The sequence below is a fragment of the Martes martes genome (genome assembly GCF_963455335.1).
Source record: "Martes martes genome assembly, chromosome: 13".
Lineage (NCBI taxonomy): Eukaryota > Metazoa > Chordata > Mammalia > Carnivora > Mustelidae > Martes > Martes martes.
In genome coordinates, this window is record NC_137901.1 from 85,259,794 (window position 1) to 85,390,460 (window position 130,667).

General features: G+C 39.8%; 1 protein-coding gene across 2 annotated transcripts; it reads right to left on the minus strand.

Annotated features, from left to right (window-relative positions):
- Window positions 1-40,559: 40,559 nt before the first annotated feature.
- On the minus strand, window positions 40,560-121,486 carry IFT81 (intraflagellar transport 81). Of its 2 annotated transcripts, none has more exons than XM_080821129.1 (19): window positions 121,400-121,486; window positions 118,678-118,836; window positions 117,654-117,757; window positions 116,907-117,087; window positions 114,522-114,611; window positions 111,191-111,256; window positions 110,767-110,877; window positions 109,322-109,406; window positions 103,545-103,708; window positions 102,150-102,245; window positions 94,569-94,715; window positions 72,972-73,121; window positions 65,794-65,922; window positions 64,214-64,303; window positions 52,316-52,402; window positions 51,213-51,284; window positions 51,044-51,129; window positions 45,478-45,523; window positions 40,560-41,286 (listed from the first exon to the last, which is right to left on the minus strand). In XM_080821129.1, exons 2-19 carry the CDS (start codon window positions 118,819-118,821, stop codon window positions 41,104-41,106), a joined length of 2,031 nt encoding a protein of 676 aa, XP_080677255.1. In that variant the 5' UTR covers window positions 118,822-118,836; window positions 121,400-121,486; the 3' UTR covers window positions 40,560-41,103. The 2 variants fall into 2 exon arrangements, with proteins under 2 accessions (XP_080677255.1, XP_080677256.1); XM_080821130.1 differs by lacking the exon at window positions 121,400-121,486 and adding an exon at window positions 119,690-120,161.
- Window positions 121,487-130,667: the final 9,181 nt, after the last annotated feature.

Consider the following 130,667-nt stretch of genomic DNA (forward strand, 5'->3'; position numbering starts at 1 on the left):
TAGAAATTTCATGGCGGGAAAGCCCTAATATTTTCTGAGAGTCCTGCATCCCACCTGAAACAGGGACTGCGATCTGAATTAGATGCACTGAGAGTAGGGAAGAAGTGGGTCCCTGAAACAGTGGTTTTCAAACTTTGGCATGCAGCAACTTCTCCTGGAGGGCTTGTGAACAGTCTCCTGGGCCCTCCTTCCAGAATTCTCACTCAGGAGGTCTGGGATGGAGTCAAAGAACGTGCCTTTCTAACCAGTTCCCAGGTGATGTTGACACTGCTAGTTAAGGACCTGCATCCTGGAAAACAAGGCCGCTAAGGAAAATCCAATCAAGGAAGGAATGAATGGTGGGTTGACTGGACAAAAGATGTCCACTTCATTGAGGAAAGTCAAAGAGCTCAAGTCCTTTAGGAGGAAGCAGAAGTAACTGGCATGGAACACTGGGAAGTCTGGTTGGGAATGGTGTTCCACTGGAGTTCTCAGCAGCCTCTGCCATATATCCACCGCAGCCTCCCCTCCATTCTAAGCTCCTGCCACAAGGGACTATCATCTGTTCCTCTGCACCTTTGCTCATGCTGTTCCTGTTCCTGCTGCTTGGATCTGCCTGGCGAACCCCTAATCCTCTGTCCAAGATGAGGGCTAAATCCCACCCCATCTTGGAAGCCTTCTCTGACCACGGTCATCTCTTCTCCAGCACTTCCATTCTCACCACCCCAGAAATTAGTTGCTCCTTGTCCTGCAGCCCACATGGCACTTTGTATCCTCACTCAACTGTAGTTCAGTAACTCGGGTTTTCTGCGGTATTTTTGTTTTTGTTTTTTCAAGTTTGCCTCCTACTTCTCAGGTGTATCTTTGTCAGCCTGCTTCCCATCTTCTACTCAACTTGAAATGTGGCGTGTCCCAGGACTTTGGATGTGGGACTTTCTTCCTTATCCACAATCTTTCCTTAGGCCCACTGCTTTAAATTCCACCTAAATATTGATGACATGCACATTTGTATATCCAGACTCCTATACCCAGCTGTCTACTTGATCTTGCCACTTGTCTGGGACACGGACTCACATGGGAGAGTGACAGGTGTGGGGCGGGGTGGGGCGGTGGGATGGTCACCGCCCTCTGAGCAGTGAGCCATGAATAATATATAGCCATTTGCACAGTCAGAGCTGAGAACAGCATTTGGAACAGAAGGACCAGCAAACTGGCAAACGTACATGTCTTTCTTTCATCCCGCTTAGTAACTAGTCACTTGTTTATTGTCTGTGTTCTTCCACCAAATTATAAGGTCCAGGAGAACAAGGATCATGTGTACTTAGAAGGTGTACAGGAACGAATGAATGAACACATGATAATTATTTGTTGTGAGGTCTTCGAGTGCTCCCTTCTTTACTGTGTGTCCCCGTGTCTAGAGCAGAGTGGGTCATGCAGCAGATGCTCCGTGCATATCTACCAAACTAATTCATGAAGCCCTTCACTTCCTTTGCAATTACTGCTCTGGGGGGGAAAAAATGTTGCCATTAAAAAAAAAAAATTAAAGAAAATAAACCCATGCATCAGTGCCAAACAAAGTACTGTGGAATGGTTTTCAAAACCATAGCTCCCTGATGGGATAATGTAGTTTAAATATAGCTGCTATTTTTCCCTCCGGTTGGTTTGTTCTTTGATTTCTGTGGAAAGATTTCAAAAGTTCTCTTCCACTGCCCTCCTTTCTCACCCCCCAAGGTGCTCAGACCTTAAACAGCGAAATGTTTAAAATGAAAAGATGACAGGGCTTCCCAAGCCTGGTAGAGAAATGAACAGTGATTAAATGCGATTTTAATTTTAAATGATGAGCTCCTCCGAGTCTCCCTTCCCTGCCCAGGGCCAGGGTGCTGCTCTGGCGATGGTTGGGGCGCAGGGAGCAGGTAGAGTTTCCGTCGGGCAGAAATCCAAGGCTTGCGAATGCCCCGGATAGGGTTGCAGTGGACACATTCCTAGAATAGGATCTTTGTTCCCAAGCTCATGAGCTCGCTCCCTTGATGTCCCACAATAGAAAAATAAAGGGGGGGGGGTGGTGGTGGAGGCATGTTTAGGTCTCCTATTGTGATCCCGCTGTCGTTACCTGATAGTTCACAAAAGATCCCAGGAGGCTGGCCGCCCTCCCAAGTCACCTTGTGATTCTCTCCTGATTTCCGAGGGGGAGGGAGGGGGACACCGTGTATCCTGAGGGAAGCATGTCTGACAAGGCTGATCCGTTCCATCTGGGAGAATGCATCATGAGCCCCATCTGGCTCCAGCAGTCTGCCGATGGTCCTCTCCCGCACACCCCCGCCTGCTCCAGTCCCTCTCCAGCCCGCTCAGCCTTCATCCTCCCCTGAAGGCTGCAGCTCCAGGCTTCTTGCCTTCTTTTCTGCAATCCCCTTTGCTCCTTTCTCCCACCTGAGGCTTCTCTCAATCTCCGAGCCCTGCGCAGAAGTGTACTCGTGCACGCCCCTTGGGACAGCCCTGTCCATTCACTCCGTCCTCCTGCGCCACCCAGATCATGTCCCGATTTGGAGAGAGATACACCCAATGTAAGGTCCTGTCCTGTCTCTCACATGCTGGAGTCCAGATACAAGGGTACTGCCCTCCCTTCTCTTAGCAGCTTCCCATCTCGAATGGTCTAGAACCCACAGCCTCTGCTTTAGCCTTCAAGCTTAACATTTGAATCTTCTCAGGTGGGTTCAATCGGCACAGATGGGGGGATGGGCAGAGTACAAGAAAGCAAAGCCTTGGCTGGGGATGTTTGCAAACATTAGACGTTTCTCTTCCATGACTCATCAGAGGAGAGCAGAGTCCTCCCTCTTCCTGGAATGCAGCAAACCCATGGCCAAATCCTACCCCCACCCTACCCCCAAAATAAAACAACCCACACAAAGAGCCTTGTCCTTAAAAATCAGGTTTCCCCCAAAGATCTGACATGGCAACTTGGGGTGGGGAGTCTTTTAAGGCCTTGGAAGAACAGCCTCGAAGAGGATTCTCTGACCTGGGGATAAAAGGAATTGCAGAAACAGCCCATCATCTGCAAGCAAAGAAAGTGCATGTGTTGTTAGGTGGGGTCCCTTGAAGAAAAGTGTCTTCATGGCCCCCTACCTGCTCCACATCCCCCAAACTTTCTATTTAGTAGCTTCCTAATATAAAACCTGGGATAAGGGTGCCTGGGTGGCTCAGTGGGTTAAGCCTTTGCCTTTGGCTCAGGTCATGATCTCAGAGTCCTGGGATCGAGCCCCGAATTGGGCTCTCTGCTCAGCAGGGAGCCTGCTTCCCCCCCCCACCCCACCTCTGCCTACTTGTGATCTCTCAGTCATATAAATAAAAAATCTTAAAAAAAAAAAAAACAAAACCTGGGATAGACAACCTTTGGGTCATTCCAGAGAGCCTTGATTTCAGTGGTACATAAAAGGGCTCTAGAAAAAAAAAAAAAAAGGTTGATGCAGATAAAAGGGAAGGAAAGGAGAGAAAAAGGAAGATAACATTTATTACGCACATACCGGCCATGCATGCAACGTGTTAGGAGCTTTCCATGTGTTGTCTTACCCCATCCTTGGGACAAGCCTGTCTGGTAGGTATCATTATTATTCCTATTTTCCCAGCTACTGACAGCTGACTCTCAGACAGGTTTAAGTCCTTTGCTGAAGTCACACACATAGAAATCGCTATTCAGTAAACATTGTTAAGAAAACAAGATTATGGGCGCCTGGGTGGCTCAGCTGGTTAAGCACCTGCCTTAGGCTCAGTTCATGATCCCAGGGTCCTGGGATCGAGTCCCGTATTGTGCTCTCTGCTCAGCAGAAAGTCTGCTTCTCCCTATCTTCTGACCCTCCTCCCTGCTTGTGCTCTTTCTCTCTCTCCCTCTCGGTCTCAAATAAATAAAAATTTAAAAAAAGAATATAAGATTATTTGTATGGGAGAAGGACTAGTTAGTTAGAACCATTCCTCACGCCATGAAATGCAATACATTTCATAGGGGAAAGAGTTAAACACTAGGAAAAAAAAATCTGTAAAAACAATTAAAAGCATCAGCAAAAGCATATACAGATGGAAGGGAGATAAATTTCTAAGTACCTCAGATAAGGAAACATTTTAATTTGCATAGAAAGGTGACAAAACAAATGGAGGGACTATATGCATAGAGAGTGGGAAAGAAAGTACATGATTCCTGAAAAATCTTTTAATGCCAGGAGTCTGATTCGAAGCGTCCATGCACTCAGAGAAAGACACAAGCATCTGGATCTTGACTGTAGCAAATGTCTCAGCGGCTGATTCTGGGAGCAGGTTAGCTTCCTGGCCCCTGAGCCCATTGTGGCAAGAGGCGGGGTCATTCTGAGTTCTGCAGAGCTGTAGTCCGCGCGGGTGGGGGAGGGACAGCTGTTTAATTCGCTGCACCCGGAGCTGAGAAAGACGCAAAGAAGAAAGTGACATCCACTGAAAACCGCATGAGGCGGCTTCCGCCAGCAGAATGCAGTGACCTGAACTGGAATTCTGCCAGGACAGTGGGATTAACTTCCCAAGCGCGGGCCAAAACGGGCCCGGGATTTTTATTTTTATTCGTTTTCCATTACAACTGCACAGCAACGCAAACAAGCCCCAAAACAATGAGAGCCACTGAGTCATTTTCTCTTGCGGGTGCGGGGTGCCATCTCGGTGCCACACAACTTGCTGACCTTATCTTACCGAAGTGTACAACAGAGTTTATACTCACTTCCCCACCAACGTGAATGGGAGAGTGGCATAATGATTGCCCAATTAAAGCAGTATGCGCGCGCGCGCACACACACACACACACACACACACACGGACGTAAAGCAAGGTAAGCCCATGGAGCCAGGAATAAAACTTGAGAAGGCAGCGGGCCTGAGAAGAGCTACGTCTAGCTCTCCTGGTCCCCCAAAATCAGGAGCCTGTAGGCACTGGGATTGAAAGAGATCTTACCGCAGGCAACTAAATGTCAATTAAAGAGATGGCCCCGGTTAGGAGGGAAGGGAAGGGCTTAGTGCATTAGACCCACACTTCCGGCTAATGATGCTCTCAATGGGTGTTTCCTAAAGGGCAGGCATTAGGTATGATTTAGCTTGGGATGTGCTCTATTCTTCCCACTACATGATTCAATCTTATCACAGGTCCTCAAAATACTGCCTTTTGGCAATTGTAGGGAGACAAATTCAGGGAATTGCAGCCACCTAGTAAGGAATGTATGCTCTTAGGCAAACTACTTAACCCTTGCCCCTAGTTCCTCTTTGGTGAAATGTGGGAAAGAGAACTGACCTCACGTAGCTTTCATGATGTGGAGTGTGTCTAGCACAGCACCTGGAGAAGAGCTTCGAGAGAGACACACCTTTATCTTAGGATCATCTTCAGATCCAGCTTTCTCAAAACAAATCATTTGGCTCAATCTCATAATAAACACATCTACTAACATTACTGAGTATGTAGAGGCTTCACAGTTTTCATTTCCCCCCTTATTTATTTGTTTATTATTATTTTTTAAAGATTTTATTTTATTTATTTGACAGAGAGAGAGAGAGATCACAAGCAGGCAGAGAAGCAAGCAGAGAGAGGGGGGAAGCAGGCTCCCCGCTGAGCAGAGGGCCCTATGCGGGGCTCGATCCCAGGACCCTGACATCATGACCTGAGCCGAAGGCAGAGGCTTAACCCACTGAGGCACCCAGGCGCCCCCCCCCCCACCTTTTTAAAGTAAGAAATAGGGTGGCTGGGTGATGGTCATTGGGGAGGGTGTGTGCTATGGTGAGCTCTGTGAATTGTGTAAGACTGATGAATCACATACCTGTACCCCTGAAACAAATAATACATTATATGTTAATTTTAAAAAAGTAAGAAATATGCCAGACATATAAAAAAAGTACAATCATTATATAATAAGCACTCATATGCACCTCCCCCCCATCCAGTTTAAGAAATTTGACATGCTTGGTACAATGGGAGTCCTCATGAACTCCGTGAATTTCTCCTCCTTTCTTTCCCAGTGGTGACTTCTATCCTGAACTTGAAGTTTGTCACCCTCAAGCACATTTTTATATTTCTACTACATAATATATGTCGATCCACAAGAAATTTTGCAAACCGTGCTGTTTTGCATTTTCTGCATCGCACATACAGATCTCACCAATGCTGTGCATATCCCGCATCTTGCCTTTCCTCACTCACAATTATGGCTTTTTTTTTTTTTTTTTTAGGTTTAGTTATATCTCTAGCTACATCTATAGTTACTTCATTTTTTTGCTCTCTCATTACATGTATTTTATTTATTTATTTGACAGAGTGAGACAGCAAGAGAGGGAATACAAGCAAAGGGAGTTGGGAGAGGGAGAAGCAGGCTTCTCGCTGAGTGGGGAGCCTGATGTGGGGCTTGATCCCAGGACCCTGGGATCATGACCTGAGCCGAAGGCAGACGCTCAACGACTGAGCCACTGAGGTGCCCCTACATGAATATTTTTTTTAAATAAACAAGTAAAACAACACTAACAAAGCACTGAAATCTCCATTATTCTTTTTCCTCTGTAGTCCATATTATTAGTGTACAATGTTGGGTTTCCCAGATAAAAATCAAAGATCAGAATTTCACTCTCTCTTCCCTAAAACACTTAGCTCTGTTTTTTCCCCCCTGCTTCCAAAATTGATGAGACTTCATTTAGGGCTGCCAAATTTTGCACTGCTGGTGCCTGGAAATAGACTGGTGTGCACTGTAGAGAACTCATCTCCATGTGATAGGTCCCACCTCCTCTTTCAGACTGTGAAGGCTGCTCCTACCTTGAAGACAGCCAAAGCCAGCATTGTCATGGGGTTCTGGCACTGCGGGGATACCGGCCGATGACAATTGCTGAATTGTGGGACTTTTGATAGAGCCTTAATGTCAAAAGAGAATCAAGTAAAGCCTGCGGGTCAGCATGAATTTTTCACTCACCTGTTCCCCTCCCTATAGTTATGAATGCCCAAACATCTGCATATACACTTCCCTTTTGTTCTTTCCTCTGAGCTACCTCAATAATTCTAACACTTTTGTCGGCCTGAGAACTACAATATGGGAGGGTTGTTTACCCTAGATCATATATATATTGTATTTTGTGGGCAATTTAAGGGGCTCTCAGGGATTGGTTTGACTGTAGTTAATTTTCACCTTACTCATCATATATAATGTAATTCCTTTGTTGTAAGTTTTCCATAAATGCTAGTTATTACTATTATTATCGGAGAGAAGAAGTATTTCACAGATTTGTAAAAATACCGGGAGAATAAAATCAGTTTGGGGTATCATGGAAAATGTCCCATGTGTATGAAGCTGATGCCTCGGGTCTTCCAGAATATGTGTTCTGGGTGGACCGGGTGGCTTGGTGAGGTTTGGCAAGGCGATGCCCCCACACAGCAGACAGGCTTCACCTCAAGCTTCCTCATGGAGCGAACCTTAGCACATGCATAATTGGATTTTATGGTGCTCCACCCTCCTTTGTTTTTATTGCAATTGAAAATACAACATAAAATTTGCCATCTTAACTGTTTTTTGTGTTTTTTTTTTAAGTAGGCTCCACGCCCAGCATGGAGCCCAACACAGGGCTCAAACTCACCACCCTGGGATCAAGACCTGAGCTGAGATCGAGTCCCACTCCCAACCAACTGAACCAACCAGGCGTGCCGCCATCTTAACTATTTTTAAGTGTGCAGTCCAGTAGTAGTAATTACATACACATTGTTGCACAACAGATCTCTAGAACTTTTTCATCTTGCAAAACCGAAACTCTGTGCCAACTGAACAGCGACTCCCCTTCTCTCCCCAGCCTCCCAGTCCCTGGCAACTACCATTCTACTTTCTGTTTCTAAGAGTTTGACTATTTTAGATGCCTCGTGTAAGTGGAATCATGCGGTCTTTGTCTTTTTATGATCGGCTTATTTCGTTTAGCATAATGTCCTCAAGGTTCATCCACATTGTAGCATATGACAGGATTTCCTTTTTTTTTTTTTTTAAGGCTGAATGATATTCTGTTGCATGTACACACCACATCTTTTTTATCCTTTTATCCATTCATCTGTTGGTGAACATGTAGGTGGCTTCCATCTCTTGGCTATTATGAACACGTGGCAGTGAACACAGGGCTCAAATATCTCTTCAAGCTCTGTTTTCAGTTCTTAAGGATCTATACCCAAAGTGGTATTGCTGGATCATGTGGTAGTTCTATTTTTAAATTTTTGAGGAGTCTCCATATTGTTTTTCATAGCAGCTGCTCTGTCTTACATTCCCACCAGCCGTGGTGCCCCACCTCATTCGGATCCTTGCTGTACCCTCCTGCTTCACCCCACCAAGTTTGGTGAGGCCCACCCTTCGCCCTGCTCATTCAACTGCGGCTTCACCCCATTATGCCTACCAGGGTTAGGTCTCCTAGAGTGATTCCAGATGGAGCATGGCTCAGGCGCAGACCCAAGGTCCCAGTGACCAAACCATCTCAGACTCCGTATCGGCTATTTTTTGCTTTCTGAATCTGGGAAGCATTGCCACTTGTTTCTTATTTTTCCTCCTCTTTCTTCCAGGAAGGCAGACGTAACTGTCAGAAGGAGTTTGTCAGCCTCATTCTGTCATCTCTCTTGCTCTTGAGGTTACCGCAGTGGAGGGAACGAGCTCTCAGAAGCCCAGGTATACACATCTCAACTTTTAGTAGAAGCTTCCTCCCAGTTGTTCCTCAGGGTCACCTGGGGTTCTAAGGGTTGGCTAGCACTGACCTCTTAAACGGCAAGGCCCAGAGTCATGTGTGATTCAGTTCAAGTCACAGAGGGATGGAGGCCTTCCTCAGATCTTCTACATCAGCTCCATATCAGACTAGAAAGTTATGATCTATTTCTCTTTCTGGAAGACCACCCCACTAATAGGCAGGCGGACTCATTGCCAGTCCTGAGATGGTAAATCCTGAATCATCTAACCAGGGTCAGCTTCCCACTTGTGCCTGATTCAGTTGGCTTCAGCTGTAGATGTGACCTGTTGGTGTTGAGAGGTCTACCTTAGACTTTTGGAGAAGGGTAGCAGGGATAAAAGGAGACACAATACTTTCAAACATTATTCTTGCCCTCTAGAACCTCAGTTGCAGTAGCAGATAGAGTGGAAGAGAGAGGAGAGAGAAAACCTCAAAATAGTCTCCTCCTTAACCCATAAATTCTCAGGCCAGGTGCTTACTGGTACTCTGTCTGTTGGGAACATGGGTAGGCTGGCACCTGTACATATTAAGTAACCTATCTGATTTAGCCTTGAAAAAATGATGCTGTAGCTCTAAAAAGGGATCATGATGAACCTAATTTCCCTTTCTAAATGCTAAGATTCCACTAAAGAGTTATCCAGTTGGAGAATTTGGGACTAGGGGAAGATAATGGAAATCTGACTTCATGGGAAGTAAATTATAGATTTACTCACGTATGTGAGTCTCAGACTTTGAAAAACCATGTTGACCTCATTCTTTTTCCATTCTCATTTCTGATCGCTATCTGTGATGTTCAGTTTTATGTGTTAACATGGTTAGACTATAGTCTCCAGTTATTTGATCGAATCGAGTTACTGCTGTGAGGGTATTTTGTGGATGTGATTGACATCATACTTCCTGATTTCGAACTACAGTACAAAGCTAAAGTAATCAACATAGTATTGTATTGGCATGAAAACAGACACATAGACCAATGGAATTGAATAGAGAGCCCAGAAATAAATCCACACATAAAGGATCTACTCATTTACAACAAAGGGGCCAAGAATATACAATAGGGAAAGGATAGTCTCTTCAAAAAATGATATTGGGAAAACTGGACATTCACGTGCAAAAGAATGAAACTGGACCCCTCTGTCATACCATCTCTGAAAATCAACTCAAAATGGATTAAAGACTTATATTTAAGACCTGAAGCCATAAAACTCCTAGAAGAAAACATAAGGGGCAAGCTCCTTGACATCAGTCTTGACAAAGACAACAAAAGCAAAAATAAACAAGTGGAATTATATCAAATTAAAGAGCTTCTGCATAGCAAAGGAAACCATCAACAAAATGAAAAGCGATCTATGGGATGGGAGAAACTATTTGCAAACCATCTATCTGATAAAGGGTTAACATCCAGACAATCAAAGAACTTATACAACTCAATAGCAAAACCCGAAACAATCCAATTAAAGAATGGGCAAAGGAGCCGAGTAGACCATTTTCAAAGAGACATTGCCAACAGGTACATGAAAATGTGCCAAAAATCACTAATCATCAGGGAAATGCAAATCAAAAGCATAATGAAATATCACCTCACATCTGTTAGAATGACTGTCATAAAAAAAAGACAAGAGATAAGTGTTGGCAAGGATGTGGAGGAAAGGGAACCCTTGTGCGCTGCTGGTGGGAATGTAAATTGGTACAGCCACTGTGGAAAACAGTGCGGAGGTTTCTGAAAAAATTAAAAATAGAACTAACTACCATATGATCCAGCAATCCTGTTTTGAGCATATAGCCAAAGGAAATGAAAACAGGGTATTGAGATTTCTGCCCTCCCATGTTCATTGCAGCATTATTCATAATAGCCAAGGTATGGAAGCAACAGAAGTGTCCATCGGTAGGTGAAGGTGAGACAGTTGGAATGAAAATGGAATGGTAGTGGAATGTTACTGGATAATTTTATTGGAGAGCATTATTATCCAGCACCGTTGGTAATAGAATTGGAATGATAATGGAATATTATTCAGCCATGAGAAAGAAGGAAACCTGCCATTTACAACAATATGGATGGGACTTGAGGGCTTTATGCTAAGTGAAATAAGTCAGATAAAGACGAATACTGCATGATCTCACTTATATGTGGAATCTAAGAAAATGTCAAACTCAAAGACACCTCAGAGAATAAGGAGCTGAGGGTAGGACAAATGGGGAGAGTTTGGTAAAAGGGTGTAAACTTTCAAGTGTAGGATGAATAACGCCAGGGGTGCCTGGGTGGCTCAGTCAGTTAAGCGTCTGCCTTTGGCTCAGATCATGATCCCAGGGTCCTGGAATCGAATCCTGAATGGGGATCCCTGCTCCGTGGGGAACCTGCTTCTCCCTCTACCCCTTCCCCCTGCTTGTGATCTCTCTCTCTCCCAAATAAATAAATGAAATATTTTTTAATAAAAAAAGATGAATAATGCCAATCTGAGGATATAATGTATAACATTATAGTGGATAACACTATACCGTGTCATTGACATTTGCTGAGAGTACAAGTTAAATGCGTAATATGAGGTGTGAGGTGATGGATGTGTTAATTAACTAGATGGGAGAACCCCTTTCACAATATACACACAAATCAAATCATCATGATGTACAATTCAAGTATCTTAAAATTTTGTCAGCTATACCTCAATAAAGCTGAAAAAAAAAATCCATCAACTTCAAATAAATTTGTTCTGGATAATCTGATCCACACAGTTGAAGGACCTTCAGAGAGAGCGAAGGCTTCCATGGGGAAGCAGAAATCCTGCCTGGACAGCAGCTTCTGTTCCTGCTGGAGAGTTTCCTTCCCGCCTGCCTTCCTGGTGGCCTGCCCTAGGGGTTTCACATTTTCCTGGCCAGCCCCTACAATCACATAAGCCAGTTCTCATTATATATCTCCTACTGGTTCTGCTTCTCTGGGAGCCCTGACTGAGGCAGAACCCCTCACGTGGGTCCTGGAGCTGTTAGAATGCTCTCGCAATTTCCACCTGTGAGTCTTACCTTGTTGCCTACACCCCTGAGCGAGATGTTCTCCTCCAGGGGGGAGCCACTTGTCAAGTCTTATATCTTGCCTTCAAGGTGACGACTTCCTGGCTTCCTCAGATGTGTGAGGGCTCCCTCCTGTGAATTCATGCAACGCTGTGGGTGACTACTCTCCTGGCCTACAGACCAGCTTGGTCTTGTGATGACCCTGCAAGGGTCAGAAGCGTGACTTCTGGATCTTTGTTTCCCTAACCCTAATGGCTGCTCCACCCAAAGGATATACTCAGACATTTGTTGATGACATTATTGAAGCTCTACCCACATAAGCAGGTGCCATCTTTAGCTTTCTGAGGCACTTCATTATTCCTGTCGCTTCACAAGTGCCAACATTTTCATGGTGTGGAGCACCCCCACCCGTATCCTGGGGCTCGGATATGCTGAAATAACACAAGAGGGGCTTTGGAAACACGACTCCAAATAGGGAATAGAGCCAAAGACCAGATTTTGATGTGAACACACATAGGAGTTATGTGTGCCATGAGTCTGAGGAAAGGTCTACGGTCCAGTCCTCAGGCCAGATGCCTGCTTTTTTTTTTTTTAATTTTTTTTTTTTTTTTTTTTTTTTTTTTACTTCCCCTACCTGCAGGGATTTGAAACCTCTGGCTCCACGCAGGCAAAACCTGAGGGAACCGGACATCCAACAACCTGAGCCAAGGATCCTAAGTGGTGGTGAGGAGGAGGGAAACGAGAGAGCTAAAAGCTGGCGCCTGGCGGAGGAGGGAGTCCCCAGAAGGGAGATTCCTGAGTTCTTCAATGACAGTCAGAGGACAGCCCAGAGTGAACTCCGGAGGAAGTGTTAGGTGATCCCGGAGCAGCAGGCAGGTGGACGCACTCCGTCACGGGCATTTCAGGCTGGAGTCTGCGGTGAGGAACTCGTGCAAATCCCTCTGGACTCCGACGGTGCACGTGACTAAGCAGCGAGCGCCTGCCTGTCCTCAGAGCCTGGCTGCACCTTCTGTCCCGGAGGAAGGGGGTTACACAACCTATGGGAGGTGACGATGCTTTCCTGTCTAACTCCGAGGCCTGACGTCTCCAAAGACCGGGGTCCCTGTCAGAAAGCTCAGGAAGGGGGTGCTCACGAGAAGCCGGGTTTCTTCTTCTGGCCCTCCTCCCTTTCTCACCTCCCCTGAGAACAAAAAGAATGGAAACTTCTCTCTGGGCAGAGAAAGCAGGGTGCATGGGCCCTCTGGCTGTGGGTGGCTCAGCTACTTCCTGAAAAAAAAAAAAAAAAAAAAACTGTTTCCAGAAGGGCCTGAACTTGCAGACTGAGTTTCGGTGAAGGCAATCTTAACCCCGACCTTTCTTCTGAGGCGGGGCAGTGGTGCGTGGCAGGGGCTGAGGTGAGGGGTCGGAATGCGGACGCAGGTCCTCGTGAAGAACAAAGTTCTGCTCGGTACGTTGACTGCGAGACAATTTTCCTCGCTGATGCACCCCTGAATTATCTGGGTCCGGACTGACACGCAAAATCTGCAGCGATAGGGAGTGAGAGCGAGAAAGAAGTGACAGCAAGAGTGATGGGCCACCCCCAGTGGCCACTAATCGGTGTGTGAGAGGGAAGTTCAACCTCACCGGGGATCCCAGAGACCTAAACCCAGTCAAAGAGACACACCTTCCCGCGACCACACCAGGCGCCTCCCAAAGAGGATCTTAGGCGCGCGGGGAGTGCCCTCTGCCTTTCCGGAAAGGCGCTTGGTAATAAGTAACAAGACTTTGAAAAAGGATGAGTCAGTAATGTCACTTCTAGGAAATCATTCTAAAGAAATAGCAGGAGATGTGAACAAAGATGATTTCATGCGACAATGATCATTGCTAAAAAAACTACAAACTTGGGGCGCCTGGGTGGCTCAGTGGGTTAAAGCCTCTGCCTTCGGCTCAGGTCGTGATCCCGGGGTCCAGGGATCGAGCCCCACATCGGGCTCTCTGCTGGGCAGGGAGCCTGCTTCCCTTCCTCTCTCTCTGCCTACTTGTGATCTCTGTCAAATAAATAAAATCTTAAAAAAAAAAAACCAAAAAACCCCTACAAACCCAAACCTTTCAACGCCCAACAAAAGGGAATGGTTAACCACCGCAAACCCATATTAAAGAACGTGATGTCGTCATCAGTTAAGGCCAGTGGTGTAGGCAGTTTGACGAAACAGTGCGTGTGAAATCCCTTTGCTGGCCGGGAGGAGCTCCTTCACCTGAGGCTTCTCTCCCTTCTCTGTAAAATGAGTATGTCAGCATTTACCAGGGACAGTTGCTGTGAGAATTAAGTGTGATCCTGGGTGTAAAGTGCTGAGCAGGGTCCCGGCCTTATAAGACTCAATCAGTGTGAACAATGATATTTCAAAATGGACATGTCTTCTTTTTCAATAAGGGGGAAAAAATCCGAATTTGTGCTATTTTATTTTTATTTATTTTTACTTTTTAAGATTTTATTTACTTACTTGAGAGAGAGAGAGAGAGAGAGCACAGAGAGGGAGAAGCAGAGCAGGGAGCCTGATGCGGGGCTCGATCCCAGGACCCTGGGATCATGACCCGAGTTGAAGGCAGACATTTAACAGACTGAGCCACCCCGGCACCCCAGTTTGTGCTATTTTAAAGTATTATGTCTGAGGAATTTCTGACGAAATGGAACACAAAAACACAGTCAGTATAAAAGCTGAATACAAACAACAGGTGTGCATACGGTTCCTCTTGCACAAATGCACAGACACAGACACAAATACGCGGGTGTAATTCAGACACGCTTCCGAAGCCACCTCAAGATTTCGCCAGGAATTGAGCCGTGGACTATGGGGGACCTTCGTTCTCCCCTTGATACGTTAGGACATTGTCAAAGGTTTCTACAGTTGGCGCTTTACAGTTTTCGAAAAGCAAAAATGTTCAGAAGATTCCGGACCTGGGGAGGGGCTGTGTGCGTGTGGAACACAGAAGGGAAAACTGTGACCTCCAGCTGTGAGCGGCCCCGCCGTTGGTGTCATGCCCCCTCGGAAGGCCGAGTCACCTCTGTGGGGCCAGGGTGTCTTGTGAGATATATAGACCAGGGTCAGCCCGGCTCGTGAGGCACGATGGCCTCGGCAGACCTTTCCGGGGAGTGGGCACCCTGCCACCAGGCCTGTATCGTAGTGAGATAATGTTTGTGAAAGCACTTTGCCAGAGAGAAAACTCCACCCCAGATAGGTGAATCGGGGCTCATTCGAGAGAAAGGAGGCTCTCAGAGCACATTCCGTTAAGGAATTTCACACTCTGCCTCCCCGCCCCCGCCCCCCCAACTCTTCCCTTTTTCTCCCTCCCCTGAACAGAAATATATTTAGTAACCCTATCTAAACGCTCTTCTTTCCCTTAATTTGATTAAGGGGTTAGGGGAACAAGGGATGAAGTGGGGGCTGCAGCGGGGGGGAGCTGGAGCTGGAGGGGAGATTAGAGCAGCTGAATGGCTATCTCAGGCCGAGTGGTGCCTGAGTGTGGACAGGACAAGGGCCTCCAGGTACTTAGTACAGAAGCGCAGAGGACAGAGGGAGGGAACACTTGATCACGGAGCACGCCTCTCTGAGCGCATGAGAACCGAATCAGGGAGGGTCAAGCCTTGAGTATTAACTGGGAGAACGGGGGGGGGGGGGGGGGGACATTTCCTAAGGGAGGCGCTGGCTTCTCTCCGAGTCCCTTCTGGCTTCCTGGAGCGGTAGGGTCTTCAGACCCTTAAGAAGTTCCAAGAAGCTAACACGTGGGCAGCTCCTGCCATGTATTAGGTGCTTTCACATACGTCAGCCAATGTACTCAGATTAAGTAAATTCTTATCACTTATGAAGATGAAGCTCAGGAGAATCATTTTCGCCTGAAAGCTGGGACTCAAACCCAGCTGGGCCTGCTTCTGCCACGCCCCCCCAGCACACGTGACCTTAAGGGGGGGAAATGATAACAGTCAGTATGTATTTAGCTCCAGGTGCCTTAAACAGAAGTGGTTCTATTTAATCCTCGCAATGTCTCTATGGGATAGATACCATTCATGACCCCACTTTACAGATAAGCAACCTGAGGCTTAGGGTAAGCAATTAAGCTGAAGTCCCGGGGCTGGTAAATGGCAGAGAGCAGGGTCGTCCCGAGCCTGGAAAGGTAGAAGAGTGCTGAGTCGGAGGCATTCCCAGTAAGAGAGGCCCATAGCGTGTGTCTCCTCCGACAGTCTGGTGGCTTTTCAAGGACAGGGACCTTACCTTGTTTGTCCTGCATTCCCAGCCCCGAACACAATGCTGGAACAAAGGGAATGTTTGCTGCAAGAACTAGTCGTACTTGATAAGTTTGGCCAAATGAGTCTCCACTGGGGGCCAGCTCAGTGAGGATTAAGTGAGACATATTTGTCTAGGGATTTCCAAGTCTAAAATGTCACAGTGCTGGGCCTCAGCAAAAGGCTCTGTTGGCAGTGGGGATCCCTGCAGGAGGCTTTAAAGGTGACCAGGACCTTGACAGTGGGCAGTCCCAGGGAGAGGGCTCCAGCTCCCCTTGTGGGCTGGATTCAGCCCGGACTGACAATAAGGGGGGTTGTCTGGCACACGCTCCCCACTAGTTCCTTTCACAGGGACATCTCAAGGACATCTCCAAACTCCAGGGGATAAAACAGTACGGAAGGTGGGGGTGGTTTGTGGGAAGAGTGCCATCTGGGCAGCTCAGAAAGACAGGGGAGAGGGAAGTGAATGATCAGTGGCTTCATTAACAGGGACCTAGGACCCTTCTAGAAATAGGTTTGAAAGAACAAAGGGCAGAAATGTATTCTCTTCTAGAGAGGACAGGAATCCTCCAGGACGGGACCTTAGGCTTCAGCAAGAGTCTCCCATTGATTAATAAATACCTCGTGGCCTCATGGCCCACCCCAGCTTGAGATGAGGCATTCAGGCTTCTCTTCCTTCTGCAACCCGTGAGGAAGGCTACCAAAGGGCAGAGAACAGAAACAGCCACCAAGCTCCTGGGCCAAGTCCAGGGCTTTCTGGCCTGTATTCAGAGAACCTCAGCCTTTCTCCCCCTCTTGCAACAGTCCTTGGTGTCTTTATGTGAGCTGCTTATTAACCAGGGGATATCAGGACACTGGGAGGGGATTGCTGGTGCCGGTTGCCAGAGAGGGTAATTCAGCATCACAGAGTGGAGCAAAGCTGATGTGTGTCGTCTGGGACAGACACAGGCAGGCAGGATGGAACCAAAGTCTTGCTGGAGCATCACGTTGGAGGGTCCTGTGACCTGTGGGTGGCCAGGAGGCCCCAGGGTTCACTATCCACACAGCCCCTCCACAGAGGAGCTCTGTCGGCCAGGACAAAGGATGATGGATGGCTCTGAAGGCAGGAGCAGGAGTCCTAGTTGTGGGGGGCAGGGCACGGCACTGGATCACCACTGCTCCCCTCAGAGCAACAGATGGGCTCTTTCAATGCTGTAGGAACTCCTCTACCGCCTTCCTTTTCCAAAGACACTACTTTTCAAGAAGAGGCCCCAAATTCAACTGGCAAATGCTGGGCACTCTCCCCCCTCGCTTCCAGTAAACTGCTGCTGACTGTCCCAGTCTATAGGATCGCTACTGACAGGCTCCAGCAGCCAGCTGACCCCGCTGAGGTCAAATTGTGGAAGCAGAGCCCCCCCCCCCCCCCCCGGACCACGGAGATGGTTCTTGATCCAAGAGCAGGGAATGGCTTCCTGCTGGGTCTAAAGACACGCGGCTTAGCCGGGCTTCAGTTGGGGTTGCAGGGTGACAGGTCTTAGGTTTCAAGTTGGGATCAGCTGCCCGAGGGAAATGGTTGGGGAAACTCTCCCTCTTGGCTCCTTTCCTCATGGAGGATGGCTAAAGGAAGAGAAAGCTTAGAGCTGCTGAGCTGGGGTTGGTGCCTTAAAAATAATGATATAAACACAGCCCAGAAGTCGGCCTGTGGACTCCCTGACGGGGACCAGACGAGAAACACTGTCCTGACTTACCCCTCGGCCCACGCTCTGCCCTCATCTATCACCTCAGAAACTAAACAGCTTCCTCAGATGGCCCCGTGGAACATAAATCACAAGGGCCCTAGCTTCCAAGAAACCTGTCCGCGAGTGCAGCCCTCCTGTTTCTTCTTCCTCGGCGCTCAGAACAAGGGGGGCTGGCAGGTCAGATTTGCCGATGACCGTAGCAGGCAGTGGCTCTGAGCCTTGGGCCTCACCCACAGGCTGGGGGTCGGTCACGTCTCCCTCACGGGGGTGAGGTGCAAGTGAAATGAGAGAATGCAGGTGGACACGTCCGTGAACTTCAGCTGCGGTGTCCTCATTCCATGGGCGGAAGACCGTTCCCGGGCCCGGAGAAGAACAAGCAAACACCCCTTCTAATTCTCATCCCAAACAAGAAGGGCTGCGGGCCGGAGCCGTCATGATTTTGTAAAGCCCCAAGCTTCTTTCCCTGCTCGCTCTCACGCCAGATCTGTGCCAGACTGGTTTATGCTTGGCGACCTCAGTGACCTCCAACGTGTTGAGATTCTCACGGCGAAGCCCAGTGGATACCTAGACCCGGCTGGAGCAGAGACAAATTCAAACGCTCTGGGGTGGGGGTGGGGGGGACAGTGAAATAACAGTGTGAGAAATCATCACAAAGAATGTTTGTTCCAATTCTGAGTGTCTGAAGAGCTGTGGTTCGCTCAGAGAGCCCCCTTTCCCAAGACAGGCAGGAGAGCTAGCTCACCGGTTCTTCCTTTCACACATATTTCCACGATCGCATCATAACGTGTAACACGTCTGGTTCTCCACCGAACAGGTAAAGACATGACAGCATTTCTGTCTCCGAGCTGTTGAACGCCAAAGCCTTTGCTTCTGCTCAGGTGTCCTAACCTTCCCTGCCTGGGAACTGGATCTGGGGTAATGGGTGACCCAGCAGGCACAGAGATGACAGATTCCTCCATCATGTAGCAACAAGGGGACAACCTGGGGCATCTGGCCTGGCTGGGAGGGGCGCCCTTAAGTACACTGACCTTTGTCCCTGTTTGCTCTTGGGGAGGGCAGGCCCTGCCAGTCCTGTCCAACTCTTCTCCGTGTGTGCCTGGGACTCCTGGCTAATCAGAATGTTCCCGGGAACCTGAGAAGGCCTGACCCTGGTGGGTGGCAAGCAGAGACCTCTTGAGGCAGTCAAAGGGCGCTCTGAAACTTGTTCAAGACACGGCAGGAATGGGGCTCGGAGGCGTGTGCGTGCTCCTGCCCCCAGAAGAAATCTCTTCCCTTCTGGCTTTTTCCCAGCCAGAAGGTTTATAATTAATTAGCCATCTGTCCCTCCAGAAGACTCTGTCTACTCTGGGACACTGCTTTCTTCAAACCCCTAAGAGGCTCAAGGGAACATATTAGAGGAGAGTAGCCCCGAACCTGAGCTCAGCAGGGTCGTCTTCCTCGTTAAGGGCTCATCCTCTGAGGGGAGAGACACTCCTGTGTCTGCCCTGCTCGCGGCCGGCTAAGTGGTCGGCCTGAGGAACCTGCATGTCCTTTCTTCCCGCGAGGTTCCCCAGTCCTCTGGTCCCCCAGGTTGGACATGTGTGGAAGGTGCCACATGCGTGTCTGGTGGGAAAGGTGGGGACACTCTCTGGCCCTTTCATGGTGAGTCCTCCTGCTTTGTCATTATTTTTTCTTTCTTTCTTAATTTCCTTGAGTGACGCTGCTGGGGCTCGAGGAGAGTTGAGCCAGAACAGCAACTTTTTTGGAGAAAAGTCTGAGGGTTTTCTCTATAAGTGGGAAGTTAGGTCCTGGTTCCCTATCCCCTTCACCTTATGGAGGGCACTATGCCTGCCTTCCCTTCCAGCTGGCAGGGGAGCCCACGGTCAGAGAGAAGCATCTTTCTCTTTCACAAATAAACAAATCCAATCCATGTGCTAGAGGACTTAGGGTATATTAATAGCCAGATATTTTGTTTTCCTATCCTGGTGCTTATCCCCTTCCACTAGTATGAAAGATAAGAGAACACAAAATGTTCTCCACAAGCCACCCTTTCCCCCTCCCCCAGGGACAGGCAAGCCAGGGGGCGTGAGCTCTTCTGTTTAAAGCCATTGCTGATGTACGAACTCTGAGAAAATAGACTTAAAAGTTTATACTCGGTCTCTCTTGGCTACTGTTCCTGCTCAGAAAAGAAACTCTATATTGTTTAAACCCTGCAGGCAAACGGGTTGCAAGGCAACCTTCAAACAATAGAAAATACCCCAAACTAAAAATAAAGGCCTTCGACGATGGAAAATGTGGTGGCACTCTGGTGAAGTGATTCCAAAATCCGGGTGAAGGAGAATGTCGTCAATGAGGCCGTGCTTATGGCGCCAACCCCTTCCTAAATGAGCTTCTTATAATCAGACATACTGGGCCCCGTTTTTTATGCCCATACTGTTGTCCTTACCACCATCACTGACACCTTTGACGGGGAGAGGGGTCAACAGGCCTGTAATATCAGGCCACCTCCTGTCCTAAGGAAAGTTCCACAGACTCTAATCAATGCACTTCCCCAACGGCTCTGGGCCCTGAGGCCCAGAGAAACCCAGGAAAGGTGGGGGTGGGGTTCGACGTAATCACCAGGGTCCTTGGCCCAGAAAGGCAGGAGGGTCTGCTAGAGAAAAGTGTGACCGAGGCTGGGGTGGCCCACCCAGACGACAGACAGAGAAGGGGCTATGAGCCAAGGAGCACGGTGGCCTCTAGAAGCCGGCACGGAGTTAGTTTCTCCTCTGGAGGCTCCAGAAGGAACACAGCCTTCCTGACTTCTGACCTTCCAAAATTAAGAAAATTTTGTGTTGTTTTAAGCTTGTGGCAATTGGTTGCAGCAACAATAAGAGGCGGAGACAGCAGCTGAGAACCTGGGGCTCTTGCACAAGAACGAGAAGCCTCAGGTTAGTTCTTGGGCACCGTACTCTACCTAGAACCTCAGACCATGGTGTTTCCCTCCGGACGTACTTCACCACAGACGACCAGACCATCAGAGGGCACGCAATCAGCTGGGCTGATTGAACGAATAATCAAATAAATGCACATCAATAAAAAGGGCTGTTGCTTTTTTTAACCCACTGATAAGGCGGCGGATCAGTGTTTTACCCCAGAGAAAGACTCGAGCATCTGGGACACTGTTTTCTACCATAACCTGTGGCCTGACCAGTGTCACTCAAAGAGACATCAGATCAGAAAGGGAAAATGAGAGAAAGACAAAAAAAAGCACCTCTATTCCCCACTTGAGGTTGTCGGCTAGAAACTACCAGAGAAGCTCCTGGGCTTCTGTCTGGAAGGAAAGGCTTTTCTTTCATGAGCAGGCTCGCCTTATCTATTTATTTATTTTTTCAGTCTTACTCTCCTATCTCCGTACTTCTCCTGTCTTCTAAGGGCTTGCATAAGAGAGCCCAGGACACCCTACCCCAACAACAACAACAACAAAGACAGAGAGAGAAACACAAGATTTCCCTGATTTCTTGACTCTTAGAAGCATAAGCCTTGGAACACCATACTTTACTCTGTCTTGTGACATTTCTAGGAGACAAGAAGTGTCAGTCCCATTTTGTAATTTGGGACCCCAGATTACAGAGAGGGCAAGCAACCTGGACGCAGTCACACAGCAGGTCAGAGCGATTCACCCAAGCCAGAAAACAGGCCTCCCCACCCTCCATCCGCATGGCCCCTGCGTTCCCGTGCGGAGTCTCAGGCCCTGGCTAACCAGGTCAGCAGGGTGTGGCCTCTGGGTAGGTGGTCTCAGTGGAATGCAGAGATATAAAACCATTAAACCTGTCATCACAAGGCAACCAACAGACACCCCAGTGGAAAGATTTTCCAGACCAGAGCTTTGAGTTGTTGTGTGTGTCTGATGTGTGTGTGCGTACACGCGTGCACGTGTGAGTTTGGAAGGTAGTCAGGGGTGCAGAACTGCCAGGTCAAGGTATTTGCACTCTACCTTGCAGTAAGTAAACCCACAAAGAGCGTTCGTTTTTTGTCTAGCATCAATATACATCTTTTCCTAGCTTCTCTTTCATCCCTCCCCTTCTCTTTCCCTCTACCATTCTTCTGAGACAGCACGGAATCTAACTTGAGGGGCAAAGCTAACAGATTCCCCAAGCTCAGGGCAAGGGGACTGAGCTGGCTTACACCAGATAGGTGCGGCGGCTTCAGGGCCAGAACGGTTGAGGCCGCGTGAATGCCGCCGAGTACCGCGCACTCTACCATTCCTACTCCCCTTTCACACCCAGCGGGTCTGCGTGGCTGCCCTCCATTCTTACCACCCACTTTTTGTGATTCTCAAAGGCTATGAAAGACAAACAAACTTTCTTTAAGACAAAAAAAAAAAAAGAGGGCGCCTGGGTGGCTCAGTGGGTTAAGCCTCTGCCTTCGGCTCAGGTCATGATCTCAGGGTCCTGGGATCGAGCCCCACATCGGGCTCTCTGCTCAGCAGGGAGCCTTCTTCCTCCTCCCTCTCTGCCTGCCTTCTGCCTACTTGTGATCTCTGTCTGTCAAATAAATAAATAAATAAAATCTTAAAAAAAAAAAAGATTTACATAAACGAGAGAGAGAGAGAGAGAATGGAGTGATTTGGTTTTAGCATTTTCAAAGTGTAATGGACTCCTAATGAGACTGTCCTGGCAAAGTGGATGGAGAAATTAAGCTGATCTTGCTCGGTGCCCTCCCCAGGGGCCCAGAGTGGGCAGAACCACAACGTGGATCCTGTGCGCGTCAGGCAGGGGGCAGAAAACAGCAGTTGCGCAAGACAGTCAAGTGACCCCCGACATCTGAATGGCGGGTGCTCGCTCTGGCAGAGCATTTACAACAATTGAAATGATGCGGAGAAGGTCGGTGTGGGCCCTGCACAAGGATGACACGCAAATTCACGAGGCGTTCCATGTTTGAAAAAAAAAAAAATCGGGATGGAGGGAGGTGATAAAACAATACCATGGAGAGTCCAAAGATGTCAAGACAAGTAAAAGAAAGGGCGGTGAAAGGTGGCGCTTGGGAAGACTTGGTGAGCACTTTTTAAAATCTGAGCTCTCCGTGGGCTCAGGTTTGTGTTTGGTTGGCCATGTCTCAACCTTATGCTAGTCCTAAATGAAAAATAACCAAGGCCCCCAGGTACCCTTCCCTTGTGCTGGGGATGTGCTCACACAAGGCATGGGGAATGGAGAAATGGGTTTTCCTGGTGAGAAGTGGGAAGGGAAGACAGGGCCCAGGGCAAAGGATCATGTAGGAGAGGCCCCCGGAGGCTCTTCATAATGTTAATTTCTGAGAAAAAAACTAGTGAGAATCCACCAAGAGTAAGATCCGCCACTTCAAAGCAGACAGGTCACGAGAGATGTGTAGCTGACTGTGAACTTCCAGTTAGGGGCTGACCTCTACCCACCCTCTGGTCTCCTTGCAGCTGGCAGCCGAGGCCTCCCCGCCACGGACAATCCAAGGAAGCTGCACCCAGCCTCCCTGTACTTGAACTCCGTCATGCGCACCAACAAACAGAGGGATGGCCTGCGGTGTTTTGACAAAAGGAGACCATCCACAATAGGAATTTGGTGGTATTTATATGGCATTAGGCAGGTGAGGACAGGGACACAGTCTCCTGGTTAGTTTCCCAGCTGCCACAGAGCCGTGCATACATAGTCAGAAGTAAAAACATCTCGGGCCTCTGTAGCTACTTCCCAGGCTCCCCGTAAGAGTTTCTGATTACCAATGGGGTGTCTCAGATCTTTCGATAACAGGAAAAGAGGTATCTTAGGGGCTAGATGGAAACATTCCAGGCCCTGGGATCTGGTTTCCCGATCTGCAAAACATTTTAATAGTGGTAAAATATGCATAACATAGAATCTAACATGTTATCTGTTTTTAAGTGTAAGTTCACTCGCACTGTTGTGCAACCATCACCACTGTCCTAGATCTGCAAAAAAATTTTTTTAAGATTTTAGTTTCATTTATTTGATACAGAGAGAGAGAGAACAAACAGGGGGAGTGGCAGGCAGAGGGAGAAGCAGGGTCCCCACTGAGCAAAGAGCCTGGTGTGGGGCTCGATCCCACATTGATCTGTCTGTCAAATAAATAAATAAGTAAATAATTTTTTAAAAAATGAAAAGGAATAATTGAAAGGTTGAGGGGTAAAGGTTTTCAACCTTGCTGTAGGCAGTTCCATAAATGGAAAGGCTTCCAGAGAATGACAACATGGGCAGATCGCTCTGGTCTGGAGCACCTAGGAAGATGTAAGAAAATAACTTGAGAAAAACTGTTGGGAGCCCAAGAGAGCAGAGAGGGATGGAGGAATAGATGGGAAGGGTGATGAGACCTATGTGGTCTTGACTCTCAAGTCTTCTTTTTTTTTTTTTTAAGATTTTATTTTTAAAAAGATTTTATTTATTTATTTGACAGAGATCACAAGCAGGCAGAGAGGCAGGCAGAGAGAGAGGAAGGGAAGCAGGCTCCCTGCTGAGCAGAGAGCCTGATGCGATGCAGGGCTTGATCCTAGGACCCCAGGATCATGACCTGAGCCGAAGGCAGAGGCTTTAACCCACGGAGCCACCCAGGCGCCCCAGGTCTTTATTTATCTTTAACTCTAGCTCTAACGGCTCCTGGGAACACCAGGCTCCTACACGCAGCTCCTCCTGGACAGCTCCTCTGGTGCGTCCAATAGCACCTCAAACTTCACACAAAGTAGAACTCTTCATTTGACCAACCTTACCTAAACTGACCTTTCCTAACTCAGTACATGACAAAAATCTGAAGGTCATCCTTTCAGAATGGCTGAAACAATCTTGAAAAGGAAAACTAAAGTTAGGAGACTTGAAGTTCTTGATTTTAAACCTTACTCCATAAATCACGGTGATCAAGACGGTATGGTACTGGCATAACGATATATATATAGACAGACATATCTATGGAAGAGAATTGAAAATCCAGAAATAAACTGTCACAATTATGGTCAGTTGATTTTCCACAACAGTGCTAAGCCAATGATGAGGGGTGGGGAATGAATGGTCTTTGGTGCTGGGACAAATGCGTACGCATATGCAGAACGATGAGCTTAGCTCTCTTCCTTACATCATACATAAAAATTAACCAAAAATGAATCTAAGACCTAAATATAAGAGCTGAAACTACTAAAGACTCTTAAAACAGGAGTAAATCTCTATGCCTTTTTCCCCTAAATCTATTTATGTTTTTTTAGTAATCTCTACACCCAACATGGGCCTTGAACTCATGACCCCGAGATCAAGAGTCACATGCTCTTCCAAATGAGCCAGCCAGGGGCTCCAAACTTTGTGCCTTTGGGTTAGGCAAAACCTTCTTAGATACAATACCAAAAATACAAGTGTCAAAAGAAGAAATAGATAATTGGACTTCACTAAAATTAAAACCTTCTAAGGACATCAAGAAGAAAGTGAAAAAGGCAACCCACGGGCTAAGAGAACATATTCGTAAGTTGTATGTCTGACAAGGGACTTGCAGTCAGAATACATAAATAACTCTTACAACTCAACAATAATGAGACCATCCAATGAAAAAATGGACAAAGGATCTCAACAGACATTGATCCCAAAAAGTATGGCCAATTAAACACAAGAAAATTAGCCACCAGGGAAATGCCAACAAAACTACAATGAGATACTCCTTCATGCTTACTAGGTTGACTAATAAGGTGGGCAATAACAACATCCTTTTCTCCAGCATCCTTGGTGAGGATGTGGAGAAACTGGCACCTCCATACTTTGCTGGTGTAAATGATGCAGTTGATATGAAAAAGCTGCCCGGTTCCACAAAACATTAAACATAGTTTGCCAGGGTGCCTGGGTGACTCAGTCAGTTAAGCGTCTGCCTTGGGCTCAGGTCATGATCCCAGGGTCATGGGGTCGAGCTCTGTATTGGGCTCCCTACTCAGCGGGGAGCCTGCTTCTCCCTCTCCCTCTCCCGCTGCTTGCTGCTCCCCCTGCTTGTGTTCTCTCTCTCTCTGTCAAATAAATAAATAAAATAAAAAAAGAAATTCCCATTTTAAAACAGACAGACATAGTATGCCATGTGACTCAGCCATTCTACTTCAAGGGATATGCCTGAGAGAGATGAAAACATGTCTACATAAAAACTTGTATACAAATGTTTACAATAGCATTATTCATAATAACCAAAAAGTGGAAATAACCCCAAACCCCATCAACTGAAGAACGGAGAAACAAAATGTAGTGTATCTATACAAGGGAATATTATTCAGTCATAAAAAGGAACGAAGCAGGAAGGGAGTTCTGACACATGAATGACAAGGGTCTTGAGGCTATCGTGCTGAACAAAACAAACCAGTCACAAAAGGACAAATACTGTATAAGTCCACTTACATGAGGTTCTCGGAGTAGTTAAATTCAGAGAGACAAAGCAGAATCATGGTTGCCAGAGGCGGTGAGAAAGGGAGAAGGGGAAACTTGTTTAATGGGAACAGAGTCTAGTTTTACAAGATGAAGAGAGTTCTGGAGACTGGTGGCACAACAATGAGAATGTGCTTAAAATACTGAAAGGTACATTTAAAAATGATTAAGATGGTAAATTTTATGTTGTGTATTTTTCCACAATTAAAAAAAAGAGGGGTAAAGTAATGATACATTCTATGACATGGATGACTTTGAAAACATTATGCTAAGAAGACAGACCACATACTGTACGGTTCCATTTATATGAAATCTCAGAAGAGGCAAATGTGTAGAGAGATTAGTCATTGCTGGGGGCTGGGGATCTAGGGTGGGAATGGGGAGTGATTGATATTGGTTACCAGCTTCCCTTTGGGGGTGGTAAAACAGTGTCAAAGTGAATTGTAGGTATGGTTGTGCAACTCAGGGAATATACTAAAAACCACTGAATTTTTAAATTTGTGAATTGTATGGTATGTGAATTATAGCTCAACAAAGCTGTTCAAAAATTAAGGTAGAAAGACTGAAAATGAATGAGCTCTGCTTCTTTTTAAAACTTACTCCTGTTAGGTTCTGTGACCTAACAATATCTACAGTTGGCAATTGCATTCTCTTAACAAACTGTGGAACATGAGGCTGTCGCTACGACAGAATCGGAGAGGGGGCTTATTCACAAACAGGAACACAGCTAACTCAGTCTGAAGAAGTTGGAGAGAATGTCTAGCTTGAAGGAAAAACATAACCCAGCAGCAGAGATAGATTAGCAGGGACTTAAAAAAAAAAAAAAAGTCGTAACAGGTTAAATGCATTTCTAGAAAAAACTAAAAACCTTCAATACAAAGGGCTTGCAAAAAGGTCTTTAGAGTCTTGACTGCTAATGTAGCATCTAATAAGTTTTTCTCATTCTGAGGAATGAGTAGTCCTACAGTCTACAATCACTGTGTAACCTCCTCTGATTTCTTGACAGGAGAATTCGGAAGGTCAAATGTGCATTTTGCTTTGCTTCTCATCATTCTGTATTTAGTCATGTTCTGGAACATTGAAACAGACAACACCTGCAAAGATGTTTAAGGGTAGAATAGACAGTGCTGTAAAAATGATATTAAGAAGGACAGTGTTCAGTCTTGAAGGAAACCCTCCCACATGCTTCAGTGTGGGTGAACCTTGAGGACATCGTGATGGATGAAATAAACCAGTTACAAAAAGATAACTACTCTATGATTCCACTTACATCAGGAACCTAGAGTACTCGAACTCACAGACATAACATGGAATGGTAGTTGCCAGGAGGAAGGGGAATGGAGAGTTGTTTAATGGATACAGAGTTTCAATTTTGCAACACGAACACACGTGTGAATATACTTAACACTAATGAACATTTAAAGATGGTTAAATATGGTAAATTTTAGGTTTTGGGTTTTTTACCACAATTAAAACAATTTTAAGGCAGTGTTGACTTAAAAGCCTTAATAGAAATTTCATTTTTATTCTGCTATTAAGGAATGACTGACAAGGAAAGCATTTTCGAATTTGATAAAGGAACTTGCTGGCTGTGTTTATCTTCACTTTTCACTCCTGCTGGAGTAATGAAAACAGATCACTTGGTTTAATTTTGTGATTATTTTTACTTCCTGGTTCCTGCCTGATTATGCAATGCTTTTGGTTACAAAGAGGAAAAAAAGGAAAATTTATGTGCTAGTCTTTTATTTTTATGGCATTTCATTAAAGAGGACTGGACTGAGAAATATTTCTATTTATATGAAGTTTTTATGAAAACTTATTTCTAAATAAATTGGAATTTTAGGGCCTGGGCCATTAGTTATCTTCCCTGAGGGCTATGAGCTGATGCTATTTTATATTTCCAAGTTTATTCTTATTTTAACTGGTTTTACAACACACTGGCTTCCTCTTTCAACAAACTCAAAAGGTCATAGAGTCTATCTTGAGTAAATCACAAAATCTTTCACAGAATTTTTAAAAATTTCTTTACATTAACTCTGAAATGTAATCATTGCTTGGAATGGCCTCTGACAATTTGATAGAAAACAAGCCATAAAGGACAGGCATTCATTTACAATCACGTACAATAGGTCAACTCTGGGAATAGCTACTAACTATTCTAAACCTGTACCATGTGCCTTCCTGAGTTGTCATCTCTGCTTTTAAACAATCATCATATGGATGCAATTCAAAGCGTGTTAAATGTTCTATAACTTGACCCAAAACCTAATGGGAGTTGTAGTGTTAGATTTACATCCGATAACCTTAAATACCGAGAATGAGGCAGTGGTTAAGATGGCACATTCTCCAGGTCCTACTGGTAATTATTTCTAATTATAAGGTGCCATGGTGTTTATTTTGTTTTCTGTCTGGTTGACCAAGAGGATGATTCTTGGGCAGTTGCTACAGTAGGGCCTCCTTGAGGAGGGTCTGAATGGCAACTGTATCTAGCTCTGTAAAAATAAAGAAGGGACAGTCAACTTGGAGGGGACTGCCAGTCTCACTCATCACCTTCATATATTACCTTATTTTATCCTTTTGATAATTCTCTGAAGCTGTCAGAGAAAGAAACTGAGGTCTAAAGCAATTATGTGATTTATTCAAGGTCACAGTCTTTCACTTCTATTCATTCATTCTTCCCGATCAAAGTTGCCTGTGCGCCTAACTAGGCACAGGGAATGCAACTGTGAACAGAAATCCATCCTGCACTCCATGTTTTTCCAGTCCCAAGAAGAATCAGGTAAGGAAACATGATTACCATACAGGATTTATGTCTCTGAATGGCTGATCTCTGAATGCTAATCACTTTACTGTTCCCCAGGTGTCCAGCACTCTTTCTACATGTTCCTATCTTGGCTCACTCACCTCATCTCATCTCGTTTTGTGTGCGTGAGTGAGAATAATGATTATACATGTGGGCACATACATAAACATGCCTTATGAAATGTGTGTTTGTTTTTTAAGGTACAGGATTCTGTATCTTCCATGCCATTAAAGGATCATAGAGCTCTGTCTACTTTACTAAGAGACCTGTTGGCTCCCAGGAAATCTCATCCAGTTTGAGCCCTGGTAGTGACAGTACAGTGTCAAGGAAAGAATGCTAATGATTTTTCCACTAGCTGATCCCAAAAGCTTGGCACAGGGGAACTCAGTCCACTGAATATTTATATAGTACCTTGATTAAAAGAGCTTGAAGCAATATTCTAAGCAGCTGAATTATAACCTCCTTTTGTAAACTGTGTATTTTAAATATAAAAAAAAAGCTCCTTTATCAACCCTCATTATTTGCTAAAAAAAAATTACAAGATAAATTTCATAGAAAGAAGACTAGAAGTAAATTTGTAAATGGTAATAATCTCTGGGTGGTGGGATTATATATGATTTTAATTACTCAAAATTCTACAATTAACATTATGGAATTTTCAGTTAGAAAAAATATCACATGATCAATTAAAAATAAGCCATAAAAAACTAACCTCACTCATAACTTCTTTCACTCATAATTTTAAAAATACAAAGTAAAATAATTCTTTAGACCTACCATACTGACAAAGATTTTATAAAGCTAGTACACTTAGTTTAGGCAAGGGAACAGCAAAGTAGGCTCTGTCATACCCAACTAATGGGATTACAAATTATCACCAGCTTTTTGGAGAGTAATTTGGTAATATCTATCTATGAACATTTAAATGCACATACATCTGAATACAATAATGCTACTTCTAAGGTTTTTTTTTTTTTCTTCCTGACAGATATACTTGCATAAGAGTGCAAAGACTGTTCAGTGCAAAAAGCAAGTTGCAGAACAGTGAATATAACCCCCTTTGTGTACAATGAAAACGCCTGGAAGAATATTCCAAAAGTTAACTTTGGAAATGCCTCAGAGAAGTGAGAAGACTGAGGTTGTTGAGGGCTTTTAATTTTTTTTAAATTAACACTGTTTGATATTATTTGACTTCTGTTACATTGAGTTCTATTTTTATTTTTAGCAGTTTAATTGGGGGCATAATTCACCTACCACACAATTCACCAATTTAAAGTGGTTTTCAGTATTCACACGTTCAGTGTTTCTTAATATATTCACAGAGCTGTACCATCATCACAGAGTTGTATAATCATCAGTGTACACAGATAATTATGTTGTTCACCTGAAACTCATATAATGTTATATACCAAATTTGCCTCAAAACAACAACAACAACAAAATGGAGATGCTCCAAAAGTGAACTTATTAGTGGCAAGAGAATGTGTGAGATACAATCAGAGAAAGTTTAAATAGTAATGGAATGATACACATAAAAAAAGAAGAAAAAATATATAAGAACAGAAAAAGTTGGAGAGGGTCATGGACAGAAAAAAAGAAAGATGCTAAAATGAGTTTGAACCAGGAACACATTAGATCTGCCTTTGTTAAATAAACATATCTGGATTTTGTAACAAAAAGATCAAGGTAAGATATTTGGGCATGATAAGGAAGTAAAGAAACTCTTGATTTGATGGTACTGCAAATATTTGGATAAACTAGATTCTATATAAATCTGCAGAAAGCTGGATATGAATTCCATCTATGGAAGACACAGATAAAAAGAGTTTAGAGAAATATACTCACTTTGTAGTTGCCAGAAATCTCTCCTGTGTTAGGAGTGTTGACAGCGAGCTACTAATTCCCAAGTAATAAATACTTAACTGAACATCAATAATGCTCTGATTTGGTTAAGAGTATCTGAGAATATAAGGAGAGCTGGAGAGAGAGAAAAGGGCTCCTGAAACATCCTGACAAACTCAATCAACACAAACCATGCAGGAATATTCTTTTTGGCTCAAAGTTTTGTACATGTTTTTAGAAGAAGGATGAGAAAACATACATTTGAAAAGTAATGTTTTATAAAAACATTCCACAAAAATCACATTTAATCTCTGTATTACTTAAAATAAAACTACCTTTTCTATGGGACTTTTCCCTCATTAAAATCTTGGGAACATTTTGTAGGTATGACCTTATTTTCCTTTTTCATATCTTTAAAAAGCACAGTTCAAATGTGCAGTTGGAGGAGTCTCTGGGATAGGATAGGATAACTTTACTGCTTATCCTATAAAATCCATTAGTTTGGGTACTATTAACTCTTATTTACTTAATTAGGGCTGTGTGGGGACTGTAGCAATTACTCTAGCTTAACATCAATAAAATAATGGAAATGTACACAAGATAGGCACGCCCATGGAAAGTCTGTTCTTATAAAGGAGTAAATGTCAGATTAAAAATAAAAGTCACCAGTTTTTGAATTAGGAAACTGCAAAGCGAGGCTGGGGCAATAATTTACAGCAATTAAAAATTCAAGATTAGACTGTTGTCTGATGGGATGGATCATCTTTAGAAGTGGTGAGAGTTTTAAAAATCTGTTGACTATTCAAATTCACTCACTTTGTGGCTAACAGTTGATGTTACTGATTTGATTCCAAATCAAGCAACAAGGCATCGTTGAGAGTAAGCTATCCTCTGAAGTATTATAATATGGTGTTTTTCTGTGTTTGCATGTGCGTGTGTGTGTGTGTGCACATGTGTGTGTGTGTGCACGTGTCTAACACATTTTACTGGGAATTAATGTACTGCGTATGCTGGAGACTGTTGCTAACAATGTAATCATCTCTATAAATGCTCTGATTGACTATAATGTCTTAGGAAACCATAGGAAAATAGAAAATGTTACTATCTCTGGTGACATGCTGTGCAGGACAATGATCAGACTCTTTAATTCTTAGTTACTTGCTTGAAAGTAAAATTGCTTTATCAAACAGGTTACCTAAGTCTTGTCCTGTGACTGTGACAATAAATTAAAAATGGAACTGCTTAAACCTCCAAAATATGCATAATGGTAACTGAAAGAACGTCACTTCAATGACAGTTAAAACCATCCATCTCTGTGGGCTAAATGTAGATACAACTGGAAGCTAACCTTGGCTTTCAGGCTTGAGGTTAGACTAGCAGGACTTGTATTGTCATCTGGACAGGTGGCAATAACCTTAGCTGGGGATGTCAGAGCCTCCCCAGTCTTCTTTTAGATCTTACATCAAGCTACAACGAACCCTGGCTTCGGAACAAATTTTGAATGCCAGAAAGCAAAGGCGAAGGGTTAACTGCTCGTTATTTTTTATTTCTCAGATGCTAAAATATTTTAAAAAGCAGGGACAGCTCAATTTAGATTACAAAAAGGCGCTCTGATGAAAAGCAAATGTGTTCCTAAATGTATTTTGAAATAGATGGTTAGAAAGCTAACATAGAGTTTGTGGTCTAAATATATCATTCTTTCAGAGGCAGAACATATTGCTGGGGGGAAAAATCCTCCATCATGGGACTTATGGCATATAGTAACCAAAATGTTTTTCCATCCTTTGAATTTTCAATGTTGGGAAATATTATTCAGTAGACCCAGAGAGAAGTCCTAAATTGGAAAAGCAGCTGCATCCAAGGTCATCTCTCTTGTTTCCAAATATATCTTGAAACAAATGCAAGAAGGGCACTTTGCTGAGTGTTATCTGGACATATATAGTTTCAATCAAATTCTTCAAGAAGTGTCAGAATAAAAGTTGAACATTTGTTTGACACTGCCAAGTCACTAGCAAGTGGGTCTCTTCAAGCGTGGAGGCTCTCCTTGGTGACTTGGCAATTAACTAGAACAAAAAGGAGTTCTTTTTCCTACTCTCAAGAAAAAGAAAGAAAGCACAGTTAAACACCAGCTCTGAATTTTCTCTCACATTTTTTAATACATAGAGAATCATCTAAACTCATAAAAATGTCTCTCAACAGAAGTATATCTCTTAAATACACTGTTTCTGAGCTTAATTCCTTGGAATTCTCAAATCCTTTTCACACGTCTGAAAATGTTACATGGAATGAAAAAGTGGTATGTCATCTCAACATAGAGATGACACAGAGTAACCTGAATCAAAGAATAAAATGCTGAATCTTTGAGTTAGTGTAAAAAAATATCCCCCTAAATGCAAAGAAATAAATAACTGGCTTATTGCCTCTCCTCTGTCATGAAAAAAAGAACATACTTAGTCCACATTAGCAGTCTCCCATGGCAGCGATCGTCTGTCATTCTCTACAATGCAGTGAGTCTCTCATTTCTTCAAGTGTCCAGCAGTTATCATACACCAAATGGACATGACTCATGATTGCACCACCTCAAAACCTTCAGCAATTTGGTTTCCATCTCCAAATTATTCCTGATTCCCTCTGGTCTTGCCTGGTTAGTACCTGAAGGTACCACATTCTGCCCTCGTGTGCAGAAGGGTTTTAACTTGTACCTGCATCTCCAGCCTGTCCAAATTGTTCCAGCCCAAAGTTTTTTTTTTTTTTTTTTTTCTTTTTGCCCTTAGATCTGTTAAGCTTGATCCCATTCCAAAAACCTGCACTGAAACTTTTAGAGAATCTAAACCCTGAGAAAAGTGTAAGGAAATCTAATAGTTCTGATTTTTCTTTTCTTTTCTTTTCTTCTTTTTAAAGATTTTATTTATTTATTTGAAAGGAGAGCAAGAGAGCACAAGCAGAGGGAGCAGCAGAGGCAGAAGGAGAAGCAGGCTCCCCACTGAGCAGGAAGACTGATGTGGGACCCGATCCCAGGACCCTGGGATCATGACCTGAGCTGAAAGCTGATGCTTAACTGGCTGATCCACCCAGGCACCCCTAGTTCTGATTTTTCTAATGAAAACTTCTTTGATCTCTGAAATATCAAACACTTTCAGAAAATTTGGAGTGTATCAATTTGCCTACTGGATATTCCAATGCTGAAGACTGCTTCAATTATTGGTTACATTTCTCATCTTGGGAACTAAGACTTCAAGTTCCCTGAAAGGGGAGGCCATACCTTTCCTGCTTGATGTGCTTGATACAGAGCTGGATGCAGGAAAGGGCCAGTGAGCACCTGCCGGTTTCATCCCTGAGGCGCTCTCACACTCTCCCATTCACCTGTCCAAATCCTCATCTTTCCAGGCCCTGATCATTCCTCCCTCTTGGACAAGACCTCCTGGACTCCACTTTAACTCTTTAGTCTTCTCTAAATCTCTGTTGTGATTGAATTTTGATAGCACCACAGAATTTAGCACTTGATTACTAGGTTTTGGTATGTTTGCTATGTTTAATTTATTGTTAGTCCTGTTAAGGATGGGGCCATGTCTTATACACTTACTGTACCTTTTTGTAGAGTGTACCTGAGCGCCTAGCACATCAGATTACAGAGCATAAGGGCTTGGCATGTGATAGGAGCTCATTCCTCTCCCTAATGTATCTGGGTAACTTTCTGAGCCACTAGACTTCTTGTCATTTTCTGAGCATGCCATGTTCTTAAATGACTTTATGTCTTCCTCCTTTCCCATGGCTATTGAAATCTTAACTCCTTCTTATGAACCCAGCTCAAGTCCTACCTCTCCCATTAGTCTTTTCTCAGTCTCCTGTGTCAGGATTAATTGCTTCTTCCTCTGAGCTCCTAGTTCTTTTTATACATAAAAGAACTTTAATTTCTGCTACATAATATTAGAGTCTTCTAGTCTGTGAGCTCTTTGAAAGCCAAAACCAGGTTACATTGACTTTATATTTTAGCACTTAGCACAATGTCAAGCACACAGAAGATACTCAATAAATATTTGCAAATAAATAAATGAATTTACAATTTCCTTCTCCAATTAATCAAGTAATATCTTGCTAACTTCTTTGGTTTAGCCTTGGCATTTTCATAGAGGAAGGCAAGAAACATCTATAAAACAATTCAATGGATTCTGGATCTGACCAAATTAAATAAACTTAGTGGTTTGCTTAATACTGTATTTCAAATTTCAAGTATTGTATTTCAATTTTTAAGTTCCATTGCAGCATTGTTCATAAAATAAAAAAAAAAACTGGAATCTATGTATATGTCCAGCAACAAAAGACATATATGATTTTAATACTTTTACAGAAAGATTTAGTATCTTTTTTTTTTTTTTAAGATTTTATTTATTTATCTGACAGGCAGAGATCACAAGTAGGCAGAGAGAGGAGGAAGCAGGCTCCCTGCTGAGCAGAGAGCCCGATGCGGGGCTCAATACCAGGACCCTGGGATCATGACCTGAGCCGAAAGCAGAGGCTTTAACCCACTGAGCCACCCAGGCGCCCCAGAAAGATTTAAATTATAACTGATACAGCTTCCATTTGTTTTGTGTCTTAAAGTATTACTTCTTTCTTGACACTCGTTTTTAGCATAATTCCCACATCTGGATGGTAGAATTCATTTTTACTCATTTACTAAAGTTTTTTTTCCTCTTAGGTACAGTAAGTGAGCACATTTTTAAAAAAGAACTCTATGGGACGCCTGGGTGGCTCAGTTGGTTGGGCGGCTGCCTTCAGCTCAAGGTCATGATCCCGGGGTCCTGGGATCGAGTCCTGCATCAGGCTCCTTGCTTGGTGGGGAGCCTGCTTCTCTCTTTCCCTCTGCCTGCTTGTGCCCTCTTTCTGTCTCTGTCAAATAAATAAATAAAATCTTAAAAAAAAAACAAAAAAGAACTCTAACTTCACACATATTATAGTTCATTAAACGGATATCAGCCTGAGTCTGATACATGGGTCGCACTGTAGTTCATACAGCACAGGAGTGAAGAGCACAGGCTTTAGGCCCCGGCTCTGCCCACAGTTAGTAGCTGTGTTAATACCGTGGAAGCCTGTCTGTGCCTGCTTCCTCATCTACTCAATGGAGATAATAGTATTTACCTCCTGGGGTTATTGTGAGAGTTCCATTAGTTCAGACACACGAAGCACTTAGGACAGTATCTGGTCCATTCTAAGTGCTCAATAATGATCATGATTACAAAGCTTCAGGGAGTAAAATTGGTTCAGTCTCACTTTGCCAAACTGCTGTTTCTAAAAAAAATGTCCTCCCTCTGTAAGTTTGCTTCATTTTTAGAACCCAGAAACTAATCAGGCAGTGCTCTTTAACAATGAGACAGGCTCCCTCGTGAGGAGTGAGCCGCATTGCGGTTACTCTACTGAGGCTGGAAAGTGATTTGCTACAAGCGGCGCAGTGCTGATTTCTGCACTGTTGAGAGGGTGAAAGAGAGCTCTCAAAGGTCCCAATTTAATAAATGATTACCCGAACCATTCTGAGCTTCCTTTCCAGCTCTAGAATGCTGTGGCTCTTTACCAGGTTACCGTGTGCAGGGGAGAGAGCAGCAGCCCTGCCAGGACCCTGCTGGGACCCTCTGAACTGAGGTAGGAACTAATACGGTCACTGAAAAACAGAATTCCTTAATTTCCTCCTGTGTTCTGTCTGAATAGTGAATTTCCATAGCAGTAAACCGAGTTTGGTGACTCAAGTCTCTCGGCAATTCTAGAGAGGAAATTGTGAAATTATGTTTGCTGAGAAAGTACTTCCAGTTTGCCAAGAGAGGGAGCATGGGAGCAGAAAGCATATGTTTGTCCAAGTCTTTTAAAAAATACTTGTTTGGGGGCACCTGGGTGGCTCAGTGGGTTAAGCCTCTGCCTTCGGTTCAGGTCATGATCTCAGCGTCCTGGGATCGAGCCCCGCATCGGGCTCTCTGCTCAGAGGGGAACCTGCTTCCCCCTCTCTCTCTGTCTGCCTCTCTGCCTACTTGTGATCTCTGTCAAATAAATAAATAAAATCTTTTAAAAAAATACTTGTTTGGATTCTGTGTTTCAGTTTTTTATTTCTTTTATAAGGCTGGGATGGGACTGAATGACAGTTACAGCCAACTTTCTCTTTTTTATATTGTCGTAAGACAGGAGAGTCAAAGATTGAAAATATACAGATAACTCTGAATGACCTCTCTCTATCCTTCCTGGATAAAATGCTCCCCTCATGCCTGGCTGCCATACACGAAACAGCTCTAATTAAACTGTTCTCATTAAACGGAAAGGGAGGAGGAGCTAAGCCAGCAGCTCCTTCTGGCTAGAGACACAATTACATATTTAATAAAAGTGCAACTTAAAAAAAAAAAATCTCCTGGCTGCCACAGATTGTTTAAAAATGAAGGATTCCTTGTATACACAATCTAGATCTTACTTTCACTACAATGTATAAGTTATTGAAATAACCAGGTTTAATGGAAGTTAATCATCAGGCTGCTTACTTACCCACTCCCTAGGGCTAAACACTCCTTCATGCCAAACAAGAGGAATGATGTAAGCGCCTAGAACCATTTGTAGAAACAAGCCTTTGATTCATGCTCATTAGTCACTAACTGTAGGGTAAATGCCTGTGTATGACAAAGAGGTTTCTATAAGACACACATCTCCATAGGAAGTCATTTTTCAATACAAACTGGATTTTGCCTTTGTAAAGGCAGCTTTGGCAAGTTATCCATTTGTGCATATTTTCAAATTCAATTCAGAAGCATTCAGCACATTTGTATATTTTTAGTTGAGCAACAAATTCAGTCTCTTCTTTTTAGTCCAATTACCAAAAGGTGCTCTGTATCATGTTAGCCTAAAAAGTTAAGAAATAATCATACTTGGAATATGCACAGACCTTAAAATTTTCCAGAAAATTTATATATGTTATATAAACTAATAAGGCAGAATGATACATTTGGATTTGATAGTTTAACGAAGTGGTTTCTTTTACTATTGCTGCCTACTGAACTAAAGCAAAATGATAGAAGGTATTAATCTAAAGAAGAAAGTTAAGTGTTCTGTAATTTCCAAGATCTGGTTTGATTTCCACAAGCCTTTGAACAATGTTCTAAGACCCTTCTGGTACACTCTCTGGACCGGAAAAATACATGATCTTGGATTTAGATGTTAAAAAGATATTATCCTATTATAAGATTGTTCTTAAAGGACAACCTTTAAAGTTGGATTATTTCCTGAACTAATATAGAACGCAAGATAAGCAGTGGCCTTTTGAAATTTAAAGTTTATATAGTCAGTCCCATGCAACAGTTGGCAACACCGAGTCCTAGGAGGAGCAAATCTATGAACCCAAAAGCAGATTTCACAGGCTACATTCTTCTTCTTTATTTGGGCCATCATGTGGAAGACAGATTATTTTCTGAAATGATTAAGTACTCTCATCAATTAGCCAGCTAGAGTATCAATCCTGAAGGAAAAATGCAATAAGCTCTTCTGTAATTGCCAGCTGTCAAAAACTGTCAGAGTTAGTCAGAGCTTTTTAATGTTCCAATCAAATCACAAAATGAGTGGAAAGTCACTGTATAAAACCCATTAAGATGCATTACTAAATGTCCAATGTTACATAAAAACTATAAATAACTTTGTACTTTCAGGTTTTTTTTTTCAATTTGCTTTTCCTGAAGTAATAATGATGTTCTGCTTCAGTGAATAAAGTAATTTTGGAGCTGCCTAGTGTTTAATCCACATATGCCTTCTGTGTGGAATAAAGATGGCAAGCAATAATCAAATCAGAATTACAAGCATTCCTTGCAGTATCTGTCATTAATGATTTTTAAAATTAAGAGAAGAGCAGCAAGGATAGTGAAGGCTATAAAAATTAATCACCAAGCTTCATAATCTTAGAAGCTGACTTGCCCTCGGGGAGTAAAATGCTGTTTCGTTTCCGTGAGGGACTTCTAGTCTTTTTCAAATACTTGCAAAGGAATTCATATTCTGGTTAAAGGAACATCACTTGCCACTGGCTTAAAAATAACAGGCCAGTAGTCAACACTGAACAAATACAACTACCTCAGTGTTCAAAAACTGATTTATTGAATTAAGAAAGGTTTGTTCTCACACTGAAACACAGCCTTCCCTCGTTTAGTGTCTGGTGGATCTAGTTGTTGATCTAAAGGCACAAATAAGAATTCTGGTAGCTGATACTTGCCCAAATAAGAGGCTAAAGTAAGCTAAGAACTGGACTGAAACCACATAATCATAATAATATTAAAAGTCTTCTTTTTTTCTTTAAATTTATTAAAGAAAGTTTCTTTCCACACTTTCTTGGTAAGTTCTTCTTTGCTCTGATGGAGCTAATCTTTTTTTTTTTTTCTTTTTTAAAGATTTTATTTATTTATTTGACAGAGAGAGATCACAAGTAGGCAGAGAGGCAGGCAGAGAGAGAGGAGGAAGCAGGCTCCCCGCTGAGCAGAGAGCCCGATGCGGGGCTCGATCCCAGGACCCGAGCCGAAGGCAGAGGCTTAACCCACTGAGCCACCCAGGCACCCCAGGAGCTTATCTTTTCTTGCCATAGCTTCTAGAGTTACCAATACTCTTCGTGTTGGTAAGTTTATACAATTTCCAAGGAAGAAGCTTTCAAACAAAAAGTAAGAGTAGAACACACTTGGAAACAAAAAGATCCAAAGCCATAATCAAGTTTGCATGTTTTGCATGGGGTAGAAATAACTTTCTTCACTGAAATGTTCTTTGCCTCTCACTGCCATCCCCAGGATAGCTACCGAGAATTACTAACCCAAGACGGACATGCTAATGATTTGAAATCTGAGTTTTTCAAATCTAAAGAGAAGACTTTTTTTTAAAGATTTTTTTTTTTTAAATTTTAGAGAGAGATAAAGAGAAAGCAAGAACAGGGTAGAGGAGCGGACAGAGAGGAAGTTCCAAGAAGACTGTGCTAAGCGTGGAGCCTGATGTGGGGCTTGATCTCAGGACCCTGAGATCATGACCTGAGCTGAAACCAAGAGTCAGATACTTAACCAACTGCACCATCTAGACACCCTTAAAGGAAGATATTTTAAAAAGTATAATGAAACTGAAATGAAGTACAAGGTAGCATATGAATTTAGTATCTTTCTTTCTTTTTTTTTTTTTTTTAAGATTTTATTTATTAACTTGACAGACAGAGATCACAAGTAGGCAGAGAGGCAGGCAGAGAGAGAGGAGAGGAAGCAGGCTCCCTGCTTAGCAGAGAGCCCGATGCGGGGCTCAATCCCAGGACCCTGGGATCATGACCTGAGTCGAAAGCAGAGGCTTTAACCCACTGAACCACCCAGGCGCCCCTAGTATCTTTCTTTAAGGAAGAATAAAAGAAATCTTCAAGTACCCTGTCCAAATGAAGAAGAAATCAGAAGCACTTTGGATGCTTGAATTTCACTGGGAATCCTACTGTAGCTTTTTACCACATAATTTCTATATTCTATGACTATTTTTTTTTAAAGATTTTATTTATTTATTTGACAGACAGAGATCACAAGTAGGCAGAGAAGCAGGCAGAGAGAGAGGAGGAAGCAGGCTCCCCGCTGAGCAGAGAGCTTGAGGTGGGGCTTGATCCCAGGACCCTGGGATCATGACCTGAGCCGAAGGCAGAGGCTTAACCCACTGAGCCACCCAGGCGCCCCCTATGACTACTTTTTATATTTAAAATTAAAGTCCTCAAGACCTAAATACTATATTAGATTTTGGGTGAAAATAAGTGATAATCCTTAAATTTAATACAATATTATAACATGAATAGTTAAAAAATAATTTGATACAGCTATATAATTCAAAAATAAATAGTCATCATACATATGTACATCAAGTTTTATTTGCCTTTAAATGACACAGACAGAACAAATATGTTATTCAAAATAGGAAATTTTCTTGAATTTTACAAAAGAAAGAGAAACTGAATTGAAACTGTAGGAATTGCTGAACTTCAGATAAATGTTTCTTCAAAACAAGAGATATTAGTTCCTAAAAGATTCCTCTAAAGTTAAAAAAAAGATTAAGAACATTAAGCCATCAGGTTATTACATTTTTAAAAAACTACATGCTTCTTAATGGACATATGTTTACATTTACAGAGAGTAAACTTAGTCTCCTGTCTCATAAAACTCCTAAGATACCACTAATCTCTAAACTAAGCAAAACAATAAAAGCCGTTTTTCATATTAAAAAACTTTAAAACCTAAATCTACCTTAACATTACCTTCTAAGGCAACTTAATAGGAATGGTTAACCTGAAAACAAAGTGTTGTACAAATCACTTTCCAGAAAAGAAATAAATTACGGGATTATGCTTATATCTAGTAGTATCAACTAAAACCTCACATGATGGCACACAGATTCAGAGTACCAGCCGGTCCTCCCCACCCTCCTGAATTACCTGACCCATGGGAGTTTGGCTTTGTTGTTTCAGAAAGCACTGTTTCTTACATTCCATCAACTGTTCAAAATCACGCCACATTTTCGCTTGTTTCATATTCGGACCATGACTTTCTCGTACAGCTTTTTGTTTTTCTCGGAGTTTCTACCATAAAAAAAAAAAGTCAAGAATGATTAAATCTCAGTTGCAGGGATTTACTTCTATTGCTATCATCAGAAGAACATGGTCTGCTTTTTGTACATCTGATGAGTAACAGTTAACTAAACCAGCTCTTTTGAGATGTATGAAAGCTAAGACGATAAAAGTTAAATTGATGAAAGATGCAGGAAGCTTGAAGTTAAAAAGAATAGAAAAATATAAAAGAAAGGGAAGGGAAAATAAAGGGAATCAAGAAAATGGAACAGTATCATGGTATGGGAAAAAGAATGCAGATTTTGCAATCAGAGGACTTTTGTTTCAAACTTGGCTTTGTCACAAGCTGTAAGACAATTTCTCTGGACCTCACTTCTCTCAAGTGTCAATTAAGGGTAATAAAAGGGGATAATTATGTAAAATTATCTGCCTTATAAGATTATTGTAATTATTTTTAAAGATTTTATTTACTTATTTGAGAGAGAGAACATGAGCAAGAGAGTGAGAGAAAGCATGAGCAGGGGGGTAAGGCAGAGGGAGAAGCAGATTCCCTGCTGAGTAGGGTGCCTGACTCAGGGCTCCATCCCAGGACCCGGGGATTATGACCTGAGCTGAAGGCAGTTGCTTAACCGACTGAGCCACCCAGGGGCCCCATAGGTTATTTTTTCACATGACATAATAGATCTGGAAATACCTGATAAACTACCATATGTTATATATTGTTATTATTATTAAATAGCATATTCTTTCCTGAATCTGTGTGTGCACTATGTGTACCCAAATAAGTAAAATTGTATGCATATATTCTTCAGGAAGACAGTTTTGTGATTTTTTAAAAAGTACACTATTAAATAAGCCATATCATTATCAGAGTTTTTTTTTTTTTAAAGATTTATTTATTTATTTGACAGAGAGAGAGATCACAAGTAGGCAGCGAGGCAGGCAGAGAGAGAGGGGGATGCAGGCTCCCTGCTGAGCAGAGAACTCGATGTGGGGCTCGATCTCAGGACCCTGAGATCATGACCTGAGCCGAAGGCAGAGGCTTACCCCACTGAGCCACCCAGGCACCCCAATCAGAGTTGTTTTTATTTTTATTTATTTTTAAGTAGGCTCCATGCCCAGTGTGGGGCTTGAACTCACAACCCTGAGATTCAGAGTCTCATGCTCTACCAACCAAGTCAGCCAGGTGCCCCCAGAATTACTTTTGTTACTAATAGCATACGTGATTCCATCTGTCAAAACTATTCTATTCACAGACTCTAAAATTATAAACAGGAATAAGAAAATGTTTCATTGAATTATAAAAATATACTTTGGTCCTGTATTAGGGCAAATTCAGAAAGGGTGACTGAAAAGAAGCATAGCAGAAAGTCAGAGACAATGAGGGGAAGGAAGGAAGAGGGAAAGGAAGGCAGGCGGGTAGTCAGGGGAAAACAAAGATGATGAGAGTACACACATCAGGAAACACAGTGTGACAGAAATGTACACTACACAGTGACACTGAGTGTGAGAAATCACCAAGGACAGAAAAATAAGCAAAGACACGGAAGCAGGTCACACAGAAATGTCCCCAACCTTTCCTCTATTGTATACGGTTCATCTAATAGTTGATCTAAGGACACAGATGAGAAGGCTTGTCCTTGGTACTTGCCCAAAAAAGAGGCTAAACTAAGCTTAGGACCGGATTCAAAACTGCCCTCCTCAGCTATGGCTAATGAAAGCAAAGTTAACAGCAAATAGCAACAGGAAACAAAGCAGAATTAAGAAAACACGGGTGCCTGGGTGGCTCAGTGGGTTAAGCCTCTGCCTTCGGCTCAGGTCATGATCTCAGGGTCCTGGGATCAAGTCCCGCATGGGGCTCTCTGCTCAGCGGGGAGCCTGCTTCCCACCCCCACTCTCTGCCTGCCTCTCTGCCTACTTGTGATCTCTGTCTGTCAAATAAATAAATAAAATCTTAAAAAAAAAACAGAATTTAGGGGTGACTGGGTGGCTCAGTCAGTTAAGTGCTTGCCTTCAGCCCAGGTCATGATCCCAGGGTCCTACTGATCGAGTCCCCATGTAGGGGCTCCCTGCTCATCAGGGATTCTGCTTCTGCCCCTTCCCCTTGCTTGTGCTTGCGCCCGGGCTTTCTTTCTCTCAAAAACAAATAAAATATTAAACAAAAAGAAAATAGAATTTAAATGTAACTAGCAACGTTTCGACACAATACCTGGAATGCAAATACATCTATTTAAGTCTATGTTACCAAAAAAAAAAAAGAGAGTGAGAAAGGCAAACCAAGAAACAGACTCTGAACTGCAGAGAACAAACTGGTGGTTACCAGAAGGGAGGGGGGTGGGAGGATGGGCTGAATAGGTGACGTAATGGGGAGTAAAGGAGGGCACTTGCGAAGAGCACTGAGTGTTGTATGGAAGTGCTGAATCACTACTGTCCACCTGAAACTAATATTACACCGTATGTTAACTAACTGGAATTTCAACAAAAACTTAAAAACAGGGATGCCTGGGTGGCTCAGTTGGTTAAGCGTCTGCCTTCAGCTCAGGTCATGATCCCAGGGTTCTGGGAGCCTTGGGCTCCCTGCTCAGTGGGAAGCCTGCTTCTCCCTCTTCCTCTCCCTTTCTCACTGCTTGTGCTCCCTCTCTCGCTGTGTCTCTCTCTGTCAAATAAGTAAAATCTTAAAAAAAAAACCTTAAAAATAAATTATCTTAAAACAAACATTTTTATCTTCATGAACTAAAACAAAAGTAGTATGACAGATCCAGAATTTTAAGAGTTCTTAGAATGATTTTAAGATTAAGGTACTACTTAACTACACATTTTCTTATATTACTGGAATAATTTCCTTGTCAAAAATCCTAACAACCTGTAAGTTATTTAAAGAAACTGAAGACTGTATGTGGGCACTGTCTGTGTCAGCAATATTGAATTTAATGTGCTTCATAACTGTGTGTGTTTGAAACCTTTAACTTTTTGAATACAACCGCCTTAGTATATAATTTATTTTTAATGTTACTGTGACTTGATACAGATTTATTTTGTTGATAGTTACAACGTAGAAGAATACTTGTCACAGATTTCAGGCTTCTTTAAAGGGGAGGTGATATAGTGGGGGTGAGGAGTTATAACTTTCAGCACAGTATTCCACAGTACTTAGTAAAGCAAATTCTAGTGTATGGTAGTGTGAATTGCAGCGCTATAGGTTGGTTTAATTCCAGAAACCAGGTTGGCCTGAGGAGGGCTATGGATGTCCAGTCTATGCTGGTTTGGAAGACTTAGGCTATCATCACTTTTAAAGGCTAGGTTTGGTGTTTTTCCTTAAAAATTTAGACCTACTCTATCTCACTGGTATGTGGAATTAAACAAAACAGTGGATCATAGGGGAAGAGAGGAAAAAATAACATATCAAACCAGAGAGGGAGACAAACCATAAGAGACTCTTCTCCCCCCCACCCATTTGCACTCTCTCTCAAAAAACATTTTTTAAAAAAGAAAATATAAATAAGGAAACTGGCCCTGAGTTGTTGATAAATACAGATCTTAAAAAAAAAACAAACAATGACAGAACTGGTGTCTTTAAAATGACTGTCCAAATGTGTTGCTTTATGAAGCCAATTAAACTAATCAGTGAATTGGGTCACTTAAGCCCTGATGGTCAAGGCCTTTACTATCTACCACCTCTTCTACTAGGAATGGCTCAGAGAACTGAGAAAATAAGATTAATCACATATGCCTGCTTTTGTAAGACTGGCAGGGAAGGAGCTGAATACGAAAAGGAAGATTTTTTGATTATTTGTGTTAAATGAATCAATGCTTGTAAAGGTCATGGAACAGTGTCCAGTTCATAGTAATGAGCTTTGTGTTTATTAAATAAATGAACTTATACTTATCTAATAAAGAGATACCTGAGAATTATCTGAAAACTTGTAGTTCATTAAATGTGGCAGTTTTGTTTCTTATTCAGAAACTTCTCATAAACTCCTCACTAAACAAAACTAGATTTTTCTCCAAAATCCACATCCCTTCACTTTTATATGCATACACACATATATTTCTAAAGAAGAGTCTTCATCTTTGCAAGAGATTAAGATCCAATTTCCCTTTGAAAACTGTACTATAACCTTTTAAAAAGAATGACAATGTCAAAACTACATACTGAAAGCCTGAATTAGACACAATTTAAAAAAATAAATAATACATTCTTACCTTTCCAAGGTTTTCCTGTTCAGCAATATTTTTTGTATACTGCTCCCTAGGGGATCAACATAATGATTTAGTTTCAATTTATCTCAGTTGATTTGATCATACAACTAAATTATAAATTAACTTATCAATCTAAATATATTAGACAATATAGATAGTTTAGAGTACTGGAATCAGAATGAAAATCATTATACTCTCTTTCCCGATCTTTAGTCAGTTCTTCTAGTAAATAGTAATTTATGGGGAAAAACCCACAAACCACTGCATAAGAAATTAAGAGAATTAAAATGTTAAGTACTATTTCTGGTTAATTTACACTTAAAACAATGGTAACACATTTTTACTTAAGCCACATTTTATTTTTTTTATTATTTTTTAAAGTTTTAATTTATTTAGGTAATCTCATCACCCAGTGTGGGGCTCAAACTCACAACTGAGATCAAGAGTTGCATGCTTTTCTGAGTATGCCAGCCAGGCACCCTAGTCACACTTTATTTTTGAAGAGGTTTGTAGAAAGGAGAAAGGATAATCATTTTAAATAAACATTAAATAACATATAATCCTGCAATGTTACTTCTAGGCAGTCATCCTAAAGAAAAACTCTCAGAACTTTAGATAAATGTAAAGACTATTTACTTCACCATTGCTTTTAACAGTGAAGATCTGCAAACAAAGTTATATGTCAATAGATGGGGAAATATTTAAATAAATTATGGTACATCCATTCAAAGGAATAATACAGAGTTGTAAAAAGGAGGGGTAGATCTATAAATACTGAAATAGAATTTAAAAAAAATTTTTTAAAAGATTTTTATATATTTATTTGACAGATCACAAGTAGGCAGAGAGGCAGGAAGAGACAGAGGAGGAAGCAGGCTCCCTGTTGAGCAGAAAGCACGACTTGGGGCTTGATCCCAGGACCCTGGGATCAGGGCCTGAGCCGAAGGCAGAGGTTTTAACCTACTGAGCCACCCAGGTGCCCTGAAATAGAATTTTAGACATATAATTAAGAGAAAAACTGTATATGTAGTTTAACCTGATTTTTGTATGGATACACACATAAAATTTTCCCATGCACTTGTTAACACACGCACATGCAAATGCATGGGAAAAGAATATGGAGTAATTATACACCAAAATATTATTATTTATTTTTATTTTAAAAATATTTTATTTACTTGAGAGAGATACAGAGTGCATGTGGGGGTAGGAGCAGACAGAGAGGGACGAGCATACTCTCTGCTGAGCATGAAGCCCTGTGTGGGGCTCGATCTCACAACCCTGAGATCATGACCTGAGCCAAAATCAAGAGTTGGATGCTCAACTGACTGAACCACCCAGATGCCCCTACATGAAAATATTAACAATAGGCATTTCTGAGGCATGGAATGTGGGCAACATTCAGTTTTTGTGTACTATACTTCATATTGGTTACTATTGTTTTTATAAGCATTTCTTTCATAAACTAAAAAACCTGTAATTTTCAAATAAAAATTAAAAAGCAAATAACACTGCACTGTTTTTAAACAAAAGTATAATTATACATATACATTATATTTTATGATTTAAAAAATTTTTTAAGTAGGAGCGCCTGGGTGGCTCAGTGGGTTAAAGCCTCTGCCTTCAGCTCAGGTCATGATCCCGGGGTTCTGGGATTGAGCCCCACATCAGGCTCTCTGCTCAGCGGGGAGCCTGCTTCCCCCTCTCTCTCTGCCTGCCTCTCTGCCTACTTGTGATCTCTGTCTGTCAAATAAATAAATAAAATCTTTAAAAAAAATTTTTTTTTGAAGTAGTCTCCACACACAATGTAGGGCTGAAACCTCTAACTCCAAGATCAAGACTCATGCACTCTACCAACTGAGCCAGCCAGGTGCCCCAAAAGTATAATTATATTGTAACATTCCACAAAACAAAAAGTGATATATTAAGTGTTAAGGACAAAGATTGAAGCATGAGGACAAAGGAACCAATGACAGAGAAGATAAGAGACTTCAGATCTCAAATCTAGACAGAAAAAGGCAGTGTTTCTGTATAAAGCTACACTGTAGTAATTAAGAAGTTAAATAACACATAACTGGAAATCTAAGAACTCATAAACTATAAAGAGAAATTCCAGCAGCTTAAATGAAGGAAGATCTGCATTCATGCAAAAAGAGAGGTAAACATGACTAGACTGGAGCGATATGGGAATCAAAAGTACTCCTAGTCCTTGCGATGCCTGAGTGGCTCAGTTGGTTAAGCGCCTGACTCTTGGTTTTGGCTGAAGTCATTACCTCGGGGTCCTGGGATCCAGCACTGCAAGGGGCCCCGTGCTCAGTGTGGAGTTTGCTTGAGACATTCTCTCCCTCTCCCCCTCGCCCTGCCCCCACTCTCTCTCTACTCTCTCATATACATCAATAAATATTAAAAAAAAAAAAAGTACTCAAAGTACTTATAGAGCTGAACTGAAGGCAGAATTTGGACATGGAAATGAGGGTGGAAGAGAATAAACACAATCTTGATGAAACTTTATTTTGACTTTAAAATTTATGAGACACTAAGTCAACCTGTTTAACTCTCTAGCTCTCCAGTGAAAAATATCTAGGAGAATATAAATGATATAATCTTTAAAAAAAAAATAAGTTCGGATGTCTGTCTGTCTGTCTGTATTGGAGGGGGCGTGGGGAAGAGAGAGAGACTCTTTTTTTTTTTAAAAGATTTTATTTATTTATTTATTTGACAGAGAGATCACAAGTAGGAAGAGAGGCAGGCAGAGAGAGAGAGGAGGAAGCAGGCTCCCTGCTGAGCAGAGAGCCCGATGTGGCACTTGATCCCAGGACCCCGGGATCATGACCTGAGCTGAAGGCAGAGGCTTTAACCCGCTGAGCCACCCAGGTGCCCAAGAGAGAGAGACTCTTAAGCAGGCTCCTGGGGCTTGATCTCACAACCCTGAGATCATGACCTGAGCCAAAATCAAGAATCGGCGGCTTAACTCACTGAGCAACCCAGACACCCCAAGTTTGGATAGCTTTAAATAATTCATTTATTACCCTAGAACTGAGAAATGTCCAAACTGTTTTAGAATTTCCATCTATATTTATTGGGTTTTTAAAAAAGATTTTATTTATTTGACAGACAGATCACAAGTAGGCAGAAAGGCAGGCAGAAAGGGTGGGGGAAAGCAGGCTCCCTGCTGAGCAGAGAACTCAATGCGGGGCTCGATCTCAGGACCCCGAGATCATGACCTGAGCAGAAGGCAGAGGCTTAACCCACTGAGCCACTCAGGCGCCCTAGAATTTCCATCTGTATTTAATCAAGACATCTTAAGGCTCATGTTCTTTTATCATATAACACTAATGTGTAATTTTAAAATTTATTTGATGAATTCATTCAAGAAATAATTATGGAGCACCTGTTATGTACCAAGCATGCCCTGGGGTTTCAGGAAGAAAACAAGACAGAGTCCTTGTCCTCTAGGAGTTCATACTATATAATTTCCAAAACACTGCTACATGCATTATATTTAACTTGATCTTTGGTGGTATAAATTGTTTTCTTTATTTTATAGGTGAAGAAATGATTTGCCTAAGGTCACAAAACTCAGAACTGGAAAAAACAGGCTAGAAAGAAATTTTATGAGTCCCTCTTTAGTACTTCAAAATAAAACATCCTGCCTCTTTAAATAAAAATTTGCAATCTTTCAAAGCCATGCTAATTCCTTAGACCACTGGTCTTACTCAAAAGTATCATAAAAGTAGAAAATGGAATAATAATAAAAATATTGTGTCTATAATAATAATAATAATATTTTAAATACGTATCAATGAATTTAGAGTATAATTAACTTCATTTTATTCATAATATTCCTAGGTACTACTCTAGCCAGGGAAAAATATTTTTTCTATAGAAAAACAAAGGAATGGTGAAAGTTTATGATGATTTTTAAATTGATGAAGAAGAGTATCTGGCCAGAAAACCAATAGTTCAGGGGCAATATTACCTTCTTTACTACTTATACTGTAACTTTGGAAGAAATGGAAATTAATTTATACAACTTTTTTTTTTACAACTTTTTTTTTAAGGATAAATGTAATTTCTCACATTTGTAAAATATTAGCACTGACCATACAGATTTATTTGAACAAAGGTTATATTTAATGAAAGAATGTGAATAAGTACATTTAATATGTTTAATATGTCAGAGTATTAGAAGAAAAATTGTTCTATTTATAGGACATGTTCAGTCTGGCTTGCATTCCAGTGCATTATATATTTAAAAAATTAGACTCTGCAACATTCCATTTATTATATTTCCTTTTTGTAACATTAATGTAAATGCCACTAAAAATCTCAAGTACAATCTAGAATAAATGTGAATCTTTATTTTGAGTTCTTACTGGATGGTAAAAGTGAAACATCTGAATTAAGATAAGAAAGCTTATCTTATTCAATTACTGCATTTTGTCGAAGCTAGCAATTCAAACATAAATGCATTTTTTTCAGGCAGCATTTGATTTATTATCGTATGCTGTAAGCTTGAATTACCAAAAAAATCACCATATAAGGACTGGTGGTATTTACACACCCTTCCTTGTTTTGAAGGCTGGCACACTGCAAACACATAGCTTCTAGCTGAAACACACTCATACATGACACAATGAGCAGGCAGATGACTAGAGTCCAGGCCATGTGGGACTTTAAAAATAGACCAATCTTAGTGCTTATAAAAAAGGAACCATAAAATTATATGTATTCCTGGGGAGGGGAGACTGGGGAGTTATTGTTTAATGATTACAAGAGTTTCTGTTTGGAGTGAGGAAAAAGGGCTGGTATTATATATACTAGTGACTGCTGCACAACATTGTGAATGTAATCAATGCAACTGGATTATACACTTAAAACTGGTAAAAATGGCAAATTTTATGTTATATGGGGTTTTTATGCCATGATTAAAAAAAAAAAGTAAGCAAGCCAGCAAGAAAATTATGTGTATTTCTACTTAGTTAGTAGGGCTGGACTATCTGGAAGATGTTTAACGAGATTTAATCCTAAGTAATATTTTAGTATCTGCTTATTTAAGTACTTGCAATCTTAGTAGTTTAGTAACTCCATCTTGTTTATAAAACTTCTAAAGGTGAAGTCATAAAACAACGAAATCTTGCCATTTGCAACAACGTAGATGGAGGTAGAGAGTATAATGCTAAGTGAAATAAGCCAGTCAGAGAAAGACAAATATCATTTGATTCCACTCATATGTGGGATTTAAGAAACAAATGAACAAAGGGAAAAAAAGAGAGAGAGAGAGAGACAAACCAAGAAACAGACTCTTAACTATAAAGAACACACGGACGGTTACCATAGGGGAAGCAGGTGGGGGGATGGGTGAAATAGGTAATGGGGATTAAGAGTGTACGTATCATGATGAGCACTGAGTAACGTATAAAATTGTTGAATCACTGGATTGTATACCTGAAACTAATAGAACACTGTATATTAACTATTCCAGAATTTAAATAAAAAATTTAGTAAAATAATCTTCTATAGGGGAAAACATGAAGTAACTCAATATAGAAACAACAAAATTACTTGCCTAATTGCCTTTCTTTTTTCTTGCTGATCAGAAGAGACATAGGCCTTCATCTCATCGGTAGCTCGACGAAGCTGTATTTCTAGGTTCTAAGTGGAAAGACCAAGTTTTTGGTTAAGTCCTTGATACAGAAAGATCTCAGAAAGTTTCTGGTCCATCTTCTTTGTTTTACCTTAATCATACAATTTGTGTAATGGTATCTACTTTCTTCTTGAAGACATTCTTCACGGAGTCCCCTGACTTCCTGCAATATATGATTTTAAATGGGCAACATTATTGAAAGAATAATAATCAAACACAGAGAGGATGACTTTATATGTACAACGAAACACCATCAGTGTAATTTCTTCGTGATTACAACTTTGTTTACCATAACAGACTAGATTGCAATCTTTTCTAGAGACTATTCATATCACTCTAAAACCTACAGATTCAGTTATTCACTTATTAAGTACCTTCTGCATGCCCAACTCTGTGCTAGGTGCTGGGGCCACAACAGTGAACAGGACTACAGATTCCTGCTCTCATTCAAGCAGAGAAAACAGACATAAACAAGGAGACAGGTAATGAAGGCAGTTTCAGATGGGTATAAATACTGTGAAGAAAAGTCAGCAGTAGAATGTGACAGGGTGACCAAATGGGCAACATCAAATAGGGTGATCAGAGAAGACCTCTAGGAGGAAGTAATGTTTAGGCTACCTGATGATGAAAAGGAGAGATTCAAGGCAAAGAGTTGGAAGCAGAGTGTCCCAGAGGGAGAAGAGCACGAACAAAAGCCAGGAGGTGAAAACAAGCTTGGCCTGTTTGATGTGCAAGAAGGCGGCCCGCGTGGCTGCGGCCCTGTGGATGAGGAGCAGAGCACATGGACATGAAGTTCAGGAGGCAGGTGGGCTTTGCAGACCATAGTTTGGAAGTTAGATTTTAAGTGCAATGGGAAGACAGTGAAGGGTGGCCTAAGTTTTCTAGACGTTTCTTTGGCTCTCTATGGAGGGAAAAAACCTCAGGAAGGTGAGGGTGGAGGTGGGAGAGCAGGTCTGGGTTATTGTGGGAATCCAGGAGCTGCATGATGAGGGCCTGGACTTTGGTGGGTGTGGTACAGACAGAGAATTCAGTGTGCATGTATCGAGTCTGAAGAAATAAAAGATCTCTGGAGCTTAGGAGACTGGCTCAAGGGATGAGGGTCCAGATTTAGGAAACTTCTGATGTTGATGTAATGAAAACATTCATGCACAGGCAGTTTATGCTAAATTGTTAAAATAAAAACCATCTTCTTACCTGTTCTAATTTGGATCGATTGCTTTCAAGGCCTGCTGCACAGCTATCATACTGGGATTTCTTTTCATCACACTCCTGGGTTAGTTCCTAGTATGAAAGGATAAATGACTGAATAAGTGAAAAACAAAGGCTGAAAATGTGGCTCTAAAACAATGCATGCCCTTGTCGGTCTTGTAACTTAACTCTAAGCTTCTTGGCATACTTAAGAGTTATTTATACAACGATCAGACATTTGAGAATTATGACAGATGAAGGTGCTGATAAAAATAATAGCTACCATGTATTGAGCTGTGTGCCAGGCTCTTTATTAGGAGCTGGGGATATAATGGTGAGCAAAACAGCCAAAATCCTTCCCCTAAAGTATGTTCAGACAAGTAAACAAGTGTGATGGGCAAATGCTAACTGTTATAGGAGAACGTGGGGCTCTCACAGGCCCTACCCCAGGCTTGGAGATCGGCAGGGACAGAGGAACTGATATCTAAGGTTAGGGATGAAGGGTTAGTACAAGAGTTAGGGAGAAGGTGAACAAGGGAGGAGAATGTTCAGGAAAAAAGAACACAATGTATGAAGTCTTGGGAGGCAGAAAGAAGAAGAATTTAGGATGAACAAGTAGTTTATTATACTGGAGTATGTCTGGGAAGTGGGAGAAGACACTGAAGTCTTCGGCAGGGGCTGGGTCGGAAATTTGGAAACCATGGTAGGGCTTCCGAGTTTAACCTTTGGTAATAATTCAATCTCACCACAACCCCATGAGATGGGTATTAGTATCCTGACACCATGCTGGGAGTAAGCTCATGGAGGCCAAGTATCTTGCCAAAGATTATACTGCTGAAAAGGGGTGTCAGAATTTGAATTCAGGCTGTTTGAGTAGTTTCAAACTTTCTTCTAATATAATATTTTGGATTAGATAACTTGAAAATCTTCTATTAATACCTAGAAATGTTAAAAATATCTGCAAATGCTTGATAAGGTAGAGCAAACATCTTTTCAAATCCAGAGCTGAAATGAACTTCTCAAGGAAGTAAGAGGAATTACCAGGGCCAGAAACAAAGGGTGATACCCTGAGCCTGCCCTTGGTGAAGGAAGCTGGGAGGAGGCAGTCTTGGTAATGGAGGGATTCTAATATTCAGGCAGGGCAGAAGACAGAGTGGAAAGTTAGAACTGAGAACCCCATAGAATCCAAGCTGTTTTTCAGCCTGAACGTAAAGGGTTAACACTAGGCCTGGACTGAAGCAAGCCAGCCTTAGAATGACCTTGGTTTCACATAGTAGTTTCCGTGGGAACTGGGAACCTGTGAGTTAAAATGGGTAGTGCTGTGTGTGTGCTTCCTCTGTTGTGTGGGGCTGCATCTGGTTTGGGGTGACTAGCACAGTAGAACGAAACTGGCGGGGGGCTCGCTGCAGAGAACATACACTGAAACTGGACCGAGACAAGAAGATTAGCATGGCTCCTGCACAAGGCTGACACGCAAATTCGTGAAGCATTCCATATTTAAAAAACAAAACAAAACTGGTGGGAGCTTTCTCCTGGGCCCAGACCTAGTTTGTGGTGACATGGTTAAATGTACTAAGAAGGTCAGAATCATCGGTAAACATGGACCTGCTACGGTGCCTCCCTCAGGAAACCAGTGAGAACGGAAATAAGCCAGCATGCCAAATACTTTTCCTTCTGTGGCAAAACCAAGACAAAAAGAAAAGTGTTGGGGATCTGGCACCGTGGTTCCCGCATGAAAACTGTAGCGGGTGGGGCCCGGACCAACAGCACCGCTTCTGTACTCACAGGAGGGTCTGAAGGAATTGAAAGACCGGTAGAAGCTCCACCATTTGAAACACTGCTGGCCTATGATAAATGGTTTAACTGATGCATAAAATTTCTTTAGTTTGCTGTTAAGTTTGTTAATTGGATGTTCTGATTTTCATTGCATTAATCTTGCTTTCTCAAAAGAGGCTTGGGAATGAAAATCCTTCTAATTTTTATTGGAAAAGGAAACTGATGGTAAAAAGGAGCTGTGACTTTTCTGTATCAAAGGGACCTACAGATACCTAAGGCTCTCATGGGTGACAGTCATACACACCCTAAATGGGAGAAGGGGGCAACAGAGGCTGTGGCTGCTGGGCCTCGCAATGACACGAAGACACCATAGTAGATGACAGCCTTTTTTTCGGTCTGTGAGTCTGAGGCTAAACTACTCAGTAAATGCACCTGTGCTGCTGCAGAGGCAGCTGGAGGAAAGGGGCCTGTCCTCAGGCAGGTTTGGGTTTGACTTTACCCTCACCTACATGAACTGCTAAGCTGAGATATTAATTCAAAATTAGCTCTAAGCTTGTGATATTCCTAAAACACCTGGCAGAGCCCACTGCAAAGCCTCTCTGGAGGGACACACCCTTCATCCATTCCATGCTGGGATTCAAAAGACAAAACCGTACTAAAGATAAGCTTAGGATCCAAAAATATAAACATACATGGGAACAATCAATCTTTATGAATGAAGATGAGATCTAAAGAAAAAAAGAAAAAAAAAAACCACCAACAGGTCACCACCTCCAGGAACTCTGGATCATAGAAATAAACCCATTAAATAAATATGCTTGAGGGACACCTGGGTGGCTCAGTGGGTTAAAGCCTCTGCCTTCAGCTCAGGTCATGATAGAGCCCCACATTGAGCTCCCTGCTTGGTGGGGAGCCTGCATCCCCCACCCTCCCCACCCCCGCCTCCCTCTCTGCCTACTTGTGATTTCTCTCTGTCAAATAAATAAATAAAATCTTTAAGAAGACAAATAAATGTGCTTGAAATAAAGTTATAAAGCAGGAACTGAAAACAAAAGATTTTTTAAAGTACAGTGAGTAAAAAGAGAAAAACATGAAAAAAGTCATCGAAATAAAAAATTAAATGGCATAAACATAAGAATAGGCACAGCTCAGAAGATAAAAAGAGATGAAGAAATTATTTAAAATTCATTGCAGAGACACAAAAAGATAAAAATATGAAGGCAAAGTCATGCAACAGGGGACAGATACCCCCTGTTATCCCCATAGGGACATGATAAGTATGCCAAACATGCATTTAATAGCAGTCGCTGGAGAACAGACTAAAAAGAACAGGGGAGAGAATATTTGAAGATATCATGTGGAATTTCCCTGGAATTAATGGAAGGCAAAAAGAACAGATTTCAGCACAGCAAATAAAACTAAATCTGTATTTAGATTGTGGTAGTGACTTTGGACAACACCAAAGACAAGGGAAAAAATAGTACAACCAATTATAGGGTAGATATTACCAATATCTTAAATGATAATTAAACTTATAGCAAAACTTTCAACACAAGAGAAACCAGAAAGCAATGAGCAAGCCATTATTTAAGGGAAAAAATGATGGTTTACTTATAGTAATGACTCTTTACGGAGAGAACTACTACAAGAAAATGAAACAAGGAAATCTGATCAGGAAGAAGAAAACAGAATCCAGAAGGAAGGATCAACATATAAGCAGCAACAGCGAGAACTGTTAAGTAAATCTAAACAGGAAATGACTGTATAAAATAGTAATTGTCAGTAATGACCACCATGCTGACTGCTTTTAGAGACAAACAAATAAAATGGAAATAAATTACCAGAGGATAACAACACACATATAAGGCAGGAGAGGGTGTTAAACCATTCTAAGGTCCCTGTATTGTTTGGGAGATGCTGATTAAATTTAGACTGTTAAGTCAGGAAAATAGATGTTAAAAATTTAAGGGTAAATTTAAGGGTAAAAATTTAAGGTAAAAATATCAGAATAGAAGATAGAAAAGGAAATAAAGGGAATAAAGAAGCTAAAAAGAAACAGTGGTGCGATGAAGAGCAGAAAAAAAGCAGCACAGTAAACAGGATGCACAAAATAGAAATAAATCCCAATGTATCAATAATAGAAGTAAATAAAAATGGCATTAAATTCACCAGTTCAAAGACAGAGTCTCAAACTGAATGAAGAAACCACCCACACAAGATCCAGCTATATGCCATTTATGAGACAAGTGACAAAAGTAAGGGCATAGAAACCTGAAAGAAAACAGAAATAAAAAGATATACCAAGCAATCTTAATTATAAAAAGCTGGTGTACTTATGTTAATAGCAGACAAAATAAAAATCTTAGCCCAAAAGCATTAGCAGGAATAAACAGAGTAAAATACAATGATAAAATGAATAATTTACAAGGAAGGTTTTTCTTTTAAAACCAGGAATCTTTTTCTTAATTGTTGCAAAGTAACATAAAATGTACCATCTTAACCATTTTTAACTGTACAGTTAAGTACTGAGTACACTCACATTGTTGTGCAACCGAGCTTCAGAACTTTTCATCTTGCAAAACTGAAACTCTATACACATTGAACAACTACCCATTCACCAGTAAGTTTTAAATGATACATTTGAGAAGCTCGATATGATGAAAACATAGAGAACCCAGTACTCAACAACTGGAAAAGACATACTCTTTTTGGGGTACCTAGGTTGCTCAGTCATTAAGCTTCTGCCTTTGGCTCAGGTCATGATCCCAAGGTCCTGGGATCGGGCCCCACATTGGGCCCCCTGCTCTGTGGAAGGCTTGCTTCTCCCTCTCCTACTCTCCCAGCTTGTGTTCCCTCTCTCGCTCTCTCTCTGTCAAATAAATAAATAAAATCTTGAAAAAAAAAAATCAAGGCACTAAAAAAAATTAGGTTGGCCTCCTATCTCTTCATGGCCACATTTAACCTAGAAGATGGTGGAGCTATACTTTGAAAAAAAAAATTTTTTTTTTTGACAATTCTTAAAGAAAGAGAGCACGATGTAAAGATTTTATGTTCAAGTCAAGTTGTTTTTTAAATTTAAGTTGTTTTTAAATTTAATTTAAAATTTTTTTGAAAATTCTTAAAGAAAGAGAGCACGATGTAAATAAAGATTTTATGTTCAAATCAAGTTGTTTTTTAAATTTAAGTTGTTTTTAAATTTAATTTAAATTTTTTTTGAAAATTCTTAAAGAAAGAGAGCACGATGTAAAGATTTTATGTTCAAGTCAAGTTGTTTTTTAAATTTAAGTTGTTTTTAAATTTAATTTAAATTTTTTTTTGAAAATTCTTTTTTTTTTTTTTTTTTTTAAAGATTTTATTTATTTATTTGTCAGAGAGAGAGAGAGAGAGAGAGTGAGCAAGCACAGGCAGACAGAGTGGCAGAGGGAGAAGCAGGCTCCCCGCAGAGCAAGGAGCCCGATGCGGGACTCGATCCCAGGACACTGGGATCATGACCTGAGCCGAAGGCAGCCGCTTAACCAACTGAGCCACCCAGGCGTCCCTTTTTTTTTTGAAAATTCTTAAAGAGAGCACGATGTAAAGCTTTTATGTTCAAGTCAAGTTGTTTTTTAAATTTAAGTTGTTTTTAAATTTAATTTAAATTTAAGGCAAGAAACTCTAGAACATGTTCTTACATGTTCATCAAGGAATATCGTTCTTGTGAGTTTTTTTGAGGATTCTCCTAGAGGCCATATCACAGACAATAAAAATGAGGAAAAAGGGCAGTGAGGGCAGTGAAAGGATTGGTAATGAGTACCAAATCTAATCACTACAGGTCGAACACTGAAAGCAAAAGTGGGAACCCGGGAAATAGAACTGAACGTAAATGTTACAAGTCTTAGCAATGTAGAAATGATACAAGAGAACCTACAGGGGAGGGAAAGGTAAAAGAAGGGGGAAGGAAGAATAAATAAGCTGCTTTCCTCAATTCTTAATTGCTCGGGATGGGTGGGGAAATATCAAAGGATATAATTTAAAGCTGATGAATCAAGTTATAATGTAAGTATATTAGAAGTATAAAGGCAAACAGTAAGAGAGACAATAAAATTGGCTAAAATCAGGTGCTAAAGGAGAGAGAAGGGAGGAGAAGGAAGAGGAACTATCCTAATTTCATCACTGCTCACAGTGGGGGCCACAAGCCAGAAACACATACAGGGAGGGAGAGGGAGAGAGAGAATGAGAGGACAAACAGGATTTTTCACTAGGCCTTCAATCAAAAGCTACCCATAAAATGTACTAAGATCAAATATGTCTGCATATCAAATAGATACAAATGGGCTAAATTTACTAATTAAAACAAACCCTTCAGATTATATCACATACCCAAACCCAAATCAAGACCTATTCAGAGACACACCCAAAACAAGATAACTTTCAAAAAGCTAAAAGCAAAAGATGGGCAAAAGTACAGTAGGTAAATGCAAATAAAAGGAAGCAGGGGCGCCTAAGCCTCTGCCTTCAGCTTAGGTCATGGTCTCGTTGTCCTGGGATTGAGCCCCGCATTCAACCCAGCATCGGGCTCTCGGCTCAGCGAGGAGCCTGCTTCTCCCTCTCTCTCCGCCTGCCTCTCTGTCTACTTGTGACCTCCCTGTCAAATAAAGCAATAAAATCTTAAAAAAAAAAACAAAAAAAAAAAACAGCAGAAATTTTTTTTTTTTTTTAACCAAATGAGCCACCCAGGCGTCCCAGAAATTTTGTTCTTAATATCAGAAATGAATTTTGTCTCCCACCACCAAAAAAGGTCTTTGTCTTTTCAGAGAGTGGAATAAAAGTATAAAGAACAAACTTTAGGCAGCCAATAAATAATTATCCATTCATTAATTCTCCGAAAATTTCTGGAAAACACATAAGGACCTGTCTTACTTCTGGGGAGAGAAAGAAGTAATTTCTGTTCTTTCCCTTAAACAATTCTTCACAGTTTGAATTCTTACACAGAACATGTACTTACTTTTATAAGAAAAAATGATCAATAAGAAATATTTTAGTGAAATCAATAATTCTATTATATACTCTAAAATCAGTATTTTAGCTTTTCCCATATATTTGCAATTATCTGTACTATGGCACTTAATTACATATAATTTATGGAACTAATCCTAAGAAAACAAACATGAAACTTTTTAAGATCCTATTCTACTTCTAGGTGACTATAAAAGATTTAGATAAATGTAAATTATACATCTGGAGTTACAATATTCTAATTATCAAATAGTTGTTAATATTCAAATTTAGAACATGCAAGTACAACAGAAAGGAAATGTATTAACACTTCACTATAGGGGTAGGGGCGCCTGGGTGGCTCAGTGGATTAAGCCTCTGCCTTCGGGCTCAGGTCATGATCTCAGGGTCCTGGGATGGAGCCCACATTGTGCTCCCTGCTCAGCAGGGAGCCTGCTTCCCCCCCCACCCCTCTCTGCCTGCCTCTCTGCCTGCTTGTGATCTCTGTCTGTCAAATAAGTAAATAAAATTTTTATTTAAAAAAGCCACTTCACTATAAAATTTCTTACATACTTGAGTTTCTCATTAAAGTAAGAAGTATATTTTTAAAATATGATGTATTTTTAAGTAGTCCTGCACTTTACCAATATATCTATGTAGTTTTGAGTGGTAAGTACACTCAAACGGTTAAAAAAAATGTTCCAAGTAGAGAACAATTAAGAATTTCAGTTAATATTTGCAAAGAGTTTATAATTCATGACATGGCTAGCCTTTTTTTTTTTCAGTATACTTTTTATTACAAAAGGTTTCTGGATAAAAGTAGAACGATACATGGATGCAGGAGGTGGACATATGGAGATAAGCAAAATGAGCATCAGGCACACACCAAACTCAAACATTTAAAAAAAAACCCAACAGTTAATGCAAATATAGACAAGTCCTGCATTTTTAAAAAAGATTTTATTTATTTATTTGAGAGAGCGAGAGGAAACATGAGCAGGGGGAGCAGCAGCAGGAGAAGCAGGCTCCCCACTGAGCAGGGAGCCCAATGTGGGCCTTGATCTCAGGCCCCTGGGATCATGACCTGAGCTGAAGGCAGATGCCCAACTGATAGAGCCACCTAGGTGCTGCCCCTTGTATTCTTTTTTTTTTTTTTGGAAACAGATTTTATTTATTTATTTGACAGAGAGAGAGACATCACAAGTAGGCAGAGAGGCAGGCAGAGAGAGAGGAACCAGGCTCCCTGCTGAGCAGAGAGCCCGAAGCGGAGCTTGATCCCAGGACTCTGGGACCATGACCTGAGCCGAAGGCAGAGGCTTTAACCCACTGAGCCACCCAGGTGCCCCTGCCCCTTGTATTCTTTTTAAAAGACTTTTTTTTTTAGGAGAGCCCAGGTGGCAGTTGGTTGAGCATTTGACTCTTGGTTTCAACTTAGGTTGTGATCTTGGGGTCATGAGATCGTGCCCCACACTGAACCCCACATTGGGCTAAGTGCTCATCATAGAATCTGAGATTCTCTCTCTTCTCTCCGCCCCTCACCCCACTCCTGCTCTCACTCACTCTAAATAAATAAATAAATAATCTTCAAAAAAGATTTTTTATTGTGGTAAAATATACATAAAATAAAAATTACCACTTAAACCATTTTTTAAAAGATCTTATTTATTTATTTGTCAGAGAGAGAGATAGAGAGAGAATACACAAGCAGGCAGAGGCAGAGAGAGAAGCAGGCTCCCCATCGAGCAAGGAGCCCGATGTGGGACTCGATCCCAGAACCTTGGCATCATGACCTGAGCTGAAAGCAGATGCTTAACCTACCGAGGCGTCCCCACTTAAACCATTTTTTAAGTGTCCAGTTCAGTGGCATTAAGCACACTAACACTGTTTTGCAGCTGTGCCCACCATCCATCCATCTTCAGATCTCTTTTCATCTTCCCAAAACAAAACTCTGCCCCACTGAACACTTAACTTCCCATTTCCCCTGTCCCCTACAACCACCATTCCATTTTTTGTCTGTGAATGGGACTACTTTAGTCACATTTATGTAAGTGGAATCATACAGTATTTGTCCTTAGCACTGTGGGTTTTCAACATGGCAGAAGACACAGATGAAAATGTTGACGTGGCTCAGGTATCCCCTCTGACTTGATGACAGTGGATGTGGAAAGAACTCGAGTGTTGTATTATTTGGGAATCGTGGTAAGATAGCTTTATCTCTTTGTGATGAGAGATATAGGCAGTGCTTCATATACAGAGAAATCTGGTTAAATCACATGAAAATGAGCTTCAGACTTGGTTAAATTATTATGTTATAATAAATGACTTCATAGAATTTAAGAATTGGTATACGGTTTACTTAGAAAACAATTTGGTTGAAAAGCAATAACATCCCTTCTTTTAAAAATATCTTTAATAATTATAAACACTTTTTAAAAAGTTCTTATGTATTAGTCATTGTTGCAAAGTGCCTTGTATGTGTTATTTCATTTAACCTTTACAACCACCATTAAGGAGACTAGCTTACAGAAGAGGAAACTTAAGTTTATAGGGATGAAGTCACTTACCCATGGTTATCTAGGGTCTGCCTGATTCTACAGGCCATGTTCCTAATCATTCTATCTATATTGTCTGACTAGAACCTTGAAGTAACTAGCAGTATGTACTAAAATCCCAACCATGTAAAAACATATGTATGAGAGGACAAAGCTAAAATACAAAGATGAACACTGTTCCACTGCTACTAATAGGATAACGGGTGGTATACTCAAGATGTCAATTAAAGTCCCTGACATACCTATAGCCTCTCCAGAGGGAAAATTCTCTAGGCAGCCATACTTGGTACCATATCAACCTCCTCTCTTCTTATCCTGTCCTTACCCATGAGCATAACTAGTTAGGCTAAGGATGGACCCCTGACCTGACATGAGGATAGCCCATTGTCTATGAGATAGCTGGGCATGAAAAACTAACCCCAAAACAGAAGAGCTGCACCAGGAATTTGAATCAGAAAATGCAGAGAAACAGGGCAGCTAGTAGTTTTTGAAAACTTCAACATAAAATATATAGAGAGAAAGGTCACAGAGTACGATATGAACAATGCGTGGAACACAGAAAGCATTTAACAAATGTTTCTACTGTTACACTTATCATCTTTATCCACAAGCTCCCACTGCTAGCATTCCTGAAACTTCCCAAACCCAAAATGCTCTATGGCTACAGTACCACTACCTGTTCAGACTGATTATGGTTCTGATCCTTGGAATTCCATGACAGCACATTTCCTTTACTGTCTTAAATATCCTTTCAATAAAACTCATTTAAAACAAATGAATTTAATAAATGAAATATTTACAGATAGATTTCTTAGCTTACTATTAGGAAGAAATTTTATCATCACTAGAAAGACACATAATCAGTCCCTTTTGTTTCCAAGTTGCTTACTCAAGAAAAGCATTAAGTAAATCAATGGATTAGAATGTAACCATGAAAACAATTCTTGATGTCCTTAATCGCAAAGCCTTGTTCAAAAATTCCCTTTTTGAAACTTTTCCTTCCTAACAAGCACATCACTTGCTTCCTCTTTCCTTATCAGTTAAGTATACGATTCTGATTATACTTTTTTTTGTTTCCTTCCCTCCCTCCCTCCCTCCATCCCTCCCTCTCTCCCTACGTCCCTCCCTCCCTTCCTTCTTTCCTAGTAAGCTCTATGCCCAACATGGGGCTCAAACTCACGACACCAAGATCAAGAGTCACGTGCTCCACAGTGAGCCAGGCACGTGCCCCTTTTCTATATTGTTTTTTAATTTTTTTAAAAGATGTTATTTATTTTTATTTGAGAGAGAGAGTACAAGTGGTGGGGGAGAGGGGCAGAGGGAGAGGGAGAAGCAGCCTCCCCACTGAGCAGATCACAACCCAAACTGAAGGCAGAACTGAAGGTAGACGCTTAACTGACTGAGCCATCTGGGCGCTCTGCTATATCATTCTTTTTTTTTTTTTTTTTTAAAGATTTTATTTATTTACTTGACAGACAGAGATCACAAGTAGGCAGAGAGGCAGGGAGAGAGAGAGAAGGAAGCGGGATCCCTGCGGGGCAGAGAGCCCAATGCGGGGCTCAATCCCAAGACCCTGAGATCATGACCTGAGCTGACGGCAGAGGCTTTAACCCACTGAGCCACCCAGGTGCCCCTGGTGCTATATCGTTCTTAAGTTGGGTTATCTTTTGTCTTTCTTGAATTTTGACTCATTTCACCTGTGAGTATATGGGCTCCAGACAACAGGGACTTGTCTCTTCCATTTCTTTTGTGATGACAGTGGTGTGTAATGGAAAAAGCAGAAGATGAGAAATAAGATAACACAGATGCTGGAGTCAAGCGGCAACTCTCTCTCACTGCCTACTTGTCTCTTTGGATAAGTCACTAAACCCGTTTCAGACCCCATGGCATTTTCTATTAAAAGGAAATGATGTAGCTTTTCACTGTGGTCCCTTGACTGATGGATGGCATTCGTGAAGAATTTTATAGTTCCATAGTCAGGCACATGCAGTACAACCCACATTCGAACCTAAAATTACTACATGGAGAGCGATAAAATGACAACTGCTAATGTCAGTTAGATGGCGGAGGCCATCTGATCTGGATTTGTGGAGGGCATTTACCTTCTAACTAACAGTTTAGCTTCAAAGCAGTGGTTAGAATCAGCTTCCAAGCAATGGTATTTCATCACTTATCACAAGCTTTCGTAGTTTGCCCCTGGCCCTGCTCCCCAGCAAAGCAAGTCCATTAATCTAAAGTTAACTTGTCACCACTCATTGGCAGACTCTGAGCTTTTACCTGGCCACAGAAGAATGTGACTTCATATTTATAGCTCTGACATATATCAGAATTAAAGCAAAAATCTAATCTAGCTGCACTTGTGATTTCAACTTAAACTCCTTCTTCTCCTTCTCTTTCCCCCAATAATTTGACAAAACAAACAGCATAAATTAAACAAAAAACTTCATAAGTTACATTATTATTCTTTTTTGTGGAATCATATAATAATAATAATAATAATAATTTGCTTTCTATAAATTACACAAGAAAAATATTCAGGAATCTAACTAGTACATCTGAACAAGACAAGATGCTAAAAGTATAGCAAGTCAAATACACTTACTTGACATTTCTGACGCAACTGTCGTAGTTCTTTTATAACTGGGGCTAGAGCTGACTTCTTTTCAGATACCAGTGAATTCAGTTTTTTTACCTGTCATTTAAACAAAATACATGATCTAAAAAAAGAATTCAAAAGAACAAAAATACTACATGCATAAATATATTAAAGTGTTACATAAAAGAGTAAAACTGAAAATTACTTCAAAACCAAACAATGGGGAAATGATTTAGTAAATGTCATTTCAGTAAGATGGGATGGCATTTAACTATTCAAAAGGTCAGTTATTAAGACGGCAAACCACATATGCAATCTAACATTGAATGATGGAAAAAAATTAGAAAGTTGCCCTTATAATAATAAAATCATGTTGTACCACTAAAAATATGTAATTATATAGATTATATAGTATATAAGTAATATGATGAAGCGATATTCAAAAATACATAATAACCCAAAGGATTTTAGTAATGACTTATCAAAATGGACACCAGCCATAGGGACTAATGGGGTCTTGAAGTCCTCTGCTTTTTAGGAGTCAGGTTGTAGTAAGATCCAGAGGGTTCTGGGCAAGTGGCCAATGTGGAAAAAATAGGTGGAAGTGGGTCCTCTGAGAGGCTGGGGCAGCAGCTATTTACCAATAAGGAAGGAAAGATTTCAACATTTTAATGTCTGATGAAGCTGTGTCAGTGCATTCAGGCTGAACAGCAGCTCCAAATATGGAAAGATACTAAGGACACACACAAAAATGAAGCAATTTTATTACTTAGGGCAGTATTATTTGGGAAAACTTATTTTTTATCTTAAATATTTCTTTAATGTTCTGTAACTTTGACACTTCAAAAAACCGCAAAGATCGGGGGACCTGGGTGGTTCATTGGGTTAAAGCCTCTGCCTTCGGCTCAGGTCATGATCTCAGGGTCCTGGGATCAAGTCCCGCATGGCGCTCTCTGCTCAGCGGGGAGCCTGCTTCCCACCCCCCACCCTGCCTGCCTCTCTGCCTATTTGTGATCTCTGTCTGTCAAATAAATAAATAAAATCTTTGAAAAAAAAACACGCAAAGATAAGGCAGCCATTTCAATACATAATTCTATAGGGTATTTAAAAACCCATCATGTTTCCTTGGAAAAAAAGCCCTGCAAAATGCATAAATTATGACAAGTTGAGCAACTTACTAGAATGGAAACATTCAGAAGAGTTGCTAAAGACAGATGAAAGAATATAAAATAAACAATGTGCAGAAATGAAAATTTGAGTGTTTCACTGAAAACAAAACACAAAAACATCTGCCTCTAGCTATATAATTTTAAAAAACTATAAAAAAAAAAAAAGAAGCGAAATCAGGGTGCCTGGGTGGCTCAGTGGGTTAAGCATCTGCCTTCGGCTCAGGTCATGATCCCAGGGTCCTGGGATCAAGTCCTTCGTCGGGCTTCTTGCTCAGTGGGGAGTTTGCTTCTTCATTTCCCCGCTCTGCCTGCTGCTCCCCCTGCTTGTGCTCTCTCTCTCTCTCTAGCAAATAGATAAATACGTGAGTCTTAAAAAAAGAAGAAAAGAAAAGAAAGAAAAAAATCAAGTGTAATCACCATTTCAGACATGTCGTCGAGTGTTCGGCCTTTCATCTCATCAACCTCAGTCTTCAGTGCAGATACCCGTTCTAGCTCTTCCTGGGTGTAACTATACCCAGATATACCTTTTTTCTCTTCAATAGTTTGCTAAAAGTAAAGAATAAAAATAGGTATAAAAAATGGGGTGACACAAAATGGGTGACAAAACCTTGACGATTCTGTAAGAAGTGTACAGATTTAATGTATAACAATAAAGTTATAAGTAAAATTAGCTTAGAATTATAAATAATTTTTATTGACAATAATTACATATCTTTATATGTTATAAACTTGCACTAAATTTTACTTTGGTACCATTGGGTGCATAGTATTTCTAATTTTAGGACTCAATAAATATTTGGTGAGTGAATGAATTCTCAAGTGATCAATATATTTGCATTCACTCACCCATCCAATGTTTACTATATACCTAAGTGTGCTGAGCATAGTTTTAAGCACCAGATACACAGCAGTGAACAAAACAGGGTAAAAAAAAAAAAAAAGTCTTTCCTCACAGAGCTTACTTCTAGTGAGAGTACACAAGGAATCTGTAGACAAATAGAATACATAGAGTGTGAGGTGAGACTGGGGTTGGAAATCTTAAATAACAGGGTGGTCAGGGAAGGTCTTTCTGAGAAGATGACATCTGAGCAAAGCCCGAATGAAGTGAGGGAGCAAGTCCTACAGATATCCAGGGGCTCAGCAAGTACAAAAGACATGTCCTTTCCAAGAAATAGCTAAGAGACTGGTGGAGCTGAAAATGGAGTGAGAATGAGGTTGGGGGGTAGGGATCATGTAGGAGTCAGATGGTTTGCTGGAACAGTCTTGGTTAATGTCTACTGTCCTTTGCATTTTCAAAAGTGTCCTACTTTAGATGATAAATTATATGGTTACTTTATTTTTAGGCCAATGAAAGAGCTTAGGCTTATTTTAAATGAGATGGGAGGTTTGTTGGGTGGTTCAGAGTAAAGGAATTTTTAAATGGCCACTTTAACATCTGTGCTGAGATCAAACTATAGAGGGACGAAGGAAGCCAGTTAGAAGCCAGTTAGAAACTGAATTACTCAAATAATTCAGTTTACAGATAATGGGTAGCATGAGTCAGATGGTGGTGGTAGAGGTAATGAGAAGTGGTCTATTTTAAGGTAGAGCCAACAAAATATTAAGACAGATTAGATGTAAGGTGTGAGGAATAGTGAGGGGTAAAGGATGACTAAAGTTTCTGGCCTGTAGAACTGAGGGGATGGAGCTGCTGTTTGTTGAAATGAGAAAGACTCTGTAAGGCCAGGTTTGAGGGAGTAATGAAGATCAGAAATCAATTTTGGACATTTAAAAAATTTGAAATGTCCAGTAGATACTCAGTAAGAGGTCAAGATGTTATACATATAAGACTGGAATTTGAGGAGAAATCTAGGCTAGAGATATAGAGTTGGGAATTGTCTTCATAAAGAAGGTCTTTAAATCCATGAGACAGGATAAGATAACCAAGGGAGTGAAAGGAGAAAAGAGATCTAAGGGCTAAGCCTAGGAACTCCAATTTTTAGATCTTAGATGAGAAGAAATTGGCTCCAGAGTAAGAATATAGGAGCGCTAGTAAGGGAGAAGAACAAGGAGAGTGTAGTTTATTAAAAGATAAAGGATGAGGGAGTGATCAACTATGTCAAACACTGCTAATAGGCCAAGTAGGAAAAAGACTATGACCTGACCGGACAGGGTTCAAAACAGGTTGGAAGAACCAAAAGGAAAGAAAGAAAAAGAGAAAGGGAATGGAAGAAGAGTTGGAATTTGGGGCTGCCAATAAAATTGAGACTCCTAAGAAAGGAGTAGAGGGAACTATAGAGTATTAGCCCAAAATTCTAAATGCAATTTCCTCTTTGGGGATTACCAAACTCTAAGCTATGCATAAGAGGGTAAGACTCCTAGCAACCAAGTGGAAATCAGTAGATGGGTGACTAAAAAACTGGGCTAAGACTTCAGTATCTCATAGTACTAGGGAGACAGAGGTAGGAATTCAAGACTAGTCAAAGTGTGTTGCTCCAGACTATCAGCTGAAACCCCAGAAAGGCTACTCCTAAGGAGTAAGGGTCATAACCTAAGAGTAAGAGCTAGGTGCTAGGTGTAAGGACTATTTCCTGGGAGTAGAGTTTCTGCCCCAGGTATAAGGGCTGCACCTTAGGAATAAGAGAAAAATACCAGCTTTAGCAAAATTGGATCAAGATGATCTATGAGAAAAAAAACCCCAAATGTTCTTTTACGGAAGAAGAGTTTTCAGAGCCTGGGATTCAATAAAAAGGTACTAGGTAAGCAAAGTAACATGTCTGAAAATCAAGAGAAAAAAAGACGGATAATAGTAACAGACACCCAGATGAATTTATCAGATAAATAAATTTCTTGGCTGAATAGGAACTGTATCACACCACCTCTTGGAAGATAAAAAGATAGAAAGTGTCCACAGCATACAACTGACTGACCGTAGGGTACAAAAAGGTAATTTTCTTGCCTAAAGATGAGACTAACTGTATGATGCAATTTGCATTCCAGAGTTCCTCAGGGGATCAGACTGAAACTGGACTCCAGATGAATCCACTTTTCTCACTACTTCATCCTGGTTCCTTCACTTCCTTTCTCCTAAGAGCACTCTCTGACTTAATCATGTGAAGAGCAGTAAGAATTCTTGTTTCAGGTTCTGCTTTCAGAGAACCTGACAAAACCATAAAAACGGGCTTCTAGAGTGGGATTACTCACTGAATGAATGGAACCGAAGTGCCCATCACTGGTGGCAGGGTGAATATTGTTAGTCCCATGCATGTTGTAGCAGCACCATTGCTAAGACTTGTGGTGAACTGAGGCAGAGTATAAGCGGAGGGTGACTGTAGCAGTCATGAGAATGGATTCCTTTGGGAGCTCAGATCTCCTTTGGGAGACCCCGCTGAAAGGGACTTGACTGACAGGCGTAACTGCTGCCCCTCTGGATCCAGAGTCGTGTTTCTACCAAGCCTACGCTTCCCCCAGGCTGCTCCTAGCATGACTGAACATGGCAACAGTACTAGTGCTGGCCTGTTTCTGCCTGACAGGGGACTCCTCTAGCGGGTGACTGGCTCAGGAACTCCCCTCATCCTCACCAAAACTTTCCTAAAACTGTGCTGCAGTCTGAGGCTCTTCCTACACAAACCTCCTTCTTTTTCTCTCCCTTCATAGTTATCAGTCCTGCAGTAGGGCCTTAATGGTTTTTCCTGCCTCCTCTTGCTCCCTTCCCTTTATCTTTCACAGTATTTCCTCCAGCAAATCTTTGGTACATTTAATCCCATCTTGGCGTCCGTTTCTTGAACTGTCACAGGGATGCACTAGTTGGTACAAGTTGCTGGTATGTGGAAAGTATGCAGAAATAATAACTAAAGGGACAATGGAATTGGGGTGGCTGTTGCTATGCTCCATGCATAGTTGAAGAGATAAAATGACAGGCTCAAATATAATAACCATTAATTTAAAGCAAAGTGATAAGGTCAGAGAACCTTCTTAGGAGCTTTAAAGAAACCCTCATTTCCCATGGCTGAAGGACAGTGGAAGCTGAAAACCAGGCGCACAACTTAATTGTTAATAGGGTAAAACTTAAGAAAAGGCTGAATATATTCTGTGACCAAGTCAGGGCTCTAAGAAAGGTACTACTGAGTCCAGGATGGAATACCTACATAGACTCACTTGAGAACTTGAACCTCTAGATGATCTTATATCCTTTGGGCAGTGGCAAGTGGCTTAGCTTGTTGGTCAGGGGTCTGGGAGAACTAGGTACCAGGATTGGAAGACTGGGGACACGGAGGTCTGTGGAAGAGGCATGCAGATAGACCTACGGGAGTAACACATTAAGTGTAAAGGTCTTTTCTCTTTATATCACATGCTAATGGCCACTAGAGAATTTCCAAAGCAGAAGAGAATACTAAACAATCAAGTGGGAAGGATGATTTGGCCAGTAGATGTCAGGCACCCTCTGTCACTGGCTACCCAGCGCTTGGACAATGGGCTCATGAACAGAACGGCTATGCTGGCAAAGATGGGAGGCTAAGCAAGAGCCAAATAGCATGGGCTCTCTCTTGCCAATGCCCGTCTAGCTACTTGGACTGACAAATGTCTGACCTGGCAACGAGAGAGAGATCAATCCTGAGCTCGATATAGAATCATACCTTGAAGAAACCAATCTTCTGCCTTGAAAAGGGGAACATTTCATCCTGACCTGGACTGACCCATATTCTGGGTAAGTATTTCCTTTTCTTGCCCCCAGTGCTTTCGCCAGCATCACTATCCAAGGGCTCAGAGTATCTGGTCTACTGATGTGGAATTCTGTATAAATATCACTCAGACCATGGGATTACTTTATGGCATAGGAGATATGGTGGTGGACACATGATCACTGGATTCAGTCACTGTACCACATATCACATCATCCAGGAAGCTAATACCCTGAGAGATTGGTAGAAGGGCCTTGTGAAGATACAACTAAGGTACAGCTTAGAGCTGATGGCCTGTGAGGATGAGTTCTACTCTTCAGGATGGATGGAGTATACATTTTAAACCAATGCCTACCATTTAGTGCTGTGTTGCCAATAGAAAGAATACATGGGTCTTGGAACTATGGAATGAAGGTATGAGAATCACCACTCACTAGGGTGCCCACTTATCCACTTAAGGAATTATGTTTCCCTTCCTGACACCTTTAGGCTCTGGAGGTGTAGATCTTCTGGTTTTCAGAGTGGGCATGCTTTTACCAGGAGGCACATTTAAAGGCCTTTAAACTTAATGCTCTGGTGACCATCTTGTCATTTGGGGTCCTCATGCCTGTAGACTAGCAGGCAAAGAAAAAAGGTATTATATTGACAGGACATCATTATGTTATACAAATGCTGCTATAAATAAGGGCAAATGGGAATATGTTTGACACTCAGGTGATCCATTAGGGCATATCTTGGTACTCCCATGCCCAGTTTTAGCAGTAAATGAGTAATACAGCAACTGCAGCCTGCTAAGATCATGGTTCCTAGAGTCTCACACCTCTTAAAGATGAGGGACTGGGTCATCCCACCAAGAAAGTCATTTAGACCAGTGAAGGTGCTAGCCAAACATGAGGGAACTCTAGAATGGATGGTAAAGGAAGAAGATGTTGAGTATTAGTATGTCCTTGGGACCAAATGTAGCAACGAGAGTTTTCCTTTGTCTTGTTAACCCTCCTCCTACAAATTTTCCTAGAAATTGTGATCAACCAGAATCCTGTAGAAGCTACACTTAAATGGAGTCAATTTAACATGAGAAACAGGTAGATCCCAGCATTGCAAGGGGTAGATTGTAATGGTTGTCATTGGTGCCTCATTCAGACCTCATCTGCAACCTGCCGTAAGAGCTGTTGATTGCTAAAGGTTCACAGTTGTCCCCTTCTACAGAGGATGCCCTCGCTGGGCTAGGAGGTTACACCCTGCCACAGCACTGACTGACTGATATAGGAGTAAAAAGGCCAGCCCTTTTGCCTCAAGATGGAATCAACTTCACACTGCAATTTGAGCTCCCAAGTTCCTCACAGAATCAAAATGATACTGTCTAGTCAGGACTACGTCCTTGCTTGCTCTTTTCTGCTGCCCTATCTGTTTCCCTCATTCCCCTCCTTCTGAAGGCACTCCCTCCCTCAATAAATCACTTGTACAAGGTATTCCCCTCTTAGGCTCTGCTTCTAGGGAACCCAGCTTAAGAAAAAATGTAAAGAAAAAACTGATGGAACTAAAAAAAGAAAGAAAGCAATAATCATAATCATAGAATTAACACACCTCTCTCAATAACTAACAGAACAAGCAGACAAAAATATCAATGGGAATATGGAAGATCTGAAATCACGGTTAACACACTTGACTGAACTGACATACAGAGAACACCATCCCCCAAAACTGCAGAATATACATTCTTCTCAACTGTTCTGGGACAATCACCAGAATAGACCATTTGCTGGACCATAATATAATACTCAACAAATTTCAAACGACTAAAATTACACAGAATGTTCTCTGGTCACAGTGGAAATAAGGTAGAAGTCAGTAAATGAAAGGTAACTAGAAAATGTTTGGTTTTAAGCAACACTTGGTTTTAAGCAATAATCCATAGATCAAAGAAATTATAATGGAAATTGGAAAATATTTTTCAGGTGAACAAGAACACAATTGCAACCTATCAATTTTGAAAGTAGTATCATTATGCACAGTGAATTTTCTATCTTAAGTTCCCTAGAAGCAAACAATATTCAACAGCATGAGACAGAAAGTTCATATTGCCAGCTTAAGCATGACCGGTTGAAACTTCATTCATATCCACCATACTGATGATAGCTGGTAAACCAACATCCTGATGAAATAATTTCCCCGTGGGTGAAAGGAACAAAAATCCAATTCAAGAAAATTCTAAGGAACTGATGATGTCCACGATGAGATTTTGCTGTCAGAGGGACTATTCTGGGCTTAACTCTTTCCTGACAACTAAGGCACAAATACATAAGGAATAAGCTTGCAGGCAATCTTCCATATGGTACCTTTCCTAGGTACTTCTTTTCAGAACTCCACGGAAGTAGTTGCTTAGAAATTTCTGCCCAGCAGGCCATGATAAAAATATTTTATAGTCACTCTCTTGGTATGATAATTTTTCTCATATTAATTAGCTAACCAAAGAAAAATCTACTTGGAATTCACCTTCTATCAATTAACCCAAAGTAAGCACACATGAAAAAGTTAGTGTTTACAGCTACATTAAAAAATAAATGAATCAGGGTGCAACTGTGTGGCTCAGTTTGTTAAGCATCTGACTCTTGGTTTCGGCTCAGGTCATGATCTCAGGGTCATGAGATCAAGCCTCACATCAGATTCTGCGCTCAGTACAGAATCTGCTTGAGATTCTCGCCCTCTCCCTCTGCCCCACCCCTGCCCATGCAGATGCACATTCTCTCTCTCTAAAATAAAATATTTAAAATAAGTAAATAAATACATAAGCTTATATGACATCTCTGTAATTAATCAGAGAACATTAATAATTTTATGGTGTTTTCAGTAAAAACAATGACCTCAGTATACACCTGTAACCCATAAACCCCTTGGCATTTATATTTCTAGCACCCCAAGATAATACTGTATTACCAGTTGATGTTGAATATTTTCATGACGTTGTTTAAGAAGTTCTTCTGTCCTCTGCAAGAGACCAAATTCAGCTTTAAATTCAGCTATTATTTGATGCTTCTTTTTGAAAACTGTACTCTTGCTTCGAAGTTTACTGACATATCGTTTGAACTGTAAAGAATACAACATATAACCTCATGAATAGAAAAGTCATTGCCAAACATATATAACCTCAATGTATTAGAAAAATTTTATTGTCTCCTGTCCAACATGGGTATCAATAGTACATAATAATAACTTAGTTTTATTAGAAAACTTGGAAAGACTAACTGCTCAATTAAAATATTTTGTGTAGATTTAAATTTTTGGGCCCATCTTAATATTGCAAATCCTGGCTTAAAAGCTATTTGTTTTGGGCTTTACAAATAAGGATTTAAAAAAACAGAAACTCAACCCTATAAAAGTAAAAAGGTTAAAGAAGGAGGAGGAGGAAGAGAAAAAGAAAAAGTAGGAAACCAACTCTGGCTGTGATCTTATCGTGATATCTTTTACATATTGTACTATTTTGGTAGCACTGCATCTACTGAGAGTAATACAGCCAACCAGAATAGTTAACACTTGTAGCTACTAGTTATCATTTAAGAAATGTACTGTGACTATATACACTAAGAAGCATCTGAAAAGTCATATTAAAAAGCTAAGAATAATCTAAGTTAGTGGGAGCTTACAATTGCTTAATTCAGCTATTTACCTACTAATGATATAACGTTACAACTACTCTAATGGAAAAACCGCACTATTAAGCAATACCAACTATAGTCTGGAAAAGCATACGAAATGAATAGGAATCAAAGGTATTCATTCGATAAACAGTACTTACTAACTTATGTACTAGGCACTGTGCCAGACACAGAGAATACAACTCTAAACAAGATACTCAGAAGTCCTGCCCTCACCAAGCTTAAGGAAATAGTGGCAAAAACAAACACTGAACTGATGTTTACAACCACGATGAACATTATGAAGAAGTAAAAAGGTCCTGAGAATAAATAATAGTTTAACCTGGGTTGGGATGAAGGCAGGAAAGGTGGGTTTTGGGATTTAGAGGAGGTGGATTACGGCAAGCTTCTCAAAATAATTATGTATAAGCCAAGACTGAAGAAGTAAGAGTGTGTTGGAGGAAGGAGGAAGAGGCAAAGAGTAACATTCCAGGTAGAGGAAACAGAAGGTGTAAAGATCCTGGCTCATTAAAAGTATTGCTTGATAGAAGAAGCAAATGCCAGAAGCAAATGTGAGAAATTTTATGGTATTTCTGAAACAGAACATAATACTTATATAAAAAAAAATCGGGGAGCCTGGGTGGCTCAGTGGATTAAGCCACTGCCTTCGGCTCAGGTCATGATCTCAGGGTCCTGGGATCGAGCCCCGCATCGGGCTCTCTGCTCGGCAGGGAGCCTGCCTCTCCTCTCTGTGCCTGCCTCTCTGCCTACTTGTGATTTCTGTCTGTCAAATAAATAAATAAAATCTTTAAAAAAAAAAAAAAAAAAAAATCCTTCCTCTTATGTACCATTGTACTAGTAATTTTCAGATTTTTTTAACTACATAAAATCATTTTTCTTCCTGCTCTTCCTTTTATTAACTACGTTATTTAGAAAATTTCCAAGTAAGGATTTGGCCTATTATTTTTTAAAAATATTTTATTTATTTATTTGACAGGCAGAGATCACAAGCAGGCAGACAGAGAGAGAGACAGAGAGAGAGGAGGAAGCAGGCTTCCTGCTGAGCAGAGAGCCCGATGCGACGCTCGACCCCAGGACCCTGGGATCACGACCTGAGCCAAAGGCAGAGGCTTTAACCCACTGAGCCACCCAGGCTCCCCTGGCTTATTATTTTTAAGCACATTACTTCAAAAGAAAGTTTCCATTTTACCTAATATGAGGTAATTTTTTTGAAATTTTTATTTTTATTTTTTAAAGATTTTATTTATTTTAGAGAGATAAATGTGAGCAAGAGAAGGATAAAAGAAGGAGGGAGAGGGAGAAAGAGTTTCAGACTCTGTGCTGAGCATGGAACCTGATGTGGGGCTTGATCTCATGACCCCAAAATCATGACCTGAGACAAAATCAAGAGTCAGATGCTTAACGAACTAAGCCACCCAGACACCCCATTACTTTTATTATTTATAAAATTATTTATAACTCTTCTCAAGTTAGCCTTTAAAAGGATTGGGTATTTTTTTTTTTAAGATTTTATTTATTTATTTGACAGAGAGAGAGATCACAAGTAGGCAGAGAGGCAGGCAGAGAGAGAGGGGGAAGCAGGCTCCTTGTTGAGCAGAGAGCCCGATGTGGGCCTCGATCCCAGGACCCTGAGATCATGACCTGAGCCAAGGCAGAGGCTTAACCCACTGAGCCACCCAGACGCCCTAAAAGGATTGGGTATTAAAAAGGCTAAGATGCTCAAAGAAATACCTTGGAGGGGAGTCTGGATGGCTCAATAGGTTAAGTGTCCAACTCCTGATTTTAGCTTAGTTCATGATCTCAGGGTCATGAGTTCAAGCACTATGACAGGCTCTGTGCTGGGCGTGGAGAGAGCTTAAGATTTTTTCTCTCAGGGATGCCTGGGTGGCTCAGTCGTTGAGCATCTGCCTTCGGCTCAGGTCATGATCCCTGGGTCCTGGGATCAAGCCCCACGTCGGGCTCCCTGCTCAGTGGGAAGCCTGCTTTGCCCTCTCCCACTCCCCCAGCTTGTGTTCCCTCTCTATCTCTCTCTCTCTGTGTTAAATAAACAAAATCTTAAAAAAAAAAAAAGATTTTCTCTCTCACTATCCCTCTGTCCCTCCCCCTCTAAATAATAATAATAAGGTAACTAACATATAACTGAAATTTTGGAAAACAGGAAAAATTCACTCAAAGCCACTATTCCAGTGCAAGTTCTACTACCATGTTGCTATTTTTCCTTCTAATTTTTAAGGCTAACCACAAGGCCAATAATTCTAAATTGTAAGGTAGTAAAATAGGGAGCACAGCATTTCTAAAATTTAGTAGGAGATTTTTTTCCTTAAAGACTTGATTGATTTTTCAGTGCAAAGTCCTCAACAATAGTAAGATTAAAAATTCTTCACATAAAAATAACCATCTAAATTCCTAGTTTAGACATCTTTTAAAACTTGACTTAAACTTTGAAAGAAATGAAGAAGCCACTGTGTTTTCATAGAAGGAAGTTCAAAATATTTTTCTACCCATGATTAACCTAGTTTTAATAGTAAGAAATCCAGCCCCCACACAGCAAATTATCAGTGGCTGGATTACAGGAATAGTTTAAAAATTTAAGTCATACCAATGTACCTAGAGTCCAATAACCTGCAATTTTTCCTTTTAAAGAATAAATGTGTAAGCCTGACATAACCACAGACTCAGGATCCCTAGAGTAACTATATGTGCTATTAAAAGTGTCCTGGGCAAAGTGCCCAAAGTGAAATCAACCCTGTTCATCTGCTATCTTCTGTATTATCTAGGCCAATTTTTCCCTTTTTTATCTTGCTCCGCTCCAGAATTATTTTTAAAAGCTAAAAGCTATAAATATTTTTGGTGGAAGAACAAACCCACCAATTACTCAATATGCTCTACGATAATTGGTTATTATTTGACATTCACAGGACAAACTACCTAAGGGAAGGGTAGTTTCAGCCAGATTAATGATGGTTATATACAATTAAACAATAGGTGGCCATCAAAGCACTCTAAGGAATCCACTATTCTGGAAGAATTAGAGGAAAGAAAACACATTATCAAATGTTTTTCCTCCACTAGAAGTTTCTTCTCACAATCATTTGGATTTTAGGTTATTTCTGAATTTTCAAGTTATTAAAAAAGGATGAATATATTGAAGTTAAAACATCAGAAACATATTTTTTTAAAAGATTTCTGATTTATTTATTTGACACAGAGAGAGAGAGAGAGGCAGTGAGAGAGGGCACACAAACAGGGAGAGCGGGAGAGGGAGAAGCAGGTTTCCCGCCAAACAGGGAGCTCGACGTGGGATCCCGGGACCAAGCAGAAGGCAGATGCTTAATGAATGAGCCACTCAAGTGCCCCCAGAAACATTTTTAGCAATTTGTATAGGACATACTTCAAGAAATGCTCAGAAGGAAATAAGGTTTTGATATATTTTGTCAAACTGCCCTTCAGAGGCTATTTATAGTACTTTTAATAACTGTCAACTTGATAATTAAAATAGTATTTTACTTTTTATTTGCATTTCTTTATTAAGGAAATGCACTTTTTTGTCATGTTCATTATTCATCTGGGGAAATTTTAAAAAACGATTTGCCTATCTCTGGCCCACTTTTTTTTTTTTTTTTTAGATTTTTTATTTATTTATTTGACAGAGAGAGAGCACAAGTAGGCAGAGCAACAGGCAGAGGGAGAGGGAGAAGCAGGCTCCCCGCCGAGCAGGGAGCCCGATGTGGGGCTCAATCCCAGGACCCTGGGACCACAACCCAAGCCAAAGGCAGACACTCAACCAACTGAGCCACCTAGGCGCCCCTCTGGCCCACTTTTTTATTGGAGCTTTTAATTTCTCCTGTGGCTCTGTAACAGGGATTCTCAAACTATTTGGTCTCAGGAACACTTTATGTACTTTTAGAATTATTAAAGCTCTCAAAGGGATTTTGTTTATGTAGACTGCTGCTGTGGCTAATCTGAGGGAAAAGAATACAATTTCAACTAACGGACCCCTTACTTCATAACACATAAAAATCAATTCCAACTGGATTGCAGACTTAAATGTGAAAGACAAAACTAAATATCTTTTAGAATATAAGAAAATATTGCCATACCTTTGAGATAGGAAAGGATTTCTTAAACAAAACACAAAAAGCACAACTGAAAATAGATAATAAACTTAACAGCTAAAATCAAGAACTTTTGTTCATCAAAATATATATTAAGAGATCAGGAATATAAATCACAAGTTGAGAGAGCATATTTGTAACACATTAGACCAATAAAGGATTTGTATCCAAAATACATAAATTAAACCCATAAATCAATAAATGAAAGGCAAATAATCCAACAGAAAAATGGCTATTAAAAAAAGAAAGAAAAATGGATAAAATACTTGAATAGTCACTTTGCCGAAGAGAAATCCAAGAAAGCCAATAAGCATATTAAAAGATGCTCAGCCTCATTTGTAATCAGTAATACAAATTAAAACCACAGTAAAATACTATTTTAACATCCAGCCAATCGGCAAAAATAAGTCCTTCAATACTAAGTGTTGTTGAAGATATGGAGGAAGTGGAACACCTGTATACCACTGGGAGTGGAGGATTTAAGAACTTAAAAATTAACCATTTGGGGGGCACCTGGGTGGCTCAGTGGGTTAAGCCTCTGCCTTCGGCTCCGGTCATGATCTCAGGGTCCTGAGATCGAGCCCCGCATCGGTCTCTCTGCTCAGCGGGGAGCCTGCTTCCCCCATCTCTCTGCCTGCCTCTCTGCCTACCTGTGATCTCTGTCTGTCAAATAAATAAATAAAATCTTAAAAAACAACAAGAACAACAACAACAAAAATTAACCATTTTGAAAAGTAAATATACATTAAATAATCAATATAGAGGGTCCCAAATCTAACCAATGAGTTACAGAAGAATAGAATTTTTTTTTAAGATTTTATTTATTTGACAGACAGAGATCACAAGTAGGCAGAGAGGCAGGCAGGGGTGGGGGGGGAGCAGGCTCCCCGCTGAGCAGAGAGCACAATGTGGGGCTTGATCCCAGGACCCTGGAATCTGACCTGAGCTGAAGGCAGAGGCTTTAACCCACTGAGCCACCCAGGCGCCCCAGAACAGAATTTTTTTTTAATTTTTTTATTTTTTAAAGATTTTATTTATTTATTTGACAGACAGAGATCACAAGCAGGCAGAGAGGAAGGCAGAGAGAGGAAGAGAAGCAGGCTCCCCACTGAGCAGAGAGCCCGATGCAGGGCTCAATCCCAGGACCCTGAGATCATGACCTGAGCCGAAAGGCAGAGGCTTTAACCCACTGAGCCACCCAGGCGCCCCAGAACAGAATTTTTTAAAAAAGATTTTATTTATTTATTTGACAGAGAGAAAGAGAGAGCGCAAAAGCGGGGGAAGTGGCAGGCAGAGGGAGAGGCAGAAGCAGGCTCCCCGATGAGCAGAAAGCCAAACTCAGGGCTCAATCCCAGGACCCTGGGATCATGACCTGAACTGAAGGCAGAGACCTACCAGCTAAGCTACCCAGGCACCCCCAGAATTTTTTTTAAAGAGTAGAAATAATACAAGAAAATTTTCCAGAACTGAAGGATATAAAATAAGATTCTAAACTGAAAGGACCAATAGAATTCCCAGCTCAATGAAAGATGAAAAAATTAAGCCCATAACCTTAAAAATTTAGAAAATCAGAGGTATGAACTATGAGAGACCGTGGACTCTGAGAAACAAACAGGGTTTTGGAGGGGTTGGGTGAGTCTGGTGGTAGGTATTAAGGAGGGCATGTATTGCATGGAGCACTGGGAGTGGTGCATAAACAATGAATCTTAGAACACTGAAAAATTAAATTAAATTAAATTAAAAGAACAAAACAAAACAAAACAAAAAGGGGCTTCACTGTCAGGGGCAGAGGGGAAGGAGAGGAGAGGCCAGCAGTCAGGGCCAGGCAATTGGGCCACGGTCACAAGAGGTTTGGGTTTAATTTCATATTTCTCATTCAAAACAAACCAACTACTTGCCCCCAAAATTGCATGTCTTTCCTATTTTGTATGTGTGTATATGAGAAAGAATAAAGAACAGTGAGAAAGAATTAAAAAAAAAAGAAAAAGAAAATCAGAGGTAAAGAGAGAATCCCAAAAGTTTCGAGAAGAGGCAAAATAACAATAATAACAATAAAAGGTTGCATCAAAGGACTAGAAATTAAAACAGCCTCAGACAGCAACAATGAATAATTGAAGATAATAGAACAATGTCTTCAAAATTCTCAGGGAAAAAGATTTTCAACCAGAATTTATCACTCAGTCAAACTATCAATTATGTATGGAATGGAATAAAGACAGATGAAATAAAGACAGTTTTAACCAAGCAAGATTCTCAAAAATGTACCTTCCAAATCTCTCTTTTTCAGGTACATTCTCTATTACAACCAGGAAATAAGCTAAGAAAGAGAAGACTTGGGAGATGTGGAAAGAAGGGGATCCAAAACAGGAAAATGGTTAAAGAAATTTCCAGGATGATAAAATATGAAGCCCTAGATTACAGTTTACAGCAAGCCTACAGTTCACAGTAAGTCTAGATATAAATCTTCTGACTGGAACAGAAGAATGAGAGGGACTCCAAAGAGACTACACCTAAGATTTATAAAATATAATTAATAGATTACTGTGTTTGAACATATGCCATATTAAGATAAATTGTACAGTTCTATCAGAAGGTCTGGAGCTGAGTGGGTGATACATACATGAAAAAACTAACCAAACAAAAACAAAACAATGAGGTCAGTATTAATTGTTTTTAAAGTGTACGAGAAAGGATATGTAATTAGAGTATACTATGTGGCTCAGCTATAAACTGTATTTCTACAATTATCATAATGAATATAATAAGTAATGATTTAACCAAAAATTGTAGTTACATTGGGAGGCTCTAACGAATGGAAGGATGGGTATGGAGGTAGACAGGGAACGGAAAGTGTAGAGCTAAATCCTCATTTCCTGTGGTAGTATATCCAAAATTGAAAAAAAAATTTAAGTTTCAGTACAAACATGTTATTTAGAAATGCAGAAGTAAATACTACAAGAAACAAACAAAGGCATTAAGAGTGATTGCCTCAAGGAAACATGACTTGGGAATGTGAAAGGGGATCATTATTTTCATTATAAGCTTTGTAGTACTGTTTTACTTTTTAAACTACATATTTGTATCAATCTAAAAAAAGTGTAATTAAATTAAAAATACAACCCACTTCAAAGAGAGCTCATCACCAACAAAAACCTAACAGCTGATAGATTTTATTTTGAATAGACTTTGAGGATTAAAAATTAAATTTACTCATAATTTCATGTTGTAACAATTTATATGAGCAAAAAGTCACAAATAATTTCATTTAGAGGGGCGCCTGGGTGGCTCAGTGGGTTAAAGCCTCTGCCTTCCGCTCAGGTCATGATCCCAGGGTCCTGGGATCGAGTCCCGCATCAGGCTCTCTGCTCGGCAGGGAGCCTGCTTCCCCCTCCTCTCTCTGCCTGCCTCTCTGCCTGCTTGTGATCTGTCTCTCTGTCAAATAAATAAATAAAATCTTAAAAAAAAAATTCATTTAGAACTTAATCACTAACGTCCTAGGAGTAGTACAACAAGATCACAGAAGCAGTTCAGAGAGGTGTTAAGATCATGGAGTTGGAGAAATGTAATTTCAAATCCTGGCTCCACCACTTAAAGAGACCTTAGGCAATTACTGTTTTGTCTTTATATAATCAATTCAACAGAAATTTTTAAAAAAGGAGGTAACAATACTTATCTTAGAGTGATATGAAAATATATGTAAGGCAATCAGCACAATGCCTAGTGTAGCATTCAATAAATAGGAGCTATCATTGTTATAATTAATTATGCCACAATGGTTTAATAAAATAAAGCAAATTCTTGACCTAAACATCTACAATTATTAAGAACCATAATTGCCACCCTATAGTAGCCAATTCTTGAAGATAATTACAATGTAAAGAGCTTTTAGAACCTCTGAAGATCAAACCATACAATGTTACTATTAAAAAAATGAATGGGGGCGCCTGGGTGGCTCAGTAGGTTAAAGCCTCTGCCTTCGGCTCAGGTCATGATCCCAGAGTCCTGGGATCGAGCCCCGCATCGGGCTCTCTGCTCCGTGGAGAGCCTGCTTTCTCCTTTCTCTCTGCCTGCCTCTCTGCCTACTTGTGATCTCTGTCTGTCAAATAAATAAATAAAATCTTTAAAAAAAAAAAAAAATGAATGATTATTTGTCTAAAATAAAGCTAGTAGTTTTAAAATAAAATATATAAAATATACTAAAATTCTATAAAAATTGAATAATGGATAGTGATTAATAATGTCTGTCATTCTGTTTGAATATAGTGAAGGAGTACCTAGAAAATAAGGGATGATTACTGTTTCTTCTAAATAGTAAAGAAGAAAGCAATGTCAAGTAATTAGACTAAGCAGAAAAGTAAAAATCTAGGTGTGATGGATGCTCTTGAGAACTAAAATAGAATAATTACTACTGCAAGTAATTACAAATTGATATACTCTCAGTACAACTATGTAAAATGTTATATATATATAAATACATGTAAATATAATATATATTTATATATGCATATATATATATGCATGTCAAGACTGGGAGAGAATTAAGAAATAAAAATAGCTGTTGTATAGGGCAGATAAAGAGTTATAAGTGAATTTTTTGGGACTTATTTTTTTATTTTTTTTTAAGATTTTTATTTATTTATTTGACAGAGATCACAAGTAGGCAGAGAGGCAGACAGAGAGAGAAGGAGGGGAAGCAGGCTCCCCGGTGAGCAGAGAGCCCCATGCGGGGCTCGATCCCAGGATCCTGGGATCATGACCTGAGCCGAAGGCAGAGGCTTTAAACCACTGAGCCACCCAGGCACCCCAGGACTTATTTTTTTAAATACTTAATTTTAAAAATAATTTGTTTAAAGATTTTATTTATTTATTTGTCAGAGAAAGAGAGAGCACAAGCAGGCAGAGTGGCAGGCAGAGGCAGAGAGAGAAGCAAGCTCCCCACTGAATAAGGAGCCCGATGCGGGACTTGATCCCAGGACCCTGGTATCACGACCCGAGCTGAAGGCAGTGGCTCAACAGACTGAGCCACCCAGGAGTCCCTAAAAATAATTTTAAAAAAATTTTTTATAAACATATAATGTATTATTAACCCCAGGGGTACAGATCTGTGAATCGCCAGGTTTACACACTTCACAGCACTCACCATAGCACATACCCTCCCCAATGTTCATATCCCTAAAATAATTTTTAAAAGAACTCTGGCATAGGCGATAAGCAACAAATTCTTGGAACATCAAGGAAAAGCTTTCTATAGTGCACTATAGCAGGTTAATAAAGCAAATTTGTCATTACAGTGAACTACAAAGCTTGCCACTGTGCAGCAAGGTCCATACAGCAACTATTACTAATCATTTGGACCAATATACATTTGTAACCTAAATCTGACATTTATGAAAGAACAGCCATCATTTTAAATGCTGAGATCAATAAGATTAAAGCTTTATAGAGCTAGCTTCTAGCTTCAGGGCTAATTTTACAGATTTCTTTGTGATCAAAATGGAATTTGCCAGATGTTCTTTCTCTTTTTATCCATTTAATATCTTTTAGAACCTTTACTAGTAATGATCTAAATCTAGGCTAGCTTTTTAAATGGACAAGCAGCTTATTTCCTTAAGTATGTAACCATTTACAAATGCTTTTCAAGCTTATCTGGAACTCAAAAGCATTATTAGATTCCAGGCATCATTCTGGATATTTATGCGGAAATAAGCATCTCTTTGCTCCTGCTGCAAATTTTCCACCTCAGTATCTGGCATGCAAACTCTTTCCACAGTAACTAGCTGTGAAGACCTTACAAAACAACCATAAAATAAATACTTTATATTGTCAAGAACTACAAAAATCTGTTCTTTTGAAAAAGTACTATTTCCCTTTTGCAGAGAAGGAAACCCATAGAGAAATCAATACAACCCACCAAATTTCAGCAAGTTGGAAAAACTGCACTAGAGTGAGTATTTCTGTCCTCAAATCCTGTTAGTCCAATATGCATGCTATTTTCCATTTCTTAATTAAATCACATTTTTGTCAGTTACTTCATCAAATGATTTTTTTAAGCATGGAAAACTGCAGAAAAAGGCCCAAGAGAGTCAGGTGCCACATGAGATAACACCAACTGTTCAAGAGTAGCATGAATATGTCCAATGACCACGATTTTTTTCACCCATTTGTCAGTGTCTTCTATTCTGTCTGAATTCAGACTTGTAGAAAACCCAAAGAGGCTGTCTTTTCATGTTATGCTCCAATAAATCATTTGGATTCCCTGAAGTTTGGCCTCAGATATTTGTTCTAAGGCAAAAAAAAAAAAAAAGTTTCAAAGCAACCTTTGTTTTCTGTTAAAATGATAGTCTTTTCAAATGATCCATCATAACTAGCGACAACATAGACACGCATACAAATACTATTCCAATATTTTGCAACCTGTATTAGGTTTTTAACTTTAAGTCAGAAAATTTGGGGGCACCTGGGTGGCTCAGTTGGTTAAGCATCTGACTCTTGATTTTGACTCAGGTCCTGATCTCAGGGTCCAAAGATCAAGCCCCCTGCTGGGCTCTGCACTCAGCGTGGACCTGCTTGAGATTCTCTCCTCCCTCTGCCTCTGCCCCTCCCCCCTGTGCTCACTTGCACTCTCTCAAGTAAGTAGATCTTTTAAAACAATTTACAATTAAATTAGAAAATTTTACCAATCCAAGCCTAAGCAATATAATTACCTATAAATGGTAGTAGGTAGTTAATTCCTAATTCTTTTGCAAAAGTCTATAATAAGCAATATGATATATGCTGGCAGAAATCTGTCTTAAATGAAACTTGTGGCACAGGAACATCCATCTGTGAAACACAGTTAATCATACCATCCAAGGTCTCTGTGCTTCTATTATAAATCAAATTACCACCGCAAAGCTGTTACTATATTAGAGATAATGGATTTTTCAACTGCTGTCCAAGCAGTTAACTCTCAAAACATTTTGCTATGAAAAGTTTTCAAATTTGGGGTTGCAACTGTGACATTACCTAGATTGCATGCATAATACACTGCTTCTATGACAGTGAATTGAGCCAAATTTATTTGATTCTGTTTTGTTCCATCTCTTGGGAAATTTTAGGGGCCTCGGGTCCTGCTATGAACTCTAAAGAGTGTAATATGATTTGAAAGGTTCTAAAAATATCACAGGTTTGCCTGGGCTCACTGAGAAGGGTGGATGATTCAATTACAAGTGTCAAAATTTGATTCCTAATTTTTCGGGACCTGACAGCTGCAACAAACCTTGCCAGGATTCCCTTATCTTCACTGTGCTTCTCTTTGAAGTATTTAAAGAAGATTTCATAATCTTTGCAATTTAGCTCTAGGATTTCTATCGGTAGCTGTAGAATGAATTGGTGGGATCTTTCTAAAGCTTCTTATAAACACTATTTGACCAAGCACATTTTTAAAGCAGTCATAACTGCAAAACAGGTGAGCCTCTTATAATGGTTAGGGAACTAAACACAGCAGACTCTATACTCATACACCACCAACCAGGAGCGACCTTTCAATGCATAAGTGCCAAGAGAACCTTAACCAGAGGTTCATCTGTTGCTATAAAAAAGTTCAGATCCTGGGGCACCTGGGTGGCTCAGTCAGTTGAGTGAGTGCCTCTTGGTTTCGGATGGGTGATGGGATCGAGCCCTGCATCTGGCTCCGTGCTCGGGAGGGAGTCTGCTTGAAATTTTCTCCCTCTGTCCCTCCCCCAGCCACTCTAAAATATATAAATAAATCTTTAAAAAAATTTTTTTAAAAAGCTCAGAACCAAAAGGCATGTATTTATTTGAACAACAACTCTAGGAAGGGTACCAGCACTGCATCGTTAGAGCTGATTTTTTTGTTTGCTTTTTCAAATAATTAAAGCAGAGATTCAGAGATATCAAGATGACTAAGATGGGAAGATCAGTAGCTATGTGGGACTACTACAAGAGAGAAAGACTCTCTTCTTTGCTCTTCCATTAAGAGAGATAGTCATCACACTCAAATTGCCTCCTATGAAATAGCAAAATTTGTACTTACCAAAGAATTAATGGAGGCTAACAGATTAAATGGCAAATTTAGGTTTATGGTCAGGTATCTAAAAATAACTTTATCTGAGATAACTGCGTGGTTCAGTCGGTTAAGCATCTGCCTTTGGCTCAGGTCATGATCCCAGGGTTCTGGGATCAAGTCCCGAATTGTGCTCCTTGCTCAGTGGGAAGCCTGCTTCTCCCTCTGCCTGCCACACACACACACTCCTCTCTCTCTCTCCCTCTTCCTAATAAATAAATAAAATCTTTAAAAAATTTACTGGGTAATGGGCACTGGGGAGAATATGTGCTATGGTTAGTGCTGTGAATTATAGTATATTATTCAGAGGTACAGACCTGTACCTCTGAAACAAATAATACATTATATGTTAAAAAATTTTTTTAAATAAAAAATAAAAGGGTGCCTGGGTGGCTCAGTGGGTTAAAGCCTCTGCCTCCGGCTCAGGTCATGATCCCGGGGTCCTGGGATCGAGCCCCGCGTCGGGCTCTCGGCTCAGCGGGGAGCCTGCTTCCCCTTCTCTCTCTCTGCCTGCCTCTGCCTACTTGTGATCTCTATCTGTTAAATAAATAAATAAAATCTTAAAAAAAATAAAAATAAAAATAACTTTATAGAATGAAATATACAACTACAGTTAAGACAAAGTGTTAATATAAATAATTTTCCTATCAACTGAAGCCTACAAAGAAGTGCCAAGACATTTTTAATATTATCAATTTTCTTTTTTTTTTTTTTAAGATTTTATTTATTTATTTGAGAGACAGAGATCACAAGTAGGCAGAGAAGCAAGCAGAGAGCGAGGAGGAAGCAGGCTCCCTGCTGAGCAGAGAGCTCGATATGGGGCTCGATCCCAGGCCCCTGGGATCATGACCCGAGCCGAAGGCAGAAGCTTTAACCCACTGAGCCACCCAGGCGCCCCTAATATTATCACTTTTCTGATGAAAAACATACAGATATCTAGATTACATTATATACTTTCAGATTTCCACACATTTACTAAGTGCCTGTTACACGCCGGCTATTAAGTAAATGATGGTGAACAAGAGATAACCCCTGCCACTGTGGAGCTTACTGCTTTCTTAGGGGAAGCAGAAACTGAACAAGTGATCTTAAGGATGTTAAATGTTACAACGTAACACAGGAATAGAGTGCTATGGGAGTACATTTCAGGGTCATGGGGTGAGCTGGGGAAACAATAACAGGGTATTATTCTGGAAGACATGCTCCTTAGTTAAGTTCATCACATTATCTTAAAAAAAAATCATACTGAGGGGCGCCTGGGTGGCTCAGTGGGTTAAGCCTCTGCCTTCGGCTCAGGTCATGATCCCAGAGTCCTGGGATCGAGCCCCACATCAGGCTCTCTGCTCAGTGGGGAGCCTGCTTCCCCCGCTCTCTCTCTCTACTTGTGATCTCTGTCTGTCAAATAAATAAATAAAATCTTAAAAAAAATCATACTGACTATAGCAACCTTTTATTAACAACTCAGAGTCAAATGCATAACCATTAACTATTATAGTTTGCTATAATACTGTTTTTCTGTCCCATCTTACACTGAATCCTGCGTAAAGTTAGATAATTCTATGTAGACATTTCAAAAGCACTCCAAATTATGGAAAACTAAGGTCACTTATTTTAATACTTAAAATCCTGTCCAAATAATTTGAGTTATCATAACTTAGAATAAATGCAATAATTTGCATTTAGAAAGTCCTAAGAGAAAACCACATGAAGATTCTAACTTAGGAGGGAAATTTTGGGGTCATATGGTAATTCTGGGTTTGACTTTTGAAGAATTGTCATACTGTTTTCCACAGCAATTGCACCACTTTATAGACAAGGAACCTGGGCACAGAGCAGTTGGGTAATATGTTGAGGCTGAAGAGCTGATAGGTGGCCGAGCAGAGCTCTGCACACAGGTGTTCTGGCTCCAGAGCTGATTCTTTTCTTTTTTTCTTTTTTTTTTTTTAAGATTATTTATTTATTTATTTGACAGACAGAGATCACAAGTAGGCAGAGAGGCAGGCAGAGAGAGAGAAGGAAGCAGGCTCCCTGCAGAGCAAAGAGCCTGATGCGGGACTCGATCCCAGGACCCTGAGATCATGACCTGAGCCAAAGGCAGACGCTCAACCAACTGAGCCACCCAGGCGCCCAGAGAGCTGATTCTTTTAACCTCTACAGAATTCTCTTAACCTCCTCATTTACTGACATAGAAAAATCTCCAAGGCATTTTATTAAAAACAAGTTGTACAATACACACAGTATAAAACTATTTATATTTTTAAAAACCCACAAAACAGTATTATCTAGGTCTATCTTTAGAGAAAGGACTGAAAGGATACACAAAACTGGGAGCAGCAGTTTCTCTCTGGTAAAGGGACTGAAGGACTCGGCAGGTAGTCAAGGAAGACTTTTACTTTATCTGTGTTGTTTGATTTTCATGCCACAAGAACGTATTCAAGTATTACTTGTATAAACAGATTTTTTAAGATTAAAAAAGTTCCAAAACATTGATCCAGTCCAATCTTTTTTTCTACTAAATTTCTACTAAATTTTTCTACACATTACTTCTAAAATGTCCCTCATCCAGCTTCTGTCATAATATTTTTAAAAAGTTTTTTAAAAAATCTATTTATTTGACAGAGATCACAAGTAGGCAGAGAGGTAGGAAGGGGTGGGGAGAGAAGCAGGCTCCCCGCTGAGCAGAGAGCCCAATGTGGGGCTTGATCCCAGGACCCTGGGATCATGACCTGAGCCGAAGGCAGAGGCTTTAACCCACTGAGCCACCCAGGTGCCCCTGTCATAATATTTTAAACAGTGGAGCACTCTACTTTACCAGCAGCAGCCTGCTTCACCACTGAAGAAAGCTTAAGTTGTAGAACTTTTTCCTTATAGTCAATCAAATATTTTTCTCACCACTGGTCCTAATTCTGCCCTCTGTCAAACTAACAAGAAGCATACTAATCCATCTGTGTCAGGGGTCCCTAAGACCATCTCTAGGTTCAGTAATTTGCTAAGAGGACTCACAGAACTCAGCATATAGTCATACTCTTGGCAATGCTTTATTACAGTGAAAACATACAAGCAAAACTAGCAAAGGGAAAAGGCACAGGGGTTGAAATCCAGAGGAAACCAGGGGCAAGCTTCCAAGGGTCTTCTCCCTTAATTCCTCCAGCAATGAGTTATAACACTATGTGTGAATGCTGCCAACCAGGTAAGTTCATTAGAGACTCAGCACCCAGACATTTGGTCTGGTCACGGAGGCATACTCTCTGTCCAGCCCTTACCAAAAGTCCAAGGTCTGAGAAGCAAAGCAGGTGTTCAACATAAACCACATTCTTTGTATACACAGTTAAGGCAGAGTGAGCAATTCTTTTCAGGGAATGGTGGGAATCTTTCTAAATTCCAAGTTCCTAGATGCTAGCTAAGGGCCAACTTCACAAACAAGATTTTCTAAGAATAGCAGTTTCAGGTCTGAACCTTAATAAACTCTTTTTTATGCACACCATCCTCTCCATAATCCCTTTGAAATTTAAATGCAATTCTATTACGCCTTTTTTTGTCCTCAGTTAATACATAATCAATTCTTTCTATGAAAATTGCCAGACTTTTCACGCATTTTGGTCACCTTCATCTGGACTCTGCCTTGACTATGTCCTTCTTAAAACATAAAAATGTAAAATAGTATTCCAGGCATAATTTCACCATAAATAGGATATTACATTTTTATTAGTGGAGTATAATAATTTGTTTTCTAATGCTGCATTACTCATGGGTGGTGTGTTGAGATGGCAGGCAAAACTCAAATTCTACAACATTGTGCTCATTATCCTGTTAATGGCATTTTGTTTGTTTCAGCACAATGCTCCTGCCTCCCAAGATGACTTGAACCCTAATTCTGTCATCTCTCTCAGGCTGACTATTCCTTGTAGCTTCCTGCCACACGAAAATTGTTAAGGGTTCTCGAGAGAGACCACTTCAATTCAAATCATGATACTACTATTTACTAGCCATGTGATCTTGGGTAAGTTAGCCAAATCCTCTGTGTGCCTTAGTTCCCATATCTATAAAAACTAGGAATAATGATCATAACTATCTCTTAGAGTTGTTCAATGAAATAAACGAGATAACATATATAATAAGCCTGGGATGTTGTCTGGCACATTGTAACTGCCCAATAACCATTAACTATTAATTAATCTTAAAATTATGGGTAAGAATAATAAATAGGTTGGTATCAAGGACAAAGCTCCACGGCATTTTTGGGTAACCTCTCATTTTGAATGAGAGCATTCAAAATTCTTTGAGAATATCGATTCAGCTAGATTTATACTTGGGTTTTTAAAAAATTAATTAATTAGTTAATTTGACAGAGAGAGAGAGAGCACAAGCAGGGGGAACAGCAGAGGGAGAGGGAGAAGCAGGCTCCCCCCTGAGCATGAAGCCCAATGCGGGGCTCAATCCTGGGCTGGATTCCAAGGCCCTGGGATCATGACCTGAGCCGACGGCTCAGTCGCTTAACTGACTAAGCCACCCAGGCATCCCTATACTTAATTATTACATACTAAAATCCAATATAAAAAACCTCAAGATATAAAAGACATTCATTATCATCAATCTTTAGTTATGTTAAGAGCCTACAGTCTCTAAATTTAACCTTATCACCTACCAAATACTGTGTGAAGAGAAAGAAATCAAGATAGACTAGACTGGTAAGAAAACCTTTACCACTGAGAAGATAATTTCAACAGTTCAAGAAATTCCTACCCATGTCAGAAGTCTGACACAATAAGAGATAAACACATTCCTGTCCTACTGCTGTAATTAAGCAAGGCAATACAATGAAAATGAAATGTTCAAGTGATAACCAAAGTATAATGAAAAAGAAGAGCATTTTTAGACGCTTCATCTTTTATTAATAAGAAACATCCAAGGAATACTAATGAAAAAGTCTAGGGAAGAACAAATGCCTGTAGCACTTGTCATCTGCAAACAGAAGAGCTAAAATTCTCAGACGAAATGTAACATCTGGAATATTAACTTTAATGGTAGTAGGAAGCATCAAAATGCATACTTCAATACCCAACTTTAAAAACTGCTAGCTGACCTCTAAAAAGAAAACAACAAAGGAATATAAATTACTATATGTATAGCATTTGTCACATTTATCCTTATTAACACAGTCACATTCTTAAATTTTTCCGAGAGAAGATTAATCAAACAACCACATATGGATAATCAAGGAACGAAGGTTTACATCCAAACAAATGGCTGTCATACAGCTTGTAGCAAGCTAACAGTTAGTGACTGTCAGACCTGAGTTCAAATCCTTACTCGGCAACTCAATAACTGTGTGACTTTAAGCAAGCTACCTACATTTCTCTAAGCCTATTTCCCCAATCACGATATAGAGATAATTTTTACCTCACAGGTGTTTTTGAGAGGATGAATTAGGATATATTGCATGTGTGTTTTATTGTGGTTAAACACACATAGTATAAAATTTACCCTTTCAACCATTTTTAAGTGTACAGTTCTGTGGCATTAAGTGTATTCATATCATCGTGTAACCGTCATCAAAGATATGTTTTTAAAGATTGAGGACACAGTAACTGCTCAGTGAAGAGCAGCTAAGATGACTCTCATTAATGTTATCCCATTCTGTGTCTGTGCAAATTATTTATCCATTAAAAAAAAAACCTATTTCATATTTACTTCTACTGAATTGCACCCAGTTTAGGAAATAATAATTTCAAGTTTTAAGCTGTAAACTATATTCTTAGCTTTCAAATTCTTCATTCAAATGACTGACAAAAATATAAAAATATCAAGAGCTAACAACTACTGAATACTAAGCATGTGCTCGTGCTATTCTATGCACTTCTCAGGTATTAACTCATTTAATCTGTACAATAATAATTCTAGGAGGTATACAGTGATAACAGTCACATTTTACAGCTGAGTACAAAGATGTTACGGAAGCCGCCCAAGGTTAGCCATCTGGTAAGATGACAAAGCCAGGATTTGCACTCAAACAACCAAATGCTAGAGCCCATGCCCTTAACCATTCCACTATACCACCTTTCACACATGTAGTAACATGAGGCTCATAGGAATGGTGACTTTCAGATGCCAGATGTTATATGTTGACTGAGCCTTCCAGTTTCTTGGAAGCTTTGACATCCATTATTTCATGTGTTCCTCATAATGACAGTGAAGAGCAATCACCCCATTTTATAGATGGAGAAGTGATTTGCTCAAGGTCAAATAGGAACATATGAGAAAGATCTGGATCCCAGGTTGGCCACTTATTACCTATAAGTGCATCTATAATGCCCTTGAGCTTCACTCAATTGTAAAATGTAAATAACAATAACAAGAATATAAGAAGTAAAGAAGTGTTTGCAAAGCATCTAGCACAGAGCCTTGTATAAAAAGTGCTCAATTAATGTTAGCCCCCCTCTTCCTCATTCTCCTATCCGTGCCTCCTGGTATAGTTATTTTTTCTAAATGCCATGCTACTACTCGATACCCTCTCACCAACTGTGTTAACAGATGGGTGGCAAAAAACATGATTTTTTGGTGATTACCATGTGATACCAAATGAAACCTCACTGAAGTCCAGCTATATTATATAATTTTAAGTATAAAAACTTCCTCTCTTTTGTCCATATGGTCTATCACTTCATCAAAGTAGAAAATAAAACTGGTCTACCAAGATTTGTTCTTTACAAAATTATGCTTAATGTTCCCCAATACCTTCTGTTCTTTTAGGTAACTGCCAAATGATTTACTTGGTTTGTTCTAGTTTCTGACCAGATATTGTTTAAAAACCAAGTTGACCTTATCATTGCCAAAGTTATCTCTTTCCCCTTAACAAAAAAAGTATGCTTTTTCTGTCATCAGACACTTCTCCTATTCACTATAATTGATCAAAACTAAAACCTAATAGGATGGCACTATGTTCTTTCCTCTCACATTTGCATAGAAGGAATATCTAATGCTGAATTTATAAGCACTATTCATGCCAAATGTGGCCACGGTAATTAGTATTTCTTGTCAATTGGGCAGCATTTTCTTAAGAAAAGACAAAAACGGGGGGTGCCTGGGTGGCTCAGTGGGTTAAAGCCTCTGCCTTCGGCTCAGGTCATGATCCCAGGGTCCTGGGATCGAGCCCCACATCGGGCTCTCTGCTCCGTGGAGAGCCTGCTTCCTCCTCTCTCTCCCTGCCTGCCTCTCTTGCCTACTTGTAATCTGTCTGTCAAATAAATAAATAAAATCTTAAAAAAAAAAAAAGAAAAGACAAAAACGGTAGGAGGTAGCATGGTCTCTTATAAAACAAAATTACTGCATAATTAACCTCTACCCACCCCACCCCAGACTGCAGGGATGTCATGAAGCACACCCTGTTGGCTTCCAAGTAATATTTAGAATATTCCCATTTCCTAAAGCAATCTGGAAGCGGATGTTAAAAGCCAAAGGAGTTTTTCAGTCACGTGCTTACTGCTGAAATCTACTACTTTGCAGAAAGCTAACAGCATACGAGGAGGCAACAATCAGAAACACCACAGAGAAAAGTGGTACTGTGGGAGCAACTCACTGGTGTGTGGCCAGTGAAGGTCCACTGCCAATTTTGTAACAGTATGAATCTGGTAACTATTCAAAGCCAAAAATGAAGTCTGAATGTGAGCAGCTTTTTGAAGTAGCTTTTGCTGAGGCCTAGGAGCTAAGCAGCTAATATAAAATAAATGAGCTATAAGAAGTGGTAAAATACAGGCAAGGATTAGGAATTAAAATAACACCTATCAATTGATTCACTTAAAAAAAAAAAGCACTGTGCTAAAGACAAGATATTTTGCTTCATTTATTCATTCATTCTTTCTTTCTTTCTTTTTCTTTTTTTTTTTAAAGATTTTATTTATTTATTTGACAGACAGAGATCACAAGTAGGCAGAGAGGCAGGCAGAGAGAGGATGAAGCAGGCCCCCCGCTGAGCAGAGAGCCTGATACGGGGCTCGATCCCAGGACCCTGGGACCATGACCTGGGCCGAAGGCAGAGGCTTTAACCCACTGAGCCACCCAGGCGCCCCTATTCATTCTTTCTTGAGCTAATTTTATGAAAACGAGATGGGGGATTATACTTTTGGTGCTTAAGTTTAGCCATATATATAAATGACAATGTTACTTGCCCCACTAATCTCGACAGTCTGACAGAAGGATAAATGAAATAACAGCTGTTGAAACATTGTTCAAAAATTAAAGTATATAGCAACACAAGATAGAGTTGTATTTTTAAAATTTACAAGCATCTACAATGAAGTCATTTAAATGGTGCCAGTCCCAGTGGCAAAGTAACTTAGTGATTATTTTCTCAGCCCTTTCTGGAATGCTTATCAATGAATAAGAATTTTTGTCTTATCTGTTAGTTCCTACTCACTTTGCTTTACTTTTATAACTTAATATTTATAATTAATAAATCCAATATAAGTCTGGTTAATTAAAAAGTAAAAATCTAGAACAGTATCCCACAAAATCACTAAGACCTATGTCATTCTAAGCAAGAATATCTTAATATTATTGCAAAGACTTTTCAGTTTTAAATAATAGGTTTTATAAAATTAACTTTCCATTACTGATATTCAAGCCAAAAAAGTAAAAAACATGAATGTTTTCAAACAAAAACAATGCTCATATCCTTGTCCCATTAGACACCTCAACTTACTTCATCTCCCTTCAAAACTTCGGTGCCATCAAATTCACGGGTCTGATTTGTCTTCACTGACACCTCTCTCTCTAGGTTGGCTAACTTCTCCTTTGCTTCCTGAAGTTCCTCAGCTTTGGCTTCTTTTTTACGAGAAATGATGGATGCCTAATTGAGCATTAAAAATGAATATAAAATTAGACACACTATCAACTTTCTATTATCTTGTGAAATTATAAATTTTTTAGATTTTATCAAGCTAAATTTTCAATATCAGGTTGGCTTCTCCTAACCAATACCATTTGCCCTACTACCTATCATTACCAGTTATCTGTTTAATATGAATATGCAATGTATACTAAATATCAACCCCAAAACATTTTGAAGATAAAAGCCCTGAAAATATAGGCTGTATCAGCAGAGAAACAAAATACATTAGTAATTAAAATATTGTAATGCTCAAATGTTAATGAAGATACTTTCTAGGTACATAAATAGAAGCTTTCCTTAAGTCTTTTATTTTTCTGCATGGTAGGTTCCATGCAGAAAGAAAGAAAGAATTTCACTGAAAGAAAATAAGAATGTTTTATTCTCAAAACTACAACACAGATTATCTTACCTAAATTCAATATCCATACTTTGAAAATGAAATGTTAAAACATTGATTATATTTGGGGCATTCTAATAAATAAAGTGCAGATTTAAAATCAAACATGTGACTCATCAGAATTAGGCAAATGTTTACACAATCCAGATGGCTGTTCTTAGCCATGAACGCAGCACTTTATATTACTAAGCAACTCTTGGGGGATTTCCTTAAATGAACCATGGCTGTACTAGTTTAAGAAAAACATTAGCCAAACTGTCCTCTTAAGTGAAATAGTACAAATATTTTCTTGACACAAATCTGACAGGGGAGGGGAAATCTCTAATGCAAACCCTTTAAACAAGTCTATTTTCTCTGTTTAAAAAATGAAAGACAGGGGAGCCTGGGTGGCTCAGTTGGTTGCGGCCTCTGCATTCGGCTCGGGTTGTGGTCCTGGGATCCTGGGATCGAGCCCTGCACCCGGCTCTCTGCTCGGCGGGGAGCATGCTTCCCCCCCCCCAACCCGCCCACCGCCTGCCTCTCTGCCTTACTTAAGATCTCTCTCTGTCAAATAAATAAAATATTTTTTAAAAAATGAAAGACAGATGATGAAGGAATGTTTCTCTCTATGGAGTTATTCCAGCCAAAAAAAGAGAGAGAGAGAGAGAGAAAGAGAGAAGGAATGATAAGAGTACCAGCACCAGAGAGGAATCAATGGTATACTTCCTTAACATGATAAAAAATAAGTATAAAACTCAGTCCAAACCAGGATCTTTTTTTTTTTTTTTTAAAGATTTTATTTATTTGGCAGAGGTCACAAGTGGGCAGAGAGGAAGGCAGAGAGAGAGGAAGGGAAGCAGGCTCCCTGCTGAGCAGAGAGCCCGATGCGGGGCTCGATCCCCAGACCCTGAGATCATCCCCAGACCCTGAGATCATGACCTGAGCTGAAGGCAGAGGCCTTAACCCACTGAGCCACCCAGGCGCCCCCCAAACCAGGATCTTATTTAACAGAGAATTAAATCTGAAATAAGGTAAAAATGCCCACTAACTCCACTACAATTTAATATTGTGTTGAAGGTATTTGCTCATACCATTAGACTAGAGAAAGCAATTTGAAGCATAAGAATTTGACAGGAAAAGTTGGAATTTTCATAGTATATGATTATAAACCTAAAACACCCAAGAGGATCTATGGGAAAACTACAGTAAAGAAATCAATAGCACTTACAGACAAATGAGGAAGAAGACATAAGGAAAGAAAACTCAATTATAAGAGCAAAAAATAAAATATGTAAGCAGGAGAAGTCCAAAACTTTGAGGGAAACAAACACTCAAACAAACCAAAAAATAAACTTGAACAAATGGAGACACATAACATGTTCTTAGATGGGAAGACTCAGATATCATAAAGATGTATGTTCCGAGGTACAAACCCAACAATTAAAAAATTATTTTTTTCAAGAGCTGGACAAGTGGATAAGAAAGCTTATTGAAAGAACGTACAAATAAGAATTATAAGGAAAACCCTGAAAAAATACAGCAACTGGGGGCGCCTGGGTGGCTCAGTGGGTTAAGCCTCTCCCACCGGCTCAGGTCATGATCTCGGGGTCCTGGGAACGAGCCCCGCATCAGGCTCTCTGCTCAGTAGGTAACCTGCTTCCCCCTCTCTCTCTGCCTGCCTCTCTGCCTACTTGTGATCTCTCTGTCAAAAAAATAAATAAAATCTAAAAAAAATAAAAAAATAAAAAAAAATAAAATCTTAAAAAAAAAAAGTACAGCAACTGGAGGTGAAGGTGACTACTTTTATCAGTTATTTGAATTAGATTATAAAGCTTCTGTAAATAAGTTTATATGAGTACCTGAACAGACAGGTCAATGGAAAAACAGAAAATATAGAAATGAGTCCAATAGCATTTTAAAATTAGAACAGAATCTCAAATCCATAGGGGAAAAAGTGGACTTTTTATTAATTGGTATTAGGACAATTGGATAATTGGATAGCTATATACAATAAATAGCATAACTAGGAAAAAAATTCTAAATAGATCAGAGATTTAAATTAAAAAAATTAAACAGAGAAGTCCAAAATTTCTCTATAACTTACAAGAGGAGAAAGTATTCCTAAATATGTCTCAAAACCTGAAATAATAAAAGAAAAAAACTATTAAATTTGATTTCATAAAAATAAAGTAAATTTGATTTCATAAAAATAAAGAACTTTTCCATGGTGACATAACATTGTAAACAAAGTAAGAAGGCAGAGCGCCTGGGTGGTTCAGTAGGTTAAGTGGCTGCCTTCGGCTCAAGTCATGATCCCAGGGTCCTGGAATCAGTCCCGCATTGGGCTCCCTGCTCAGCGAAGAGCCTGCTTCTCCCTCTCCCTCTGCCTACTGCTCTGCCTGCTGCTCTGCCTACTTGTGCTTTCTGTCAAATAAATAAAATCTTTAAACAAAAAACAAAAGTAAAAAGGCAAATACCAAACTGGGGGAAAATGTTAGAATTATAAGCCAGACAAAGAGTAAATATTTCTTTTCTTCTTCTTCTTCTTCTTTTTTTTTAAGTAGGTTCCACACCCAGCACAGAGCCCAACATGGGGCTTGAACTCGCGACCCTGAGATCAAGACCTGAGTTGAGATCAAGAGTCAGATGCTTAACTGACTGAGCTGCCCAGGTGCCCCAAAGGTAATTATTTCTAATTTATAAAGAAAAAAAGGCCAACAACTCTTGAGAAAAATGAGGATATAGACATGATGGGACAATTCACAGAAAAAGAAATTAAGATGACTGTTACTCTTGTGAGAAGATGCTCAACCTTGTTTACAATAAGATAAGCAAAAATTAAAACTATCACAGGATATGATTTCTCATCTACAAGGATGGTAAAACTCTAAGAGTTCAACAACATACTCTACAGGAAGGCAGTGAGGGAACAGGCACTCTCTACAATGCAGGTGGGAACATGAAATGCTATGACCTCTATGGAGAGGAATTTGGCAATATCTACCAAATGTACCTATGTATTTACCCTTTGATGTAGCAATCTCAACTCTGGGACTACATGCTGAAAGTAACACTGGCAAAAATACACAAAGACATAAACAAAAAGCTGCGTATTGAAGCATGATTTGTAATAGCAAAAGAATGACAACCACCCAAATGTCTGTGATTGTCTACATGAACTGTGGTATAACGACTCAGTGGGGACTGTGAACAGGAATAAGCATACCAACTACGATGGCTATAGTAAAAAAAAAAAAAAAAAAAGAAGAAGAAGAAGGAGAAGAAGTAGACGACGAAAAACCAACAGATAACAAGAAGTGTTGGCGAGGATGTGGAGAAATCAAAACCTTCTTACACTGTTGGTGGGACTGGTTTGGGAAGAGTCTGACATTTCCTCAAAATGTCAAACACAGGATTATCATACAAAACAGCAATTCCACTCCTAGGAATATACTCAAGAGAAAACATATTTTCACACAAACACTTGTATAAAAATATAGCAGCATTATTTGTGACAGTCAAAAAGTAGAAATAACCCAAACACCCCTCAACTGATGAATGGATAAACAAGGTATGATCTATCCATACAATGGAATATTATTGAATAACAAAAAGAATGAAGTACTGACTCACACTACAACAAGGGTGAACTTTAAGAACTATGCTAAGTGAAAGACGACGGCACAAAGGAGCACATATCGTGTGATTCCATTTGTATGAAGTATCCATGATAGGCAATCCTATAGAAACAGCTTGGTTGCCTAGGGCTAAGGGTTGGGAACGAAATGGGAAGTGACTGCTAATGGGTAAAGGGTTTCTTTTTGAGCTGATAAAAATGTTCTAAAATTGATGTAGTGATGGTTCCACAACTCTAAATATACTAAAAGTCACTGAACTGTGCATTTTATATAGGTGAATTGTATGGTATGTGAATTGTACCTCAATAAAGTTGTAAAAAAAAAAAAAAGGAAAAAAGATTATTTTACTACTCACCAGTATATATAATTAAGAATTTTGAAAAGTGGGGTGCCTGGGTGGTTCAGTCGGGTAAGCGTCTGCCTTCAGCTCAGGTCATAATCCCAGGGTCCTGGGGATCAAGCCCCACCCACATCAGGTTCCTTGCTCAAAAAGGAGCCCACTTCTTCTCTGCCTGCCACTCCCCTGCTTATGCTTCCTCTCTCCCTCTTTCTCTCTCTGCCAAATAAGTAAATAAAATCTTAAAAAAAATTTTTTTAAAACGCACGGAAAATAAAAGTGTGTATAATATGCTCTTCCTTCTCTAAGAAGCAAGATATATGAGTCTATGTATATATAGTATTATTTTTAATGGAATAATAAAGTATATAATTTTTTTTAAAATTAGTTATAAGGGAAGGAAAGATTATGGTGGATAGCATCAGAGTAGATGCTAGAAACTTCTTTGAATATTTCTTGTTTTTTAGATTTGACTTGGAATCATGTAAATATTTTAAATAATTATAAAATAAATTATTCCCCAAAAAAGTAACCCCTAGGTATACCTGAGTGGCCCAGTTGGTTAATTGGCCAACTCTGGATTTCAGCTCAGGTCTTGATCTTGGGGTCCTGGGATGGAGCCCTGCGTTGGGCTCTTTACTCAGTGGGGAATCTCCTTGAGGAGTCTCTCTCTCCCTCTCCCTCTGCCCCTCCCTACTCACGTGTGAGTTCTCTCTAAAATAAATAAATAAATTTTAAAAAAAGTAATCTCTAAAAATAAACATATATATGTATCCAGTTTAATTTATGGCATAACCATATAGAAGAACTATTCTAAGTGACTCTAAAACAGTAATTTGTCTATCCCTAGTGGGATATATCCTAAGGACAAAACAAACTGAAAAATAATTTTCAGCAGTAATCATATTTTTGGTGGCAGTATTATTGCTTTTATTTTGAAATGTTCTGTGTAAAGTATGGATTAAAGCAAATAATGGATTAAATTATGTTCATGTTACTGAGAACCAGAATTTCCCATGTGGGATAAGGAGAAAGATATGAGACTGATAAGGGTAAGCAGAAGCCCAGAAGCCTTGAATCTGACCTGGAAGGGTTAAGTATGAACTAAAGGTGTACATTAGGAAGGAAGAAAAAAACTACCTCTTAGCTTTGTCCACTAAAAAGACCTGAAAATAATGACCACCCAGGAGCAATGGGAAGTCCTAATACCCAGATTTCAGTCTCTAAATATTATTTCCTACTAAAGCAAATCAGACTCATAGAAGAAAGTCTAATTCCAAGCCTAGGATAGGAAATATAAAAAATGAGCACAGAAATATCTTAATCATATCAGAAAGCAAAGACATTATCAAAGACAAATAGAATCTTTTTTTTTTTTTTTGACAGAGATCACAGTAGGCAGAGAGGCAGGCAGAGAGAGAAGGGGGAAAGCAGGCTCCTTGCTGAGCAGAGAGCCCGATACGGGGCTCGATCCCAGGACCCTGAGATCATGACCTGAGCTGAAGGCAGAGGCTTTAACCCACTGAGCCACCCAGGTGCCTGACAAATAGAATCGTAAAAAGGAATCAGAAGTTACTTGAAAAGCCTCCTAGTAGCCAAAATGGGACAATTTGAGCATCATTAAGGAAAATGTCTTAAACTTACCAAATATAATTACATCAATGATTCATAATGACATTAATACGCACCTAAAAAATGAAAAACTATCTTAATTGATGGAGAATGAAAATGACTTGGAGGAAACCAATTCTTTTTGAAAACTGATAATCAAGTATGTAGCTTGTCTTTCCTAATTGAACTATAGTTCAGTTTAATCAAATTGTTGATGAAAGGCAATCCAGCTAATAAACAAAGAAGGAATCAATGGTATCAACAGGACACTATTATAGGATAAACAAGTTTCTTCAAATAAATTAACTGCAAGAAAATTATTAAATAGATAAATAAGCGGCAAAGAGAAGCTACAAATTAAAAGATACTTAAACATATCAATCAAATGCAGTGTATGAATCCTGTAAGTATCCCAATTAAAACAAAGCAACAAAAGAAGGAAGTAAGGAAGGAAAGTTAGGAAGGAAGGAAGGAAGGAAGGAAGGAAGAAAATCCAGGAAATATGAACACTGGATATTTGCCAATATCAAGGAATTATGACATTTTTCAGATGTGGTATACTGTTAAGTTTTTAAGCCTTTATTTTTTAGACATACATTCTGAAATATTTATAGATGAAATGATATAAAATCTAAGATTTGCTTTAAAATAACTAGATTATTATTGGTCTGGGGGTATAGTGAAACAAGAATGGCCATGATTGTTATAGCTTGGGACACAGCGTTTACCGAACTATTTTCTCTACCTTTATATACAGTTTAAATTCTCCAGTATAAAAAGGTTTTTAAAAATTTTAGCATCTAAAAAAGAAAATTTAGCATCTGTGAAAAATGCTTTCTTATGTAGCTCAATATTTTGTGAGGTTACAGAATATTCATTACACTAAACTCCTGACTGGGTTGTTTTCAGATAATCTATGGCTTTCATTTGAAGCGTTTGTCTAGAAATACAGAACACCATTTATACCCTCCCAATCTTATAGTTTGGATAAAATGATAAATGCCTAGGCACTAAAATTTAACTTATTCTATACTTGCAAACTAACTTTAAACCTGAAAAGGTATACTGCCTTTAATTCATTAAAGATTACAAATATTTTGATTTTATACCACTTAAGGTAAGCTTTCATTTAAAAAAATCAAGTTTCACACCCAAGATATAAAAACACAAAGAGCTCTATTACCACAGCTGGCAGACAGTAAGAAAACTAAGCATGATCAGGTGTATTGAATTTCAAACTTGAACATGCATGTTTTGTGGGTTTTCCACAAATTTTTTGTTATAATCTGGAGATTAGCAATAACAGAAAAATATTTATTCTTTACTTCCTTCTTACTCTAAGACTATCCACAACACAGCCCAGGATTTTTACAAAGATGTTCACCAAAAGATAAAAGATCTAAATATGAGGGGCAAAACAGTGGTCTCACCTGTTGCCTATACAGTGAGAGTTTGCCTTCAATTGGCTCATTTCTCATCATTTTCTTTTCAATCAGCTGATTGATCTGTGCGTTTATTTCATTTATCTAAAACAGTATGAAAGTAAAGAAAGTTAAAACTCTTCCTATGATTACACAAACTAAGGGACATTTGGCCAAACCAAGCTTTGAATTTACTGTTCTTATCATCAGTGATTTCATGGAAGGAACAGGTTCATTATTGTTATAAGTGGGTTGTTATGATTATTTTTAGAAACAATTTACATTTCATATTCATGATATATATATTTACACATTTTGATGACTTATGTAGCCATTCATGTTTAAATTACACAAAAAAATTCTACATGAAATATTTATACATTATTGTCAGAAAGATAATTTCTACAAATCTGAAACGACCCCTTACCTAACTTGTGACTTTCAAGTCACTGCAAGTGATAAAGCAAATCCAGACTAACATTCCCCAGGGATTTAGGGCAAGGAATTCATGAACCCAACTGAGAGTTGACATGATGACATCTAAAAACCCTCTGTGATCTGTGATTTGATGATAGTTGTCATTTATGCTACTCATTACTCCTTTATCAAAGGTAATAAAATAGAAGTGAATAAAGCCAACAGAAGCACACAGTCCCTCAAGTAATTAAAAAAAAACTCCCTGGCTTTCAGTATATCTATCCTTTGAAAAGACTAGAGTTCCCCCTTTAATTCCATGACATTAAATTTGAACCAAATCACACTTGGACATGTAATTTCTATTAGCAAATTAAAAGAATAAAGTAGTCAGAATTATGTATTTAATTACAGTGGCTATTAAGCACATTAAAGGATTAGCAAATCAAAATCATCAAATTAATTGTCATATTTGTTATCTTTTAAGAATATTTTTTTAAGATTGGTGCTTTATTTCTATGGAACAAAGATGTTATAACATAAACCAGGTTTCAATAAGCATTAGAAAAAAGTTCAGTAATTCCAAAGCAAGCATAAAAGGCTAATACAAATATTTTAGCTTTAAATATAAAATTGCTATATTATTATTTTTGGAAATAAAAATTAATGATTTATGCAAAATATTTTAAAATTTACCATCTAAATGATTATATTATGAATACATAAACCTATAAGTCAAACGCTTTAATTTACATATTCAAGTTACTTAGTTTCCTAATCAGTTGACTAAATCTTTATAACATCATGTGGATTTAAGTAACAGCATTACAAGCTACAATTGCTCAAAAGAACTCCTCATAAAGCTGTCAACTCAGCACAGGTTAACTTGAGTCAAGAGTAGGACACTACAGAAAGCAGTTCATATAATTTTCACAGGACTGGGGATGAGATAAAATTGGGAGCTATAAAAAGAAGATGATTGTCACTTACTTTAGATTCAAGCTCAAGAAGATCAGAATGGCCCATGGCGGGCTCTGAAACCACTTTTTGTAAAAAATGCAATTCTTTTTTCTTGCTTTCTAATTCTTTAGGAAATTTTTCAGTAACCATATAAGAATTAAATTTTATCTCCTCCTCTAGCCTCTTCATTAAACCTTTAAAAATAAAATAAATATTCAGCCCAAGAGAGTTGGTATAGTGATACTTTGTATACTTTAAAATCAAAGACCTGAATAATAGGCATATGTATCAAAAGAAATCTATATAATTAAAAATTGACCATTGAAATTTTTTCCAATTTTTAAAAAGTAACCTCTATACCCAACATGGGGCTCAAACTCACAACCTCAAGATCAAGAGTCACACAATCCTCTGACCAAGCCAGCCAGGAGCCCCGACCATTGAAATCGTTTGATGTTAATTAGAATGATAACAGAGGATAATCTACACAGAACGATGTTAACATAATTATAGAAAAAGTAATATTATGATCTTTCCAAATTACTACCTAATTCTTTTTATACTTCGCAACAAACAAAAATAACATCTGCAGAGCAAGATCTCTTTCGGGTCATATCTTGCCTTCAAAGTATTTAAGCTGTCCGTAACACAAATGGCAACACACATGAAATTTCACCCAGACTCTTTCTTCTATAAGTGGCCATTTACTCTCCTCCTTTCATAATACTTCTGGTGCAATTTATATTTCTATTCTACTACTTATAAATGGTGATACATCATATTTTGTCAGTTTCAAACCAATGAAAACATTATTAAAATACAAGTTAAAATGCAAAAAAAAAAGAAAGAAATTATCTACATTCATAAACATTTTTGGCTTTCCGTGTTTGGTAGTTTTGATATTGTAAAATATTAGCTTATGGTAAGTGGTAACTCAAATTATACTTTAAATATTTAATAAGTTTTCTTATTTTGGTAGAGTACATAAATATATACACACCCAGATTTTCGGTGAATAATGGTTTTGTTATAAATTCTCAGCCTAAAGAGCTTTAAAAAGTTTATTTCAGATCTTTCCATTACACATTTACAAATTCTGGCTTGACTTTTTAAAACATTGGATTTCCGGTTTATGTAATCTACGTAGGTAGATTGCATAATAAGTTTGGCCCAAAGCCTTAACATTATTTTTAGTTCTGTTGTGCTAACCATATATTAACATGTAAAAATTTATTAATGGCAAAATCACAAGTTTTCTATTCATCCCTACAATTTCCCCCCTTTTTTAGGGACTGGGGAAAGGGAGGGACGAGAAAGTGTTTAATGACTCAGACTATAATTAGGCAGTCATTCCTACGTGGTTTCCGATTAAATCTATATGCTGGCTTCTTTGGCTATTAGGTGCCTAGTTCTTCCATCTTTTAAGTTCTTAAACTACATGTAATCAGAGATGTAAAGAATCAACTCTAAAATGTTTTTAAAGATTTAAAAGTTTTAAATGTTATTTTCCCTAGGTAAAAGAAAGATTTGGGACACCTGGGTTGCTCATTTGGTTGAGCATTTGACTCGGTTTCGGCTCAGGTCATGATCTCAGGGTGGTGAGATCAAGCCCATGGTCAGGCTTCTCCCTTAGCAGGGAGTCTGCTTCTCTCCTTCTCCCTCTCTCACCCCTCATACTCTCATGCTCCCTCTCTAATAAAGAAATTAAATCTTAAAAAAATAAGAGAGATTCAAATTTTAGAAAATACAAATTCATCTATAGTGACAAAAAGGAGATCAGTGGTTGCCTGGGAATAGGTAGAGGGACAGAAAAGGGCAAAAAGGAGCTATCACAAAGGACACAAGAAAATATTTGGGGGTGATGGATGCATTTATTATCTTGATTAAGGCTGATGGCTTCACCAGTCTGTACATTATGTCAAAATTTCTCAGGTGTACACCTCAAATATGTGCTGTTTATTATATGTCCATTTTACCTCAGTACAAATGTTAAAAAATGAAAAACAGGGTTTCTCTTACATTTTAAAATCTTCTCTTTAAAGTTTTAACTTAAGACCTTGTAAACTAGTCATATGTTCTATGTAGCTTTTAAAAAATTATCTTTCAAAATCCTGGTGAAATTAAATATAAGGTTACTAAGATCACAGCAAACTTTTGATTAAAAACCCTCTGGAAACATCTCACTGGCCTTACTATAGTTTAATGAGTAGCTTCTTTTATATAATAAATCTCATGAAAGTGTAGAGTATAAAGATGAATTAACTTCCATGAGTGTTTTATAATATGGCTGTTACTCTGAAAAAATACAAAGCACATTCCTACACTAAAAATAATTTTTATTTATATAAATGGAAACTTTCCATAAGTCATTTTTCGTTAAAAAGTTTAGATAGACCTTCTTAAAGGAAATACCTGGATCAATTAAACATATTTCATCTACTCTTTTCCCAGGCTGCTGAATACAACCCTTAAGACTGTCTTCCAGAAAAATATCAACAAAGCAAGAACTCCTTTACTTGCTGCTCCCCACACCCTGTCCACCCCCAAAGAACATATATTGCATACGTAATATCTCATTTTTATGCTTTCAGCCGTTTTTTTCTTACTTTAACTCCCCTCCTATCTGTGGAAATGATCATTCTGTTCCTATCCAGGGAGTTGGTCTCAACTCCTACCTCCTAACTACTTAACAGACTATTTACTGAAGGCCTGTTGTGTATAATTTAGCATGCTAGGGCCTGGAAATAGACCAATTACAACTCGGTGACTAGTCTGGGGTTGAGTTGAGTCAGATTCAGATAATGCCAACAACTGCTGCAGAACATTCAGTGTACGGCACATGGGAAAGGCAGCTATCGCTTCTCACCTTTTCCTCCTAGATCTTCAATCTCCAGTTGTCTGACTGACTCTCTTCCGCAGCACACAATCACCCCACGCTACTACCCTCTGTCTAGGCAGGGCACTGTCTTCCTCATTCATTTGCACGCTCCCTCCCTCTCTTGCCTCCTTTTCAAAGACAAGCAGTCAGAAGGAGCCTACCCTTTTCTCTCTCCTTCATCGACTATACGTATGTTCTTTCAGGTCACTGTGCCTTGGCACAGAATGTCTTCTACTCCACTCCTTCCCTTTCCAACGTGAACTTAATTCGGGGGCCACCTCATCCAGGAAGCCATTTGATTCTGTGATAGGGTTTGGTGCTTTGCCTCTTCGTTCTCACAGAATCCTGTGCTGAGCGTCATCAGCACATTTGTAAAGCTGCATGATCGCTGTTCACTGCCTGTCGTTCTGTACTAAACTGTGAGAACCTAAGTATCTTTTCTTTCTATTCCTAGCACCCAGCACAGTTCCTGACATGTAGTAGATGTTCAACAAATACTGAATTAATGCACTGTAGGTTTGAGCCAATTATTTCTATTAGTACTTAACAATGCAATTGATTTTATTATTTAGCAGCAATCTTACTTATATTAATGTTATACCAACATTTCAAGAGATGCATAAAACACAATTTTATTTGTGAATTTTATTACTAAGTGAATAATTATGTATTTACTGGCCCAAACAATTTCTCTTTAGCCTAGAAAGCCAAAGAAAAATAAAAGACTAAGAATTCAAATAAAAAAATGAAACGTTGCTAAACCTATACACATCTTCGGATATTCTGTTTAGTTGTCAGAATGTCAGAATGAAAACATAATAGCAAGAAATATCTAACCTAATAAGATTGAGGATAACAGATACTACAGAAACACATTTTCAGGTGAACATTTTAAATTGTATTAAACTGTACTGATTAACTAATTGTTTTTCTGCCAAATACCAAATCTTTCCATTCTTATACACATTACCTTCATTAAAAAAATTCACTATTTAATGGTAAGTTCTAATACTTTCTTAGTAAGAGTAGTCCTATACAAATTACTTATTGATATTAATTTTTAAATGACTATATATAATGGGTTTCTTTTGAAGATTTATCTTACTTTTTTGCAGTAAATTGTGAAGGAACCTACATCAAATCCAAAGAACATATGCTTAAAAGATACAGATTATACTAAGGAGAAAAAAAATCATAAAAAAAGTATTTTCTTTGTCCTAAAAATTAACATTCTCCTAAAAAGTGAAAGCTTAGTGAATGAAGAATGAAATGACCCCAACAACTAAATGCCTGGCAACGTCCAGGTATTGCTTGAATCTGAATTGTAAGACTAAGAGGTGTAAGAAAGTCTATGGAAACCCGCTAATTAACATGTACTAACCATGTACTTTGTAGGCAACACTATACTGGTTTTTCAAATATTAATTAAATATACCATTTGGTGCTGAGATGCCACTGATTAGTAATAAATACCATGGTAAATGTGTATGTAAAATGTAAGATGTATCCCAAAGGCAAAAACAATTAAAATGGGAAAGAATAAGTGTCTAGAATTAAGGAAATACTGTATTACCTCTTTCAAGAGCTTTATTGAGATATAATTTACATGCCATAGAAAAGTGTATAATTCAATGGTTTTTAGTAAATTCACCACAATCAATTTTAGACCATTTTTATCGGCTCAGAAAGCAGCTCTATGCTAATTAGCATTGCCTTCTTCCCCACACCACACGTACACACAGCTGTCTTCTACAACCCCCTAGCCCTAGGCAATCACTAGTTTGATTTTATCTCTCTAGATTTGCCTATTCTGGACATTTCATACAGATGGAATCTTATAATATGTGGTCTTTTGTGACTAGTTTCTTTCACATAACATGTTTTTAAGGTTCATACATGTTGTAGTATGTATCAGTACTTCATGCTTTTGCATTCTATTGTGCAGATACACCACATTTTATTTACTCACTCATCAGTTTAGGGGCATTTGGGTTGTTTTCACTTTTTGGCTATTATGAATAAGGCTGTTGTGAACATTTGTGTAAAAACTTTTGTGTGGACATAGGTTTTCAATTCCCTTGGGTAGATACCTAGGAATGAAACTGCTGGGTCACAGTAACTCTGTTTAACGTTCTGGGGAATTGCCAGATATGTTTTTCAAAACAGTCACACCACTTTATACTCCCACCAGCAACACATGAGAGTTCCATTTACTCCACACTGTCGCCAACACTTGTTAATGTCTATCTTTTTTATTCTATTACTTATAGCTTAGAGTATAATATTTCATATAATACTACAGAAAGATGAATTAATCCTTGAATAGTTAGATTTTTATACTGGAATATTTCTCCAGTACCAATGAGAGCTTTCCACTGCTTTTCCAGTTTACGTGGTCTCCTTTCTGAGGAACAAAAAAACTTTAAAAATGCCTAGGATGGGTTTGGTGGTATAATCCGGAAATATTACAATAATTTATATTCTAAGTAAAGCTAATGTGACAACAGAGCCAGGGATACCCAAGTCATTAGCACAACCCAATATATGAAAAAACACTCAGCTTTAAGGGTCCAACATTTTACTCTTTTTTTTTTTAATAGCCCAGGCTCTAAAACAATTATTCTCCATTCATCTTTTTGCTAGCATCCATCCTAAGTGTTTCATATGCTCCTTCACCAGAAAGCTTCCATCCATGGTGGTTTTCACGCCCTTCACTCTCTGACCAAACAGTGAATGGGAAGTATAAAATCCCAGGTAAAAACTAAAGGATGTCTTCAACAGAGCTCTCATTCATTAACTAGGAAATGACACTCTAAAATGCTTAGCTATCACTAGACGATAATTCCCATGAGTTAACTGCTTTAAGGAAAACTACTGACTCAAACTAATATTCTCTGATCATCTGTATCATATAATAGTTTCCACTTACTTTCAGGCTTTGCATCTGCTGCTGCATGGCGCATACTTTTCAGCTGATTTTGTACTCTTTGCAGTCTCTGCACTGCATGAAATAGCTTTAAAATACAAATAGATCCATTATTTGCTTAGTCTATTGAAACGTACCACTCACATAGACAAGCAAAGAAAAATACAAGTTCCACACAATTCTTGTGATGTAAAAAGAACAAATAATAAGAACTAAGAAAATTACTGTGTTGAGCCCGAAATGTAACTGGTTTTCTCAATACTTTTTCATGTAAAGCTTTAAAAAAAAAAAAAAAAAAAGCTTTCAGAAAGTTAATCTTTAGTTATTGGTTGTACTTAGTAATTAAGGAAAAATACTTGGTAAAGAAATATACACACCAGGCTTTTCTTGTTATAACATGGTTTTCTTTTTTTTTTTTTCTTTTTTTCTTTTTAAGTAATCTCTACACTCAATGTGTGGCTTGAACCCATAATCCCGAGATCAAAAGCTGCACACTCCACCAACTGAGCCAGCCAGGTGCCCCTAACCTCGTTTTCTTAATTCTAAGAAATATTAGCATTCTCACAAATGATGTCCTAGAATAAGACCCTGATGCTAAGTACCATTCAGGGCCCAAGCAATGCAGCTTACTGGCGCAGTGGAACCACCACGATGCCAAGTCAAGTTCCAAAAGAGTCAAACATCTCATTGAATAGGAAATGGAGCTGATTTGAAGTATATTTTTAATGTATATGCCTACTCAGTTTTAAGATAGATTTTTAATAAAATAAAAGTAATCCTTTCTAGCTAAATTATTTTTGCTTTAAGGCAAAGTCTAAAAATGTGGAGTATGGCTGATTTTGAGCCTTTTCATGATTTGCTTACTTGCCATGGGAATAAACTGTAGTGGATACTGTGATCAGCAGAATAAAAAATAGATATTCTTATAGCCCCAGAATCTCAGGACACTCTTTAGAGATGCTACAATTTTTTTTTTAAGATTTTACTTATTCATTTGACAGAGAGAACAAGCACACGCAGAGGGAGCAAGCAGAGGGGAGGAAGAAGCAGGCTCTCCGCCATGCAAGGAGCCTGATTCCGGGCTCGATCCCAGGATGCAGGTCATGACCCGAGCCGAAGGCACACGCTTAACCAACTCAGCCATCCAGGCACCCCGGAGAGCCTACGAGTTTTATGAGCAGTTAATCTTAATGCTTGCCATTACAACGAATGCTATGTAATGTTGGGTCAACAGGAGTTAAGCACAGGCCAAAAGGTAGTATAGAGATACAAACTGGGTACAGAACCCCAAAAATAGTATTACTGCTGTTGGTGCCACAAAATCCTCTTAAGAGTATTCCATCATGTAAACAAACTTCTACAATTGCGGAATTCTTTTTTCTTTACATTTGAATGATCAAAAGGAACTATTTCTTTCATTATGAGAATATAAACTTTTATGAGGATACCTGATTCTTTTGTTCCTGTTTCTGTTGTGCAAGAAATTCTTCTCTCTCTTTTTCAACTCGAAGTTGCCTTGCTATTTTAAGCATCCGTTGATGATTCTGAACTGTCTCCACCTACAGTAAGGGAATAAGTAGTACATGTTACTGTCAAGTTCAAGGAAGAAATTAGCATGTCATGTGACTCAGACATCCACTTATCATTTCTTTTTGGCAAACAGTACTCCCTAGAAGTGACAGTAAAGTTCCAGACTCCAGGTCTTTCAAAGTTCTGGGCTACTGCCTAGGGAGATTCCCGTTCTGTCAATGTTATTTGAGCCTATCCTCAGATGTACACCCATGCCTTGCTTAATCCTTATTACCATTCCTAAATCTTTGCAAGTCCTTGGGACTTGGGGCCAAAGTCTTACAGGGCTAAGTCTTGCCTTACCCTTTTCTTCAAACGTTCAACTCTCTTAATGAGCTGATCCTTTTCTTCCTCCATTGCACTGATATCCTAAAAAGTAGTCAAGGAGACATTATAAGAAAAAAACATTCTTTGTAGATTCAAATAAAATTTTCATATGATTGTGCATCAGCCATTTTCCTACTTAAAACCAGACAGTTAAGGAACAAAGATCCTCTTTTGGATAAAGGGTTTTATTTTATTTTTATTTCCCCCTAGGGTTCTTTATGCAGGATAATTTATTTGGCAGCTTAGTGTTCATTTAAAAGCAACCAAAACAGGTTATAACGTAGCAAGGTAAAGCTGCCAACCAGCACATTTGTGTTCTGATTCCAAATATGGGCACACAGTTTTTCAAAAGTCTTCTATAATGGAAAGTGTACAGGTCTAAAACCATGAACAACAGCGGCTGACATGCCATCTGTTCTGTTAAATATCAAACTATATATTCTGCCAATTTCCCATCAAAATTATTTTTAAGGCTGTGGTGTTTTCAAGACAAAAATTTGTGTCCGGTTTTGCCAATTAACCAATTCCCTTCCTAAAACTAAAGACTTCAAAAATAAACCGCCTTCCTTTTAATCAGCCCCATAATATTTTCTAGTGAAAACAAAAAATCCTTCCTAAACTTAAACTACTAGCCTAACTATCACAGTAAACTAAAGAGAAAAATATACATAGAAGTCAGTATTGTTAGGATCTGAGGAACTAGGCACTCTTACTCACCACTGGTGGCATGGTACAGAAGAACAGTATCAAAAGTCTTAAACATATATATACACATACACATACACACACACCGTATATACCATATGGTGTATTCCATATATATATACACCATCAAGTCTGGTAATTCCATGTCTGAGAATTTGTCCTAATAAAATACGCATGGAAGGTCAAAGACTTCTCTACGAGGAGTCTCACAGATGTTAGTCATATCTAAAATGTGTAAATTAACAAATGTCTGAGAATTATTAAATAAACTACGGCACAATACAATGAAAGTCATTATAAATTATGCAGAAGATTGTTTAATAACAGAAAAACTCATGGTATGACATTACCTGAAAGATCCAGATTACAACATTTATATATAGCACAATACAAGGAAAAGTTTTATTTTTTATTTATTTATTTTTTTAAACAGATTCTTTTTTTTTTTTTTTTAAGATTTTATTATTTATTTGACAGACAGGGATCACGAGTAGGCAGAGAGGCAGGCAGAAAGAGAGGAAGGGAAGCAGGCTCGCTGCAGAGCAGAGAGCCCGACGTGGGGCTCGAGCCCAGGACCCTGGGATCATGACCTGAGCCGAAAGCAGAGGCTTTAACCCACTGAGCCACCCAGGCACCCCCAAGGAAAAGTTTTAAATATATTCACTAAAATGTCAATAGTACTTATCTCTACAGTGTGGGATTATGAGTGAATTATTTTCTATTTCTTATCATATTTTCTAAAAAGAACATGTTCAAGAATACTTTGGCAATAATGAAAATAAAATTATTAGACTCTTGGTCATTTCATTATTTCAGTTTACTCACATGGCATAACAGAGGAACAGTGGATGAATGTCCATCACTCTTCTTTCATACCATAAGTATTCTATTTATGGGTCTTTCTCCCCACTAACTGTGAGCTTCTCTTTCATTCCTGATACACTCAACAAATTCTTATTGAGAACCTACTATGTGCATAGTACTGCAAAATACACTAGGGATACGGTGATGAACAAGATACACCATGGCCCTTGCCCTCATAAAGATAGTTGGGAAGACAGACATTAAAGTAATTATAAGTGTGATGAGTATTATGAAACAAAAAGAATTGGGGGAAACTAATCCATCTAGGGAATCAGGGAAGGCCTCCCTAAGGAAGCAACTTCTATTGTTTCCTGAATAAGAAAATAAAGATGGCATGGAATAACTCAGGAATTCTAAAAATACAAAATTCATGAAAGTGAAATTAGCATATGTTTAGGGAAAGAAGCTATATGCCTGGTGAAAATGTTAAATTTTTTTTTGGAGATCATTAAGTAACATGTGTCAGAAGTCCTAAAAATTTTCATATGCTTTAATATTTTTATAAATTTATCCTCAGGAAACAATTACAGATACCCCCAAATAAATTTATGTATATGATAATCATAATCATAGCATTATATAATAGCAAAAAATAAAATAAAAAACCAAAAATGGTTAACCTATCCATACTATGGAAAATTATTTAGTAATTAAAAATCATATTTAGGGGCATCTGGATGGCTCAGCTGGTTAAGCAGCTGACTTTTGATTTTGGCTCAGGTCATGATCTCAGGGTCATAAGATCAAGCCCCATGTAGGGCTCTGAGCTAGGCGTGGAGCCTGCTTGAGATTCTCTCTCTTCTTCCTCTGCCTCACCACCGCCAAAATTAAAAAAAAAAAAATAATATTTAGGGGGTGCTTAGGTGGCTCAGTTGGTAAAGCATTCAACTCTTGATTTTTGCTCAGGTCATAATCTCAGGGTTCTAAGATCAAGCTCCATGTTGGGCTGTGCTGGCATGGAACCTACTTAAGATTCTCTCTCTTCTTCTGCCCCTGCCCCCATTCCCTCTCTAAAGGAAAAAAAATCATACTTAGAAAGATAACAATGTGAATATATTCACAATGCAATTATTAAAAATGAAAGATACGGGGCGCCTGGGTGGCTCAGTGGGTTAAAGCCTCTGCCTTCGGCTCAGGTCATGATCCCAGGGTCCTGGAATTGAGTCCCACATCGGGCTCTCTGCTCAGCGGGGAGCCTGCTTCCTCCTCTCTCTCTGCCTGCCTCTCTGCCTACTTGCGATCTTTGTCTGTCAAATATATAAATAAAATATATGAAAAAAAATGAAAGATACAAATAACTATGTATATAGTATAATCTCAAATACCTACTAATATAAATATACACAAAAAGCTTGAACAAATAGCAATTGGATGATTTTTATCTTCTTTGTTCTCATCTCTATTTTCTATTATATATATATGATATATACTTTATACTTTATGTAATATATATTCTTTACTACATATAGAGAAAGAGAGAAAAAGACCCACAATGTAATCTTCTTTTAATCCATGTTAGTAATCTATATAGTACATAAGAACATATTATTAATTTACCTTGGTATCATTAATTTCTTCAGTAAAGAACTAGCAAAGTTTAGACAAAAGAAAATCTGTCACTTGCTATCACTAGTTCCCATACAGTTTTAAGACTCATACTGAATTAACAAAACAAAGCTGGAAAAACTAATATTCAAATCTAAAAAAAGATATTGTTATTATATTTTCTTTGCTTTACCCTTCTTATTTCTGCTGTAGAAAATCCAGATGTCTTAAGTTGCTCACATTCTTTATGCAAAGTTTTAAAGGCTTCCATTAGCTCTTCATACTAAAAGACAAATTAAAAAATTATAAACTAATGACAAGATCCAGTAGACTTTTCTTCATCGGGTTATCAATTAACTCATAGTGATTACTTAAATCATTATATAACAGCATTAAAAATACATCCTGAAACATTTATATAAGACACAAAAAAAGTAGGTACATACAATCTGGTCACTAAGTACTTCTACTTCTTCCTCTCTGGTTACTTCCCTACCTCACATTCTATACTCCAGCTATGGTGATCTTTCAATCCTTGGAATACTCTATGCTCTCACGTCCAGTTTACAAAGCCTATTACCTCTGAGAATACTCTATGACTTCCTCATCCATTACCTGGATAATTTCAGTTCATCTGTCAGGTCTCAGCATAGATACCACCATCCTCAGAGAAGACTTCTCTAGTCCTATACTTATTCTAGATCAGAGTGTCATGATATCAGAATAAAAATCATGTAAAATTATAATTGCCTAGTTACTTGTCTGTCTCCCTCCATTAGAGTCAAGAGGACAACAATCCTATTATCCAGTGCAATTTAGTATCCCTGGGGCCTAGCATCACTGGTATATTCAATAAAAAGTAGCTGGATGAATGAAAAAAATCACAACTCTTACCCCAAATTCTTTAAAAATAGTATTTTGTGAGCACTGACAGGATTTATTCTAGAACTCCTCATTCAGAAAGACAACATGCATTTTTTATTAGGTTCTAAATGTGTAAGTCATTTTAGATTTACATCTCACATGTTTCAAGAATAAACATGTCTTTATCATTAATTCTTCTATTAGTTATTTGTGCGTATTTAGTAAAAGCTATTAAAAACTTCCTCCAGAGGAATTAGTTTTTATCAAGTTGATTGATGGGGGAGTGTAGGAAGGAGAAAATATTTCACATTTACACTTCTCTATTTTCTACATTATGTAAAGCCTTCAAATGTAGGAGTTGGGGTAGTCTCCTTCTGTTGTAATTCTCCCATGACATCTCCCATGTGATTCACTACTATAACATTTGATATGATTATTTACATAAATCTTTCAACACCCAAAATGTCTTAAGAGATCAATATTGACTCTGTTTTGACTAACTGCCATGGCTATCCAAAATAACAAAATAAACAGATGAAAAACCACTTAGTTTTGATTGTTCTGATTCAATCCCAATTTTAAGCACATGCTGTATAGAAACAACTCTACAAACCCTGGAGAAAGATGCAGATGGATAAGGCATGATACCTGTCTTCACAGACCTCATAATCTATTGGGATAGAGCGACAAACTATTCACAACAAACTGCACAGTCTATGCATATAGCAAGAATAAAAGCACAGAGGGCTAAACACAGGCACTTTCAAAAAAATCAAAGTCCTTTGAAATCTTAAGCCTGAATCTCCTTTTTCCATAGTCTTTGATCAGCAAGGTGCTTTGAAATCCCAGGACCAAGATCCAGACCAGCCAGAATCCTCAGTAGTCAAGAACTTTAAAACAAAAAGATTTATCTATCTATCTATTTATTTATTTGAAGGAAAGAGAAAGAGCATACGCACTTGTGAGTGGGGAGAGGAGGGAGCAGAGGAGGGAGTGGGAAAGGGAGAGAATCCCAAGCAGACTCCAGGCTGAGCACAAGCCTGACCTCAGGACACTGAGATAGTGACCTGAGCCAAACCAAGAGTCAGACGCTTAACCTACTGAGCCACCAAGGCACCCCAAAAGTAGTCAAGAGCTTTAAGACTATATGGCCAGAACTCAGTATCACCCTAAAACTCTAGAAGAAAAGTACACTGAAATTTCAAGCTCCTGGCCCTTTCTCTATCTTCTGCCTGACTGGGAAGTCCTTTGAGATCTCAAGCCTAGCTTCTCTGCCTGTACAAAATCCTCTCAGGGGCTCACAGGTCCTGATTTGTCTGGCATAGTGTCAATTTATACTTTTGCCTTCATGTAATTATTATGATAGTCCCTTTCTCTCTGATTTGGATGACAAATTGTATAATCATCTAACTGATCAGCAAAGTGCTCTGCATTCTCAAACCTAAAATCCTCTCTATCCACATTTCCTAAGTAATAAACTATTCTAAAATCCTAATTTCAGGATTTTCTTCTATCTATCACTGAAATGGTATTTGTATGCAAAAGTCGGTATGTTCATACGTGATTACAGTTGAACATTATTAACCATTTTACCTTTAGGTGCCACCTGGAAATAAAGAGAAGCAAATAAGTTAAAGAGAGATTAACAGGTATTTGAACATGTGCACCTTGACATCTACAGATAGTTTAAAAATACCATTTGTGTATTGTATACCTGTTTATTGGTATCAGCCACAGTTTCATCCTGAAGAAACTCACTTGGTACCTCAAGTTTTATTAAAAAACGAGCTAAATATGCTCTTTTTTTCAGTTCATTAGTCCTCTGAAGAAGCCAGTGGAGTACTGGATAAATTACAGGTTTACTTCCAATCACCAGACCCTGACGAAAGGTACTCCTATAAAAAGAAAATAAACACATGCAGGTGATCATCCTCCACTCCTGGCTTATAACAAATAAACCTTGAGAAGAGATAAAAGCTCAAATACTAATTTACAATTTCTTGATGGCTTTCCATGACTGTTAAAAAAAAAAAACCAAGGCTATTCTAAAGTCATTCTGTATATCAACAATAAACATAAAATTAGGCCTGGAATATATCACTGGACTATATGGGAAGGTTGTACTGGAACCATTAATTGGTAGTCTGCGTAATACTTCATTTACTGGGCAAGTTTTAGTGATTGTTTTTATCTAGGATGGCAGATAAATGATAAATTATAAAATGGAACAGTGGAATTTGCCTGGTTTTTTTTTTTTTTTTGATTGGGGAGAAAACTGACCCATGTAAGACTTTTACATGACAAAATAATATTAAAAGTTCAAGATTATTTTGAAACTCAGTGATGTACTAAAGCCATTGACACAGAGACCAGGTATTGCCTAGAAAGACTGACTGTAGCCCATGAAAGTTTAGATATTCAAGCATAGCTTTAAGAAAGCAACATGTGATCAAATTCTTACATGTCTGTGGCATTTCCTGGAGGTTTATATTTAAGGATACCAAGAAGGCTCAACATCCTTTTGGCTGTTTGCTCTGGCATCTCCTCTCTGATATCAACAACTTGCTAACAGATAAAGAAATTGAAAAAACATGTTATTGTTGTATACCTAACAAAGAAAAATATTTAAACTCACTGACAAAATTGTTCTACTAGACCATAACAGGCACAATGATCTCCTCATAAAACAGATTAAGTATGGAGGCCTCCAGATTCCAAGTGAGGGTACATACAAGTCAGATCAGGATTTGTATTAAGAATGTCAAGCTTGGGGTGCTTGGGTGGCTCAGTCGGTTAAGTGGCTGCCTTCGGCTCAGGTCCTGATCTCAGGGTCCTGGGATTGAGCCCCGCATTGGGCTCCCTGCTTGGTGGAGAGCCTGCTTCTCCCTCTCCCTCTGCCTGCCGCTCTGCCTACTCGTGCTCTCTCTCTGTCAAATAAATAAATAAAATCTTAAAAAAAAAAAGAATGTCAAGCTTAAAAAGTACCCAGTGGAAAAAACCAGTGTATCAGAGATGTGACCTAACTTGCAATACAATAAAACCTTTTGCAAGAGCATTTTCTTTCTAGAACCAAATCAATTTATGTTTGGAACAGAGAAATAATTTCTAAATAAGGTACAAGCAGATAATCTAATTTTTAAAAGATTATTTATTTATTTATTTATTTGACGGACAGATATCACAAGTAGGCAGAGAGGCAGGCAGAGGTGGGGGAGGGGGGAAGGAGTCTCACCGCAGAGCAGAGAGCCCAATGTGGGGCTCGATTCCAGGACCTTGGGATCATGACCTGAGCTGAAGGCAGAGGCTTTAACCCATTGAGCCACCCAGGTGCCCCAGATAATCTAATTTTTAAGCTAGTAGAGAAATCTTAACCATCATTTATTATCACTTTACAGGCATGGAAAATAAGGCCCAAGAGTCAGATATTTAGAGGCAGAAAATGGCTTTCCTGCTATCCTTTTCATCACAAGAAAGAGAAAACTTACCTTCGGGTCAATTTCAGCCAGAACATCACTGAGAACTTGCAATAGTTGCATTGGCTCCAGGGAATCAAATGTGATTAAATTATAGTTCTTCCTAAAAGGTTCTTTATTGAGATTGTCCACAATGAATTTGATTTGATCACTCATAATTGGGTCTTATAACTAAAAATAGAGATAAAATTCCTCAATACTGGTAACAAACATTCTGGAAAAAAATTAGTATTAAGTTTATAGGAAGTAGGAATGAAGAATATTAATTCTCCGTGGCATACAAAATGCCGTGAAAAGGGTTATTTTATTGAAAGAAGTCAGGATATGAAGACTTTATTTTGAATGTAATATTAAATACCATGTTTTGTATATACATCTGGTAAGATAGCCATCATCTGAATTAACACTGAATTCATATGGACAAATGAATAATAAATCCCACCTACAATAACATCTCTCCCATTCAGCTCCACAACTACCCAGGGGTAAAAATTTGGTAGGCTACAGACATGCTTCTAATTTTTTTTTTTTTTTATTAGCAGTCCATGTTTAAAAAGTGGGAAATTTTTTTTTACATTAAAAATCCAGACATCCAGTTTCTCTTCCAAATCAGATCTGGCAACCGTGGGCACATAACTGTGCACAGCCACACCCAAATGAAGCCGAGCTAAGGTGGCAAGCTTCAGTCTTCATGTGCATTCTTTGGTTTTCTGGTTTCCTCCACCAAGCACTCTTCACCCATTGATGTTATGGACTGTAGGCATCAACTCTGCCACCGTTGACTAATTCAGGCCTATGTTTCCCTGTGCCTTCAATAAGGAAACAGCCTCGAGTTTTCTGACCCCAGCCTCTCCTATTCCAAATCGTTGGTGTGATTCTCATTGCTCACAAAATAAAGTCCAAATTTCTTGAATTTTGATTTTTCAGATGTAACTCAATTGAGTTTTCCCACCTTCATTTTTCCAAATTGTTACCTTTCACTCTTTTAAATTTCACCCGACTGAAAGTTGGGGCTCCTTCTTACCTAGAAAAACTGTTTGTCTCCTGATCTCCACAGGTGCAGATCCTAACCGTCTTTCAGCGTTTGCCCTCCAAAAGCACATTCTTCCAGGAAGTCATTCTCAAGCTATCTCCCACATTCTCCATCAGAATAACGGCAGCAGCACCTGCCCTGGAGGCTAACCACACTTAATCTGCACTGCTCTCCTAGCGTTATTTTCCTGTTTTGTACTAGAGACTCATGTACGTTTTCTCTTCTCTACTAAAGTGTAAATTCCATGAGGACATTTTTGTGCTTAATTCTATCTGTGAATACGCACTGCATCAAAACTGAATTCTTCCATTGACTGGATAAATGTGTTCATGGGCCCAAGGCCAGAAAAAGAAAGATAAGCCTAAGTTGACTGGTGGTGATCTTAAGTTTTAAAAAATTAAATATCTGATTATTTAACTGCTGAAGCAGCTTTACCACGGTTCCTAGTGTTTCCTGCTTGAATATGGGAATATGGGAAGAATATGGGAAGAACTGATAGAAATTTTGCAGGCAGGCAATTTTTTAAATTAGCAATTTAAAAAAGGAATTAAAAAATGAACTGCTAAAAAAAGAAATTTTAAAAAATTACTTCAGTGCTCCCTAAGAGTTTTTAACTAAGAAATGAATAGATGCTATTTTATCAAAGACATTAGTTGGGGCTGCATGCATTTTGCTCTGAAATAGATTTTAATTGGGTGGGTGGAGCTGGATATTTGTAAAACATTAAATCTAAAACTATGAATAAGTGATTATTATTGTTAAAAATGAGTCAAAAGATAGTAGAAAGGATAACCAATGTGCTTTAAAAATTTTGAGGCTTCCTTTAATCTACAAAAGGAAAACTTTTACATAAATGAAATAAAATCCACCCCGGATTTTCGTTGTTAAAAATATTTTAAGTAAAAATCCACGTCATAACCTTCCCATATATATATATATAAGTTTTATGATTTAGAAATTGTATGTATATAATATATAACATACACACACACACACACACACACACACACACACACACACACACATTTTTCCCCCCCTTTCAAAACAAGGCACTTGGATAAACGAGTAAAACGTTACCAGGAGAGGAAAAGAAACTAGTCGGGTTCCCCCTAGGTGCCCACCAGCTTTCAGATGGTCACCAGCTAAGGACAAAGATGTACTGAACAGGTAGGTTGCCTATGCCCAGCGGGCTCTGCGCTCTAAAATTAGCAAAAGCAATTACTCTCCCTCTGCCAGCGGAAAAGTCGCCACACTAATTCACGAGCACTTACCCACATAAGAGCCCAAGGGGGTGGGGGAAAGAATTAAAACCAGGACGTGCGTTTATCTGGCACAACTCGGGACGGAAACGACGCTGCCCTGGTCCCTGGCCGGCACGAGCGCGGGACCAGCAGCCTCTTAGGATTCCCCAAAATAGTGCCCCCCCGCCCCGCGCCCGGGGCTCGGGACAGGGGACAGGGGACCCCAATCCGACCCAGACACCTCGCGGGGGGTGATTTGGGCTCCCCGACCGCTCAACCCTCGCGGGAGCTGCCTAAATCCCCGCGAGGCCCAGCAGGCACCGACCCCGGCGTTGGGGGCTGAACTGCTGCGACCCTCCCCTGGCGAAGGTGCTGCACTGGGAAGGGGAGGAGGAGGGAGTTTTCTTTTTGGGAGTGGGGGGCTTCGGGGAAGTTTCCGAGCGCGTCTTGGCGAGGTTACCTCAAATTCTCCTCAAGAAACCACTTTTCCCCCCCGCAGGAGGCATCCAGGCTCTACAGGGTTCCTAGAGACGAGCTCCTTGGCAACGGTTGCTAGGCCGTGAGATTACGTCACTTCCGGCGGGTGGGCCGGGGCGTTTCCGCGGGGCCCTCGCGGGCGCTGTAGGGCCGAGGTCTCCAGCGGGGGAAAAGTGAGGTGCCCGGCCCACGTGCAAGTGCGTTTACCGGTCCCGTGCCACGGTGAGGACTGGAGACCACTGTACTTTGTGATGTCAGCTGGCAAGGAAAATATGAGAAAGAAAAAAATGAAATTCCTCACGCCCTGAAAACTTCGCTGCCTGTCCAAACATCTTGGAAGAAACCAACTGCAGATTTAGTGTCAGTCTTAGAGCAAAATAAAACAAACAAAAAAAGGAAACAAATTCTACAGGGCTCCTGTTTTCAAGGAGCATAGTCTACTGCGGATAAAGAGACAGACGACTGAAAGGCAACTCCGATACTATCACAAAAGGATAATGGGGGAGCCCAGAAGAAGTATCCTGAGTTTTTTTGGGTCTGAAGGGCCCATACAATCAGGAAAGTTTCCACCAGATAAAGTGATGTTTAAGGATAACTGAAAATTAGCCACATGGGATTTTTTTTTTTTTTTTTTTTTTTGAGCAGAGGGAACAGAACATTGAAAGATGATTCCATTGCTGGTTGCCTTCTGACTAGTGAACGAAAACAGGCATCCTGCCGGGCACCTGGAGGAAAACGAAGACCCATCCCAGCTCACAGATGGTCCTGATGAGTTGGAGAAGGCAACACTGAAAACCTTGAAAAGTTAAATAATTTAAATAACTTTGGGAGGAACAATAAAAGATTCATATAAGGGACTGAATAATTAATTGATCCTGCTGGGTGTATTAGGAGATTCTCTGGGCCACCAGGATTTGAAACCTGGGTCTGCCATCTTGTAGCCTTACCTCTCTGACCTTTCCTGATCTCCTCTATAATGTGTGGCTATAATACTACTTTTCCTCAAAAGGCTGATGTGAGGATTAAGTGTGTCAAAATAGGTAAAGTCATTAGAACAGTGCCTGACACTGGAAGAGCTAAGGACATTTTACCTTTTTTCCCCTACTTTTTAAAAAGCGAGATGGTTAGATTTGCTCCTTCTACAGAGTCTACAGATGTAGGCTATAGAAAGATAAGAGTGGTTTATTGGGTAGTTTTTAGTTCCTCCTCTGCCTGTTGCGGCTATTATAGAAGCACTATAATTTTCAGTTATGAGAATGTAATCCTGTGTAAATTGGAGTAAGCAATGCAATCTACTCTTTGCACTCAAATTTGAACGGATGTTATGTTTAATGTGGTTGCTCTGGAACCCAAGGAAAAATTTGAGGCCAGTCAGCACGCTTCTTGGAATCCACATACTGAGAAGATTATATTCCATCTTGAACCAAAAAAGTGAGACACAGAGAAGCCTGCTCATATTAGGTCTCTGCCCATGTATAGGGCCCAGATACAGGCCAGAGGAAGACTTACCACCCCCTGGATTCACTTAAGATAAAACCTTGAATGGATTCATGAAGAGTCCAAGAAGAACTCAGCAACAATTCCACAACACCGAAGGCTGATTACATCCCAAGTCAACCCACATGAAGACTTTTTCCTCGTAGATGTTGAATCTTCCTTGTAAACACCAAAACATGTCTCTTGGCTGAACTGTATTTGACATTTTTTTAAAAAATTATTTGACAGAGAGAGAGAGAGATCACAAGTAGGCAGAGAGGCAGGCAGGAAGCAGGCTCCCTGCTGAGCAGAGAGCCCGATGCGGGGCTCGATCCCAGGACCCTGAGATCATGACCTGAGCTGAAGGCAGAGGCTTTAACCCACTGAGCCACCCAGGCGCCCCATATTTGACATTTTTAATAGCTGAAGGGAAGTCGAATTATATGAGATATAGTCTTTCTGAAGAAGTCCCACCCCTACCCTGAGTCTATTAAAAAAAAAAAGTTTCTGGGGCACATATGTGGCTCAGTGGATTAAGCCTCTGCCTTCTGTTCAGGTCCTGATCTCAGGGTCTTGGGATTGAGCCCCGCATCGGGCTCTCTGCTTGGTGGGGAGCCTGCTTCCCCCTCTCTCTCTGCCTGCCTCTCTACCTACTTGTGATCTCTCTCTCTCTGTCAAATAAATAAAATCTCAAAAGAAAAAAAGTTTCATCAAGGTGTAATTCACATACATACAATTCACCCATTTAAAGTATATAATTTACACTAATTCAAAAAGATCTATGCATCCCTATGTTTACTGCAGCATTATTTACACTAGCCAAGGTATGGAAGCACCCCAAGTGTTCACCAATAAACGAATGGATAAAGAAGATACACACACACACACACACACACACATGCAGGAATGTCACAGAGCCATGCAAAAGAATGAGATCTTGCCATTTGGGACAAAAAGGATGAACCTAAAGGGTACAGTGCTAAGTGAAATAGGTCAGACTCAAAAAAACAAATCCCATATGATTTCACTCATATGTAGACTCTAAAAAACAAAACAAATGAACAAACAAACAAAAAGCCAAATCATACCTATAAATACAGAGAACAAAGTGGTGGTTGCCAGAGGAAAGGGGAGGTTGGGGGTGGTTAGACTAAATAGTTGAAAGGGAGTGGGAGAAACAGGCTTCCAGTTAAGTAATGAATAAGTCATGGAAATAAAAGGCATAGCACAGAGAGTATAGTCAATGACATTGCAATAGTGACATATGGTGACTGATGGTAGCTGCGCTTGTGGTGAGCATAACATATAGAGAAATTGAAGCATTATGTTGTACACCTGAAAACAATGTAACAATGTGTGTCAAAACTCAAATTTTATAAAAAAATTATTATAAAAAATAAAGTACACAATTCAATGGCTTTTAACATATTCACAAAGTTGTGCAGCCATCACCACCATCTAATCACAGAACATCTTCATCACCCCAAAAAGAGAGCCCATACCCTTTAGCCATCACCTCCTAGTTCCCAATTTTTAAAAAAAAAGCCTGCCAGCACACAGCCCCTGGAAACCACTAATGTGCTTTCCTTCTCTATGACCGTACCTCTTCCGGATATTTCATATAAAAGGAATCATTAAAGTATCTGTCTGGCTTCTTTCACTTAGTAAAATGTTTTAAAAGTTCATCTGCGTTGTAGCATGGATCAGTACCTCATTCCATTTGTGGCAGAGTAACAGTCCATTGTTCATCCATTCCTCAGGTGATGGACATTTGGACTGTTTCCACTTTTTGGTTATACTGAACAATGTGCTATGAACATCTGTGTACATACCTCCACTGCCTTATGAATAAAGCGCTTCCATTGGCTAAGTCAGATGAGCAGGGGCATGAGTAATTGGGAGGTAGGGGGTCATTCATTCTTGGGTTTGTCTTTTCCTTTGGATTTTTGTTAATCTTAGCCTCTTGGGTGCTCATGGTTGTAGACCACAGAACCGAAGAGGTGGATTGCTTAGTAGTTTTTGATTGTAACAACAAACTGTTGTTGAAACCTACTTGTCCCTTGCTACCAAAACACTAAAATACCCAATCTGTTTCTCACCTGAAGCCCTCTGATAAGAAGATGCTGTTAAATGGAAGTGTGCTTTAAAAGTTCACCAGCCTCTAGTGGAGAAGAGGGTGGGGACAGGTGTGGAGGAGGTGAGAGAAACTAGAAGCTGCCCCTTACAACTCCCTTATTTAACCTTGTAGATACTGCAAGGCTATCCATGGTTGTGAACTTCTCCTCTGGTTATTCAGAGGAGAAAAAAACAAATCACTCATGGTCAAAATGTGTTTTTCAAGACTCAGTTTAGTACAAAATTAAAATAAGGAGGGGGTCATTATTTCATGTAGTTGTGAAGTCCAAGGATTTACTGCCTTCAGGTACGGTGTGATCTAGGTCATCTTGATATTCTTTCTCCCTCCATTTCGCTGTCTCTTATCTCTACTTCCCTCTGAATGGGCTGCTATTAGCAAGAGGTTTATATTCTTCCCGCCTAGCAACCTCACTAAAACTAGAATCTTTTCTCCAACAGTTTCATCAAATTCCCAGGGATGACCCTCACTGGTCTCAAGTGTGTCAGGCCATTCTTGAATCAATTGCTATGACTCTGATAGATGAGTCCGAGGAGGGCTGCTCCCAAATAGGAAGAACTGGATTCTGTTACCAGAGGTAGAGATGCAGTGCAAACAAGAACAACAGATGTCTCTTCCAGAAGTCAGGGAAGGTGGTTAAATCTTAAAAGCTGGGTAGGCAAAACCAGAAGAGGAAGAAATGAGCCTGTACTTATTCTGGAGAGTACCCATATCAGTGCAAACTTTCTCCCCGATTTCCTCCCAACAAATCATCTTTCTTCACCACAGGCTTCCATCGTGGGCCAAGTGAGGTCTTGAGATATCCGCAGACTCCCCAGGTCTCCACAAAAATCTGAGGATACTATGAACATAATGCCTCCAGTCCCTTCTCATTTCATAACTTCCAAACAAGAACTTTCCTGTGCAGAGTACGGGAAAGCCAAGCCAATTTTCTGTTTTTGGTATTAAATTTAGACCTTTCATCCTGACCATGAGATATTTCTGGATTCTGCATGAGTATTCAGAGAATGCCAGTTTTCAAGATGCTATCCCATCTGGGGCTACTCTGCACACTGCCCACTTTATCTCATTCTTTTAAAACTGCGAAAAATGACCCAGGCACAGGAACAAATTTGGAAGTGGGTTAATTCTGCTATTCATTAATTGTCACTTAATGCCATTGCCATCTAGGTTACTTGGTGAGGAAAGAAATTGAATTTAAATGGAACCTGAATTGAATTTCGCCTATATCCTAAATTGCCTTGGCTCTGGCAATTTAATTTTGTGGGTATGTTTAGTAGTAGAATGTGTTTTCCTAAAAGGTAAAAAGATAAATAATATGTGAAACATTCACCTGGATGGGTGAGATTGCAGAGGTCTTGTTAAATGTGTGTGTGGTGGGGCGCCTAGGTGGCTTAGTGGGTTAAGCCTCTGCCTTCAGCTCAGGTCATGATCTCAGGGTCCTGGGATCAAGCCCCACATTCGGCTCTCTGCTCAGCAGGGAGCCTGCTTCCCCCCTCCCCCGCCCGCCGCCCCACCTGATGCTCTGCCTATTGTGATCTCTCTCCTTGTGTCAAATAAATAACAAAAAAATAAAAAATGTGTACGCAGTGCTACATTTTTGTAGAACAGTTTTTTAATGGATTTCGTAAGATTAATGGGTAATGTAGAGGGGTCAAAATAGTATGCAATTCATATGCAGTCCTTGGGTACAAGTATGGATTGAAATATAAGATACAGCTAATTTCTACTGGGCTCAAATAATAATCATGTCATCACTTACTGAGTGCTTATTGTATGTCAGGAACTCCATTAAATACTTCACATATGTATCAGAATTTATTAAAATATTAATTTATGTGTGTACTCCTTCTGTTTCTTCTCCTCTGGAAACAATCTGCATTGCCTTGACATTTGCAAGCTGAAATCAGAAGTCATACTTCCTGCCTTTTGTAAAGGTCTGAAGTCTTTGGGAGAGATTATAGATTACATTGGGGGCACCTGAGTGGCTCAGTGGGTTAAAGCCTCTGCCTTCGGCTCAGGTCATGATCCCAGGGTCCTGGGATCGAGCCCCACATCGGACTCTCTGCACTGCAGGGAGCCTGCTTTCTCCTCTCTCTCTCTGCCTGCCTCTCTGCCTACTTGTGATCTCTGTCTGACAAATAAATAAATAAAATCTTAAAAAAAAAAAAGATTATAGATTACATTGGCTGTCCTCCAGGGAGAAGCAGAGAGAGGAGTTCCTTCCAAAGTAAGAAGAGAGAGAAGAAAGATGCTAAGAAGAATGAGAAAGGATCATAGGTTGATCATTCTGGGGCAACTCCTAAGAAGGGAAGAATATGAGAAAGTCACATGGTGAATCTAGGTGTGGCCAACACTCTTTGTCCCAGGCGTGACATGGAAGCATCCACAATATTGAATCTGAAAGGACCAGGCAGTCTGGGATGATGCGTGGATGACTGAGGAGTCACCAGCATGGGCCAGTGACAGAAGACTGCAAGTGACTCTCCGAAGCTTTGCCCCTGCAAAAGAGCCCAGGGACTTGGCAATCCCCAGGATGTGTGTGAGAAGGAAATGCCCAAAAATGACAGGAAGGGATCTCAGATTTGGATTTCAGTTAATGATAAAATAATGTCCTTCCTCTTGCAAGGCTGAGTGGTGCTCTAAAATGGCTAATCTCTGTACTGTCAGCTTCCTAGCAGTTTATGCAATTGAGGAGAGCTTAATAAAGGACCATTTATAAAGGTACTGGCAGGGTTGAGGAGAACTAACAAAAGAACCAGCAACAAAAGCAAGCATTGCTGCCCTAAGGTTGATGCTGCAAGAGAAGGAAACAGGGACCAGAAGCCTGACAGAGTGAGTAGTAGTATGGAGAATGTTGCCTAACAGGACCCACTAAATGCAGCCAGTCTTGACCTCACTCTCCTTCAACCCTCTGATCTCCAGCCAGCCTCTCATTGGCTAAACCCAATAGGGTGCCAAAGCGGGTAAGCAGACCCATTGAGGTCACTGGTTCAGACTGGGATCCCAGGACATAGAGTCAGGAAGAAAATGGCAGAGTGGGGATCTGGAGTGGCAGACTGAATGAATTATAAATTGAATTATATATGCAATTATACAGTCCAAGTGATGGGCAGAAAGGCCTGATGAGGTAAACTGAACTACCCTCATGTCTCCAAGCTCCTCTGGCTCCTTGGCTGAAGTTCTAGGCATCGCATGGAGTTGGGCCTAATTTCATTTCAGCACTCTGCCCGTACCCACATCATCTTGTTTAATCTTCACAACAGGTCTGCAAGGACAGTATTGCTTTTTCTATTTTATAATTAAGGAAATTGAGGCCTGGGGAGTTACTAGAGGGCCCAAGTTCACATACCTAGTAGCTGGCCGAACCAGCTACTGATCCCAAATGGCTTTGGGATCAGCCCTCCCAAAGCCATTTGGGAGGGCTTTGACAGGGTCGGCCTGATCCCAAAGCCATTTTCACCAACTTACTAAACTGGCTCGAAACCGGCTCGGCAGAGTCTGAAAGAAGGACCATAAATCAGGCCACTGAAGCAGGAGGCAAAGGGATTTTCTGTGTGGGAGGGCCAGTGTTAACATGCTGTCTGGCTTTCTCTGCCTACAAGGCCTTTGCCAAGGAAAGTCTTCTCTGATCCAGGTAGGGCTAATGGTTTAAAATCCAAGTGCTTACCCTGGAATCACAGAGGGGGAGGATAGAGAAAACACTTGGCCCATGATGGGAAAAAAAGTATATTTTCATTTCAAATGCCTTTCAAGTTCTTTTTTTCCCAGCTGAGTGTTGGTGTATTTATAGAATTCAGGGGGAGTATTTAAGGGTAACCAGCAGTGGAGCTGCATTTTGGGCCATCAGGAAGCTCCGAATCACGCAGGAAAAGGTTGATGGGAGGAGACAAGTAAAGGCCAAGATCAGCAGGGCACAAACTGACCGCCTCCTTCATGTTGCCAAGAACTTTTCTCCCTTCTGGGCTGATGACGTCAAATCGAAGTCTATAAGTGTGCTATAGATGGAATCAGAGAGCCAAAACGATGGGCAAACAGATGAATGGCTAAACAAATTGTGGTATAAATATACAGCATATTATTCAACCATAAAAAGAAAGATGTATGGACCCATGCTACAACACTGATGAACCTTGAAAACATTTTGTTACATGAAAGAAGCCAGACATAAAAGTCCACACACCGTGTGATTCACTTTATAGGAAATATCTAGAAGAGGCAAACTCATAGAGACAGAAGGCAGATTGGTGATTGAGAAGGGTGAGGGGAGGGGACAATGTGGAGCACCTGCTTAATGGGTACAGGATTTCCTTCCGGGGTGATGGACATCTTCTGGAGATAGAGGTGGTGGTTGTACATTCCTGTGAACGTACTCAATGTCTCAAATTGTTCCCATTAAGAAGGTTAATTTTATACAGTATGAATCTCACCTCAATTAGAAATAAAGGATGGGCAAACCCTGGGAGGTCACCCATCCACCCTGTCTTCCAGGCTGTCTTTGTTCCTTTCAGCTCACATCATGAGGCCTCATTTCATTCCAGGCTTTCCTTCTCTATCTACTCCCCAGCCACCAGCCTCCATTCTGTGGCTCCCACACACCAAACCCATGCCAGCCTCAAGACCTTGGCACTGCTGTTTCTTCTGCCTGACTGTTCTTCACCCGGATCTTGCCCTGGCCTGGCTCTGCCTCCTCATTCAGGAGGAAGAAATGAAGTGGAATAGAAAATATCACACAGAATAGGGTAAACATTACTGTGTCAGAAATATTTTTGCTGTGTCACAAACCACTCCCAACTTGTTAGCTTAAAAACAACATGGTTTTTCTTCTGTGGGTTGGCCGGGCTCAGCTGGCCAGTTCTTCTGCTCCACGCGGTATGTGCCAGGGTCGGCTGGCAGCCCAATTCAGCTGGGGGCTTGTGCGGGGCTAGAACACCCAAGAGAGCTCCCCTCCTTTCAGGGCCTCAGTGCTGCTTCCTGGTCCCCCTTGGCATGGATGCTCTTTCTCCTTGTGGTCTCTCTTCGGGCTGTGGATTGGCCTGAGCTTCCTTACCGGGCAGCCAGGCACCAAGAGCATGAAAGTCAGAGCCACCAGGCTTCTTAAAGTGGAGACCCAGAACACGAGGAGTCATTTCCTTTACATTCCGTCGGTCAAAGCAAGTCATAAGACCTTCCCTGATTCAAGGAAAGAAGAAACAGGCTCTACCTCTGGATCAGGGAGTAGCATGGGCATACCAGGAACGATGTTTGCTAAATTGTTGCCAGACACCTTCACAGACACTCTACCATGATTGTTTAGTGGAGGTTTTATTTCAATTTAATAAAAATGCATGCGTGTTCTTTGGGTCACACAATAAACATATTTCTTGCTGTGAGTCACAGCCAAAAGGTTAAAAAAACACACTTCTTCTACATCCCTTTATAAATTTCTTCCATAGCACTTAGTGCTCTCAGCACTTCATTTACTTGATTGTAAGTTCCTCCCATTAGGATATAAGCTCTCTTAGAGCAAGGACCTTTGTTGGCCTTGTTCACTGCTATGTCCCTAGCACCTGACAGAGCCCAGCACTTAATAGGTGCCTAATAAACATCTGTTGCTGTTAAATAGGTAGAAACAGCTATCAGAAAGCACTGTGTCATTTAA

Bases quoted from the DNA above. Each gene is read 5' to 3' on its own strand.
- IFT81 (XM_080821129.1), bottom strand. From the start codon at position 118,821: ATGAGTGATCAAATCAAATTCATTGTGGACAATCTCAATAAAGAACCT. The intron at 117,088-117,653 runs GTAAGAATTTGA...TTCTTTTTATAG, and splicing joins CCAGGAAATGCCACAGACAT to GAGTACCTTTCGTCAGGGTC. The intron at 41,287-45,477 runs GTAAGAATGTAT...TTTTTATGGTAG, and splicing joins AACAGGAAAACCTTGGAAAG to AAACTCCGAGAAAAACAAAA.